Source organism: Carassius auratus, chromosome 43 (assembly GCF_003368295.1).
Source record: "Carassius auratus strain Wakin chromosome 43, ASM336829v1, whole genome shotgun sequence".
Classification (NCBI taxonomy): Eukaryota; Metazoa; Chordata; class Actinopteri; order Cypriniformes; family Cyprinidae; genus Carassius; species Carassius auratus.
The window spans coordinates 14,346,842-14,491,020 of record NC_039285.1 but is presented as its reverse complement, the minus strand read 5'-3'; the positions used below and the strand labels follow the sequence as shown (position 1 = coordinate 14,491,020).

Sequence of the window (144,179 nt, the reverse complement as noted above, 5' to 3'; positions counted from 1 at the left end):
AAACAGTCATGACATTCACATACCTCACAATATTCACGTACATGGAGGGCTGCTCTTCAAACCGCTAGTTCACCAAATAATTAAAATGTTTATAATTTACTCTCCTCATGTTTTTCCAGACTCATACAAACTGCTAATTTTTTGGAAAACGTATGAATATATTTAATTTTCTCTTTTTGTGTCCTCCATTGCTGGTCTGGGAGACCAGTATTTTATTTTGAACATACATGTTTGCTATCATATAATTTAAGATGTATTCATATATAAATATCAGAATTTACTTCTACAATAACTCTATATTTATGAAGCTTGAAAATACTGATTATCTAAACTATAAATGGATTAACAAATATTATGAGAAAACTAAAAATATATTAATTTATGTTGTAAAGACAGACAAAAGTCTTATAGGTTTGGAATGACTTGAGGGCAAGTAAATGATTTTTTGTGTGAACTTTACCTCTAAGAGCGAAGACCAAGAGTAATGACTCTCCAAATCAGACAACTCCAAAGTTGGTTTGAGTTCTGCAATAAAAAACACAGACATCAATGGTCTTAATGAAATGAGCACGTAATCACACTGTTGTTGCATCAAAATGTGAAGTAAACCGGCAGGAGACAACAGAAAAATTTATTTTCTAAAAATAACTTACATAAAATCTCAAAGGAATGATGCTCTCCCATGTCTCTTGCTTTTAACATCTACAAAAACAAAAAACAAACATTATTTTACTCTTAGTAAAAAAACAACAACTGATAACATGAAATTATGAAGTTTACTTGCCTTAAACGATCTTTCCCTCTCTTCAGAAGAAGCTGAGAAAACCACCTCCTCACACAAGCAGACTTGTGTGTCCTTAACTCCAGTTAGTTTGAGTTCTGCAAAGAGGGACATCAATGGTTTCAATAAAATATTAACATATACATACATACATATATAAAATCACACTGTTGTTGCATCAAAATGTGAAGTTAACAGGCAGGACACAACAGAAACATTAATTTTCTAAAAAAAAAAAAAGTAATAATAATTTAACTTACATCAGTCTAAAAGAATGAAGTTATCTTGTCTCTGGATTTCAACATCTAAAAAAAAACACACACATTATTTTAGTCTTAGTAAAAATAAAGATAACTTGATGTTATTCTGAAGTTTACTCTCCTTAAACCGTCTGTCCCTCTCTTCAGAAGAACACCTCCTCCTCATCCTCACACAGGTCTGTGACTCCTCACACAAACAGCTTCTGTGTCTTTTAACTCTCAGCGCGAGGACAATGAAGACACAAGCTTGACAAGTCTGAAATATTACATGTAAAACATACTTTTAACAGTTACCACTTCAACAGCCTCAAAATAATTATTCTAGTCTGTACTACACAATGCCGTTTCCTTTATGAGACAAACATACATTCAGTTTAACCGCGAAAAAAAAAGACAAATTCACATGAGCGTAACCGTGACCATAACCGTCTGTTAACGCCTCAAAAAGTACAGATAATGTAAAATCTTATGTAAATATGACAAAATACACTCACAGACGTTATATTAAAAGTACATCCTCCGTTCAGTGACGTTACATGAGGCAGTTAAGACCTCCGTGTCCGAGGCGAAAACCGCGTCCGTTTTTTTTATATATATATAACGTTAAGCTCCTTTGTTTCCGCCTTTCATAAAACCTTCCGCCTTTCATACAACCGGGTAAACAATAAAAGATAACTTTACATTTTGAATATTTAACGTTACTTACCATAGTCTTTCACTCGCTTCTCGCTTCTATCACGCTAAGAAAATGGCGGCTGCTCGCACTGGAGACGTACGATTTTGACGTGACGTGCGTGCTCTCCTTCACGTCCGCGTCCTCAACCCACCTCGCTGGGTTAAAAAAGAGAGTTATTTTCAACCCAAACTTGGGTTAAAACATCCCAAAGTCCTATCCAACGGCCTCAACCCAGCAGTTGGGTTGAAAAAACAACCCAGCGTTTTTTAGAGTGTTCTTCTTTTGCTCTTTTTCTCCTTTTTATATCCTTATCGGCAAAGTTAGTCACGCCATGCCATACCTACTCTGAAAAATGGCCTTCATGTGTGTTGCTGGTTGATTGTAAACGGTTAAGACGAGTCTTCACTAATCCATGCAATTATTGACCTTTGACCTGGGGCTTAAGACCTGACAATATGACAGTGTTCGTTACATTCATCAGGAACATATAGCCTTACAAGCAAACTGTGCATGTTTTTAACCATCGCAGTATGGGAAAAACTGTTAGATTGTAAATAAAAGGAGCTGATCAATAACATATAAAAGTATCCATTATAAAGAAAAAGAAAATGTGGTGCTTCAAAACTAACTTTTTGCATTTATATATATATATATATATATATATATGGAAAGACAATAGAGAGAAATATAATTTTAATTTAATGACTCTATCAACTTAAAAGGTATGACATATTTTCCTTGAATACTTGAGTATACAGATCTTAATCATCATGTTTTAAATTTTTTTTTAATATTATTCAAGGTTATTAATTATTAATTCATAAATATCATTATATTATTGGGAAGTCACACCACAAAACACCTGGACTAACCTTCTCTTGTCATAATAAAGGTCCAATTATCTGATATTTAAGGGACTTACAAATCCTGACATATTTATGCATGTTGGTCCTACCACATAATTTTGAAAAAAAAAAAAACTTTAATCCATTTTCAAAACTGCTTTTCCTATGTAAGGTAGGTATTGTGTGTGTGTGTGTGTGTGTGTGTGTGTGTGTGTGTGTGTGTGTGTGCGTGCGTGCGTGTGTGTGTGTATGTGTGTGTGTGTGTGTGTGTATGTGTGTGTGTGTACCCTAATGATTTTCTTAGTATGAACTAAAACAAAATAAACAACATGTACTTTGAATTTTCTCATAAATCTTGTGTAAAAATATGGGATATATAGTTTTTTTTTTTTTTACTATTTTATACAATTTTATCCCAAACTCCTTAAACTATTTCAATACTTGAATGATTTTTTTTTTCTTAATTAAGATATCAACAAATTTATATCAATCATAAATAATACTGAGTCTTTTTTTAACATATATATTTACGTCACTTTGTATTTATAGTTTTACTTTTTGTTTATATATATATAATTTATCAAATTAGCACAGAAAATTTGAGTGTCATGTGATTGACCTGATAGCAAGTAGTCAAACACATTATATATGCTGCATTTTCACTACACACACACACACATATACCAGTGGTGTCAAAAGTACTGGCATTCATTACTCAAGTAGAAGTATAGATACTAGGGTTTAAAAAGACTTTTGTAGAAGTTGAAGTATCAACTCAAGCTTTTTACTCAAGTAAAAGTGTAAAAGTACTGGTTTAAAAAACTACTTAAAGTATAAAAGTAAAAGTAATGTAAAGGGAAAAAAATGCCATTAAGAACAAAAGCTTAGGCCGCACCACAAGGGCCTATTGTGTACTACCCCACCGCCTCAAAAAACATTTTTCTAAAGGCAATAGGCCATAATGACTATAATGTTATCTTAAAATTTTCATGTTGAAAAATTTGGGATGCACTAGGCTTCCTGTTTCATCCGCATATATGAAAATACAAAAATGGTGTGCACATCCCAAACATCCAATTAGGACGCAGGTGCAAGACAACTAAATGATATAGACAAATAAAGAAGTGAAGTCTGAACACTGAAAACTACTGCTCCAGAGGAATTTAATCAAGCAACGTTTCGACCTTCAGGTCTTCCTCAGCCGCATATATGCCCATTTAAAATGAACGCACTTTAGTACAATGCAAATACATTAAAGGACTAGAGATATGATGACTAGTTGCCAATAAGTATTGTTATAGTGCAAAAAGTCAAACTTCAAAGGCTTGTCATCAATAACTTTTAATGGAATGTTTATGTACATCCAAGCTTAGCTGCAGGAATCAGTGAGGGCAATGGACAAGAACATTGGTGCAGGCTTAGTAACAATTACACTTGTATGGTTGTCTATATACAATAAACATTATAGTGCTGTCAAAATAAATGATTAATCCAAGTGAATAATCAAAAACTAAAACTGAAAAAGAAATCATAATCCTGATACTTTCTTGATTGATAGCTTCTTGTATTTGGTACATACGTCTGCTATGTCCATTGTTCGGGGGGTAACGAGTTTCAAAGTTGGTATAGCCTACTTATCACAACATTGTCAATCGCATCGTCAATCGAAAACGCTAATTTATTGAAATGTCTCGCTACCGAACTACCTACAGTAGCTTAATTTGTGGAGGACAAAGAAAAAGCACTCATTTGGTAAATGAGCCAGTGAGAAATAATAAGTTTTAAGTAGGGTCCAGTGCCTTTTCAATACTTTTAAAACGGTACCGGCTCCTAAACGGTGCCTGAACCGATACTTTAAAAAAAAGAACCACAAAAAAAACTATGGATAACTTTAAAGAACATTACAAATATTTAAAATAAATCCATAGCTTGTTGTGCAAATTGTGCTTCCCTTAATCTAAGGTTAATAAATGTATTTCACAATCTGGGTCATTATTTAATACAAAACCACACATAATGTTTCTACTGTATCTCTGTCACTCACTCTGATATTTAGTTAAGATGAGTGCTGTCTGTCACTGTCTTTAATCAGTCTGTGAATTACTGTATGGTCATTAATGAATTCTTTATAAAGTAGCAACAGTGTCGTTTTTAAAATACAGTACTGCTCAAAAGTCTTATGGAAAAATTAGTATTTTCTCCCCAAAAAGGGTTTTAAGCCAGTTATTTATATTTTTTGCTGTAGTGTGTCAATAGGAAATATCAGTTTGCCATTAATTTTAATAATAATCTAGTGCGATTTTGAATGCACAAGCAGTCTGACAACGGCCAAATTAATGTTTGGAAATGTAAACTGATATTTTATACTGACACACTACAGCAAAATATATAAATAACTGTCCGAACACCATTCTTTTAAGTGAAAATACTAAAGTGTCTAAGACTTTTGCACAGTAGTGTATGTATAAAGTACGTATGATTAAATTAAGTATATTTAAGTAAGTGCAATCAAAGTATGTGTTCGTTCATATGTGTTAAGGGCTAGATTTTCGCTGGAGGAAACGGCTGTGGTGTGATGAGCGAAAACTTTACAGATGAGAAACCGACTGCTACCTCGTGACCTTTTGTAAACTGTATTTATGACAAAGAACTGCACAGATATGGATATTCTAACAATCTATCGATAAACACATACCTTGTGTCCTCTGTTTGTTTAAGTGCGCATGCGCTGCTCCGTTCGTGGTCTTTGCTCTGCAGATTGAAGAGCGCGCTGAAAGACGGGAGGAGACGGTCTGACGCTGGTTTCATGTGAAATTTAAGCGGACTGACTCAGAGGTGATCGGATACCGGTTCCATACCCAACCCTACTTTTAAGAAATATATTTTTTGATAAACGAACCCAAAACTGTCTATGTCCTGGCTGGACTGTGATGTGATTTGTGTCACGTGCAGGTGTGATGGATCGCGTACAGACCAATAGGGTGTCGGAATATATTTGTTTATACTTCTCATCCAACCACAATCAAATTCACTCCATCCAGATGGCGCGATTTATCTGGATAGGTTTTTTTTTTTTTTTTTTTTGAATGATGACAAGCCGGAATGGAAACAAGCCGAAATGAAATAGCAGTAACGAAGCTATTTTTAAAATGTAAGGAGTAGAAAGTACAGATACTTGCCTCAAAATGTAAGGAGTAGAAGTAAAAAGTTGGCTGAAAAATAATCACTCAAGTAAAGTATAGATACCCCAAATTTCTACTTAAGTACAGTAATGAAGTATTTGTACTTCGTTACTTGACACCTCTGACATATACTGTATCTCATAAATCTAAGGTGCTTGGCTCTGGTTATTAAAAGACTTGAGTGAATAAGAAAGCAACACAAATGCTATGCAATGATCCATAATTTTTACAAAGGCCCTCATTTCTAAAGCCCGGTTGGCAGTGCAAGTGATTCTATTCAGTGTATTTTTTGAGTCATTGCATGCGGGCGCATGGTGGGTGTGTAGCTAACATTAAGTTGAGTGTGGTTGGGTGGGTGGGATAGTACAGTTGCCAGCAGTGTATGACTTCAGTGGCATGCGTGTGTGTATGTGTGATAATTCAAGTGGCTCCTTTTCCCCCTGACATTGCCAGAAGAAGAGTGTATTGTAGGAATCCTTTAAAATAGAGACCGGCAGTGATTTGCTGAGATAAGGTATCTGTGCTTACTCCACCAGAGAGCCTATGTTCCCCATTAGACCTGAGGCTTTAATCAGGCCTACCACAATTACCCAGATTTCCCTGGCTTCAGTGACTCTATATCTCTCTTCTGTGATTTTGTCCCTGCAAATTGCTCTGTGTCTGTCTGCGGACATCTGCTTAATGTCCCTGTCTCATGCGAGTGTGCTTTTTGGAACAGGGGAAAGTACACTTAATAATAGACAATGTGAACAGCCTGATTTACAAACAGCACAACACAGAGGCAGCAAATACATGTAGGGTAGTCAAATCTGTTTTGTTTTTCCACTTGAAGTCTTTGACGATTAATTGTGTTTGTCAGAATTGCATAAATTGCTGTCCTTCAAACTATTAGACATCCCTTGGACTTCATTAAGACTTGACATGTCTAATTTTTAACTGCACTGGTGACCACTGCAAACAGTTCACACTTCTTGTTTGTTACCATCAGCACCATTAGCAAATCATTTGATTTGACATTCCTATTAATTTATTCTGTACCGTGCAATTTCTAATTACTGATAAAACCTCTGGAGCTGACTGTAACTGATCTGAGGCGCAACAAATAGGTTCTCACAAACAAAAGTCCATATAGAGAACCATCTGTTTATTACGGAGAAACAGTCTTTAGGGGACCCCAGATAAAGTAGTCATTAGCAATTTTGTTTGTAATTTTATCATCATAAAGGCTTAACAAGTTAAATATCACCGTTCATAGAAATAATGTGGAGGACTTCAGGCCATCGGTGTACACGTTTATTAAGTGTAATGAAAACTGTTTTATTATTGAATTACTTTGGAACTGTACATGCATTTTCACTGCATGTTGATGCAGTTATGTTGATGCAATAGTAAAATCTATTGTTTTGTTGTTATTGCCATTGTTGTTAATGTTAGCAGAGCTAAAAAAAGATGATAATTACAAAGATACTTTAAATCATGAACAGATTTTAAAAGTAAATTATTGCATGGTTTCTGATTGGTCAATGCAGCATTCTTCAGTCAAATATTATAATAATTAAATAATAATACAAAAAGAATAAAAAAGAATAATATATATATATTTATATATGGTAAGTTATGTATTAATGTAAGCCCTGGATCATTTATAGTCATCTGTTCATTATTGTGAAATAAACTCACTATATTCTGAACTGTGGTGCTCACATGAGAATCCTGAATTTGAGTCTTGCTTGCAAAATTTCATTCCCTAACCCTCTCTCTTTTACACCTGTTAATAAAGATGGCAAAAGGCCACGAAACATCTTTATTTTATTTATTTATTTTTGAGGTTATTTGCATTTAAATTAGATTCTCAGTTAACCTAAACTAAGTTGTAAAAAGTAAATGATTAATGTTATGACTGCTTTAAGACTGTGTTCCTCTGCCCAGTAATTATCGTAATTATACAGTCAGGTTTTTTTTCTTTTTTTTTTTTTCTTGCTCGTCTTTTGAAAATGATAAATACTCAACTGCTAAGATTATACTTTTGGAATCTCATCAGAAGTTTTCCAGAATGGCTGCAGGAGTTATAACAGTCAAAATAGCCATGCCAGCTTGGATGAACGGGTAAATGAAGAGTGTGAGATGGTGTGTGTAAGCATGCATTAGTTCTTAAGCATGTGTGTAAGTGTCTGCCTGTGGGGTGAGAGTGTAGAGTTGGAATCTTCCAAACCCCCTGCTGCAGCCGGAACATCTGCACGCTCTGTGGAACCAATCAGAGCGCAGAACCCATGGCCGTGACGAATCAGGCTGCTTGGTGATCTTTTCATGGAATCCTGGGGTGGAGCTGGAACAAAGGCCGCCATCTCCCCCCACTCCCCTCTTCTTCCCCCAGCCTCCCCACACCCTTCAGGCTTTGATATCTTAGACCCCCACATGGGGAAATCTCCTCCCCCTCGCTCCATAATCCCACGGATCATGACAGAAAAATGACGGATTTAGAGTCCCTGGTCAGATAGCACATATGAAATGTTGTCTGTTTCAATCATCCAAGACTTTTTGCAATCTTTTGATATTGTGCTTTAGGAGGAATGCAGTACGAACATACAGAAAAGGATGTTTTGTGCTTCTAATATTCATATATGAGTCTGTGATATATGTGATAGTATGAGATACGTAGAGATCTAACGTTCATTATTCAATTACAGTGATGTTTCGGAGTAACTAACAGTAACTACATCTTTCAGTAGCATGACAGTAGTTTAGTACTTCAGTCCATTTTTTATAGTACAAACTATATTTTCAAACATCCTCCAGCGGTGTAGCTTTCCAATGATTTTGCCTGCCTCAATAATTTGATATCTTTGAATTATCCATGTCTTAACGCAACAAAATGGTATCTTTAGAGTTTGTTCTAACCCGCTGTGAGAGCGAGTTTGCGACTGGGAACAAGAACAAACTGTGGTCCATTTTGACTAAGTAGGGCAAATTATCGTGAGACCACAGTCCTATAAATACACCTATGGGAGAATAAAATTCTGCGGCTGATCTACTGACAATGCACAAATTAAAGAACACAGACGCAGCCAGTGCATTTCCATAACGACCAATGCAATCTACCAAGAGCAGTGCTAATTAGAGTAGGGTCACAAACAAGCAGAGCAACGATAATCAGTCTCGTAATCTACTAACTAAACAAGCATAAAATTGGTTAAGACATGCTTTTCTGGGGAGTTAAATAATGACACAAATACCAGTAAATTGACCTGTTGCGTAATTGATTTAAATACTCTCCTCCCATAAATTTTGCATCCTAAAGGGAAATGCCTACACATTCATATGCAAAAAGGTCTGAGTCCATGCTTTTCATTGCTAATTTTTCACTGCATGTTTTTAATAAACCCTGAAGTTTTCTAACACCAAAAGAAGATTTGCACTTATGCAAACTAATAGTAATGTGTCTAGTGAGAATGATAATCTTTGGTAATCATTATGTGATTTGAACTTAAAAAGAGTTTAGTTTGAATATCAATGTGTCTGACTTTAATGTCCATAATAAAAAAAGGTGGGGTAACACTCTACAATAAGGTTCATTAGTTAACATTAGTTAACTGTATTAGTTAACATGAACTAAGCATGAACAATATTTTTGCAGCATTTATTGATCTTTGTAAATGTTAATTTCAACATTTACTAATGCATTATTAAAATCAAAATTTGTGCTAGTTAATGCACTGTGAACTACCATTAACAAACAATGAAAAACTGTATTTTCATTAACTAACATTAACAAATATTAATAAATACTATAAAAATGTATTGTTCATTGTTAGTTCAAGTGAGTTTATACATTAATTAATGATAACTTATTGTAAAGTGTCACCAAAAGTGGCAATGGATATTATAGTCAGTTCGGTCATCAAGTATGTATTGTTAAAAATGTTAAAATTGTTTCATTTTATTGGCTGTGATTTGTGACCTATTGCATCACTTCTGGTGTGGACAGACAAATTGCTTGAGGCTGGAATCTTAGGATGCATTGTTAATTGCATGCATGTATGATGCCATTAATCTTATTAAATGTTTTAATTAAATGACAGCTCAAGCAAAAGTGCTTTATTGTTGAGTAAATAAACCGTTTTATCCATCTCATAAGTAGCTTTGAAAAGTCAGATTCCTTTTAATGAATTAGTTCACTTGGGTGATTCATGTAAAACTAACAATCCACTTTTTGTGAACCAAAGTAATTCATATAAGGCCCTGCAAAGATGTCACTGCGAAGCATTTTATATATTATTTGGATGCTATTTTGATGTTAAATGTTATTTTTCATAACTGGTTTTCATATTTTAGCCATCTTTGAGATGCCTATTTTATTTGTTACAGAGAAATACTAAATTAATTTTCTAAATAAATAATATTGTGTAAAAAATATGTCTTTAAAATTATACTTCCTCCTGTAGCTTCAGTGTAGTTAGCCAGGGTGTTTCGTATTTACAGTCCTTTTTTAACTGTTTTGGATATAAATGGATGTAAGTAATCTTTTCTAATGTTTTAGATTATAACATGCAAAGAATTACATAAGTATACTGAATTTACAGCCTATGTTTGTGTAATTATAGTGTATCTATAAAGAACTTACGTGTAGGTATAAGGGAACAATGTGTTACATTGAGTAATAAACTGACGAAGTTAAACCATTTAGGCCAAACCATTACGCAAATAGCACACAGTAATAATCACTGAAAGTCCAGAATTATGCATTTTAGCTTACTGACAGGATTTTACCATCTTTGAATTTAGCGTTCTGATCCACTCCCTCAAGCACCATTTTGATTAGTCCACAGTTCCCGCTCAGCAGTCTCTGCTCGATGTTGTGAGAACATACATGGACAAAACTCTCCAATTTTAAAAGAACACACTCCAAACAGTTTCAAAGTTGTCCCTCATCTACACTTTGATTAGTTTTCACCTATTTTTCACATGTTCCTGTCTAAAGCAATGAACCATTCAAATCTGAATGGTTGTCAAATCTGAGTGTATGTTTTTGCAAAATCTTTTGCAAATATAAGATCTTTGTTAGATCAAACATACCACGTAATATTAGAATAGGTACCCCCTAGTTTCAAAATTCTTAAAGTAGATACAGTATCATTTGTAATTTTACAGATAATTACCCCTTTATTCTTCAAACTTAGCATATTATTCCCCTATACCTACACAGAGGTACTGAACAGGTAAACTATAATTACAAAAAAGTTTCGCTGTAAGAAAGGCCACGTAGATAACTGAACAATCACTTATGCGCAACTCCAGCGCCGACAGATGCGCTTAAACACAACCAGCGTGCATGCAGTAATCTGTGAGCAGCGCTCAGTTATGGGTAGAACTGCGCGAGAAAGAAAGCGAAGGCAGTACGTGGGGCTGTGCAGATGCTAGTATTCATGCCATTCTTGGACGTAATATAGTTATATTGTGTGCGTTAATGACATAAAAACCACACATACACAGAGACTGATATGTTATAAAGTCAACTGCTAGATTGTTTGCCTACTCAACTGTTCATTAAATAACCTAAATTCAGCAATTGGTCTGGTTCCTGTGTCCTGACCGGCACCCGAGAGTGATCACCACACAAATAAGTCTCGGCGATATATCTCAATATACAGTCCTTCTAAGTCTCACTAATATTGGTCCTTCGAGCCGGAGGTGTGTCATTTCTCTCTAGAAGATGGATGATAGAGCCTCAACCAGACCTAAACGCCGGACCCACCCCCCACATCATTATGATGAGTACGAAATGGGTTTTGTGCTGCCACAAAGACAGTTATCTGAATCAAGAATCAGTAGGCATGGGCAAGAAGAGGAGTTGTGTTCACAAGAAAAGGGAGCTGCCAGTATGACCCCCCCCCCCCCTCCTTCAGCCGTCGTCAGTCACTAAGGGATGCTGACTGTACAGAGGAACAGCACATTGCAGCGGGACAGTACAGCCAAAGACCAGTTTCTGAATACCAGTTAGCCCATCAGTACACCAAGAAAGCACATGCTGATAGAAGTAGATTATCCACTCCAAGTAATTGGTCCTCAGAACAGTACAATTCACCTCCAGCCTCCCAGAAAGACTTTCTGCAAAGTAGAGATGAGCACCTGAACGCCGCATTAGCTGAAATCAGAGAGACCAGATCTGAGTTAAAATTACTAGCAGAAACAGTGCGCAGCCTGAAGCAGATTCCTCAACCAGCTACAGGGAGCTCTCAGTCGAATGCATTGGATCCAAGTAAGTCTGATCAATTACCCACACTCCTGTTAGACCATGGGTTTATGCCTCCGCCCAGTGAGGAGCAGATCGCTAAGGTACTGTTTATAGAGTGCGATGAGGCGGACTGGCCTGATCCCCCTCCATGGCCAGAGACAGGAGACCCACAACCTCAGTCTGCCAGTAGTGAGCCCATTGTCGACTTTCTGGAGAAGATGATGAGTGAGCTTCAAGTTCTAAAACAAGCAGCTGTTAGTAAGAGTAAGCCTCTTGTTGCACAGACACCAAGCCCTCATATCGTTAAACATGGTCCGCTGACAGCAAAGACAAGCAGGATGTTTCAAGGTCATTTGAGTCAACAACAAGGCTTCCATCCTCAGCCACCTATTCGAGCCAGTCCAGCCTATAACTCAGAAGAGTACAGGAGTTACCTTCAAGGTGAGCCTGCAGCGATCTCAGAGCCATACCTGCCAATGAGGGCCCACAAAAGAACTGTAATCGATCCTCAAAATCAGATTCCTCTACATTCTGAGCCGATATACCGAGGTCCGATGCCGTCGATTCCCTACTTCAGTCATGGAGACTCCAGTGAGTTTGCTAGGATGAAAATAGCTTTAGAAAACCTATTACCCCCCGATGGGACAGAGCTTTTTAAATACCAAATCCTGGTGGATCATTTGAAGTTGGAAGAGGCAAGGCTGATAGCAGATTCATATCTGAATTCACCCAGACCGTACACTGATACCATGGCAGCTCTTAATCTAAAGTTTGGCCAACCTCATCAGATGGCTCTGAATAAGATAGCCAGTGTTATGGACTCGCCTGATATTCGGCGCGGTGATCAAGCTGCCTTCGAGAAGTTCGCCCTACAGGTCCAAGCACTTGTGGGCATGCTTAAATCCCTTGGTTCCCCAGGAGAGATAGAGCTACAGTGTGGATCCCACGTAGCACGCTTGCTGAGCAAGTTGCCGACAGAGATGAGAGCTGAATTCAGGCACAGCAAGTTTCATTATCCAGGAACAACCTACACTCTCATTGATCTCTCTGATTGGTTGCAATATGAGTCGTGGTGCCAAGAATATGACGGTTCATCAACAGTGAAGATCACTAAGGAGAAACAATGGCCTAGACAGGAGCCTCGGCAGAAGAGGTGGACTACTACTGTGCTACATGGATCTAGAGAGGCAATGGAGAGAGAAGTTTCACCCGCACAGCTGAATCCATCTACTAGGAACAGAGCTGCACCCTACTGTCCATTCTGTAACAATACAGAGCACTTCTTAAGTCAATGTACCGAGGTTGTAAAACTGACCACAGACAATTATCAGAATGGATCCGTACCAATCGAAGGTGCTGGCGATGTGCTAGAACTCACCAGGAAGCCCAGTGCAATCTGCGGAAACCTTGTAGCATTTGTCAAGGTAAACACCTACCAGTGCTGCACGAAGTTAATTCCAGAACACCTAAGAGTGTAGTCAAGTCGACTAAAGAGGAGAGCTGTCTAGTGAATACATCTTCTGAAGTGCTGTACGTAGACAAACCAGTAGATGGAAGTCGTGTGCTATTAAAGGTTATTAGAGTACTACTCCACCATGGTAAGCGCATTCTGAACACCTATGCTATCCTGGACGATGGCTCGGAGAGGACTATGCTCTTACAAGCAGCAACACGCCACCTGGGCCTCCAAGGAGAGCCAGAACACCTGGCCTTGCGGACTATACGTCAAGATAATCAAGTTCTTCATGGGTCCAAGGTGTCATTCCGTGTTTCCCCAGCCGATAAGCCTCAGCACAGCTTTCTCATCTCTGATGCCTTCACTGCAGACCACCTTGGTCTGGCACTTCACTCTTACCCCATGAACAAATTACAGAAAAATTACAAGCACCTTGTGGGCCTCCCAATACAGGCATTCGAACAGGCACAGCCCTTGCTGCTAATTGGAGCTGATCACCCTCACTTGATTACTCCTGTTAAGCCAGTAAGGTTAGGTCCCCCAGGGGGACCGGCAGCCCTGAAGACACGATTAGGGTGGACATTACAGGGTCCCACCCGACTTGTTGAGCAGTCCATTCGACCACAGCAGTGTTTATTGACCTCAACAAATCCCCTAATGGCAGAGCTTTTCAGGAACATAGAGAAACTGTGGCAAGTGGACGTACTTCCTATTAAGCACGAGAAAGAGGTTACCAGGTCACGACAAGATCAAGAGGCCATTAACATGCTCGAATCAAAGACCACTCATGTTAAAGTGGATGGAGTCTTACGTTATGTCACCCCATTGCTTAGGCACAAAGATATGCCTCCTTTCCAAGCCACAAAGGAAATGGTAATGCCCAGCCTCAGGAACACCGAACGGTGCCTCGCTAAAGACCCAGAACGAGCTAAGGCATACAACGCTGAAATTCAGAAACTGACTCGGACCGGAGTAGTTAGGAAGCTGAACTACCATGAGTTAACACAATCAGTTGAATCATGGTATATTCCACACCACATGGTGACCCACAACAATAAGAATCGCATAGTGTTCAACTGCTCTTACCAGTACCGAGGTCAGAACCTAAATCAGTGGCTGTTACCTGGACCCACTTTAGGACCCTCACTCCTAGGAGTACTGTTACGGTTTCGAGAGCATAGTGTAGCCATAAGTGGTGATGTGAAAGCCATGTTTCACCAGGTCCGCCTGCTCCCTGAAGATCGCCCCCTTCTGAGATTTGTCTGGAGAGACATGGAAAGAGACCAAATTCCATCTGTGTTTGAGTGGCAGGTTTTACCTTTTGGTACGACGTGTAGTCCGTGCTGTGCCACTTACGCCATGCAGCACCATGTAATCAGTCACAGCCAGCCAGGGGATGATGTGAGGTTTTCCATTGAGAAATGCTTCTACGTGGATAATTGTCTGCAAAGCCTCTCCTCACCTGACCTGGCCAGAACCCTGATAGATAAGCTAAGGGAGACTCTAGCTTCAGGTGGATTTGAACTCAGGCAGTGGGCCAGCAAAAAGCTGGATGTCATCAGTCACCTACCTGAAGAAGCTCGGTCAGACAATCTGGAACTCTGGCTCACTCATGACGGAAGAGACAATCCGGAATCAGCTCTTGGCCTCAGCTGGCACTGCTCAACAGATGTGCTGCAGTACAAACTAGAGTTGGGGTACTCGAACTTGGACTCGGACTCGAGTCCGGACTCGAGTCCTATTTTGAATGAACTCGGACTTGTCACGCACTCGGGTGAATTTGTCCGAAAGAAACAGTTTTCGGTTCAGTTTACTGATGATCTGAAAACTGATACAACCGGTTCTTGACTCGAGAATGAGAATCGCTCAAAACCCGGGTAGGAAAATCTGACAGGGTAGGATAAAATGTCAGGACACCGGCACATGCTGCAGTTCAGTATCATCAGCTGCTCTACTCGTGTTCATGTTCTGTTTACTACAAACTCAGTTTGTGAATCTGTCATCATTAACTATAAATACAGTACAGATATTTCATAAATCATCCCTTATTCATATTAAACATGGAAACCCTGAACACTGAAAACCCCTTTGGCCCATACATAATCTACAATATACAGATTAGAAACATGCGCCCCTATCTTAAAAAAAAACGTATATATATATATATATTATATATATATATATATATATATATATATATATATATATATATATATATATATATATATATATATATACGTAGTTTTATCACACTTTCCGATGTTTAACAAAATACTTATAATAGTATCATCAGTTCATCGGTTCTCAAATCGGACGCCTCCAAAAGAAACGGTTGTCGGTTCAGTGTACTGGTGATCCGAAAACCAATGCAACCGACTACCAAAGACAGCAGCAGCAACCAACAGATGCTGCACAGCTCAGCATTGCAGGATTTGCAAGACCAGAACTGGTGTCATCATTAAGGATCTCCTCATTGGCTGCACTTTACCTCTGTCAAATGTGGGGGAGAGGCATTAAATAACTGAAATGTCATCTTTAACTGGAGGACAATATAGTGTGATACAATAATAAAATAGGTTCATTTGTATTTTCATGCACTTGTAATACAATAAAACCTTTGAAACCTTTTTTGATAGGAAATTAGTTCTGTTGACATAAAATAAAAATGTTCAATGGCAATGACTAGATGTAACAGTGGTATTTTTTTTTTATTACATTTTCATATTGCCATTGGTTTAATGGGTTGAAAGGTTAAAATATTAATATAATGTAAAAATGTACAATACCAATTTATAATATTTTTTAATTTAATTACTTTCTGGACTCGGGCGGACTCGACTCGGACTCGGCCTTTAAGAACTCGGACTTGAGTCCAACTCGACCCCTTTTGGACTCGGACTCGGACTTGGACTCGATGTTTGTGGACTTGGTCTTGACTCATACTCGACAAAGGTGGACTCGGACCCAACTCTAGTACAAACATCGCTCTGTGAATTATGATGCTCTTACCATGCGGAATATCTACAAGGTATTAGCCAGCCAGTACGACCCTCTTGGCTATATTCTGCCATACACCACCCGTGCCAAAATATTAGTGAGACAGCTATGGAACAAACACAGAGACTGGGACGACCCCCAGCTGCCGCAGGATTTGCTGCAGGCCTGGAGGGATTGGGAACGAGAGTTAAAATTTCTGCCGAGGATCACGTATCCCAGAGCATACGTACCTCCTGCCATGGATGAGAGAGGAATAACTCATGAGGTACATGTGTTCTCTGATGCCTCGGAACAATCCTATGGAGCTGTCGCTTACCTGAGGACAGTTAACTCTCAGGGTCAGCCTTATCTGTCCTTCATTGTAGCCCGTTCAAGAATTGCACCGAAACGACTGCACTCAATTCCCAGACTGGAGCTCTGTGCTGCCCTCACAGGGGCCCAACTCAGTCAATTGTTAGAACGAGAGCTTACCCTGCCAATCAGCCGAACTACCCTCTGGACCGACTCAACTACGGTCTTGTCCTGGTTACACTCTGAGTCATATCGATTTAAGGTTTTCGTTGGCACTCGAGTGGCAGAAATTCAGGAGCTCACTGATCGACTCTCATGACGATATGTGGACTCAGTGAAAAACCCTGCAGATGACCTCACCAGAGGTAAGAAGCTAGAAGAACTAGCTGAGCCTAACCGATGGAGCCATGGGCCACCCTTTCTGCTTCAAAGCCCTGACAAGTGGCCTACCTCACCAACAACAGCAATAGACGAGTGTCACACAGAACTTCGCAAGTCTATATTCTGTGGAGTCACTACGACCATACCTGACAAGGAGCCTTACCTACCAGATGTAAATCAGTACACAACATGGAGGGAACTTTTAGAGGCGACCGTACAGAAGCTTCAAGGGGCGGCAAGTAACAGTAGAGCTCTTAGCGCTGATGACTACAGTACAGCTGAGATTCTTATCCTAAGAAGTGCACAACAGGATAGTTTCAGAGAGGAGTTCAGCCTACTGCAAAAAGAGAAACCAGTTCAACAAAATAGCCGTCTACTTATGCTGTCTCCAGAGCTGGACAAGACAGATAAACTCATTAAAGTTGGTGGCAGATTGAGACGATCTGAAGACCCAGCTGCTGTGCATCCCATTATTTTGGATCAGCACCATCCCACCACTAAGCTTTTGATCCAAGACTACGATTCTCGACTCGGCCACCCCGGCCCTGAGAGAGGGTTTGCAGAGATTCGCCGCAAATTTTGGATCTTACGAGGTCGAGAAGCAATTCGACGATATCAGCATACCTGCACAGATTGTAGACGATGGAAATCAAGCCCTCAAATTCCAAAGATGGCAGACTTACCTATAGCACGCTTACGCCTTTATAAGCCAGCATTTTACTCGACGGGGATGGACTGTTTCGGGCCCTTTGTAGTCAAGTTGGGCAGACGCACAGAAAAGAGGTGGGGAATCTTATTTAAATGCCTTACGACCAGATGTGTACATTTAGAGATCCTCACCAGTATGAATGACGACTCCTTCTTAATGGCTTTGAGGAGGTTCATCGCCAGAAGAGGGACGCCAGCTGAGTTGTTCTCCGACCAGGGAAAAAATTTCCGAGGAGGAGAAAGAGAGATACGAGAGGCTCTAACAGAACTGTCCCCACAACTCCAACTCCAGCTTGCCAAACATAAAATACATTTTCACTTCAACCCACCTGGTGCACCCCACTTCGGTGGAACGTGGGAAAGGGAAATTCGCTCTGTGAAAACAGCACTTTACAGAGTAGTAGGAAGTCAAGCTGTCACGGAGGAAGTACTCCATACTGTTCTCCTGGAAGTAGAAGGAATGTTGAATGCTAAACCATTGGGATATGTATCCTCCAACCCTAAGGACCTTGATCCGGTGACTCCAAATTTTCTTTTGATGGGGCGGCGGGACGGATCTCTGCCCCAAGTAGTGTACCCCAAATCCGAACTCCTGAGCAGACGCCGATGGAGACATTCCCAAATTCCCACACTGGCCTATAGGACGTGTCACCAAACTTTACCCTAGTGCTGATGGACATGTAAGGACAGTGGACGTAAAGATCAATAACAGAACCTACACTAGACCGGTAGCCAGACTGATTGTTCTATCAGAGGTTCAAAATGAAGATGAGAACTGTTCACAGGTGCTGAACTAAGTACTTATTTAGGAACAAATGTGCTCCACACATTTGGGGGCGGCTGTAAGAAAGGCCACGTAGATAACTGAACAATCACTTATGCGCAACTCCAGCGCCGACAGATGCGCTTAAACACAACCAGCGTGCATGCAGTAATCTGTGAGCAGCGCTCAGTTATGGGTAGAACTGCGCGAGAAAGAAAGCGAAGGCAGTACGTGGGGCTGTGCAGATGCTAGTATTCATGCCATTCTTGGACGTAATATAGTTATATTGTGTGCGTTAATGACATAAAAACCACACATACACAGAGACGGATATGTTATAAAGCCAACTGCTAGATTGTTTGCCCATGCCTACTCAACTGTTCATTAAATAACTTAAATTCAGCAATTGGTCTGGTTCCTGTGTCCTGACCGGCACCCGAGAGTGATCACCACACAAATAAGTCTTGGCGATATATCTCAATATACAGTCCTTCTAAGTCTCACTAATATTCGCTGTAAATTCTGTTTACTTACGCAGTATGTTGCGAGTTGTAATCTAAAGCATTACTGTAATCTTTACTTGCAGTACACAAGCTGCACAATTCAATTCAATTCAAGTTTTTTTGTATAGCACTTTTTACGATACAAATCATTACAATGCAACTTTACAGAAAATGTAGTTTCTACAATAATTAGTAGTAGCTTATAAGTGGTGACTGTTAGTTTGTGCGCATATGACAGTTTTTCAAAAAAAATTAATACAAGACGTAGTCAGCCAGACGATGAACACTATTAACAGCAATTATTATATGATGCAGTCACACTTGTAGCAATAATTGTTAGTTCTGTTTGTTGATTCAGGGTTAGCATCATCTGGGGTCCTCTGAGGGTCAGCATCATCTCTTCTCAGGTGTTCTGGATCCAGACTGGAGCTTGTGTAAATCCTAGTTAAAAACATAGAAACAAATAGAGACGTCATTAGCATAGCTGCTGATCCAACAAAGTAAAATTAATTAGTTTAACCCAAGCTAAAGAATAAGAATGCGCATTTGATCAGAAGCAACTCCAGTCACAATTTAAGAGATACATTATTCGAATGCTTGGCGAAAGAGATGTGTTTTTAATCTAGATTTAAACAGAGAGAGTGTGTCTGAACCCCTAACATTATCAGGAAGGCTATTCCAGACTTTGGGAGCCAAATGTGAAAAAGCTCTAACTCCTTTAGTGGACTTTGCTATCCTAGGAACTACCAAAAGTCCAGCGTTTTGTGACCTTAGGGTGCGTGATGGGTTGTAACATGGTATAAGGCTAGTTAGGTACACAGGAGCTAAACCATTTAGGACCTTATAGGTTAGTAATGATAATTTGTAACTGATAAGGAACTTAATAGGTAGCCAGTGCAGAGACTGTAAAATTGGGGTAATATGATCATATTTTCTTGACCTGGTAAAGACTATAGCCGCTGTATTTTGGACTACCTGTAGCTTGTTCTTTTCTGCATCAGAAACAGGTAACATATTCTGTAGCTTTGCAATGTTTCTAAGATGGAAGAATGCAGTTTTTGTAACATGGGAAATACGGTTTTCAAAAGACACGTTGCTGTCTAATATAACACCCAGATTTTTGACTGTAGAGGAAGTAACAGTCAAAACAGTAAAGTCATTGTAATCTACAAGTTTCTGCGTACTGTTTTTTGGTCCAATAATTAATAACTCTGTCTTATCCAAATTTAATAGGAGAAAATTATTGGGCATCCAATCTTTTACATGTTTAACACACTCTGCTAGCTTAGATAATTTAGAAGTTTCATTTAGTCTCTTTGAGATATGTAGCTGAGTATCATCAGCATAACAGTGGAAACTAATCCCGTATTTTAATATTACCAAGGGGCAACATGTATATTGAAAATACAAGCTGCACACACAACTGATAGAAGACAAATGCAGATGAAGCAATCCATTGTGTTCTACAATGGATTGTTGAAAACGAAACCCATTTTGTTTTCTACAGCCTTTTGTTCTCTGTCTTTGTAAAATATCACTTTACTGTTTCAGCTGAGAAACCATTGCAACTGATTTAGTGCCTTAGTGAACTCTCCTAATGAATCCAACTGAACTGTGAACAATAGCTTAAGATGTGACTGACTACTTTTTGTGAAGAGCAATTAGACTGTTGAACTGCTTTATAGGTAAAGGTGGGTTATTATGGGTAACTTGGCGAGCTTCAGTTTCAAAGCAGTTTCCTCAACACTGGATTACAGATCCATACATCATCTCCCACAAAACCATCATCTCATCGTCCTACCTGAGCCCTATAGTGACGAAGACTGAGATTAACCACAACAGTCTTCCCTCTGGGAACGGCGAATTTGATAGCTCAATAGTTAATAGATAAAGACACAGAGGGGATACACACAGCACAGACATGAAAGAGAGTCACATTTCATCCCAAATGTGAGAGAAAGACCAAGACAAAGAAAGAGAGAGAGGGAATAGGGGACTCTGTGAAAAAGACTTTATAATCTGACCATGCAAAAAAAAGGTATTTGCCCTTATACAAGAAATCAGTTGCTCTACAGCCAAATAAAAACAGACCGAACAAAGACAGGCCGTAGACACTCTCTCCTCAGGCCCGTCCATTCTACTGAGCTAATGAGATGCTTCTCCACCGACAACTGAGGAGCTGGCAGCCCGGCAAAGAGGGAGAAGTTGGACTAAAGAAGAGAAATCCTCAAGGTAATTATGAGATGGTGTAATGGGGGGTGGAGATTTTAGGCAAAGGACTTAACTGAGAACATGGCACCATTCCCAGGTACTCCGTGGACGCCCGTGGTGGGCTGTGGACTTCTTCAGCACACACTACTGTAACATGTCACAGATATGCTGCTTCACGTGGGAGCCAGGTTTTGAACCTAACTTTATAACTTAAAAAGTTTATTACTTCTTTCTTGCTTGCTTGCTCAGGTAAGTAGGTAACGAAACTGCCTAGCTTTCCATTTAATAGTGAAACTGACGTGACATTACAGCCAAGTATGGTGACCCATACTCAGAATCCATTCAACCCATTCATTTTTCATAAATTTTGAAATCAATTATCAAACACACAAACAGATTTTTGTGGAAGTCAATGAATCTGATCTGGCATGTGCCCCTTGCTTTAATGGGCATGACTCCTCCATCTAAAGCCATGATTATAAGGACATTTGCTCACAAACTCACTTGAATTAGCTGTCGAACTTCATCATAACAGCATTTAAGGGGGCCGTCTTGAAATAGATGAGGTAATGTGTTGCTCTGACATAACATGCGTCTCGATTTTCAGCAGCCTCATTCATACAAGCAGTGGACAAAACTGCTCTTTGTCTGCAAATGTGGACATATGCACACACCCACTAACTTAATTTCTCTTACGTCGATACTAATCATGCTAATGCCTGATGCTAGTCTGGAGGTTAGCGTGCTTTGGCCCAATGCTAGATTTACCCAGTGAGGTAAAGCTATGCAAATGGCTGTAATAGTTGTTCCCTGAGGCTGCTCCCTTGAGCTGTATGTTCAGCATTGTGCTGATTTGATCTCTCTGATTAACCTGTCAGTATGTAATCGGGACTAATGCATCTTGAGGGCATTTGGTTGATGGCATTGGAAAAACGGCCATCAGCGAATAGCACGTTCACCCTGCTGTCAGACCCAGCTGCGGCCCAGTGCAACCTGGGTAAAACAGGTGCCTAATAGGGCCCCAATCTGAACCAGCATACTCATCATTAGCGTTCAGCTCCACTCATTAGCCAATCTTCTGCTCCTTTCATCTGCTGTTCCCTGTCAGTTCCAATTTAGCTAATTGGAGTTTCTGGTGAAGAGGCACTGACCCTCAAACCTTTAACCCCATGGCCCCTCTGCAGACACTCTGCACTGGCCACACCACCAGGCCTCATCCAAAAATGACAGACAGAGACAACTCTTTCTCTTTCCCTCTCTATGTCTTCCATATTCTTCTCTCTCTCACCCCTCATATACATTTCTGCTATTTTGTTTCCAAGATTGAATGAGCATCAGTCTTTTAAACAGAGAAATAGATTCAAGGGCCACAGGAAGTAGAGCACTGCTTGGAGACTGGACTCACTGGCCTGTTAATGTTCCAGTACTGTTGCAGGTTGTTTTATCCACAAGCTAAATTGTTCCTAAAATCATCCAGGAGATGTTGGTGGACCAAGATATTCTTGCTGCTCAAAGGGCCAGATATACCTAAGGACAAAGTTATTTTTCATTCCTCGCTTATGGGGTAAAAAGAAGTTCAAAATAACCGAGCAAACATCCCAGTGCTTCTAGGAATGGCACATGATGAATATGTCAATAACAAATTCTCAAACTCTCAATAACAAATTAAACACAACAAAAATGACAGTGGTGAGAAAACAGCAGTTAAGAAAGCATCTGATTGTAGATGTGGATGTTTGCACCAGCTCTGCAATTCGGCACTCCAGTCATGTCACATCATGTTTATTTATACAGCACTTTATACAATTTATTACTATAAAGCAAGAAGCTTTATAATATCAAGCATTAAGCATAAGTGTCGCTTGTATTTCAATTACAACTTCAATTTTGAGTGCAAAGCATCTCTCAAGTGTGAGCAGCTTATACTCACATCTGACCTCAATGGATTACACAGAAGAAATTAACTAGAGGAGATTTCCAGGTCAAATAAGGACCAATGGTAGTTCAAAGATGTTGGTATTAAACTCCCCGAGATTATAGAAGCAGTTGTCAGTAAACACGAAATAAGATTGAGGTTGTACTACTGTGGTACAGTGGGGAAATGGATTTTAATCATTGATTCTTTGCAGCCTCATCTTCTTGACATGACCTTAACCATGAAAACAAGCTACAGTGTTTGAGAGCGGGGTCAAGTTGTTTGTAGGAGACAGTGAGAGTGGGAGGGACTTTGTGTTTTAAAAGGGAGAGAGAGAGAGAGAGAGAAGGCATAGTGGCTGGTTGGTAATTTATAGCACAGAAAGGCTTGCAGGGTGAAAAACATTATTTTAGTGGCCCCCACATCCTTATAGAAGCCAGATGTGTGGGATTAACAAAGACCATTCCCTCTCTTTCTGTCTTTGTCCTTCTCCTTATTTTTCTCTCTCTTCATTTATCTCATTTAGTTCTTGTTTCTCATTAGCTCAAATATCTAAGGCCTGACAGAGTGAGTGTCATCGTGATTTTGAGTGCTGGACTCAGGGCGAGGTCAGTCCTCATCCATCCCAACTGAAAAGAATCTTTGTTCCCCATCCTCATCATAATGATGCTTGTGATGTCACCTTATTCCATCCTGTTACTGACGACAACAGTTACTAAGGTACATTCTCACATGGCAACAAAATAATCAGGCACAACACTGTACGGCGGCCAAAACAAAGTCATTTTATGGATAGATGTCGCTGTATCAGAATGTATAATAGAATATGAATGCACTGTTAATAAATGTGTTATGTTCTGTACACCAATAAACAATCATATTGTTCATTATCAACCCAGCTGTTTCTGAATTTGTGGAGACATGTTTACACACCCGCAGAACATGGCTCTTTTCAACACGTCAAAAAATAAAATAAAATAAAAATCTTTGTAGAACATCATCATTACTATAATCATATAACCTTCCTGTTGAACAGGACAATAGCTTAAACTGGCCTAAGTGGTTATTCACACTAGATACATCTTGGTGTCCAATCTTCTAGAATCATCTCGCTGTTTTTCTAGTTTCTTGTGCGATAAGCCAAGTTAGTTCATTTGGTTCTACTGGAATGTTTCTTAAGGTGGTTTGCTGGTCTTAGCTGATTTACCTGGTCTCACAACCGACTGGTTTTCCAGTCTTGCGGTTGTCCCAAAACCCTCTAAAACCCTAGCAAATCACTTAAAGCTGGTTTAAGTCTTTCAGTCAACAGGCTTTTAAAGTAATATTTACATTATGGAACACAAAGTCCTAAATTATGTCAGTTAACACCAAAAACCCCTATTCAATGTAACCACTATACTGAATTTTGTGTTACATTTTGATGCTGTGAGGGATAGTCTTCAATCTTAAAAAATTTGTAAGCCAGGAAATATGTTCTAGTACTATCTTAGTACACACTTTAGTACTATGTATTTTAACAGCAGTACAATCCATTGGACAAACTTCACCTCATTCCTGCCAAAAAATAAACATGGCTGTGAGCTCAATTGTTGATTTGAAAACTCATGAAGTAGTCATGTAGTGGTGTAATCTGCAACGAAATACTGAACAAAGTTTGTATGACATCCAAAAACAGTATTTTTTTATTTAATTTTTTTACCAGAGACGTCTACAGTAGCCTGTACTCCATTTGTGAGTGGAACTAGACCAACTTAACTGGTGGTGTCAAATTGGTTGCCAGAAAGACCAGCAAAATACTTTAGTGTCTTAATCCAGTAATAGGAGGGAGTCATGGCCCAATGGTTGTGGGTTCGAGTCTCGGTACCAGCAGGAATTATAGGTGGGGGGATTAAATGACCAGCACTCTCTTCCACCCTCTATACCATGACTGAGGTGAGATACTGAACCCCCAACAAAAAAATGGCATGCTTCGGGTGAGTGTTCACAGTGTGTGTGTGTGTGTGTGTTCACTGCTCATTGCTGTGTTAAATGCAGAGCACAGAATCCGATTAAGGGACACCATACTAAACCACGTCACGTCACTTTCTTTTTTTTCTTTCTTAATATTTGACTATTGCAACATGACCAATGGAAACCAACTTTGTGCCCAGAAAGACTAAAAAAACATTTTTTAAACCACTGGTTTAAGCCATTCCGTAAACAGACTTTTAAAGTAATATTTACCTTATGGGAAACAAATACATAGATTACATGACAATTTACAACAATAAACCGCAGTCAGTGTAGACACCATATGGAATTTTTATGTGAATGAAATTGAGGCTGTGAGGGATAGACATAAAATCTTTACAATCTTTACAAAACTCTCAGCTTTCAAAACAGTTATATGTAGATTCCATCTGCTGAACAATTGGCATGTTGTTAAACAACAGCAATATACATTGATCACTGTCCTTCTATCCGTCACAGCCTTGTTTTCATTCCTGTCAAACGTTAAGTACGGTAAATTTATACTGTGTATTGTATACTATTATGGACATTTTAGGACATTTTAGTACATTTATATTATATTTACCTTATGGGACACAAATTTATAAATTATGTCAATTTACACCAATTGATATTAGTCAGGGAGGTCGCCATATTTAATTTTATGTGGATAAAACTTCTTATTCTTTAGATTGGGTAAAACTAATTAATTTTACTTTGTTGGAACAGCAGCTATGCTAATGATGTCTCTATTTGTTTCACTGTTTTGCCATGGGATTTACATCCCTTGGTAACTAAGATTTATTCCAGATTCCAGTCTGGATCCAGAACGCCTGCAATACTATGCTACTTACTATGCAATCGCATTATAATTGCTGTTAATAGTGTTCATCGTCTGGTTGACTATGTCTTGTGTTCATGTTTCTGAAAATTAGACAAATGTAATACTTTGAATGTCATCTGTAAAGCCAAACTGATCAAAGCTCTAATGCAAATATAGTATATTTTTGGCCATAGATCCCTGGATTACAGTATCCTGTAGTATCCACTGATGAGTGAAACTGTTAGATAGCCTGAAGGGGGTTTAGAGCATGGCATTGTGTGATTTTGTGTGTTCATATACAATATGTACATAAGTGTGTGAAAGAGAAAGAAAGTGGTATTAAGTATTGCCAGTTCAGTGACTGTAAGATCTCTGATCTCTGTTTGGCTCTCTTGCTCCCCAGCTGTCTGTTTGCCACTGCCGCCCACCTCTGCTAAAGACCCCTCTAATATCCCCCAAAAACACCTTAAATCAAGTTCTACACCAAAACAGTCCACTTCTAAACCCATATCTACCCTAAAAACCATTCTACAGATCATTGCTTTTCCATCACCTTAGCTGCTCAGTCTCAGCACAGGTAAGAAACCTGAGGTCTTCACATGCGAAGAAAACAATAGATAAGGCGACTACGCAGTAAACCTGTAATACTGGCAAGTTTAAGATCTCTGCCCTTTTATCCTGACAGATCTCAAGTGTCCTGATCCTTCTGGCACCTTATTTTCTTTATATGAAAGGATTACAAAAGGAATAGATTCACTCTGTGTCCCTTTCCAATAGTTATCTTTCCAGGTTAGTCATAAGTGTGCCTCTAGAATATATATATTTTTAAATCCCCTGAAGTTCACTAATAATGTTTGTCAAGGTTTCTTGCACCAAATAATGTAACATGTAATGTAAAACCTCATTATTTAGTTTTACATAACCATTTTCCACCCTCTCACTGACCCTTAGATCTACAGTGATAGCTCGTCCAAATATGAATGTTCTGTCATCATTTATTCACCCATGTGACTTTCTTCCATGAAACTCAGTAAGAGGGCTTTAGCAGAAAATTTTCCATACAATGAAAGCAAATGGGGACTGGAACTGTCAAGTACCAAGAAGTACAGATAAGTAGCCCGTATAACTGATGCGGTGTTGGAAGTCTTGAAATCCACGGTTTTGCTACACTTTGCTACACTTACTACATTAACCATGGTTTTTGCTTCACACTCAATATGCCAAAAACAAATGGTTACAACATTTTTACTATAATAAAACCATGGTTAATTTTTGCAAGAGTCTGAAGTGCACAATCGATGGACGCTTAAAGGGGGGGTGAAATGCTATTTCATGCATACTGAGTTTTTTTACACTGTTAAAGAGTTGGATTCCCATGCTAAACATGGACAAAGTTTCAAAAATTAAGTTGTACGTTTGAAGGAGTATTTCTGTTCCAAAAATACTCCTTCCGGTTTGTCACAAGTTTCGGAAAGTTTTTTTCGAGTATGGCTCTGTGTGACGTTAGATGGAGCGGAATTTCCTTATATTGGTCCTGAGGACACTTCTGCCGGAAGAGCGCACGATCCCTTATAGCAGAGCACTGAGAGGCTGTGCACAGACAATCACTGATCAGAGCGAGAGCATCGCTAAATGTCACAAAAAAGGAGTGTGTTTTTGGTTGCCAGGGCAAGACAACCCTGCACAGATTACCAAAAGAGAAACAGCATTAAGGGACCAGTGGATGGAGTTTATTTTTAAAGAGCATCAACGGAGTTGTGCAATTGTTTGTGTTTGTTCCCTGCATTTCTAAAATGCTTGTTTTACAAACAAAGCCCAGTTTGACGACGGATTTGCGTATCGTTTATTTCTTAAGGATGATGCAATCCCAACGAAAAAGGGTCACGATTGTGTGTTGGAACCACAGGCGGTGAGTAAAACTGCTTAAAATATCTCTGCCTCCTTGTTAGTGCGTCCGCCTCCCATCGGAGACCCGGGTTCGAGCCCCGCTCGGAGCGAGTCCTTGCTGCTGCTGCTCTCGTTCAGTTTCAGCCTTCACAGCTGTCACAGCTTCCAAACGCTCTCAACGCAACTGGCGCTCGTGATTCTTTAGCTCCGCCCACACGTCACGCCTCCAGGCGCTCGTGTTTTTCCGGGAAAAATCGGTACAGACTATCTTTCTCTTATGAATATAATAAAACTAAATACTTTTTGGAGTTATGAAGGATGCAGTACTACTCTATAGGTACTGAAGATTAACATGATATTGAGTGAAAACGAACATTTCACCTCCCCTTTAACTATCCAGTGAGGCCACGGGAGAGGATTTGCGAATGGCAATGAAGCAATGTAACTATCACTGATAGGTCACGTGACAGTAACAGCATGGCGATGTAGTGTATTATATGGGTTTGGACCAACATGAGGGTGAATATACAATGACGGAATATTCAGACAGAGTTTGTTTATACTACTGACTTGTTCTGATTGATAACCTCTGCCAATCAGTATACTTCACGCTGTTGTTCATCATGGCGGGCCAAGCTGCTGAATACCAAATAGAAGTTGATTTATCAAAGTGGGCAGTCAAATGTTTATATACTCATGTTCCGACATCAGTACATCAGTGATTTCTGATTGATCTGCTTTTTCCACGTGCATATGTCTACACAGCACAGCAATCCTGTTTTCCATTTTATCTTCCATTTAATAGCACTGAATGAACAGTGTGCAGATGGTAGCAGGGCTGAGGTCTGTAGAGGGAAGGTTCGTGGTGAGGGCATACAGTCTGAACGCAGGGGGTTAGTAAAGGAGGGCAGTTAGGGGCATATGGAAAATGCCAAGGCTGCAGACAGACAGCCAGGTCTCTCTGCAGGCCCGCAGAGCTGTATGGTGTGACAGGCCTTGGATAAACTCAGCCAAGTTAACCAACAGCACTCCATGTTGGACAGGGCAGAGGGTGACAGAACTTTCAGACGTGACCAGATGAAATTTTAGGACCAATCTGAATCAAACACTTACCTTTCTTGGTGCTTTCATTCCAGTAATGGTTTCTTTTTCAGGTTTTTCTGATTTCGAAGTGTATGTAAGCTGGTCAAGTCATTTTGTGTATCTGACCACGTGCTTATGCCACATCGGCAATGCTGCTATGTGGCGCCACCGGTCCTGGTCTGAGCCAAAAAAAGAGGGAGAGAATGACTTTTTTTGTGTGTGTGCTTGTGTTTGTGCCAGGACAGAGTCTTGGCTTTGCCTTCGGGGAAAATAATGGCATTCCAAAGAACTGGCACAATTTCAATGCAAAGAGAGCAACAGGGGAAAATACGACTGGATTACTTTGACGCTCTGACAGTTGGTCTGTATGACTTTAACACACACACCCACACAAGAGAGCCAGCCTCAAAGTGCTATTAGGAAATTGTACAAACCTCATCATTTTTGGGCTTCTTATGATCGTAGACACACCAGACTATATCTGTGTTTGAACTACCCTTTCTTCACCTCCATAAACAGACGGATCACTTTTACTGGTAAAGGTAGCAGCTGGGTAACACACTCCCCTTAGGCTAAAAAAGACAGAAAGACTAAGAGAGATAGATTAAGGAGATGGATATCACTGCACATAAAGGGCCTTCAAAACTGAAGAGCTTTAGAAACTGAATACAGTAGAGTCAGACACTTATGTTCTAGTATTTGCGTCTGTACTCTATGCATGAGGTCATGGCTTTATTGCTACACCTGTGTCAATGCCAATATAATTTAAAAGAGGTCATATCATGAGATATTTTCCTTGATCTTTTGAAATGATTGATATACTATGAAATCTTAAAAGCTCTGCTACAGTCCAAAAAGACTATTTACTGAAAATGAGTTACAAAAATGGATCGTTATGAACTTGCAGATGTTGGACAGATGAATGCATTAACATATCAAAGAGGAGGAAGTTAGATAGATAGGCTATTAATAGTCTTAGAGCGCATAAGAAATAACCATAAGAGTTGCAAATGGGAAGGTTTGCTAAATCTTGTGCTGTTTCTGCCTGTGTAGCACCTGCTAGCACCTACTCCTGAAGGAATGTGAAAAAATGAACATATGAAGATTATTTTTAACAAGGTCATTGACGATCTCAATCTTAATAGTTAGTGCAGTGTATTTCAGCGCAGATTATTCTGTGAATTTGTCGCAATGTAATGGAGCATTGCAAGTGATTGTTTCTGAAGGAAGAAAAAAAGGCTGGACTTGCCAACAAACCTGCAGCCCAACAATTTTAATTTTAATTTAAGTTTTTAAGAAACTGTACCAGTGTAATTTTTGTATTATTTATACACTATTATGGTTTTTGTTAATATTATGAATAAAATTTTTTGATTTATACATATATATTTTTTTTGTTACATTTTTAGTAATTTTGTTGTGAGTTTGAATTTATTTTTGTTTAGTTTCTCTCTTTTTTTAATAGTAAGTTCAATGTATAAAGTATAGCATAAGTTTTAGAAATTAATTGAACAATTAAACATTTTTAAACATCAGGGTAAAATATAAAGATAATTAATTAAATATGAATATATTTCATTATTTTAAAAAAATGCATATTTATTTCTGCAGGCAACTTTCTCTCAGATTAATAGCACAGGTTTTTTGAATCTCCCAGTGCAGTGAGAGTCAAAGTTTGGCTCTTTATAAAAGCAAGGGCAGGGGTCAAAGCCTGTGCTCCATGGAATTTTGTGTGTTGCTATAGTGAGCACAATAGCATAGGTGGAATGACAGGTATCCCTCAAGGGCAGTAAACAGGAGATATAGTTTAGCGTTGTTGGGGTCCAGAGCAGGGGCCCATGTTAAGACTCCTCTGCATAACTCAAAACAGGAAGCACATTAGGGAGAAGACAAGGACAGAGAATAATAAAAACAGAGAAATGGGCTACAGGCTATTACACTCTGACAAAGAGAGATGGATTGAGTTTCAGACAGATAGATTTTTTAGAATACCCATGAACTCAAACTCTCCAAGCTTCAAGAGTAAAGTGATGGACACAAGATAATTCCAAAACAGCAGAAAGTTCTGGGCATTGTGATTTGATTCACTTTTGAGATCAAAGGGAAGGAAAAGAGAGATCTGTAAACAGGATTCCAAAGTCAAGTAGATGATTTCATAAGCTCTATTACAGGAACTACAGAATCATGCCTAATACTAAAGGATTTTCCAAATGTATTTTTTTTTTTTTTTGTCCATATTTTTACACAGCCTCATATTATCCATTATGGATAAGGCAATCTCACAATACTTAACATAATCTATATGAAAATGAGTCCAACTTGCCACAATAAATGTACTTTGCTATGCTAACTGCATTCAGTACTGAAAAGTTATAATCTAATTAAACTATTCAGTCTGATTTCTTATTTAATCAAATATAATTAAATATAACTTTATTTGTTTTTACCCAGTACTGGTAAAATGTATTGATTTAAAATGCATAACATGCTAACACCACACTTAATCAATGAGGAGCTACAGTATTTGAGTTGCAGTGTACTTAATTAAACAAGTCATTATGCTGTCTACATAGGCAGAAGATTTCAAAAGAAATTATTAGCAGAGTTTGGGAGCAGTGCTATAGAAAAGAGAACAATGAGATAGACCCTTGTGAAAAAGAACTTTGCTTGATTGTATTGATGTGCACTTGTAGTGTTCTTCGAGTATATTTTAAACTTACAAATTCTAAAATATGAATGAAAACAGAAAGCCAAAAAAAAAAAGAAACAGTAAGTTCAGCTAATTGCATTTAATTTGTGAAACTATATATATATATATATATATATATATATATATATATATATATATATATATATATATATATATATATATTTTTTTTTTTTTTTTTTTTTTTTTGTGTCCAAAAATATTGCATGCAGTTCACATTGAAATGTATATGTTTAGGTACAGTATATTATTTACTTAAGAAGTACTCTTTTCAAATGTCTGCTAAAGTGTACTTTCACAAGCAGGGTAAGATACTAAATGTTTTAAAGAAGAGGCGAGCAGAATTTTTTTTGTTTAGTTTTTTTGTTTTTTAGCTGCGTAAAGGTGCGGTCACACTAGACTTTAAACGTGCTAAATTATTTCGGACGCTGCTGCGAATATGGGCGGGAGCAAGATAAAACGGTCTCTCCTCAATTATCACAACATGGATTAATATGTGCTTGTACTGTGTCTTTTGCGATGGCGTCGAAAGCGTCTTATTATATTGTACTCTCTGTATCTCTCTCTATATCCCTAAGCAATAAACATTTATAAAACGTTCTCATTCAAATGTATCATCTGTTCCTCTTTCCTGTTGAAATGCGAAATTTTTCGCATAAGCTTGCGTTTCCGGTCTGACGCATTTGCATGCGTATGAATGGAAGTCAATGGAGAGAAAAGTGTAGTGTGACCGCCCCATAAGAAACAAGGCCCTGTAATGAGGAGAGGGAGATCGAGTTCAGTATACACCTGGATATTGTTGTGGAACACTGAAGCACACAGACTGTTTCAATAAAAACTAATGTCCGTCCTACTAATAACCCCTTCACTGTGGTGCAATGGAAAAATATCTTTAATATTTCTCACAAAAGTGGAATAATTTTGAAGTGTGAAATCTGGGACACTCTGGCCATAAACTATAAATTAACCAGCCAGATATGAAAGTTTTAAAACTCAGTGAGGTATTGCTAACATTGGCTAATTTAAAAACTTGTAAATTAGCAGCATGAGTCAAAATTTACTGTGGTGCTTATATTGAACATCTATGACATCACACAGCAAGTGGTGTTTGCTAGTGTGAAACTCTCCATCAGACTGTTGCTATGTAGTGGGTAATGTTTTATTTTTAGTCGCCATGGTGAGCATCTGACCTGTGTCAAATTAGTGCACCTCAAGGTCTTTCTGAAAATTTGGTCATATGACTTCAGTATAAGTAAATGGGATTTTTAAAGTTTAATACTTAAGGTTAAAAGTTTATACATGTAAGTATGAGCAATAATAAGAACAATGCTTGAATGTACAACTAATAATTTCACTCTCAGCAATAACAAGATCTGTTGTATAATTGATTTCATGGCCATTGTTTTCAAAAATGATACTGATTAGAGAGAGAGAGAGAGAGAGAGAGAGAGAGAAGGAGCTTGTGAAAAAGGAGCTGGTTGCTCTATCAGCGGGTTGTCAGGTGATCCACCCACAGGTAAGAGCTTCAGGTGTGTACAAAATAAAACCAAGGCAATGAGGGGCTCTTTTATGCAGCGTGGGGGATGGAAGGGTCATATCAACCTCAAGGCAGGTCACAACTCCTGACTCATGACCCCACTCTGAAAGAAGGGAATGTAGGAGACGAGGGAGGGACAAGTCCATGCACGGTCTTCAGGAAACCTAAAGGGCAACTTTAGAGAAGAGAACATTTGACGAGATTCTTTGTTATTTTATTTGAATTCAATACATTCTTTAAAAAAAAATCTCAAAAGTCAAACCAGTTCTACATTACACTAACACAATCCTACTAGTGAGTGAACTAAACTACTAAACTGATGTCTGCATTGTTATCCATACAAACGCACACACATACATACCGCTCCTTGCCTTTTATCTTAATTAAAGAGTCCAAATGACCTCTGACCTTCTCACATCTGTCTCATCAACATGTGTCTTCCAGATGTGCCAATGTCATCCATGGCCAGTGAGCATGTCATTTTCCAACTTACCAATAAGTGGCAGCACAAACACCACTTCCCAATAATGAGTCAGTGACTTGCACACACAACAGGGAGACTGTAAAGTAAAGTTACATACAGGGTAAACATGGTGCATCTGGTAGTATCTAGGATATTAAAAAAAGAGCTAATTAAAGGTACCTCATAAAATAGTTAATTTCATTTTATAGTTTAGTTTTGAATACTTAAAAATATTTGTCAGGTAGCTAAACAGTACCCTTGCAGACAAATCTTTTCTTGAAACTCAACTCAACACTAAAGTTTAGTAGTTATCTACAATTTAAAAAGCAATCAACTCTACCACAGGAAACATAAGAAATGACTTAAATGTGAAGGAGGTTGGTTTTCAGACCTGTGTTTCTTGGGAGTATCGAGCCCCCGAAGTTGTCAGCATAATCTGCTATGGTTTATGTCAGAAAGCAACTATATCTCCTAACAGAAGGATGAAACTTAAATTTGCCTTATAAAATAAAGTTATTTTCTGGCCTTTTTATTTAGTATTAACCATTCTATTAAAGCAATAAGACACTAACTTGTTGTATGCTGATTTTCACTATAGTCATGGCTGAAAGTCTTGTAGGTATCCACCCTTTAGCCATGATTCACGTTTATCACTTAAACACCCACCAAAATGTCATGAAGTAACAATGGCAAACATTCCTCTCATATCGTTTGCTTTTAGTTAAACCATTCCCCACCAAATGTTCCTTAACTATAAATCCAACTTCCAAAAAAGAAAATACATTTTATTTTGTTTTTGTTATTTTTTTTCGGTCCTCTCTGGTTTATGGCAGCAACCCATTCATCAGCCCCTCTAGAAAAATATTATATGAATATTGTTTGTGTTAAAAATGTGTTCAAATAAACGTTTTCCCCGTGGGAAATGTAAACAAGCCCTTAATGATAATAATCATTTTAGCGGCTGACTGGGGAGAAAGGAAGACGGGAGGAACCCCCTCCTTTTCTCACAGTTTATCCGTTTCCAATACTTTGAGCCCTCTGCTGGGTCTTTGTACTTCTCTCCGGAAAGAAAGGCCCAGTAAATGAACGCCATACACCTTGGTCACCCCCAAGAGAAGCTGCTACTGAACACCAAACAAACATGTAGTAGTGTGTTAAAACACCCAAGAACACCTTAGCAACTGCCTATTGTGCTCAAAACACTCAAATCACCCTAACAACCGCATACCAAAACATTTGAAAAAACGAAACAAACACATGTTATCGTGCTAAAATGTTTAGAACACCTTAACAACTGAATAATTTAGTCAAAACACTCAAATCCCCCTAACAACCACGTACCAGAGCAATAAAACCATTAAAAATTGCTTTTGCTGGTTGGCTGATCTTAGCTGGTTTAGTTACCTCCAGCTACCCTTAAGCTGGATGTAGCTGGTTTTAGCTAGTCTCCCAGTCTGGCTAAGCTGGTCAAGCTGGTCTCCCAGTTTGGCCAAGCTGATGTTCAGCTGATTTTAGCTGGTTGGTCAGCTGGTCTCCCAGCCTGACCAACTAAAGAAGTGGTCAAAACACCTCTAAAACCAGCAAACCAGCAATAACCAAGCTTGAAGACCCCCTAAAACCAGCCAACCAGCTTTAACTGTATCGAACACCTGCAACATGATGATGACTGGCACGGACAAACAAACATTCTCTTGAGAAACTGTTAAAATCTAGTTTTCATATTACGTTAGTACAGGACATGATCCAGTTTGTGGCAAGCCCAATTTCTGTTGCCAGACCCCAGTGGTATAAGCATTAACCCTAATATGAGGAGACACCTACATTCTAAACACGCATCTAACCAAAGACTTTCCCACTGATACTAGATCAATGTTACACACATAATGTATTTCCCATTGCCCAAAAGCATCGTAAGCTAACTACAGTTGTTAGTTCCACTGAACTCTATTGGTAACAACGGAACTTGCGACTATAGTTGTGTTTGGGAAATGCACCCCAGGCTGATCATGTCCACAAATACATATCCAACCAAACTCTTTGTATTCGGCTTCTCTTTCTCTCCATCTCTTGTACACACTCTAATTCTCTCATTGTCTGTATTCTCACTGAAAGATTACACACTCTCTCTGTCCAATTAAGCACGCTAACAAGCTTAGCTGTGCACTGAAAGCAGATTTACTGCTCCTTGGCTGTACTGGTAATTATTGGCAGGGTCTGCTGAAACAATTCAGCGCTTAACCCGCTTACTGCTCAGTCATGGTTCATCTCTCGCTTGTTTTTCTCTCCCTATTTAACTCTAGATCCCAAACCCCAGGCCCAGAGCAAAGGAGCAAAAACACAGAGCAGGCAAGAGAAAGAGAAAAAAAATTATCTTCATGAAGAAGGGAAAGACTGAGAACAAGTTGTAGGGGAAAAGGGGGCCATTGTAGGGGGCTGGCCTGTGGACAAGCTGCCCATTCAGAGTCGCCCAGCCGTATACAATGGCTAAACTAACATCAGTGACATTTGGAGTTGCCCGGGCTTTCAAGCATGAGTGCAGGGCAGGGATGGGGGTATGTACGGGGGGCTCTCCACCCCTCCGGCTGGCAAATAGGAACCGTTTTGGAATAAATCCTCTGGTAGTTCTAGCTATTGATAAAATATTCATGTCACAGGTTGGGAACTGAGATGGCTGACCAGTGAGATGAGATAAGACAGGAGAACATGAGAGGATAATACAGAGGATAATAATATCTCAATTGGTAGCAACATGATTTGATGGATAGCAAGTTGGGACTCGCTTAATTCTTCTACTTTTCATATGAAAGTGAAGTGACATTCAGCCAAGTATGGTGACCCATACTCAGAATTTGTGCTCTGCATTTAACCCATCCGAAATGCACACACACAGAGCAGTGAACACACACACACACACTGTGAGCACACACCCGGAGCAGTGGGCAGCCATTTATGCTGCGGCGCCCAGGGAGCAGTTGGGGGTTCGATGCCTTGCTCAAGGGCACCTAAGTCGTGGTATTGAAGGTGGAGAGAGAACTGTACGTGCACTCCCCCCACCCACAATTCCATCCGGCCCGAGACTAGAACCCACAACCCTTCAAATATTTTATTTGCTGCAACAAACAACCTCCTGTAGAGTCTCAGAAGTTTTCTTAACAGTGTGTACATCAGTAATCTGATTATTTACCTTATTCTGAATAAAACAGGATTATGATTAAGGTGTTTACATGAGTTGATTTTAGAATATTACTTTTCATGTTCTGTTTTACATAGTACATAAACTGATTAATGGCACACGTAATTAGTTCCCAAGCGATGCCATCCAACATTCCCTCCAAAATTTCACGTATCAACATACAGGTTGTGCATGTTGTTCATTACTTGTTCATTACCTGTCTAGTGATGTGTGTTTATGCTGAAATAGGGTAGCCATATTCACCATTCATATGGGACACATCCTGGCCAGGATTTGAATATTGCCTAAAATATCCAGGTTTTGGCTTTTTGCACTGTGCATGTTGATCATTGTGTGACATTCACGGGAGCTAAATTCTTGTGTTTATTGCCATCTTATGATAAAGCACTTCTTGTATTCCTCAACTGTAAGTCGCTTTGGATAAAAGCATCTGCCAAATACATAAATGTAAATGTATTAAGCCTGTCTTTTGAGCTGACATGTTTCCCCTCCTAATGATTGCTGGTGTCTCGAGTTGTCTGTGTTAGAACAATATCTAACTGAAAACAGCATTCAGGAACTGGTGTGAAGAGATCATCCCTGATTTGATCCATGCCTCTATTTATCACAGTGACAAGGCCAGCAGTGGGTAGCGTTCACTTGATGTCAATGCCACAGTGTTGCTCCAGAGAAAGAGGGTCATAATCACCTCACGTGTTGGGAATTCTTTATATTACAAATTTAAGCTTCCACAGGGAAATGATTGTTATAAAGTTGTTTTTCCATAGCTCAGAATATCAGCTTTGTCCCAGATGTTTCTTCTACAGTTCATTAAGAAAAAATAAATAGACAATTGTCAAAACAGTAAGAGTTTAGTGCTTTAAAATGAACATAGATACAGTAGCACAGCTCAGATCATTTGATCTTAGAACTAAAATAAACAGGTCTATTATCATTGGAGTTCCTCAACTAAATGCTGTCTACGAGAAACAGTTGCGATATTAAAAACATTTCTCATATTTCTTCTCTATGCTCTTCCCATTTATCTTATCAAAAACACAAACAACACCACAATATGTATCTCAGACAAATGTGTGCACTGCACAACCTTGTGGAAACACAATACCGCACAGGCCAACCACAGTTATGTCCAATTTGTTAACGACACAAAGTTATACAAGTGTAAAAACGTATAATTCACATGTCAACAGTATTTTTCTGATGATAAATCAGAGGTATACTGAGTTCTTTTTTAACAAATCTTCATGCTGAAAAGCCTCTGGACTGAGGGTGAGTTTGCACAAAGGGAGTTTCCCGCAGTAGTGCATAAGGTTTTTATTTGCTCTCTGTTGCAGGTGAAAGAGCACATAACTGACTTCATTTTCCAGCACAGCCATCCACTCATCCGGGCCAGGAGAAGTCTCCCGGAATAAAGAACTTTTGATCTGGGATTTGCTCCACACAAACCCACCGACATAAACATGCAAGCTTTTAGAAGCCATACTTACAGGAAATCTTGCTCGCATGCATGCGGATTTACACAACGATTAACTTGTGTTTACACATGCATACATTTCTTAGGTATTTTTTCCTGTTCTGGAGCACACACACAGCCTCATACTTGCAGACAGCAGTGGCATGTCTAGAGTAAACAGTTTGCGAAGCTCCAGGGAAGAGGGTCCAGGGCAGTAGCTCAAGAGCTGATGACGTAAAGAGAACGAGGGGAAGCTTACGCAGTCACCCAGGTTTGTTTAAACAAGCCTGGCTCTGCCCGGCATGGTAAACAAGGATGGACCACCAAACCTGCCACCAGTACTGCTGAGCCCATCGTCCCTGTGCCTGCTGTGCCAGCCTCCGTACTACACAAGGACATCAGTGTAAGGCAATGCAAGGGGGAGTGACACAAAACGCCATCAGTATGTGTTTGTATTTGTGTGTAGGAGGGGTTGAAGGGGGCACTTGAGCTTTTAACAGCAATAACAGTTGCTTAAACCAACAAACGGAGAACTTGATACGTACACAGAGAGAAAAAAAATGCCTCAACTGCCCTGCGAAGAGCTGCAACAAAGATTAGCGGCACAAAACACACACAGCTGGTTGGGGCCGTGGTGAGGTCACAGGCCTTAGATGTGCATAATCTGCAGGCTTTGCCGTTTGATCACATGCCAGGGAACCTTCGGAGATGACAGCTCTGTCCAATTCTACCTTGCAGAAGAGTAGAGACAAGATCATTTCAAAATCTTTCTCAAACTCCCAATAGAAATTAATCTGGAAATCAGATCACACAGTGGACAGATCACAGACCACCGACAAGACCAATTAAGGGTTTGCGTAAGATCACCCTAGTCCATCAATGGAAAAAAATATATATATATATTCATTTCCTGATAGAAATACCAGTGCTGCAAGATTAGTGTTTCGGTTAACATGAAATTTATACAGATGTATAAAGGACCAATTACTATTTAATATGCAAATAGATAAAGGTTAACCAGTCAAAAAAAAAGTATGCAAATATTCTGATGGCACTGTTGCTTATTTTGAAAAGTCTTGGTGGAATTGGGATAAAATCAGGACTTGGGGCTTGGACTCTGAATCAGACTGCAATTGTGAATTAAATTGGATTTGGATGAACTCAGGACATTTCGGATGCAGAAAGTTTGCAGAGTACAAGCAAATCCATGTAGTGTGTACCATGAAATACAAATAATTAACAACATAAAATAAAGATAAATAGGAATTAATTCAAACTCGACAAGGTGGACATTTTTTTGCGAAATGACAATTGACTGATAGTAAAAACATGCATGTGGCGACATTTCTGCAAATTTATATTGCATTGCTTCTTGAACACTTCCCGAGACTTTCAAAGTTAAATGTCTATTGAGGGGCACTAAAAGGCTGTTCAGTTTTATCCAAAACAGATAAACATGAATCTGGCATGTTTACTTCATTGGAACACATTGCAACAATTAAATGTCAGGTGGTGACGGTAAAAAGGTAAATGCTCTATTGTGTTTGAAAATAACAGAACACCTACAGTAAACCCTACCCTAAACCTAACCAATAGTGTTAACACTAAAGTCCAAAAAGTCCAAAAAAAGAACCAACCATCCTATTTTAGCTTGTTTTTTAGTCTTTTGTCGATTGTTGTGGCTCATGGGACTCAAGAGCTATGCATTGTTAGTGCACTGCTGTACCAGGTGAGATACTGAGCAAGTTGACTATGTCAGAAAGCCATACAGCTGGTTATGTGATGCAGTTATCAACAAAATATTATTTTGTTTACAAATATATTTTGTTTACCAATCTTGCACTACGGTAAAAGTGTTTTGAAGTTAGTATTGCATTTATAAAAGAGTAAACATATCAACAAAACAGCCAACTGAAATGATCTGCAAAACAATCTTTATGTTAAGTAACACAATGTGCTAATCAGTTTGATTGTTTAACACCATTCATAGATTCCCAGAATGCCTTGCAGCAGGACATCTGTGAATTGGGTGTTAACACTTGCAGTTTGTGAGTGATTACGACTCTCTTAAGATAGCCAGCCACACACAGCCTTACTGGACAAAGAGCGGCCTATCCACCCCTCAACCTCCAGAGCCTGTGCGCTCACTCGCTAAATTAATATCTCATATCTCATATAAATGGACAGAGATCCAGCCTCATCCACCTTCTCCAACCACAGATTCAGATAAATTCTAAGAATTAGATCCAGAACAGCAGAGAGAAAATGTTACATACAAAAACTTCTTAAAAGATACCAGAAAATTCATGGATTTGCACATCAACACCAAGTTTTACAAAACAAGCCATTAAATTTAAAATGCTACTTTTAAGCCATTAAATAATTGTACACGATACAGTTTAAAATTATGCAAAAAGATATATTGATATATATCTGCATATTATATACAGGTGCATCTCAGTAAATTAGAATGTTGTGGAAAAGGTCATTTACTTCAGTAATTCAACTCAAATTGTGAAACTTTTGACTTAAGTAGTTTAAGTCATCGTTTCTTTTAGTTGTGATGATTTTGGCTCAGATTCAACAAAAAACCCATCTCAACAAATTAGTATATTTCAAAAGACCAAAAAAAAATAAAACAAAACAAAATATTAGTGAATAGTTGGCCTTCTGGAAAGTTTATTCATTTTAGTGTACATGTGCTCAATACTTCGTAGGGGCTCCTTTTGATTTAATTACTGCCTGAATTCGGCAAGGCATGGAGGTGATCAGTTTTTGGCACTGTATGGAAGCCCAGGTTTCTTTGACAGTGCGTCACATCTGCATTTTTTGGTCTCTTGTTTCTAATTTTCCTCTAGACAGTAGCCCATAGATTATCTATGTGGTTCAGGTCTGGTGAGTTTGCTGGCCATTCAAGCACACCAACACCATGGTCATTTAACCAACTTTTGGTGCATTGTCCTGCTGTAAAAAATGAAATCAGCATCTTCAAAAAGCTGGTCAGGAGAAGGAAGCATGAATTGCTCCAAATTTTCTTGGTAAACGGGTGCAGTGACTTTGTGTGGTTTTCAAAAAACACAATGGACCAAAACCAGATGGCATTTGGGCTATGAGCTTCTCCACCCTTCCTCCAGTTCTTCTTCTTCTTAGCCCAGGTAAGACGCCTCTGATGTTCAGGTTCAGGATTGGCATAACAAGAGGAATACGACAACTGTAGACACATTCCTTGAAACGTCTGTATGCCTTGACCCCAACCTCAGTCCATTCCTTGTGAAGTTCATCAAATTATTAAATAAATTTTGCTTGACAATCCTCATAAGGCTGCGGTTCTCTCGGTTGGTTGTGCATCTATTTTTTTCCTCCACACTTTTTCCTTCCACTCAACTTTCTGTTAACATTCTTGGATAAAGCACTGTGTGAACACCCAGCTTCTTTGACAATGAATGTTTGTTGCTTACCCTCCTTGTGAAGGATGTCAGTGACTGTTTTCTGGACAACTGTCATATCTGTCTTGCCCATGATTGTGTAGCCTAGTGAATCAAACTGAGAGGCTCAGGAAACCTTTGCAGGTGTTTTGAGTTGATTAGCTGATTAGCATGTCACCATATTCTAATTTGTTGAGATAGTGAATTGGTGGGTTTTTGTTCAATTTGAGCCAAAATCATCACAATTAGAAGAACCAAAGACTTAAACTACTTCAGTCTGTGTGTATTGAATTTATTTAATACACAAGTTTCACAATTTGAGTTGAATTACTGAAATAAATGAACTTTTCCATAAAATGCTAATTTACCTCACCTGTATAAATCAACTTTCTATTAAGAATGTATTGGCCTATATACTGTACTATAATGATTAATAGTACAGTATAAATCATACAGTACATTTCATTTAATGCATTTTAAAGGTATTCATTACATAAATATTATTACATGATAACATCGAGTGGAACACATGACAGTGCTGGTGTAATGCATTTTAGTCTTTAAAGGTAAACCCATAAATAAGTAAGGTAAAAAGTATTTTATAAAATATATACTGTATTTTATCATTTTAACAGGGTAGGCAAAGTGTGAAAACTGTGTATGAAAATTACAGAAAAGACAGCACAAAGCTTCAGTACACAATACTTTATTTACTTAAAATACATTCATGTTATAATTAACATTTATTAATACAAATTCAAAGTTGTATCTGTTTACATTGGCACCTGAGCTAACACAAATAACAATGAACCGTTCTATTTTTATTAACTAACATTAACAGAGTTAATAAATATTATATTGCTTATTGTTAATGTTCATTAATGCATTAACTTTAACATAAAGGAAATACAATTATGAAATACAATTAAAATGTGTGCTTCAAAATGAGCATGCTATAGATTTTTAGGATTCAGATTATAGTGTTTTCCATGGTTTTCAAGTTTACGGCCCTGAAAAGTAACTTTCTGTTTAACAACACCGTGTCCAAAGTTATGAGTGTGTGTGTGTGTGTGTGTGTGTAAGATGAGTAAACCATCTCTGTCCTTCCAGCACAGATCTCCCCCTCTTTACCCCTCCATCCATCTGCCAGGGTCATTGGTGAATCACTTTTACAGAGTGCACAGCACAAGAACAGCTATGAAGCCTGTTAACGAGTGTCATCCATTAACCAGCCACACCATCACTGTTTGTTTGCACACGAGGAGTGAGAGGAACATGGGGACATGGCTGTACACCTCTGTTCAAGAGTGATAGATATCTCTGCACTGTGAGGACAAGAATAAGGGAATGAAGAATATGACAGTATATGAAAACATCAATATAATAATATTATCATTTTTAATAAATAATAAAATATTTTTAACATTTGATAAAAGAATTACAAGATAGATCGATATATTGTTTAGAATATATTATAATATTTTAAAATAACGTATCAAATTTAGAAAAAAAATACAATTTTATAAAAAAAATATTTATACTGTATATATGATCATATATCAGATTTTTTTTGTATATTATAGTACTCCACTTTACCTTACCTTAACACTTTAACTGTGGAATAATCATTATAATGCCTGGCCTCAAGTGATTTATTGCTTTTCTTAATGTCTGAATTAAGAAAAAATTATAATTCTCCAAAGATCTTTTATTCACTGTGATTTTAGCTTATATGACTGGAAAAGATAGTGTAGGCTTTGGAAAACCTCCAGTTAGTACACGTTTTTATTCTGACAATAGTTTTGTGAAATTTAAATCTCAGAGATTGAATTGGACAGCGGAGATTATGGAAGACTGAAAACACGGAAGGAGATTGATTTTGCAACTTCGCCGAATGCTAATGTTTTTCCTGGAACTCATCGATTCCAACCCTTTCAACAGCTTTAATGGATTCTTCCCTTATCTGCATTTGAGAGGTGCCAGGATTTTGTATTGTGCAAGTGTGCGCATGCAGAGAAAAGTCTGAATCGGGTTAAGTTTAAACATTATTCACCACAACTGGTGCAGATTTTTTTTCCCACACAAACCTGTCAGTGTGATTAAAGTGTGATGTGACTGGACGCAATGTGGTCAGGGCAAGAGTGTCTGAAGTGCACATCAGGCTGTTTTGCACACAGAAAAGAAAAAGCCTCAAGGAGCGAGAGACAGAGAAAGAGCGAGAGGCCTCTTCCTCTCTCAGGAAAATCACACACCTGACCACAATTATGTCTTTGAAGCCTCTCTGTGACCTTTACCCCCTCACCCCGAACCCGGAGCGCAGGGCTTTCAGTGTGTAACTCGACAGAGCAGCATGCAGCGATTACACACACATCCCTGTTTCCAATCACAGTTAAACACAGATATATACATTCATACACACACACATTTTAGAAACTAAAAGCAGGAACTAAAATCGGGCCAAACATGCCTCAACTCATCTCATCACTGACTAGCCCAGTTCGTCCCAGTAGACTCGCCATAGCTGCCTTTCCAACAGCATAATTCAGCTCTTCGTATTCATGGCCAACACATAACCTTAGAATGCTTAATCACATCCTGAGTCTGTGCTGCATGCTCCAGCCAAATTATTTTCAGAGCTGATCTCGCCTCATCTCCTCTCGTCTCTTCATGTGTCCTCTCATTTTGTCTGGTCTTGTGTGAGTGTAGCTGTGCATGACTTTTGTATGCGGTGGTGTGTGTGAGTTTGCAGCAGATGTTGCTCTTTTGTTAAAATAATTTGGTGGGAATTTTCATGAGCTGCACAAGGCCACAGCTGGGATACAGGTGGAGACACGAGGGGGTGATCAGAGCACTGTCCGCTAGAGACTTCGTTTTGAGACTTTGCATTAGATGATATTTTATTTATGCAAATGTGGAAATATAGTGAACATGCTTTTTTTTTTTTTTTTTTGTTATTTATAGGAAGTGTCTTGAAGAAGTTGCCAATTTCTTCTGGATTTAGTCTGTCTCAGTTTTTCTGATTCTTCATGCAATCCCACATGGACTTGATCATGGTGAGATCAGATATAAATAAGTTTTTTTGTTGTTCTTAGGCACTAGTGGCCTAACGTTTTGCATATGTAATATTTTAATATTCATTTCTTTTTTAATATTAATTTATTCCTGAGATGCAAAGCTTAATTACTCCATGTCGTGATCCTTCAGAAATCATTGTAATATTTTGATTTGCTGCTCAAGGAACATTTCTAATTATCAATGTCGAAAATGGTTGTGCTGATTAATATATATATATATCATTAACATTAATATTTAGTATAGTAAGCATAAAGAAATGCTGAATATAAAAATTATGGGTGGTAATACATTCATTTGAAAGTCCGAAATTGCATATACTGTATCACAAAAAAAAACAATTTACTTCCAGTTGGTGCAGGTACAGCATCTACCTGGCCTATCAGGGCCGTGCACAGACCTTTTGAGGGGCATGTGCTGAAACTGAAAAAGGGCACCCCCTCCCTTTTTTTATATCAATTATATATATTCTCTTTTATAGCTATTCTGTTTGGTTTCATAAGCTAATTTGTATTATTTGGTTAACATTTTTATGAATGACATTGAGAAGAGGGGAAGGTGAGCAATGAGTCAAGTATTTTTGACTAACTTTTTTGAAATATAATTTAAGTAATTATGTCCAACACTACAGTACAACTCAATTCCAGATTATAAGAAACTATAGCCATACCGTTACTATAACATATCCAACATGTTTCCGCATACCTGGCAAAAATTTGATACTGTGGTGGACCAGGGATGTTGGTTTCTTGAAGGTCTCCTATTCACTACACTTTCCCTAAAATAAGCCAGCAATGAAAAAATAAATAAAAATAGTGTGAAAAGTACAGTTGCAGTGAAAAGCATTTCTGAAAGATCACGTGACACTGAAGAGTACTAACTGCAGTAATGATGCTGAAAATTCAGCTTTGATCACAAAAATAAATTACATTTTAAAATATATTCAAATAGAAAACAGTTATTTAAAATTGTAAAAATATTACACTATATTACTGTTTTTGCTGTATTTTGGATCAAATAAACGAAGCCTTGGAATGAATCATGAATTACATTCTGCATGATAAAATATAAAGATTTCACAGTGATCTTCTGTAAATTTTTTTAGTTACTACTACATTACTGTAGTAAAACCATGTTTTACTACTTTTTATACAGAGAGTATACGGAGAGTATACCATAACATGATTATCCTAAATGTTAAAAAAATTAAGTGTATCAGCAATCAAAAAATCAAAGAAGAAATTTCTTAGAAATATAGTTATCTAGGTGACGAGGATCACTCGCTGCTTTGTGTAAATTCCAGTACGAAACTTGTTATGATTTTCCGATGGTAAAAACAAATTATATGTTGTTGTTATCAATATATCGTTTTTGACCAGCGAATGCGTGTAAATGTTATTTATTTTTTTTGTCCGTCATTAAAACGGCGACGGCGCCTGCCGCTGCCGGGATCACATTACATTTTCATCTACAGGTTACAAACTAGTTTTTTTTTAGCTATATAGACGGAGCGCTCAGTTTTTCCTGTGGTAAAATGCATTTGGCCAAAATCGCATTTTATAAAAGATGAAATGCTACTATATGCCCAGGCTATTTAAGTGTTGGCTATGTATTGGCTATGACTAGATGGCAAATGCTAGCCCTCTCTCTCAGGCGACGTCCCACCTTTTACTGTCTATGCGTCCCACATGTCTCAGCCAGTCAGACAGACATCCAATAAATAAAATATGAGCCTTTATAGACATAGTGTTTAGTAGTACTTATTCAAAAAACAAGATATTTATTTACCCTTCGCAAAACTGTTCAGCTCAGCTGTTGTCTACTGTGCGGCTGCTGTGGAACTTCAGTTGATTCAATGAATATAGAGGGGGCGGAGTTATCAGCTTACTGACAGCTTGAGAATCGAATTAGATTTACACAAGCTCGTTTTAAGAACTTTCATTTGCTAAATATTTGTAAAACAGATATACAGACGTAAATGGTGACCAATAGCATTGAGAAAAAAAAAAAAAAAAAAAAACACCACCAAAAAAAAGGGCACTTCGGAGTGTAAGGGCAAAAAGGGCATGTGCTCTGCACAGGTTGAGCCCTACCTGTGCACGTGCCTGTGGCCTATGTTAACCATCCAAACTCTGAGCTCTTGCTGTGACCTACCAGTGGTGACCTCTGACCTTTAACCTGTTCCTGAGTGAGACCTCAATTCACTAGTAGGAACTCCAGACTGTGCTTGTTGCTGTCAGCTGCAGCACAGATCTAAAGCTCTCCCACACATATGTTCGGGGTTTAGATCGTAACATTGGCTTTCATTCCTCCCTCCGCTGTTGGAGAACGAGTGCAGGGAGGAGAAAAAGAAAGTAAGAGAAAGAGGCACTGAGCTGCTGTTACCTCAGCTCTTGGCAGGAGTTCTAATTAAAACCAAACTTGTTTCCCTCCGTGAACAAACAGGACAGGCACTGAAGCTGAGGAGCTTTTTTCAGTCCTGCCAAGATGTAAAGTGAGTGCAGGTGCCTCAGGAATGCCAGAGACTAGTGAGGGGGCGAGACAAAAGTGACCTTTCTCTTTCCTCCACTGTGATTCTATCACTTGTTCTTTCACTTTAACCTACATTTCCACCCCGTGTATGACAAAGAATGTCTTTGTGTTTGTTTCATGATTTTCATTAGAAAAGTATAGTTATTTAATTTAAAGGGGTCATATGATATTGCTAAAAAGAACATAATTTTGTGCATTTGGTGTAATGCAGTGTGTTTATGTGGTTTAAGGTTCTAAAATACATTATTTTCCACAATTGTTTCTCCTCTATGCACCGCCTTTCTGAACGCATCTTTCTGAACTGAATTTTTACAAAGCTTATTGTTTTGAAAAGCAAGTTGTATGCTGATTGGCCAGCTGTCCAGTGCATTGTGATTGGCCGAATGCCTCAAGCGTGAGATGGAAATGTTATGCACCTTTACCATACTGTGATGTCAAGTCAAGAGTCAAGTCAAGAGACATTTATTTGTCATTTGCATAGTTAAAACTGGGGACAACTGGGCATTGAAATGCTTGTGACGAGGCTCAGACATACAGTGACAATAACAAGACATGAAAGACATAAACATACGTGGAGAGCACTGAGATTCTTGAGTGACTTCAGTGCCCATAGACAGAAAGGCATGGACAGAGCATTATAGTCTGATAGATGTGCTGTAAGCTGTGAGTTTGTCCAATGATGAGCTCTGCTGTTCTCACCAGTCCCTGAAGAGCTTTGCGGTCCAAAGAAGAGCAGTTGCCGTACCATACAGTGATGCATCCGGTCAGAATGCTCTCTATAGTGCAGTGGTAGAAGTCTGACATGATGTTAGTTTCTGCAGGAAGTAGAGATGCTGACGGGCTGTTTTCACTATGGTCTCTGAGTGTAGGCTCCAGGAAAGGTCCTCAGAGATGTGAATGTCATGGAACTTGTAGCTCTTAACTGTCTCTACTATCTCTCCATTGATGTGAATGGGAACGTGACCCTCTCTCTGTGACTTCCTGATGTTCACGATCATCTCCATGGTCTTGCTGACATTTAGAGAGAGATTGTTGTCAGCACACCGTGCTGTCACTGTAAGTGCATTAACCTCATCTCATTGCCATTAGTGATGAGTCCTAGGATAGTAGTATCATCAGCAAATTTGAGGATGATGTTGGGACTGTGCTTAGCAGAGCAGTCATAAGTGAACAGGGAGTACAAGAGAGGACTGAGTACACATCCCTGTGGGGCACCAGTGCTGAGTGTAAGTGAGGAGGATGTGTGATTGCCAATTCTAACCACCTGGGGTCTGCCGGTCAGGAAGTCCAGGACCCAGTTACATAAGTGACTGTTAAGACCCAGATCTTTCAGTTTGGCTATAAGTTTGGTAGGGTTGATGGTGTAAATGCAGAGCTGTAATCAACGAACAGCATCCACACATAGGTGTCTCTTCCCTCCAAGTGTTCCAGGGCAGAGTGTATGGCCATTGCAATGGCATCATCAGTGGATCTGTTAGACCGGTAAGCAAATAGTAATGGGTCCAAGGTGTCAGGCAAAGAGGAGCAGATGTGGGATTTGACTAGCTGTTCAAAGCACTTCATGATGACTGATGTCAGTGCTACAGGACGGTAGTCGTTCAGACAGGAGACGGTTGTTTTTTGGGGAACAGAGATGATGGTGGTTTGCTTAAAGCATGTTGGGATCACTGCAAGTCTCAAAGAGATGTTGAAGATGTTGGTGAATACATCTACATACTGGACAGCGCAAGCCCTCACAACACGTCCGTGTATGCCATCTGGACCTGGAGCTCTAGGGGCTATTGACTCTTTTGAAGGCCTTGCTCACTTCGAGTGTGGTTAGAACCAAAGGGCAGGTGTCAAGGTCAGCCGGTATTTTCACCACAGGGAATGTGTTGTCTGACTCATAGCGAGCATAGAATGTATTGAGCTCATCAGATAAGGAGGCAGACAAAGACACACCACTGCTTTTCCACTGCTTCGTGTGTCCCGACACACGACAAGACAAAACCAATAAAACCCATTACAAGCAAGGCATTTGTTGCATCCAGTGAGGAGATAATTACTGATTATAATGACTTACAGTTAACTGTCTTTTTACGCGTAAACATAAAACCATGTCTGAATTTGTGTTTAGAGAAACGACAAACAAAAAGCCTACTTTACACTGCTCAAAACTTGGCAAATCCTTTACATATTTATAGAAATATGTTATATTTAAGGACCATCTTAAACCAGTTCATGAAACTAAGGACCATCTTATACCAGAAATATATTATATATTTTACAGTACAGACCAAAGGTTTGGACACACCTTCTCATTCAAAGAGTTTTCTTTATTTTCATGACTATGAAAATTGTAGAGTCACACTGAAGGCATCAAGGGCTATTTGACCAAGAAGGAGAGTGATGGGTGCTGCACCAGATGACCTGGCCTCCACAGTCACCGGACCAGAACCCAATCCAGATGGTTTAGGGGTGAGCTGGACCGCAGACTGAAGGCAAAACAAAACAAGTGCTAACTGCTAAGCATCTCTCGGGGAACTCCTTCAAGACTGTTGGAAGACCATTTCAGGTGACTACCTCTTGAAGCTCATCAAGAGAATGCCAAGAGTGTGCAAAGCAGTATTTAAAGCAAAAGGTGGCTACTTTGAAGAACCTACAATATGACATATTTTCAGTTGTTTCACACTTTTTTGTTATGTATATAATTCCACGTGTTAATTCATAGTTTTGATTCCTTCAGTGTGAATCTACAATTTTCATAGTCATGAAAATAAAGAAAACTCTTTGAATGAGAACTTTCATTCCACAGGAAAGAGCAGCATGAACACTATGCTCATTGGCGTGGTAGTGGGGGGAAAAGTGGACCTGACTACCCAGGGCCCCGTCTAGGGAGAGGGCCCTTTGAAATTCCATCAATTATTATTATTATTTATTTTTTTGTAGCCTAATTCGAATTAATTGGGCCCTACAATTGATGTCATTATTCATTTCAAAATATACTGATAACACCAACTGAGAGAATGAACTCAGTACCAGACACTCAATGTGTGTGCAATGGCCTAGTGCTACTGGAGTGGTGGAAAGAGTGGCAGCACAGTGTAAAGTTACTAGCCCTACTATTGCTTATAATGTGTGATATATTCTCAAACTCCTTAAAAAATTATCAGCCTATATTTCTGCACATGTAGATGTGCCTACCAATATCAATGTGTTCTCAAGTGCACACAGGTAATATTGATTTGAGCAAATAAAGCAAATTATAATTTTTGTTTGGTGAAAAGCCCTAGCATTGCAGCACAGTGCTGTGCTTAAAAGCTATAGTCAATGCTCAATAAATTTATGGTGTTATCAAAGCCAATGAAGAGGGTTGCAAAATTCTGGTAATTTTCAAAGTTGGAAAAATTCTGTGGGAGTTAACAGGAATATAAGGGAATTAATGGGAATTTACAAGACTGAAAGGTTATTCCTTTAATAGAGAACTTAAATATAGTTGAGGAAAATATATTGTAGCATAATCTTGGCTAAAACAAGCAAATTTAATGCAGCACACTTAAATATCTCTGCTATTAAATCACATGCACACTGCAGGGCTACTGAGGCCACACCCCCTACATGCACTGTGCATTCCTCCATCACATGCACTGATGATTTCTTCAACCCTGGGGTAATGAGGACACACTTGAGCTTGCAAACTACATAAAGTGTAATGATGATTAATATTTTACTCAACATTCATGTTTTTGTTATTCCGTGGAAGAATTAATGGTTCAGTACAAGAGTTAAAGTTTTAAAGTTCTACTCTAAAATAAATCTGATAAAAGATCATGTTGTATACATTATTTTACTATTTTAAAAAAATAATTTTTGATATTTATGTTTGGATATGATAGTTTGTTGAAATTATCAGCAAATTCCAATTAATTTCTATTAATTTCCTTTAATTCCCATAATTTGTGTGAATAGTTTTCAAATTTGAATATTTCCTAAATTCCCCAGCTTAACTTCCCATGGAAAGTTTCTGGAAATTTACTGGAAGTTTACCGGAAATGTTCCTACCCTTTGCAACCCTACCAATTAATAGTAAATAAACACTATTTATACTTGTTTATATTCAAATAATTAAAAAAAAAAAATCTTTCGAAATTGAATTTTCATTTTGCTAACCCGCATCGTACAATGGCATGTGTAGGGGGCCCACTGACATTGAGAGTATACAGGGCCCAGAATTTGGTGCTACGCCCCTGACTATGCTTAACATATTTTTCATTAAAATTAATATGGAACAACGCTTGGGTGAGTAAATGATGACAGTATTTTCATTTTAGGTTGAACTATTATATATTAACACACGTCGACTCAAGCTTTTTTGTACTTCACAGATTGGCCTTATTGTGAAACACAACACCCTTAATAAATGTTACTGCCCAACCACAGACATATGATCATATTAGATTATTGCAGGAAAGAGCATAATGACAAAAAAAGAGTGAAAGAAAGAGTTAAAGACCTATGCAGAGTGACAGAGACAGAGTGAGTCTGGTTTTTAAATTGTGGTTTTAAAATGTGATTAACCTGCGAAAAATGGACAGTTTTTTAAAAAATGACAGTGAACTTAAATTCACTCCCAGTAAAAAAACAAGAATAGCAAAAACAGATTAAGGAAAATAAAGAGAACACAGAGAGCCAGTGCTGAAGAATTTGTTCCACTGGACATATAAGCCTTGGAGCCAAAATGAGACAGCAAAATAAAATTAAATGATAAGAGCATTTTCAGGCCGTTTTGGATTAACAAAAAGGATTTATAGTTTGAATTAATTTAATGTTTTTATTTTCTTTTTTAATTATATTTTTTGTTATCTTGTCTTTTCATTTTCAAGGTATTGTGTTTTTTATTTCAAATTTTTTCTGTAGTTTTTATTATTTTTATTTCAGTTTTAATTATCAAGTTAAAATAAATAAAAATGAGAAATGTTTCCTAGGCAATTAGCTGAAATAAAATAAGTTTAAGTCAATATATATATATATATATATATATATATATATATATATATATATATATATATATATATATATATATATATATATACAACATGATATATATATATATATATATACCATGTATACAACATGATCTTTTATCAGAGAGAGATGGTATAGTATCCAAGTAATACGTGCTGGTTTGTCTCTGTTTGTCTTACTGGTTTTTGGTGTGGTATGTCCACCATCTCCAGTGCTCTCCCTGTGATGGAGATGAGGTTTGTGTGGTTTAACTCATGCCATTCCTTCAACGATTTGGATGTAAGCAGGGCTTCTCACTACAGTTATCACCTTCATCATTTCATGGATACACACGACTCGTGTAAAACAGATGGGTCATTCCTGTTATGCAGCACAGCACTGTAACTTTTCAAATGAATCTGATTTATGTTGTAGTCTAATAAGACATCTCTGGGAATATGGTTTTACTTTGCTGTCTGTCAGGTTAGTTATGCTGTGTTTTGTCTTAGGGTAAGAGCAGGTTGATTCTCACTCTTGAGAGCTGAGAGCTGGCACTCTAGCAGGGAAATTTTCCACAGCTCTGCTCGGTCCAGGATATACACACTACACACACTGAACCACCTTTGTAAGAGGCAGCGACCTTCCCTCCCGTCATGGAGATTTGAATCCGTATGCTGGCAGGCCTAATCTACAGCATATTTCCTCTCGCTGGGTACCGAATCCCAGCTCTGCCTGCAGGCGCCATTTCAGATCCATGAAATGCAAAACAATGCATTAAATAAGCTGTAATAAGATTACATACATACAACGCCCAGAGAAAGGAAGGAAGAATAAAGACCTAAGATCTGGGCTGTTTAAGATTATTGTTTAAGATCTATTCTACTGTCTCCGTTATCCCCTCAGAAAAGATTTTCCCATGGTTCACAGATACGCACGCTAATGACAGGTGTTGGGGGATTCTCTATAAGCTGTTTAACAGAATCAACTTCCTCTCTATCACTCTGTAGATATACAATAATGGTGTATTGTTAGTGAACAAATCAGTGTTTTGAATTAATCTTTTAAGAGAACTAAATGTTCCTGTTCATATCCGTGTGCTGCCAGATATAATTAATTCACCGGTTTCTCCCTTTTAAAGAATGTGACTGCTTGTGAAAAATAAATGCACTTAATTGTATGGAATTATATGTTGAATTGTACTGAATGTGCACTTGTGATGTACATCAAATATTAGAAGTCTATTTTTCAAACAATCATAAAATAATATTAGTGAAATAAAATATAACGTGTGCTTAAAGAAAAAGTGAACTTTGTAATAATGCCCTGTTGAAAGATTTACTATAATATACAGTTTTAATAATATTCTGTCTTGCTTTAAAGAAGTACGCTTATTTTGATGTGCTGACTAACATGTGTGAAGTACTAATTTTACCTGCATTGTGTTATTTTATATCATATTTAAAGTTAATGGATTTTAAATGTAATAAATTATGTTTTAGTTTATCATAAATGCTTGTTAGACATTTGACAGCACACTTCTAATTCAAAGACAATATAAGTATGTAATTATATATTAAAGATTATGTAATTATATATAAATTTTACTTACGTCCTACTTAAGGGGGTCAAAAAACTAAACTCTCCAGTTCAACTATTTGCATTACAGATAAATATAAGCTATAATAAATGTCATTGTAAATAAAATGCAAACATTACATTCATTTCACACTTAAGTTTATTAGAGTATGTTGTTTCCATAATAAGAACTCTAAAGTGTAAATCTTTTTTCACAAGCAACTGCTTTCTTGATTTCAAGAATAAATAGACAAATGATAGATTTTTGTTTTGTTGTCATTTGTTGGGAAAACTCTTTCTGAAATACTTAATAGTCCATGATAAATTCTAACACTTGTCTTGGTTGTGACAAACATGTTTTCAAACAGACCAGTTGTTAGATTTGTTGAGATCAATTGCATTGGTATAATGACGAAAACTAGAAATGGTCACATAGTTAAATAGTGAAAACATTTTTTGTGAATACAATCAAAGTTTGCAACTCTCAATTGATTCCAATGTAGTTGCCATTAATATGTCTCTAGTATGTAGCTGATTAAATATTTGAATTTTAAAATATATTTTAAATAAATGAATTATGTGGCTTTTACCTTCTCTATTCCCATGTCGGCTTTCGCCAGTTAGAGCCCTGCTTGGCCTCCTCCAGTAAAAGTGGTGCCATGACCCGGATGGCATCTAATGGTAATTTCTGCTCAGCCTGCTCTAAGCACGCCTCAAATTGGTGGTAACCAGCATGGAGGGTGGGCATTCCTGTGAATTTCTATAGACAGATAGGTGTTTAAAACTTGGCTAGTTTGATGTGAGTTGCAAGTTAAGTCTGACCTGAAGAAAAAAGAGTGTGATTATTCTACTTTAAGGAAAGAGGGTTTTGCCCCCAGCATTAGGCTGCTGCCTCTCTCCCACCAGGCCTCCTACTGGTTGGGTAATTAAAGCACACCAGGAGTGGCATCCCCATAGTAATGCTGGACAGAGAAGCCGGAGCCACAGGATCCACTAATCCTGTTTGAGACCATGAGGAGCCATGGCCGCCTCAGCCGGAAGACTTACAATTACTCAGTGGAGAAAGAGAGGGAATGAAGGAATGGGGAAAAAAGGGAAAATAAGAAACAGGAGGGGATTTTTTTTTTTGAAGTATTCTATTCTCTCTCACATAGCTTTTGTTCCAAATAACTTCAGAACTTTCATAGTTCAGTCTCAAACACATTACATTTTTCAAGAAATAGATATGGTCCATTTCTCCGCTGAACCCAAAATGCATACGCTGTTCTGTGTCAGCCGCAACACAAGGATACGTTCTCTACATGTTTTACGCTTTGATTTAAAAAAAAAACAGTGTATCCGTATTGATACAAAGCATTATATTTTACCTCCGCTCACAGACATTTCATTTCCAAACTGTCACAATACATGCAACACTGAGCAGATAAACTAAATTTACAGTCATCTGTTTTTAGATAAAACTGAATATCTTTTGAGCGACACTCACGGAACATTTCACTTTTAATATGACACAATACAACATACATAATAAATGCTGCTTTCAGCATTTTTCGAGAATTGGATCTACAATACCCATTAAATGTTTAGCAAATCTGCATAAATACAAAAACTTGCGCTGTTGAAGGAAAAGTCCTGTGAGTATTTGGGTTGGGCTGTGATGCACTTTGGGTTTCTAAATGACTGTGACGGATAAATGTGTTTGAGTGAGTGAGACCCTGCAGCCAACACTACGTTACTGAAACTCAAGTGCTCTCTTAGTGCTTTATAAATGGTTCTGGTGTTCTCCCTGAAGTACTTAGTAGACATTTTTCTATTACACACTATATAACAAGGCTCTTGTAATCAGGCACGTGCACAGGTAGGGCTCAACCTGTGCAGAGCACATGCCCTTTTTGCCCTTACACTCCGAAGTGCCCTTTTTTTTGGTGGTGTTTTTTTTTTTTTTTTTTTTTCTCAATGCTATTGGTCACCATTTACGTCTGTATATCTGTTTTACAAATATTTAGCAAATGAAAGTTCTTAAAACGAGCTTGTGTAAATCTAATTCGATTCTCAAGCTGTCAGTAAGCTGATAACTCCGCCCCCTCTATATTCATTGAATCAACTGAAGTTCCACAGCAGCCGCACAGTAGACAACAGCTGAGCTGAACAGTTTTGCGAAGGGTAAATAAATATCTTGTTTTTTGAATAAGTACTACTAAACACTATGTCTATAAAGGCTCATATTTTATTTATTGGATGTCTGTCTGACTGGCTGAGACATGTGGGACGCATAGACAGTAAAAGGTGGGACGTCGCCTGAGAGAGAGGGCTAGCATTTGCCATCTAGTCATAGCCAATACATAGCCAACACTTAAATAGCCTGGGCATATAGTAGCATTTCATCTTTTATAAAATGCGATTTTGGCCAAATGCATTTTACCACAGGAAAAACTGAGCGCTCCGTCTATATAGCTAAAAAAAAACTAGTTTGTAACCTGTAGATGAAAATGTAATGTGATCCCGGCAGCGGCAGGCGCCGTCGCCGTTTTAATGACGGACAAAAAAAATAAATAACATTTACACGCATTCGCTGGTCAAAAACGATATATTGATAACAACAACATATAATTTGTTTTTACCATCGGAAAATCATAACAAGTTTCGTACTGGAATTTACACAAAGCAGCGAGTGATCCTCGTCACCTAGATAACTATATTTCTAAGAAATTTCTTCTTTGATTTTTTGATTGCTGATACACTTAATTTTTTTAACATTTAGGATAATCATGTTATGGTATACTCTCCGTATACTCTCTGTATAAAAAGTAGTAAAACATGGTTTTACTACAGTAATGTAGTAGTAACTAAAAAAATTTACAGAAGATCACTGTGAAATCTTTATATTTTATCATGCAGAATGTAATTCATGATTCATTCCAAGGCTTCGTTTATTTGATCCAAAATACAGCAAAAACAGTAATATAGTGTAATATTTTTACAATTTTAAATAACTGTTTTCTATTTGAATATATTTTAAAATGTAATTTATTTTTGTGATCAAAGCTGAATTTTCAGCATCATTACTGCAGTTAGTACTCTTCAGTGTCACGTGATCTTTCAGAAATGCTTTTCACTGCAACTGTACTTTTCACACTATTTTTATTTATTTTTTCATTGCTGGCTTATTTTAGGGAAAGTGTAGTGAATAGGAGACCTTCAAGAAACCAACATCCCTGGTCCACCACAGTATCAAATTTTTGCCAGGTATGCGGAAACATGTTGGATATGTTATAGTAACGGTATGGCTATAGTTTCTTATAATCTGGAATTGAGTTGTACTGTAGTGTTGGACATAATTACTTAAATTATATTTCAAAAAAGTTAGTCAAAAATACTTGACTCATTGCTCACCTTCCCCTCTTCTCAATGTCATTCATAAAAATGTTAACCAAATAATACAAATTAGCTTATGAAACCAAACAGAATAGCTATAAAAGAGAATATATATAATTGATATAAAAAAAGGGAGGGGGTGCCCTTTTTCAGTTTCAGCACATGCCCCTCAAAAGGTCTGTGCACGGCCCTGCTTGTAATGTCCCCTTTGCCCTTCACAGTGTGTGTTCTTCCCTCATTTGACCTCATTAAACCCCTACATTTCTCAGCCATTTTCTATTACACTTCAGTGGTTTGTTTTGGTGCCAAGGGTCCCAACAACTTCCTTGGCCCCTCATGTGTCCTGTCCTTTCTTTTTAACAAGGTTGAACTTATTGAACACAGTTCTGAATGCTACACATACTCTAATCCCTCATATCAGGTGCATAAACTCAGAGAATAGAGCTCAGTGGTAGTCTCACTCTCAGGTTCGTCCCCTTCATCAGGGGTTCTGCCCCGGCCCGGTTCGTTCCCAAGCTCCCCGATCCAGCTTGCCAATCCAATCAACCCGTCGTTAAGACACACAGCACGGAGGTCAGGAGCTGAGCTTACTGCTTATTCACACACATCTACTCATCCACAGGGGTTAAATACTACAACTCCACACACACACATACTTATGTGCAAGCAACATGTATATAAATAAAACCTCAACTGCATTCGCACTCGAACGACATATATACAAACAAGTGTTATCTGAGAATAAAACACCTGTAAACATTGCCTGAAAAGCAATAAACACTCGTAGATATCAGTAAAAAAACCACTAAAATGTATGTATAGTTTTATTCTAAATAAAATTATTTTAATTTATTTTGAATATATTTGGAATAAGTGTTTTTTTTTATGCATTTGTAAAATGCAGATATTTAAGATATATAAGACAGCAAATTCCAAATGTACAGTAAATGTATTTTGTCAGTTTTAAGAGAACACAAACTTATATTAATACAGTCAGGAGGACCTATTTTGAAATAAATTTGGAATACATTTTGTTATTTCATGACATATTGAAGTAAAAGCAGCCAACAAATCCAACAAACCTGGAAAGTCCCTCAACACTATTTAAAAAAGAATCCCAGAATGTAGTTTATGACTAAAGGAAAGGTCCTGAATCAAAATATAAGATGTTTTATTGTGTTTAACATTATTCACTGCACAATTCCCATACTTCCATTTGTGGATTTATCTGTATTTTCTTTTGCATTTTATGTGTAAAATGAGAGTATGAGAGTAATCCTGTGTATCCAAATTTTGGGCCAGTGCTGTATATATTTCATTTATATTCCCACACATGATATATGGGGGAAATGACCAATTCATTACAGCCACTCATTTTAGTTTAATTGTGGCCAAAATGAGACAATTTCTTAGTAAAACATGGGGCCGCAATTGCATATAAAACTAAAACAGAGAAAAAATATATATTTAATTTTTTAATTAAAAGGGGGAACAAATTCTTCAAATTTGTATATATTTTTCAGTGATCCACATTTAAACTCTATGTTCTAAACATTGTTTTACCCAGATTTTAAACTGGCCATAAGGATGCAAAGCAATAAACAGTACCAGTGAAAACCATGGTCTCTTCACACATCTGCATCCACACACACAGAGTTGTTTTTTGACACCATTTAATGGAATAGGGAATTGTCTCTTCCAAAAAACAAGCTCTTTGTGGTTAGCAGCTTGTGTTGGTAAATAAGTGGTTAGGAACTTATTTATGTCACTTGTACTCACTATGTGCTTTCAGATCTCTACTATCACTACGAACACTCGGAGAGCACGCACTGTACGTCGAAGGCAGACCTATCCCAAAAATCTATCCCTCTACTACTTTTCTCTCTATTCCAGTTGGTCTCTGGAACTGCCAGTCTGCTGTTAACAAAGCAGATTTAATTTCTTCTATTGACACTCATTCCGGTTTCAGTCTTATAACCCTAACTGAGACTTGGATCAAACCTGAAGATACTGCAACTCCCGCAGCCCTCTCCACGAATTTCACTTGTTCCCACACCCCTTGTATGACTGGGAGGTATTGGTCTCCTTATCTCAAAAGAATGGAAATTTGATTTTAAACCATTTCTTACAGGTAACGGTTCATTTTGATCACAAGCAATTACTGTAACCCACCCTGTTAGAATCCACTTTGTGGTCATTTATCGTCCCCTAGGTCAATTGGGAAACTTTTTGGAGGAGTTGGATGTGTTATTATCAGACTGCTTGGTGACTTCAACATCCACCTAGATAAACCCCAGGCTGCTGACTTCAACACTCTGCTCGCCTCATTCGATCTCAAGCGAGCATCTACTACAGCGATTCAAAAATCAGGCAACCAACTGGACCTCATCTACACGCGCTGTTGCTCCATGGACAACACTTTAGTTGCTCCACTGCACACCTCAGACCACTTCCTCATTACTGCTAACCTCCTGAAGCGGAACACACTCCACCGCAGGCCACCTATCGACAGAACCTACGCTCACCCTCTCCATCTCGCCTATCCTCTATGGTTTCATCCTCACTTCCTTCACTCTCTCACTTTTCAGCTCTGGACATGAACAGTGCTACTGACACTCTTTGCTCCACTCTGAACCTCTTGCTTGGACAACTTTTTTACCCACTGTCATCTAGACCAGCACGCACTACCCCATCTGCCCCCTGGCTGCCTGACGTGAACATCGCTCTAATCTCAGGGCTGCAGAGAGGAAATGGCATAAATCAAGAAACTCTACCAACCTCAGTGTGTATCAGTCTGTCCTCTCTTCCTTTGCTGCAAATGTCTTTCACTGCTAAAACATCATACTACCACAAAAAAATTAACAACTGTTCTCACTCTCACACACTTTTCAAAACTTCTATTCTCCTCTTAGTCTGACTCTAACAGCTTACGACTTTGCAGTTTTCTTCACAAATAAGACAAGAACCATCCGTGACCAATTCTCCACACCGCAGACTGAGGATAACTTCATAACAACTAATACACAATCTCTCTCCTTCTTCTCTCTACTCTCAGAGACAGACGTTTCCAAACTTATCCTGTCCAATCATCCTACTACTTGTCCACTTGATCATATCCCCACTCACCCCCTTCAAGCGATTTCTTCTTCAGTCATACCTTCACTTACTAACATAATCAACACTTAGCTCTGGTACATTTCCCTCAGCATTTAAGCAGGCTCGGGTAAGCCCACTGCTTAAGAAACCATCTCTAAATCCAGCACTTCTAAAAAACTACAGACCGCTATCCCTTCTTCCATTCATTGTAAAGACACTTGAGCGAGCTGTGTTCAACCAGCTTTCTATGTTTCTTGTACAGAACAACCTCCTGGACAGCAACCAATCTGGCTTCAAAAGTGGCCACTCAACTGAGACTGCCCTCCTCTCGGTTACTGAAGCCCTGCGACTGGCAAGAGCAGCTTCCAAATCCTCAGTACTCATCTTGCTGGATCTGTCTGCTACTTTTGACACCGTTAATCACCAGATTCTACTGTCCACCCTCAGAAAGTTGGGCATCTCTGGAACCACACTCCTGTGGTTTAAGTCCTACCTCTCAGATAGATCCTTCAGGGTGTCTTGGAGGGGTGACGTTTCAAAGTCACAACAACTTGCTACTGGGGCTCCTCAAGGCTCAGTACTTGGACCACTTCTCTTCTCCATCTACATGATGTCATTAGGATCTGTCATTCAGAAGCATGGCTTTTCCTATCACTGCTATGCTGATGACACACAACTCTACTTCTCTTTCCAGCCAGATCACCTGATGGTAGCTGATCACATTGCAGCCTGTCTGAGTGACATTTCTAGCTGGATGAATGACTGTCACCTTCAGCTTAACCTTACTAAGACAGAACTGCTGGTTGTTCCAGCTAACCCATCATTTCATCACAACTACTCTATACAGTGGAGTTCATCAACCATAACTCCTTCCAGGACAGCCAGAAACCTAGGAGTTGTGATGGATCATCAGTTAAGTTTCACAGACCATATTGCTACAACGACCCGGTCCTGCAGATTTGCCTTATACAACATTAGGAAGATTATCCCCTTCCTGTCAGAGCATGCCACCCAACTTCTTGTCCAAGCTCTTGTTCACTCCAGACTGGAATATTGTAATGCTCTCCTGGCGGGCCATCCTGCATATACTATCAAGCCTCTACAACTGATCCAGAATGCAGCAGCGAGGATTGTCTTCAATGAGGCAAAAAAGCTCACGTTACTCCTCTCCTCATCAGGTTACACTGGCTATCAGTAGCCGCTGGCATCAAATTCAAGGTACTGATGCTTGCCTACAGGACGACCACTGGCACGGCACCAATATACCTAAACTAATAAGTTCAAACTTATGCGCCCTCAAGAAGCTTGCTTTCTGCAAGTGAACTATGCCTTATTGTTCCATCCCAATGAGGTTCAAAATCACTCTCACCGACCTTTTCCTGGACTGTGCCCAGCTTGTGGAATGACCTCCCAATCTCAATTCGAACAGATAAGTCTTTACTCATTTAAAAAAAACATCTAAAGACACATCTTTTTCGCCAGCACTTGACCAACTCATACTAGCACTTACCTTTTCTTGTCTATCCTATTCTTGAAAAAACACACACACACACACACACACACTTGCCTACGGGTTCTGTGCTAGACTAACTGAGACTTGTCATGGCACTTGTATACTGTTGTTGTTCTCTTGTTGGTCTAATCGCCTCTATTGTTATCATTTGTAAGTCACTTTGGATAAAAAGCGTCTGCTAAATGATTAAATGTCCTTGACACAAATCCGATGAGCCTTTGGAGGGATAACGCAATAACATTCTGACATCATGCACCATTTTCCATGATATGATGTCCCCTTTGGGCAGACCAACAGATTGTCCCCCCACTCTGAGCACACACAGCAAAGTAAACACACAGAGGGGAGGACGTGGACAGAGAGAGAGAATTTAAGAGTGTGAAGCAGAGAAAGACACAGACTGTAGAAGATGAACAAAGGAATTATAGTGAAAGCAGTCAGCGTGGTATCGGACAGGAATGAACGGTTTGGTGTGAAGTGGCAGGGCGGAGGAGGAGGAGGGTGAAGCATTTCTGCTGGATGGAGGAGTCTAGTGCCCGGGCCATCAGTCTGCCAGTGTAAATATCCTTTACCCATTCCACAGTCCTGTTTCAACCCAAATACCATCCAGACATCTCACACCAACAGTTTGCCACAATTTACTCTCTCTCACACACACACACACACACACAGTGCTGGAATAAAGAAAATGAAAGAGTAAATTGGCAACATAAACACTCTTTGGAATGTTTTCACTTTTATATTTAATCATTTTCTTCAGTTTCTTCACAAAACAATATTTTTGCGAGTTGCCAAACACTAGTGATGTTCAGCTGTGAGATAAGTCATCATAATATCCAATGACCTTCAAAAACTATTTATTCTGAAAACATGGACAAAAATATTTCAAACTTGGGAGACTTTGTGCATAGAATGGCATTGTTGTTTTCATGTTTATTAATGTTTGTTCATATAATGCAGGGATTTCCACTTTTTTGTTGTTTGTTGTTGTTTGTGTTTGTTTTTTGACAGTCAAACTGCAAAAAAAAAGGTAGTCAGAATGCATTACCTAAAATATTAAGTTATGGACTACAATTTGTAAGTGATCTACCCACCTATCTCTCTCTCTCTCTCATCATATATATATATATATATATATATATATATATATATATATATATATATATATATATATATATATATATATATATATATATATATATATATATATATATATATATATATATATATATATGTGTGTGTGTGTGTGTGTGTGTGGGAATATGATTGTACAGTTTAGCAATATTTGATGAGAAATGTAGTTCATATTTAGAGTTTTTTTACTTTTTTATAGCTGCCTTTCTTTTCACTTCACATGACTTCACAAGCTATCAGCAAGGGCTTAAAGCCACAAAGCTCTGATTTAGATTTTGTGGGGTTATTTGTCATTTTTCTTTCCGACAGTTCTGCACTTTTCCCATAGACATTTTATGATGTATGTGTGGGATTCCACCTGGTGTCTAAAACTCCCTTTGTTTGGGATGAGATAAAACTAAAATAAAGTCAGACAAAAAAGCTCTACACATCTTCTGTCTACACAGCAAAAATCACGCCAGTGTTGACTTAGTTCAAGTGAGGATGGTATGTGAGGACTATCCATGTGAGAATAGCTGATTTACTTTACATGTGTGTGTTGTCAATGTCTTCATTCAATTTGCCACCAGGACACCAAGAATCCTTTGCTTTGGGATGTTATTTTCTTTTACTTTCCATACATTTAGCAGCCTCAAAAAGTATTTGGGCACTTAGATCATACTAGACAACAAAATATGAAACCAAGTGGTATTTATCTTCTCATTCATCTGACCTCGTGCTGTGAAGAGGGAGAGTGTTTTTCAGGGTGAAAGGGTTACAGCTCTCTACAGAATCAATGGCCATGAAATTCATTTCTCACATGGTTGGATGTGTGTCTACTAATCATAACCTGGACTGACAATTCAATCACGCCTCCAGTGCTTCTCTTTCACGGCCTTTATTCTTCCATCCACCTGTCCTGCCCACCAACCCACAGAACTCATTACACAAATGAGACACCCCCATACTTAGTCTTCATGAAAAAAAAAACAATTAACAATGCCAAATATGATTACTGTAATGGCCGTAAAGGGGCTGCTGACCTGGTTCTCCTCTGTATCCTTCACACAAACACACAGCGCTCCTGGGAGGGTCCCAGCCGGATAAGGTTTCATGAGTCCAAGAGCTGAGTAATGACCAGTCTGTGTGGGTGATTAGATGAGGAAATGGAGAAAGAGAGAGAGAGAGAGAAATATAGTCAAGAGAGGACAGTTTATTTTATTGCTCAAGGTTTGTTCCTCATAGCTCTCCATTATGTTTCACTGAAGTACTTTGACTCAGGCGTTTCTCATAAAATTCATAATGAGATATAGAGATATTCACAAAGAAGACCAGTGATAATCTCATCAATTAATTACTGAGAAAAGTATTTTTATTTTGTCAGTGTTAACAAATAAATAATCATGTACTGATATCTAAATGAAATATTACTTTAATATAAACTAATGACAATGTACGGAGCCCTGCACATGACATGCAAGAAAAAATAAAAAAAATTGTGCACACGATTTATTAATTTGTTCCCTCAATGTACTAAAATGTGAACACGATTACTATTGGATTCCCTCGATTTACTATTGCGTTCCCTCGATTTGCTAAATCGTGCACACAATTTATAAATCGAGTGCACACACGAGTGTAATCGTGTGCACGTTTTAGTACAGCGAGGGAACGAATTAGTAAATCGTGCACATGATTTAGCCTAATATTTTTTCCTGCATGTCATGTGCGGGGCTCCGTAACAATTAGTTCAGGTATGTACTAATTAATGAAATATAAATGTATATGAAACTGAAATGAAATATACCAGAAAAATTTTTGATATATATTTTACAGTGAATATCTGGCAACCTAAAATTTATGGGTTTTTTTGTTCGTTTTTTTGTCATAAATACTGGTAGCTTTTGCAGTGTGTAAGTCAGGTTGTGAATATGTTCTTTTTATAACAACATACTAAAACACAGACAAATGAATAACTAAGGCAAAAAGAATTTAAAGCATTGTATTAAGCTAATAGTGAACATAATAATGTTATCACAGGTCAATTTACAGCTGAATTTATACATGTTTAAATTGATATAATATTACTTTTGATTATTTATTTATTCACATATTTTGTCTTTTAATTTTTGTTTTAGTTTTAGTCAATAAAAAAAATAATATCACAATTAATTCGGACATTTTCATGATGAAATATATGGCTACATGTAAATGATAACTGGCTTTTAGAGAATTTCATGAGATATAATAAAAAAAAAAAAAAACCATATATATGTATATATATATATATATGATTTTTTTTGTGCACATAATAATTCAGTACACACATCTTCCAGCAGGAGGAAAAGAAATGTGTGTTAAGAATGTAAATAGGCTTCATTTTGCTTCAGTATTGGATTTAAGCATCCAATATCCACTGGATTTAATTTCATTGCTGTCAAGAAGAAACATTAAAGCGATCTTGAGATATTTATTTCCTATTCATATCAGGTGAGAGAGAGTCGGATCACGTTGTCCTCCTCTCAGGGGCCCTGTTTTGTCTTGAACCACGAGCTTGAGGCCCATGAAAACACTCCAGTCCATCATACAAGCGTCTGGCGAACAAAAGAAGAGTGCTTGTGAGAGGGAGAACAAGAGAATATAAGAGAGGAAGAGAGTGATGAATGTGTAGAGTTCAGTAAATGGCTGAATTAGACTAATGGCTGATAAAGGCAATTTACTGTAAGTCCTGCCAGGGTGCACATTCCAGGCTTCGGTGGTTAATATTACACAGGGTTTAGGGGGTGAGTGGATGGAGGAGTCCCTGAGAAAGGGCCCCGAGCACTGGGCTTTTGGTGTGGGTGAGCGCGGCCTATAGCCTGAGTCTACAGAAGAACACGCTTTCTGGCAGAGCTGCATTCAAGACCCCAAAACTTGCTGGATTAATGCCGATTGTTTAGGAATGACTATGAGCTCTGGACCACACAAGAAGAGTGCTGAAAGAGAGAGAGACAGAGGCAGCAATGGAAAAAGAGAGAGAAAAAAAATTACGAAAAAGACAGCACGTTGCAGTGGATCTCCTCTTTATTTCATCACTTTATTCTTTTTCTCCTGGTTTTCATCAACGCTCTTGTTCTTTCCCTCTGTTTCAGTGATCGTCACACTCCCCACAAAAACATTAAAAGACCAGTTTACCCCAAAATAAATATTCTGTCATCATTTACATTATGTGTCCTAAAGTTGTTCCAAACCCTCATACTGTTGTTATTCTTTTCAATGGAAACACAAAAGGCGAAACTTCATGCGGCCCTTTTTCATACAGTGACCACATTTGTGAAGCTCCAAAAAGCACCAATAATGACTCTTCTATTATAGTCCAGAAAAGTCATCGTTTCGTGTGAGGAACAGGCTGAATTATATGCCATTTGTCATGCCATCTTATGCCAGCTTTCAGATCAAATATGGCATCGTTGCAGCCTTCATTATGTTTGTTAACAAGACACACAAGAACCAAATGCCGTCAACTGTTTTGTTATCAAACATAATTTTTGTAGCCTATATTACATCTGTAGTCGATTTCAAAGCTTTGGCAGAGGCCATTTTCAGTATTTTTTATTCTGTTCTAAACTGTATTGTGTGGCTTCATTATACTGGAATATAGAAGTTGTGTGGACTATTTTTATGATACGTGTGTCCTCTTTGGACCATGATGGAGTGAACTATTCCTTTAATTCTATCTGCTGTGGGAGGTCTGAGAGAGATGGAGAAACAAAGGGAGAGAGAGAATGCTTTGGGAGGGGAAACTAAATGGCAAGTAATTCATCACAAATACACAAGCACGCTTATTGATTCGCTTCACTCCTTCACATACAAACAGTCTCATCCAAAGGGCAGGAAACTTCTGCATCCCCTGCAAAAAATATCCTTGGTTGACCAATGAGGTTAATTAGTGAGAGCAACACACACACACAAACATGTTTACACACCAGTGAAGGACTGCTGGGACTGACAGATTATGTGATGGAGTCTGAGCGGGCGGATGTAGAAGTAGAGTACACTACTGAAATGTCAGCACTAAGAATGAAACACAAGAGGAGGTAGTGAGTATGCCAGCTGCGAGAAACAGCCAAAAACATTTCTGCTTCAGTTTGAATCAGAAAACAGGGTCAGTTTCCATGTTGACTAATGCCCTGCACTCGTTTGGCTGGAGGGGAAGCAGGAAGGAGGATGGAGGGATTCACAGAGAGGTGAGAAAGAGGTCAAATCAGACTTCACCGTCTGTAAATATTCACTCAGAAGCACAGTCACACAGTAAATCATGATTTTAGATAAGTTTACCTTGTGCTGACACACTTAAAGTCAAAAATATAGGAGGAAAAAAAATGGAAGGGTCCCTGTTTGACAGGTAAGATTAGTGACAAGTTCCAGCCAAAGATGACCAAGAGACAGACAGTTCACAGACCATATGATGAAGATTGTAATCCGCCTGAAATCATCCATTTCAATCAGACTAGCTGGCAGGGTGCACAGGTTCATATACGCTCACTGGGAAACAAGGCTTACAAGCTACAGCTGCAACAATGAGCCTCTCAGGAAGAAACTAGTGGTTCTGGCCTTATTTACTTATTTATTGGTTAATGTTTTTAATTTTTATTTTTATTTAAATAGTGTAAATTAGGGCCGGGACTTTAACGCGTTAATTGAGATTAATTAATTACACAAAAAATAACGCGTTAACTAAGATTCATTAATTACAGAAAAAAAAATCCCGCATTTTTAATAACTTATTTTTGCACCGCGGAACGTTTCTAACTGGATGAGTTTCGGCGGACCGATTATACTGAAGCACCAACTAGCGTTCGCATATCACCGCAGCACATTGAGCCTCAAGTATCACCTCAACGCAAAACATATAGCAGCTAGCGTGGACTTTACATTTTATGTTGAACTGTGTATTATTTTGTTGGTGCAACAGTTTATGTTGAACTCTTTATTGTTTTGGCCAAGGTTGTTGAGAGTTGGACTTAGTATGTTATGGCCTCTGAAGCAACAGAGAGATGTTTTCTAATAGTCAGTGTTTCCAATGTTCTGAATGTAATTGACAGTATTGTGTTTTACTTAAAAAAAAAACACTTTACAGAAGGTTCCAGCACCTATAAGCTACCTGAATTTCTGAAATGTACTATTTCTAAATTGTTTCTAAATATGCTATTGATAAACTTCATGGCAAAAATTGCACTGGTCTGCTAGACTTGGTTGAACAAAAATAAACAATATTTTGTTGCTTAAGCTTATGTATTCAGTCATTATTCAATGGTATACTATAAATCCATTTGAAAAAAAATTACTTCTCACTGTTCTCAGGTCAAATATTTATATGCGATTAATTTCGATTAATTAATTACAAAGCCTCTAATTAATTAGATTAATTTAGATTAATCGAGTCCCGTCCCTAGTTTAAATATTTAATTTTTTTGTAATTATTTTGTTTAAAATAATACATTATTTATTTATTCATTCACATGCATGCATGCAGGCCTCCCACCATTTCAACGATAAATATAGTGACTGAAGATATAAGACACAGAAAATGACAAGTCAAGACTTCAAAAAAAATGTGAAAAAATAAATAAATACAAAGAGAGCAGTCATACAGAAAAATAAATATTTATCATGTCATGTGCACACGTCTTTGAATGTTCAACTTACTGTACAATTCCATTCCATCTCTCAGTTATGTCCATAAACTAATCATTATCAATAATTTGCCAGTTTGCACTGCAGTTTCCATGGCTTTGAATTTTTCTTTATTCATTACTGATAAATGTTTAAATATTTTGTTTATTAGTATTACATTTATTTATCTATCTGTCTGTCTGTCCATCCATCCATGCTTAGGAATAATAGTAAGTATAGTGATTTAAGATACAATCCAGACTTAAGCATGTGTTTCTTCAATTTCTTTAATAAAAAAAAAAAAAAAACTTAAATAGAAACATGAAAATGAAAACAATGTTCGTGCAGTAGTGCAGACTGCTGTGCAGTTATTTAAATGAGCTACGACTTTGCACACTGGACTGTTATTTCTTTCTGATTTACTTGCTTCTAAACATCTCATAAAAAGCCAACTGTGCTCAGATGCTTTAAATATGTCAATCAGAGAGTCTCTTCCTGTCTAAGTAAGTGGGTGGTTCTTGGCCAGAATAAACTACAGCGAGTCAGACGTCTGGCTGCTGTGATGCTGGGACGAGAGTGATGTGACTTTTTAGTGTTGTACTCTACCCTAACAGGATGGAGCGGTGTGACCTTTGACCCCACATCTCTATGCATCTGTATGGTCCGGTGATGAGAGGCGGGGCCCGGGGACGGCACTACAGGGGATTCATATAGACTCACACAAAGACAGCCTGACACCCTTACTGACCGCTCCGACTGACCGACTGACAGCAGCCGGCCCCCGGCCACTCACTGCTAACCACAAGAACAATTAGCAGTGTGGCTACGTTCAACAAGCCCAGCTTTTTCTGTCCACTGCTGTTCCTGATTTTCATTCCAGAGCAATAAACACAAGGATTTCTATTCCACCCTCCCTCTCAGCTGTCATCCCTCTCTCTTACTTTCACTTCTCCCTCATTCTTTTTTCCACAAGTTTCTCTCTCTCTCTCTCTCTCTCTCTGTCTGAAAGTTCGACATACCGCCCCCTTTGCCAAACCTCCCCCCAGGCGCTCAAGTGCAGCTGCCAAAAATAAGACAGGCTGCCGAGGGGCCCTGGGGCCGCGTGTGTGTGTGTGTGTGTGTGACTCCTCCTGTCTGCTTGAGTACTTACCCGACTGAATTCAGCCACTTGGATCTGTTTATTTAATATTCAGTCAGCTGTGGGGAGTGAGGTTAGCCACAGCATATAAAAGTCATGCAGTGTGACCGAGATATAGCCCTCGCACACACACGTTTTACACAAATACACACACATGCCACCTCTAACACACGGATGCTCCCTCAACACTATATACCTGAAGATACCAAGGGATGTGTAAGCAAAGCTTACAAACTCATGGCTTAGGTGCATGTGCGAGTATAAGTGCGTACGCTGACAAAAACACACAATAAAGTACTGTGATACTAGCAAGTTTCTGTGGAATTGTTCACTATTGGTAGGCTTTATATAAAACTCCTCACCTTTTACCTTCTGATACCATCATAGTACCACCACAGTATGTATTTGCAAGTAAAAGATTTGTTAACAGCATTTCAACAAACTCATGGATAAATAAATATGTGCATAAGAAGTGATTGTAATTGCACTGAATTGTATATTTTGACAAAAAAAGAAAATTATACTTGCAGACAGTATATAATAATAAAGATGAAATAAAAGGCCAATTAAATGTATGAAAGTACACTGTAATGAATATGTTTCTTAAGCACACTTAAGTACACTTTGAAAAAGTCCACTTTACATTAACGTCAAAAAAAAGTAAAAAAAGTAAATTTTAAATAATTATGTTTTAATAATTTTTGTCATAATTCATAGAAGTACACTTCTGATGTGTTGACTAACCTACTGAAACACACATAAAGTACTTGGTTATCATTTTAGATGTAGTGGGTTTTTTAACATTACATTTAAAGCTAATATATTTTATATGAACTAGATTGCACCCTCATCATTACCAATGTGTATGTAACGATATAGACTTCCTATTCATCGGGAAGAAGGAGGCGGAACTGGCGCACAATCAAAATGAAACTTTAATTATTCAAAATAAACACAAAACAGCGCGTCAGCCCCTCCCGGCGACTGACGCGCACAAATAAAAGCCAAAACATAAAATAATGTCCCAGGCCTGGTCCTCTCTCGTCCTTCACGGTCGTCACTCCAGTTTTATATCCTTCCATCTCCTACGTGGGACTCAAGACCGGCGGTGGGGTGCAGGTGTAGCTCATCTCCAATCACTACACCTGGCCTCACTCCTCGTTCCCACGCCTCTCGGCCCCGCCCCACTCGCCACAGTGTAATTATGAACATATTTGACAATATCAATTGAAAGAACATTAAAGTATATTTGAGTTGACCAAAAATATTTCTCAGTGTATTTGTCAGAACACCATATTAACATTACAAAGACAACAGAGCCATTGAAATTATGTAACTATACAACTGCATATAAGGGTGTACTTAAGTGGGTACATTCTTTATTCATTTGTAAATAACATGCACTTAAATGTCTGATTTTTTTATTATTATTCAGATCACACTTAAGTACATTATTATATTATATATATTTAAAGTACTAAGGAGTACTTTATATACGAATCTCTTCTTTGTCCTCCATGACAACATCAGCTCATGATATTTTCATTCATGCAGACCAGGTGCATCCAATCTTGATAGTATACATATTAAATCAAATGAAAATTCTTGCCTGTGCCATTTCAGGATAAATAATAATGTAATTTTATTTTGACCTAGCTCCAGAGAATATTTGGAATACATTAGATTTCCATAAAACTCTGACGAATGAGAGGTTGACCAGATGATTTTTTCGAGCCCCATCCAAAACAATAAAACACTTTGACATTTGGAACGGTTGACTAAACAGAAACACAGCACATCCATTACCCTGCTCACTCCTGCCATGGGGAGACAGCCTTATGAATACCAATTTTTGTGCATGCACACATGTTTTGTGGTACCAATCATTTTCATAGCGGCCCTAAGATCCCGCTGGGACCCATCCCTGCATGCTCCAGTCCAGCTCCATGACAACCCCTGAGGTCAAGGATCATGGGGAAAGGTTGCTTTTATCTGCTAATGAGGTCGGTACCTAAGGCTCCTAATGTCTCTCTCGCAGGCTGTCTCTCTTTCCCCGTTGATGACTTGACACCGATGCCATCCGTCCCCGGCATGGAGGGATTGGAGCCGAAGGGGGACTGGTCCCGAGAACAGAAAACAAAAGCTCCAGTTCTTCTCATGCTAATATCCCCCGATCGGCTGGCTAGGAGATCTGACGGATTGTCAAAGGTCTCAAATAGCTGATGGGTTACAGTGACTGTGCTACGGAGGACAACAGGTCTCCTGCGGAGGAGGCTGGGACCGCTCTCTGTATCTGCTGCACTAAACAGTTTTTTATGCAGCCTATACATGCTAACATATTTGTTTTTCACAGTTTGTTTCAACCTGTGACATGAGAAAGACAGCTAGAGTTCATCCCTCTGGTTCTTCAGTACATATTATTCAAATGTTAAATGTTCTGTTTGTGTGTTAAGCTTAGTTTTTGATTTGCAATGGACCCTTGGAGGATGCTTTTAATACAGCATCTAAAGGAGTGAGGGTAAATTTGACATCATTCTCTGACTGCCATTGTCAGTCTCTCTCTTATTTTTTAGCTTTTTTTGTAAGGTCATGAAAAACTATCATGGAAAAAGAAATCTCCTATTCACCACTGTAGAAGTTTACCCAACTACGATTACTTCTGCTGCTGAGAAACCCAGAAATGTGAAAAAGGTTGCACTCATACACATTGTTAACGAGTGTTTCTCAAAAGAACGTCCTGATCATATTTCATTTTCACAAATAAGAAAATATATTTGGCTTCAAGAAAATGAAACTTATTCTAAAGATTGTATGCATTGTTGAGCAATGACAATATTTCCATTAAGATAAAGCACATTTGCCTCTCAGATTCTCATTATTGTAATATGTATGAATATTTTGAGTAATTTTTTATTTTTAGATTACAGCAATTAAAAATGTTTCATTTATTTACAGTAACAAGAACACTATATATAGTTATTGTTACTGTAAATAGATGTGGAAAAAATATTTACTACCTCAAAAAACAATTTTAAATGCATTTAAAATAAAATAAAAAATTGGGATAGTAAATAAAATAAAGAGAACTACAATACATTTTACAAGAAAATACTCTTCAGTCTTTCTACAAAATATATTCTTAATTCATCTTGCAGTTTCTTTGTAATTATTTGTGTAATTTACTAGCAATATTAGACTGAAAAAAGTTTCTACACCATTTTCAGTACTCTTTATACAAGTATGAATGTATGAGTATTTATACTTCAAATGTTTGTAAATACACATATATTGAAGGGAACAGGAGCATTTGTATGAAAAAAGACCTGGACATGTTCTTGAATAATTTTCATTCCAAAATCTCATACACCCCATCATGTTGTAAAGGCCTGAGAAAAGAGTCCATTAACTCCTGATTTAGTCTGAGTGTCATGTAGATGCTTTGGTGAAGTGACAATCTCTCTGAAGAGACATCACCAGTGTGACGGTGGGTGAAAGGACAGTCTGGAAGCAATTGCAAGTTGACGGATTTAATGAGAAGATATAAAATGAGTACATAAACAAACAATGACGATAAGACAGTGATACTCCGAGGAGATGGTGAAGAGGAGAGGAATCCAGCTGATGGTGGAGAGAAGGTGAGTAATCCGGATGATGACGGCGTGAGGCAGCAGGAGAGGATGGCACAGGAACTGCGGGGAATAGAGCCGAAGGTAAGTGTCCTTGGCTGAGTGAACGTGCGGAGAGTGGATGAGGTTCTAGGGAAAACACAGACATCCAAACGCAACAACACTGAGATCCAGACGAACAGGGTAACCACATCAAACATTAGACAACGATCTCACAAACACAAGACCTGAGACAAGCCAGTATATAGTGGATGAGTAATGAGTGGCAGCTGTTGCTGATACAATTAACGGAGACGCCCACAACTGATCAGTGCAGACGCGGAACACACAGAATTCATCACAGTGAGTGTAAACACCCTGAGATCACGGTTTACCAACCGTGACAACCAGCCTCCTCCATATCTCTCTCACTCTCTCTTTTCTGAGGGATAGTTTGGAGAGGTTTTCCGTCACATGTGTACGAGGTGCAAGCCCTTTGTCTCGAGGCTGTTTAGCATTTAAGTGAGTGGTCTGCCTTAAGCATTGGATGAAGTGAGTGGAGCGATAAACAGAGAGAGAGAGAGAGAGAGAGAGAAAGAGAGACAGTAGAACAAAACTTGTAGATGATGGAGCCTTCCGTGGGATTAGCTGGTACGAGAGGCCTAAAAAACAAACGTGTTTTTTACCACTTCACAAAAGACTCAAAACAAATCGATGCACTCCACTGTGTTGAGCGAGAGCGCATCTCTGCTGCCTTAACGTGTTAACAGAAACTTTGGGTTTCCCACTTATGAAGTCGTGAGCGCTTCATGTGAGCTGCTGCAGTCTTAGGCCCACCACAAATACTCTCATTGGTTGAGACACGTGATGACACCCATCCCAAGTCAGTACTGATCAACATCCCACTCCTCCTGTGACCCATGCTTTGACTGTATGTGTATTCAGAGCCAGTGAGCAATGGACTTTCATATTAACAAACAACTGTTAATGCGCAATAATTGTTGCTGTTAATCAATTAAAGCATTAACGTGACAATAACACTTTAACTTAATATATATTCTAGTTTAAAACAGCTTTTCTGGGATGTTTTGGACTGCAGGGGACAGACGTTGTAGACTGGGCCTCTGATACTGCTGCAACTATTGCAGGAACCATTGGAGAGCTGAAGATACAACAACTTCTGAGGTGGTCTTATGTGGTGGCCTGAAACAAAACAGAAACAAATACAGTATTATTACATTTGTGAATACACTACGAATGACATTTTATAAGGTAAAACATACAACTTATTAAATCTAACAATAAAAGCAAAGCGAGAAAACTTGATTTGAAAATTGAAAAGAAAAATTTTAAACATGTCAAATTATTTTAAGTTGATCTTATGTTTAGTACCGTAAACCACTTGTGGGAAAGGATTTCCTCCAGCTGAATTCGGTTCTTTGGCTTTATTTGCAGGAGAGCGCGGAGCAATCTGCAGCATTCTGTGCAGAAAGATGAGAGGGACATCTGAATATTACCTTAAACTTAACACCTGCTTTAATTTAATGATCATATTAGCTGTACGATCTGAGTTCAGGCATCAGAAATCAAGAAAACTTCATGCATTTTCTAACGCCATCTTTCAGAAAGCCACTTGTCCATGTTTTGTATGTTTAAAATGATAACTGAACTCTTACCATTTGACAGACCAGTTTTGGACCAGAGATGCAGTTTGAGCATGTGCAGATCTAAGAAACTTGGATAATATCCGGCCACTATTTTAAATAACAGAACCCCCAGTGACCAAACCGTTGCAGGCTTGCCGTGGTACTTTCCCTTTATGTGAAACTCAGGAGGGATGTATGTTGCTGTGCCTGGAAGAAAAAGATTTTGTTAGATGCGCAAGTTCGGTTCACAACAGTGACGAGATCCATGACTGTAACAGTGTCGTAATTCTACTGTATATATATCGGGTGCTTCTTGTTGTTTTGGTGACTCACGCCTGGTCCACTCATAATATAATCGTCACTAGAGTTGTAGCTTTTAGATACAGTACATACCAGAGTATGACATGTAGACAGTTGTCCTCAGAATGTCCCCACACCCAAAGTCAATTAGTTTGACTTCAAGTGTCTGGTTGTTGATGAGAAGGTTGTTCGGTTTGATGTCACGGTGGAACACTTGGCGCTGGCAGCACACGTTCGCAGCTTTAGTCACCTGCATCATGACTCGCCGTGCTAAGCTCTCGTTGAGACGTCCACCCTGACGCCCCACAAAGTCTTCCAAAGTCTCACAAGGAGAGGGACATTCAAGGATCATGACGAAATGGTCATTGTAGTCCTTCCAGTCCAGCAGCTGGATGATCTCTGGCACTCTGGGGCATTTATTAGCCAGGATTGTGAGGGCGATCTCCAGTGGAACATGTTGCTGATATCCAGGCTAAAAGAAAGACGTTGGTAAGATAGAAGTTGTTTTCCAAATAAGCACTTAGTCCAGTTTTCCTACTAGTTAGTGAGAGGAGAACAGAGAAAGTGCATATTACTTACAATGTATAAACTTGGCCTGTAGGTTTCGGTCTTATTAACATATTTGACCGCCACCTGATCAAGAAAACAAACAACAATTAACTTGTGAAGAGGCCACCATTAAATATATACAGACAAGTTTTGTAAAGTTGAATTGAATTTAAGTTCAACCAGGACAAAAAGATACACTGAGAGGCCTTGCAAACAATAGCATGACATCACAGGAGTATAAAGATGAGACGGGGCAAAATCACTTCGCTAGATAAGTTTTCATCAAGTTTTCACTTACTTTAAGGTCATCCTCCAAACGTCTCGCCTCATACACAGAACCAAATCCACCTTCACCCAGCAGATCACCCAGCTGGTAGTGGCTGGAAATGAAGTCTGTTACAAGATAAAACAACTGCAGTTTTACACATTTGTTATAGTTATTATTCCATTTGATTTTATATAAAAATCTTAACAGATTTAGTGATATTTTTTCATCAGTAGACACTACATTGAATGTGTTCATGTTATTATTTGTCACCCCTAAACTATGTACATATAAAATTACAAAAACTATTTTTTTTTTTACATTTCCTGGATGAAAGATCTGATCATGGCCTTAATCCATTTTCAAGTTGATTTATATGTGTTGATGTGGATTTTATCTATTAAAAATTCAGATTTAACACATTTTATCAATTCTTCATTGAAGAAACCTTAAAAATTTGACCAATCAGAGACCAAACAAGATGCTTAAAAGCTATTATAATCTATAATTTAAAACTAGAATGATTCAATTGATGAATTAATGACTGTCCTAGTAATGGATGTGTAGGTATGAATGATGACTGGTCATGCTCATGTCATTTACCATCACTGCATCTGGCTTTCTGTTCTTTCTGGTTCTTGACTTTTGGCATGACTTTTGCTTTAATAACTTGTGGCTAGTTTACATTTTCATTTGTCTGCAGGCTTCTTCCAAATCATACCTGTCAAATTTTGGTTTTGAAAATAAGGGAAATTTTCTAATCATGCCAACAAAGCTCCAGTATCCCTTACATTTTAAGACAGGTGTTATAGCCCAAATGAAAACACAAAAGGGTATATATGAAGAGCATTTATTTAAAGGCTTCTTTGCATATTGTCTGTTAATTTAACATTGCTTGTCTTTACATTTACATTTTATTTTCATTCCACACATTCTTTTCACTTCATATTGCTTTTCTTTTACAGTTTTTCTTTTTATTTCACATAACTTTTGTGTTGTTGAACAAATTTGTTGCAGACTTTGCATTCTTTAAAAAAGTAAATTCGCTGTCCCATTTATCCTGGTATTTACAAATGGGGTTTGGTTCTTTGGCAGGTGTGCCTTCACTCTCTATCGTAGCATCCATCATCCGTCTCGGTTTTTCTTTTGTTGTTGTTTTTCCCGCGTTATAACTCATGTCATCTGACCTCACACACTCCTCGCGACAGGCTACTACAGGTGGCAGTTATCGCTAGACTAGTGACAGAGCTCAGATTGGGAATGTTTTTTTTATTAATATTTTATTAATAACGCAGGTTAAAATAAAAAAATTAAAAATTAAAATATGGGAGATTTACGGGAAAATACTAATACGGGAGGATGACGGGAAAGAAGGGTAAAATATGTGACTTTCCTGGCCAAAACGGGATACTTGACAGGTATTCAAATCAAGATTTCTTTTTCTCTCTCTGTGTGTGTGCTGTCTTTATGTATCTGTTATAGCCTATAGTGTATTATATCAATCAAGTTATTAATTTCTCCTGATGTCTATAGCTTTTAACATATTCAGATGGTACTTTACAGTGTTGCAGTCTGTGGTTTTACTTTATTGTTTTTTTTTTTTACTTTATTTAAAAATATTTTATAGTTTGTTATAGAAAATAAAGTTATGCTCAGAGTTCAGAGCCTCCATCATACGATTATAACAGATGCCTTCCGAGTGGAGACCTGCACTATCGAGTGCGGTGTGGGACACTTGATGGCCGAGTAGAGACTCGTGTGTGCGGGATGCAGGAGAATAAGGGTGTATCTAGTGTGATCACTCCGTGCCGCGGTTCGTTTAGCTGGCCCCGGCTCGGTTGGAAGAGGTGGGCCAGAGCACGGTTCAGTTCGGTTCGGGTGTGGTGCACATGTAGTGTGAGTGGACCGCAGAATTTCTAACACATGCAGCGTGATTGTGTGAACATTTCTGAGCAGCAAATGTGATAGATCTGTAAAACAATATATTCAAGATTCAAGATTTTATTTTTCACATAAAAGTTATATAACATACAAAAAGCAGTGAATTGTAGGTCTGGCATACTCTTTATAGACTGTGCTAAAAATAAGAAAATTAAATATACACAATATATTAAACTACTACACAGATGATATGCAGAGATGCTACACAGAAAACTGCTTCACGGATGATTTCAGCAGATTTCTGTGTATTGTGAGAGGGCCGTGTTTTACCGCTTCACAAAAGACTCAAAACAAATCGATGCACTCCACTGTGCTGAGCGAGAGCGCTTCTCTGCTCCCTTTACGTGTTAACAGAAACTTTGGGTTTCCCACTTATGAAGTCCTGAGTGCTTCATGTGAGCTGCTGCAGTCTTAGGCCCACCACAAATGCTCTCATTGGTTGAGACACGTGATGACACCCATCCCAAGCCAGTACTGATCAACATCCCACTACTCCTAAAGCGTTAACATGACAATAACACTTTAACTTAATATATATTCTAGTTTAAAACAGCTTTTCTGGGATGTTTTGGACTGCAGGGGACAGACGTTGTAGACTGGGCCTCTGATACTGCTGCAACTATTGCAGGAACCATTGGAGAGCTGAAGATACAACAACTTCTGAGGTGGTCTTATGTGGTGACCTGAAACAAAACAGTATTATTACATGAGTAAATACACTACGAATTACATTTTATAAGGTAAAACATACAACTTATTAAATCTAACAATAAAAGCAAAGCGAGAAAACTTGATTTGAAAATTGAAAATTGAAAAGAAAAATGTTAAACGTCAAATTATTTTAAGGTGATCTTAGGTTAAGTACCGTAAACCACTTGTGGGAAAGGATTTCCTCCAGCTGAATTCGGTTCTTTGGCTTTATTTGCAGGAGAGCGCGGAGCAATCTGCAGCATTCTGTGCAGAAAGATGAAAGGGACACATGAATATTACTTTAAACTTAACACCTGCTTTAATTTAATGATCATATTAGCTGTACGATCTGAGTTCAGGCATCAGAAATCAAGAAAACTTCATGCATTTTCTAACGCCATCTTTCAGAAAGCCACTTGTCCCTGTTTTGTATGTTTAAAATGATAACTGAACTCTTTCCGTTTGACAGACCAGTTCTGGACCAGAGATGCAGTTTGAGCATGTGCAGATCTAAGAAACTTGGATAATATCCGGCCACTATTTTAAATAACAGAACCCCCAGTGACCAAACCGTCGCAGGCTTGCCGTGGTACTTTCCCTTTATGTGAAACTCAGGAGGGACGTATGTTGCTGTGCCTGGAAGAAAAAGATTTTGTTAGATGCTCAAGTTCGGTTCACAACAGTGACGAGATCCATGACTGTAACAGTGACGTAATTCTACTGTATATATATCGGGTGCTTCTTGTTGTTTTGGTGACTCACGCCTGGTCCACTCATAATATAATCGTCACTAGAGTTGTAGCTTTTAGATACAGTACATACCAGAGTATGACATGTAGACAGTTGTCCTCAGAATGTCCCCACACCCAAAGTCAATTAGTTTGACTTCAAGTGTCTGGTTGTTGATGAGAAGGTTGCTCAGTTTGATGTCACGGTGGAACACTTGGCGCTGGCAGCACACGTTCGCAGCTTTAGTCACCTGCATCATGACTCGCCGTGCTAAGCTCTCGTTGAGACGTCCACCCTGACGCCCCACAAAGTCTTCCAAAGTCTCGCAAGGAGAGGAACATTCAAGGATCATGACGAAATGGTCATTGTAGTCCTTCCAGTCCAGCAGCTGGATGATCTCTGGCACTCTGGGGCCTTTATTAGCCAGGATTGTGAGGGCGATCTCCAGTGGAACGAGTTGCTGATATCCAGGCTAAAAGAAAGACGTTGGTAAGATAGAAGTTGTTTTCCAAATAACGACTTAGTCCAGTTTTCCTACTAGTTAGTGAGAGGAGAACAGAGAGAGTCCATCTTACTTACAATGTATAAACTTGGCCTGTAGGTTTCAGTCTTATTAACATATTTGACCGCCACCTGATCAAGAAAACAAACAACAATTAACTTGTGAAGAGGCCACCATTAAATATATACAGACAAGTTTTGTAAAGTTGAATTGAATTTAAGTTCAACCAGGACAAAAAGATACACTGAGAGGCCTTGCAAACAATAGCATGACATCACAGGAGTATAAAGATGAGACGGGGCAAAATCACTTCGCTAGATAAGTTTTCATCAAGTTTTCACTTACTTTAAGGTCATCCTCCAAACGTCTCGCCTCATACACAGAACCAAATCCACCTTCACCCAGCAGATCACCCAGCTGGTAGTGGCTGGAAATGAAGTCTGTTACAAGATAAAACAACTGCAGTTTTAAACATTTGTTATAGTTATTATTCCATTTGATTTTATATAAAAATCTTAAATTACAGATGATAACATTTACATCAGTAGAGACTACAATGAATATGTTCATGTTATTATTTGTCATGCCTAAACTATGTGCATATAAAATTACAAAAACTATTTTTTTTTTATATTTCCTGGATGAAAGATCTGAATGTCCTAGTAATGGATGTGTAGGTGTGAATGATGACTGGTCATGCTCATGTCATTTACCATCACTGCATCTGGCTTTCTGTTCTTTCTGATTCTTCACTTTCTCTCTCTGCTGCTCTTGTTCTTGCTTCAGCTCTTCTTCACCCTGAACTGGGTTCGAGCTGCGCTTCAGATGTTTCTTCACAGCTCCATAGAAAGAGGCCACCCTCCACCACTTCTTTTTCTTCTTCTCTTTCTCCATCACCTTCCTCTCCTGGTCGTTTCCCTCAGCAGCATCAGCAGTGCTCTCATGAGGATGTTGTTCCTCTGTGCTGCTGCTGGGGTTTGGGGGGGTGTTGAGATCACATCCGTGGCTATCTGGGCCTCTATTTGCCAGGATGTTGAGGTCCTTCTCCTCTGGAAGACGGTGTGGAGATCCAAGCTAAAAGAGAGACAGTTTTTACAACGGTAAGGTGAAAGTTCTTTTCCAAATGTAGTTTGTAGTTTGACTTAATTTAAATCCAACCAGGACAAAAAGATACACTGAGAGGCCTTCCTAACAGTATAATTATATAACCAAATGATGAAGATAAGACAGGACTAAATGTATTTGCTAGCTAGGCAAGTTTTCATTCATCTTTTACTTACTTCAGGGTCATCCTTCAAATGTGTCGCCTCAGCGTCAAATCCACCTTCACACAGCTGATCACTCACGAGGTTGTGTCTGACAGTGTAGTCTGTTAAAAGATGAAACAACTGCAGTTAACCTAAAAGTTCAAATATTTGTATTATTCAATTTTAATTCATATATAATCTCATAGAATTATTTTTAAACATATCCTGGATCTTGCCATTGATCAGTCTTCAAATTTCTTTATTTATTATTGTGCTTATGTGATTTTTTTTAATTTAAGATTCCCCTGATTTGACTTATCTATATTGAGGAAACATTAAAAAGATAGGAAAAGGGTATTGAAGACTAAATAAGAAAGCTATTATAATCTATCCTCTAGATTAATTTACTACAAATGGATATCCAGGGATAACTGATGGCATTTGATGTAAAGTACAGAGCTTCAGTAAACTGTGTAACATATTCTTATGAGTTGATCATTGATTTACCATCACTGCATCTGTCTTTACACTGGTTCTGGTTCTTCACTCCCTCACTCTGCTCTTGCTCTTGCTGCAGCTCTACTTCACCCTGAACTGGGTTCGAGCTGCGCTTCAGATGTTTCTTCACAGCTCCAAACAAAGAAGACAACCTCCACCACTTCTTTTTCTTCTTCCCTTTCTCCATCACCTTCCTCTCCTGGTCGTTTCCCTCAGCAGCATCAGCAGTGCTCTCATGAGGATGTTGTTCCTCTGTGCTGCTGCTGGGGTTTGGGGGGGTGTTGAGATCACACACCTGACTCTCCGTCAACGGATGAACTCGACAAGGTCGCTGAAACATTGTTGTCAAAATCGATAACAATCGCTGAAAATAACTGCTCAGTTTCACTCACCACTGCTACTAAACCCACAAAATGATTTATTGGACTTATAAGTTCTACGAAATCGAATTCTTTCTGTGACGTCACGATAACCCGCGCGCCCTTTTTTTTTTTTTTTTTTTTTTTTCACGCAGCTCGCGCCGGATTCACGAAGTATTCTTAAGAAAAAAATATTCTTAACTGCCATGTTCTCCTTCTAACGTAAGGGGGAAAAAAGTATGCAATTTCTTGCATTTCCGAGAATTTTAATTTTTTTTACAGAACAAGTCAGAAAGGGAGTTCATTTTTAATTTAAGCCAACAAATAAATGAACAATCTTTGGCGGTATTAAGCACACGTGCAGCGCGCGCACACTTCATCTCGTGACAGGCTCTTTATTCAAAAACATGCGCGTTTATTGTGATTATTACGAAGTGTTTTTCATTGAGTTTATCAGCGAGTCTTCAGCAAGAACCAGCACTATTTCAATAATGCATGTCATTTTCTTCTTCGGATTTTTTTTTTACAAGAATCGCATTTTTTAAGAACTTTTTGGAATTTTTCTTAGGATATTTCTTAACTTATTTTTTTACAGATTTCTTAAGATGATTTTCGTGAATCAGACCCCTGATTTTAATATTTTAAACTGGGATCATAATGAATCCCAGGGGTCTATCATTCAATGACAATAGTAAACTATACCTAAAAGACCGATTAAACAATTGTTAAACAATTCACAATTAAACTAGTAAAGAAAAACATGTTGCCCACCATATGAAACAAAATATATGCATTAAATGTATTTTATGAATTTAAATATTTAAATTTCATATAAATGCAACTCTTATAATTATCTAGGCCTATCTTTCTAGGTAGATAGAGTAAGGTGACCAGATTTCTGAAATTAAAACCGGGGGCACTTCAGTGGTCAAAATATCACTGAAATCTCACTTGTTATTATCTACGAATTAAAAAACTGGGACAGTATGTTTTTGTGTTTTTATTTGATTGTTGTGGGTTCCATACATTAATTTCCTAATTAATACAGTGGTGTTTGAGGATCAAACCTACCCCAGGGTTTTATTTTTATTTTTATACAATTCACCAAAAATCACACCGAAAAATAATAACCATTGCAAATATCCTGGGGTGTAAAAAGTCCACTCTGGTAAGAACAACACTAAACATTTAAAAAAGCTGTCATGTCTATATATCAAAACATGAATTATATTTAAATTCTTGTCACTGACAGTATTTGCACTCAGCCATTTTGTGCATTCAACCAATATACTACAGCTTAAACATATATCAAAATGAACTATATATATATATATATATATATATATATATATATATATATATATATATATATATATATATATATTAGGGCTGTAACGGTACTCAAAAATCACGGTTCGGTACGTACCTCGGTTTTAAAGTCATGGTTCGGTTCATTTTCGGTACAGTAAGGGATAGAAATGCAAACATTAAACTGCAGGTTGTTTATTACTATAAACTTTTTTTTTTAACAATTTGTTTTTTAAAATACTTTTTAATGAAATATATATATAATAAAAAAAGAATAAGAAATAAAATACTGCTGCAAAGTTCTCCACTAAATAAAATACTCTCAGTCTTAAACCACGCCACGCTCACGCCACGCAGCCAGTGTGTCACAGACCTTAGAATCAGGGCGGGATTTGCGCTGAACGCGGAGACTTCCGCCACTTAATATGTTCATTTGGAAACACAAAAATGTACCCATATTCTGCATACAAAATATTGCATTCGTTACACACATGCTCCATACCGAAAGCCCTGTACTGAAACGGTCCGGTACCAATACACGTACCGTTACACCCCCAATATATATATTTATATATATAAAGAGAGAGAGATATCTTTTAATTATTTATTTATCTATAAATAAAGCACAGAACTTCTAACACATGCAGCGTGATTGTATGAACATTTCTGAGCAGCAAATGTGATAGATCTGTAAAACAATATATTCAAGATTCAAGATTTTATTTTTCACATAAAAGTTATATAACATACAACAAGCAGTGAATTGTAGGTCTGGAATACTCTTTATAGACTGTGCCAAAAATAAGAAAATTAAATATACACAATATATTAAACTTCTACACAGATGATGTGCAGAGATGCTACACAGAAAACTGCTTCACGGATGATTTCAGCAGATTTCTGTGTATTGTGAGAGGGCCGTGTTTTACCGCTTCACAAAAGACTCAAAACAAATCGATGCACTCCACTGTGCTGAGCGAGAGCGCTTCTCTGCTGCCTTTACGTGTTAACAGAAACTTTGGGTTTCCCACTTATGAAGTCCTGAGCACTTCATGTGAGCTGCTGCAGTCTTAGGCCCACCACAAATGCTCTCATTGGTTGAGACACGTGATGACACCCATCCCAAGTCAGTACTGATCAACATCCCACTCCTCCTGTGACCCATGCTTTGACTGTATGTGTATTCAGAGCCAGTGAGCAATGGACTTTCATATTAACAAACAACTGTTAACGCGCGATAAAATAATTGTTGCCGTTAATCAATTAAAACGTTAACGTGACAATAACACTTTAACTTAATATATATTCTAGTTTAAAACAGCTTTTCTGGGATGTTTTGGACTGCAGGGGACAGACGTTGTAGACTGGGCCTCTGATACTGCTGCAACTATTGCAGGAACCATTGGAGAGCTGAAGATACAACAACTTCTGAGGTGGTCTTATGTGGTGGCCTGAAACAAAACAGAAACAAATACAGAATTATTACGTGTAAATACACTACGAATTACATTTTATAAGGTAAAACATACAACTTCTTAAATCTAACAATAAAAGCAAAGCGAGAAAACTTGATTTGAAAATTGAAATGTAAAAAAGAAAAATGTTAAATATGTCAAATTATTTTAAGGTGATCTTAGGTTTAGTACCGTAAACCACTTGTGGGAAAGGATTTCCTCCAGCTGAATTCGGTTCTTTGGCTTTATTTGCAGGAGAGCGCGGAGCAATCTGCAGCATTCTGTGCAGAAAGATGAGAGGGACATCTGAATATTACTTTAAACTTAACACATGCTTTAATTTAATGATCATATTAGCTGTACGATCTGAGTTCAGGCATCAGAAATCAAGAAAACTTCATGCATTTTCTAACGCCATCTTTCAGAAAGCCACTTGTCCTTGTTTTGTATGTTTAAAATGATAACTGAACTCTTACCATTTGACAGACCAGTTTTGGACCAGAGATGCAGTTTGAGCATGTGCAGATCTAAGAAACTTGGATAATATCCGGCCACTATTTTAAATAACAGAACCCCCAGTGACCAAACCGTCGCAGGCTTGCCGTGGTACTTTCCCTTTATGTGAAACTCAGGAGGGACGTATGTTGCTGTGCCTGGAAGAAAAAGATTTTGTTAGATGCGCAAGTTCGATTCACAACAGTGACGAGATCCATGACTGTAACAGTGTCGTAATTCTACTGTATATATATCGGGTGCTTCTTGTTGTTTTGGTGACCCACGCCTGGTCAACTCATAATATAATCGTCACTAGAGTTGTAGCTTTTAGATACAGTACATACCAGAGTATGACATGTAGACAGTTGTCCTCAGAATGTCCCCACACCCAAAGTCAATTAGTTTGACTTCAAGTGTCTGGTTGTTGATGAGAAGGTTGCTCAGTTTGATGTCACGGTGGAACACTTGGTGCTGGCAGCACACGTTCGCAGCTTTAGTCACCTGCATCATGACTCGCCGTGCTAAGCTCTCGTTGAGACGTCCACCCTGACGCCCCACAAAGTCTTTCAAAGTCTCGCAAGGAGAGGGACATTCAAGGATCATGACGAAATGGTCATTGTAGTCCTTCCAGTCCAGCAGTTGGATGATCTCTGGCACTCTGGGGCCTTTATTAGCCAGGATTGTGAGGGCGATCTCCAGTGGAACGAGTTGCTGATATCCAGGCTAAAAGAAAGACGTTGGTAAGATAGAAGTTGTTTTCCAAATAAGCACTTAGTCCAGTTTTCCTACTAGTTAGTGAGAGGAGAACAGAGAGAGTGCATCTTACTTACAATGTATAAACTTGGCCTGTAGGTTTCGGTCTTATTAACATATTTGACCGCCACCTGATCAAGAAAACAAACAACAATTAACTTGTGAAGAGGCCACCATTAAATCTAAACAGACAAGTTTTGTAAAGTTGAATTGAATTTAAGTTCAACCAGGACAAAAAGATACACTGAGAGGCCTTGCAAACAATAGCATGACATCACAGAAGTATAAAGATGAGACGGGGCAAAATCACTTCGCTAGATGCATTTTCATCAAGTTTTCACTTACTTTAAGGTCATCCTCCAAACGTCTCGCCTCATACACAGAACCAAATCCACCTTCACCCAGCAGATCACCCAGCTGGTAGTGGCTGGAAATGAAGTCTGTTACAAGATAAAACAACTGCAGTTTTAAACATTTGTTATAGTTATTATTCCATTTGATTTTATATAAAAATCTTAAATTACAGATGATAACATTTACATCAGTAGAGACTACAATGAATATGTTCATGTTATTATTTGTCATCCCTAAACTATGTGCATATAAAATTACAAAAACTGTTTATTTTACATTTCCTGGATGAAAGATCTGATCATGACCTTAATCCATTTTCAAGTTGATTTATATGTGTTGAAGTGGATTTTATTTATTTATAATTTCAGATTTAACACATTTTATCAATTCTTCATTGAGGAAACCTTAAAAATTAGACCAAATTAGAGACCAAACAAGACGCTTAAAAGCTATTATAATCTATAATTTAAAACTAGAATGATTCAATTGATTGATTAATGAATGTCCCAGTAATGGATGTGTAGGTGTGAATGATGACTGGTCATGCTCATGTCATTTACCATCACTGCATCTGGCTTTCTGTTCTTTCTGGTTCTTCACTTTCTCTCTCTGCTGCTCTTGCTCTTGCTTCAGCTCTTCTTCACCCTGAACTGGGTTCGAGCTGCGCTTCAGATGTTTCTTCACAGCTCCGTAGAAAGAGGCCACCCTCCACCACTTCTTTTTCTTCTTCTCTTTCTCCATCACCTTCCTCTCCTGGTCGTTTCCCTCAGCAGCATCAGCAGTGCTCTCATGAGGATGTTGTTCCTCTGTGCTGCTGCTGGGGTTTGGGGGGGTGCTGAGATCACACCCGTGGCTGTCTGGGCCTCTATTTGCCAGGATGTTGAGGTCCTTCTCCTCTGGAGGACGTTGTAGAGATCCAAGCTAAAAGAGAGACAGTTTTTACAACGGTAAGGTGAAAGTTCTTTTCCAAATGAGGATTTAGTTACTCTACTGAAATAAATAACTGTTTGTTTTAAAACAGAGGAGAAGTGCATCCTACTAACAGTGTATAAACCTCCCACATCTTCATCAGTCTTGTTAAGATGTTTCACAGACACCTGATCAAGAAAATGAACAACTTACCTCATGTGAAGACGCCTCATCATTCCTGTCTTGAAATCTATGCTACATTTTGTAAAGTTTGATTTAATTTAAACCCAACCAGGACAAAAAGATACACTGAGAGGCCTTCCTAACAATATAATTATATAACCAAATGATGAAGATAAGACAGGACTAAATGTATTTTCTAGCTAGGCAAGTTTTCATTCATCTTTTACTTACTTCAGGGTCATCCTTTAAACGTGTCGCCTCAGCGTCAAATCCACCTTCACACAGCTGATCACTCACGAGGTCGTGTCTGACAGTGTAGTCTGTTAAAAGATGAAACAACTGCAGTTAACCTAAAAGTTCAAATATTTGTATTATTCAATTTTAATTCATATATAATCTCATAGAATTATTTTTAAACATATCCTGGATCTTGCCCTTGATCAGTCTTCAAATTTCTTTATTTATTATTGTGCTTATATGAATGTTTTTATTTAAGATTCCCCTGATTTGACTTATCTATATTGAGGAAACATTAAAAAGATAGGAAAAGGGTATTGAAGACTAAATAAGAAAGCTATTATAATCTATCCTCTAGATTAATTTACTACAAATGGATATCCAGGGATAACTGATGGCATTTGATGTAAAGTACAGAGCTTCAGTAAACTGTGTAACATATTCTTATGAGTTGATCATTGATTTACCATCACTGCATCTGTCTTTACACTGGTTCTGGTTCTTCACTCCCTCACTCTGCTCTTGCTCTTGCTGCAGCTCTACTTCACCCTGAACTGGGTTCGAGCTGCCCTTCAGATGTTTCTTCACAGCTCCAAACAAAGAAGACAACCTCCACCACTTCTTTTTCTTCTTCCCTTTCTCCATCACCTTCCTCTCCCGGTCGTTTCCCTCAGCAGCATCAGCAGTGCTCTCATGAGGATGTTGTTCCTCTGTGCTGCTGCTGGGGTTTGGGGGGTGTTGAGATCACACACCTGACTCTCCGTCAACGGATGAACTCGACAAGGTCGCTGAAACATTGTTGTCAAAATCGATAACAATCGCTGAAAATAACTGCTCAGTTTCACTCACCACTGCTACTAAACCCACAAAATGATTTCTTGGACTTATAAGTTCTACGAAATCGAATTCTTTCTGTGACGTCACGATAACCCGCGCGCCCTTTTTTTTTTTCACGCCGCTCGCGCCGGATTCACGAAGCATTCTTAAGGAAAACTGCCATGTTCTCCTTCTAACGTAAGGGGCTAAAAAGTATGCAATTTTCTTGCATTTCCACGAATTTAATTTTTTTTTTTACAAAACAAGTCAGACAGGGAGTTCATTTTTAATTTTAGCCAACAAATAAATCAATAATCTTTGGCGGTATTAAGCACACCTGCAGCGCGCGCACACTTCATCTCGTGACAGGCTGTTTATTAAAAAACATGCGCGTTTATTGTGATTATTACGAAGTGTTTTTCATTGAGTTTATCAGCGAGTCTTCAGCAAGAACCAGCACTGATTCAATAATGCATTTCATTTTCTTCTTCTGATTTTTTTTTTTTACAAGAATTACATTTCTTAAGAACTTATTGGAATTTATCTTAGGAAATTTCTTAACATATTTTTCTTACATATTTCTTAAGATGATTTTCGTGAATCAGACCCCTGATTTTAATATTTTAAACTGGGATCATAATGAATCCCAGGAGCCTATCATTCAATGACAAGAGTAAACTATACCTAAAACACCCAGATTAAACAATTGTTAAACAATTCACAATTTAAGAAGAAAAGAAATACATGTTGCCCACCATATGAAACAAAATTTATCTATTAAATGTATTTTATGAATTTAAATATTTAAATTTCATATAAATGCAACTCTAATTATCTAGGCCTATCTGTCTACATAGATAGAGTAAGGTGACCAGATTTCTGAAATTAAAACTGGGGGCAGATCCTACTTCAGTGGTCAAAATATCACTGAAATCTCACTTGTCATTATCTACGAATTTACATATGACAGTATGTTTTTGTGTTTTTTATTTGATTGTTGTTGGTTGCATACATTAATATCATAATTGATACAGTGGTGTTTGAGGATCAAACCTACCACAGGGTTTTTTATTTTATTTTTTATACAATTCACCAAAACTCACACTGAAAAATAATAACCATCGCAAATATCCTGGGGTGTAAAAAGTCCACTCTGGTAAGAACATACATCACTAAACATCATTTATAATAAATATAACATACGAGGCTCATTTAAACACGTTTTGGAAATTTGTAACATTTCATTTAAAAAAGCTGTCATCTCTATACCAAAACATGAATTGTATTTGAATTTGTGTCACTGATAGTATTTCAGCCAATATGTACAGCTTAAAAATATATCAAAATGAACAATATATATATATAGAGAGAGAGAGATTTTATATATTTATTTTATTTATTTATTGAGGGAAAAAACAGCAACTTTGTTACCTCAAAATGCTTTGAGCTAAAGTTATGCTGAAATGTGTGTGCTTGATGTGTGAAAATAAACCTCATTGGATTTTGCACATCAAAGGCACATTTGAATTTCTGTTAACCATATTTAATGTACATGAGATAAAATAAAAAAATAAAAATGAATGAGTACTTCTTAAGAGAACGTGTAAAAATACAACTGACATTTTCAAGATTTACAAATGTGTCGATTCATATTCATATCAAAACACACAAATGTGCTAATACAGTTCACAGCTGTGGCCTAATGGTTAAGAGTTGGACCTGTAACCCAAAAGTTGCAGGTTTGAGTCTTGGTGCTGGCAGGAGTTGTAGGTGGAGGGAGTGAATGAACAGTGCTCTCTCCCACCCTCAATACTCATGGCTGAAGTGCCCTTGAGCAAGGCACTGAACCCCCAGTTGCTCCCCAGGTGCTGGATCTATAGCTGCCCACTGCTCTAGGTGTGTGTTCACTTTTCACTGCTGTGTGTGTGCACTTGGACGGGTTAAATGCAGAGCACCAATTCCGAATATGGGTTACCACACTTGGCAAATATTAAGACTTTCAAATAAAATGAACATAACATATAATAAAACAAAAAATAATCATAAAATCAAGTAATAATAATAAAAAATATACTGCTGGACCTACTGATGATCAATAAAATAAAATAAAAATTACTGATTACTAAATACAAAGTTTTTCAGGAGGAGACACTGTGCAGAAGAAACTATTAAAGACTGTGTGTTACAAAAACTCTCAAATATGAGCAGAGGGCTTTGGGTAGTAGATGTCATATACGAAGAAAAGTTTGAAACACAGATCGACTGCTTGTAGTATCGTCTCCTGTTCCATCGCCCCCCATCCCCCCCCCCCCCCCCCCGTTTAAATTAATAAAATCTTGGGAGGAGTTTTCCTTGTCACCAAGCACCAGGACATGTGGAAAAATGGTATATGTGAGGATTTCCAGTCAGGATTTAGACCGTATCATAGTACTGAGACTGCTCTCCTTAGAGTTACAAATTATCTGCTCTTATCATCTGATTGTGGGTGTATCTCTCTATTAGTTTTATTGGATCTTAGTGCCGCGTTTGACACAACTGACCACAGCATTCTTTTGCATAGACTTGAACAATTTGTTGGTATCAGTGGAAGTGCATTAGCATGGTTTAAATCGTACTTATATGACCACCATCAGTTCGTAGCAGTGAATGAAGATGTATCATATCGATCACAAGTGCAGTATGGAGTACCTCAAGGCTCAATACTAGGGCCGCTACTCGTCACGCTTTATATGTTACCCTTGGGAGATATCATCAGGAAACATGGTGTTAGCTTTCACTGTTATGCTGATGATACTCAGCTCTATATTTCTTCGCGGCCCGGTGAAACACACCAATTTGAAAAACTAATGGAATGCATAGTCGATATAAAAAATTGGATGACGAGTAATTTCTTACTGCTAAATTCAGAAAAAACAGAGATGTTAATTATAGGACCTAAGAACTCTGCTTGTAATAACCTAGAACACTGTCTAAGACTTGATGGTTGCTCTGTCAATTCTTCGTCATCAGTTAGGAACCTAGGTGTGCTATTTGATCGCAATCTTTCCTTAGAAAGCCACGTTTCTAGCATTTGTAAAACTGCTTTTTTCCATCTCAAAAATATATCTAAATTACAGCCTATGCTCTCAATGTCAAATGCAGAAATGTTAATCCATGCATTTATGACCTCAAGGTTAGATTATTGTAATGCTTTATTGGGTGGTTGTTCTGCACGCTTAGTAAACAAACTACAGCTAGTCCAAAATACAGCAGCAAGAGTTCTTACTAGAACCAGGAAGTATGACCATATTAGCCCGGTCCTGTCATTGCTGCACTGGCTCCCTATCAAACATCGTATAGATTTTAAAATATTGCTTATTACTTATAAAGCCCTGAATGGTTTAGCACCTCAGTATTTGAATGAGCTCCTTTTACATAATACTCCTCTACGTCCGCTACGTTCACAAAACTCAGACAATTTGATAATACCTAGAATATCAAAATCAACTGTGGGCGGCAGGTCCTTTTCCTATTTGGCGCCTAAACTCTGGAATAACCCACCTAACATTGTTCGGGAGGCAGACACACTCTTGCAGTTTAAATCTAGATTAAAGACCATCTCTTTAACCTGGCATACACATAACATACTAATATGCTTTTAATATCCAAATCCGTTAAAGTATTTTTAGGCTGCATTAATAAGGTAAACCGGAACCGGAAACACTTCACATTACATGTACCTTCTACATCATTAGAAGAATGGCATCTACGCTAATATTTGTCTGTTTCTCTCTTGTTCTGAGGTCACCATGGCAACCAGATCCAGTCTATATCCAGACCAGAGGGTCACTGCAGTCACTCGGATCCAGTACGTATCCAGACATGATGGTGGATCAGCACCTAGAAAGGACCTCTACTGCCCTGAAAGACAACGGAGACCAGGACAACTAGAGCCCCAGATACAGATCCCCTGTAAAGACCTTGTCTCAGAGGACCACCAGGACAAGACCACAGGAAACAGATGATTCTTCTGCACAATCTGACTTTGGTGCAGCCTAGAATTGAACTACTGGTTTCGTCTGGTCAGAGGAGAACTGGCCCCCCAACTGAGCCTGGTTTCTCCCAAGGTTTTTTTTCTCCATTCTGTCACCGATGGAGTTTCGGTTCCTTGCCGTTGTCGCCTCTGGCTTGCTTAGTTGGGGTCACTTCATCTACAGCGATATCATTGACTTGATTGCAAATAAATGCACAGACACTACTTAAACTGAACAGAGATGACATAACTGAATTCAATGATGAACTTGTGACGGCTGGTGAAAGGACAGTCTGGAAACAATAGCGATGAGAGGATAGATGATGGTACAAAGACACACAATGACGATGATACAGCAACACTCCAGAGGGATGGTTTTGGCGGTGAGAAGTCCAGACGGTGGTGGAGAGAAGCTGAGGAATCCGGGTGTTGATGGCGTGAGGCAGCAGGAGAGAGTGGCACAGGAACTGCGGGGAACAGAGCCGAAGGTAAGTGTCTGTGGCTGAGTGATCGTGCGGAGAGTGGATGAGGTTCTGGGGAAACACAGACATCCAACGCAAACTACACAGAAGCCAGACTGGGGTAAACACAACGACATGAAACAACGATTTCACAAACACAGGACGTGAGACAAGCCATTATATAGTGGATGGGTAATGAGTGGCAGCTGTTGCTGATACAATTAACGGAGACGCCCACAACTAATCAGTGCAGACGCAAAACACACAGAATTCACCACAAAGTGTATCCTCTTGTACGCAGGAGGTAGTTTGAGGCGGACTGTCACCGGACTAATGATCTTGGTGGTAGTGAACGGGCCGATAAATTTGGGAGCTAGTTTATTAGAAACGGATTGCAATGGAATGTTACTGGTAGAAAGCCACACTTTTTGACCCACGACGTAGACGGGAGGCTTTGACCGGTGGGGATCGGCCTTGGCCTTAGTGCGCTCCCTCACCCCGAGCAGAGTCTCACGGGCTCTGGTCCAGGTGCGGTGGCACCTCTGGACAAAAGCGTGAGCGGCTTCAGATTCCAGACTGGGAAACACTGGTGGCTGGTACCCTACACTACACTGAAATGGAGAGAGGCCCGTAGCTGACACTGGCAATGAATTGTGGGCGTACTCCACCATAGAGAGCTGTTGACTCCAGGAAGAAGGATTCTTGGAGACCAAACATCTCAACGTCCTCTCCAAATCTTGGTTGGCTCGCTCAGATTGTCCGTTGCTTTGGGGATGATAACCCGACGACAAGCTAACTGACAAAATTTAGATATAAACTGAAATCCCCTGTCTGAAACCACGTCTACCGGGAGGCCATGAAGCCGAAAGACATGATCTAAAACAGTAACCGCTGTCTCCTTGGCTTTATGTAATTTTGGCAAGGCAATGAAATGTGCCGCCTTCGAGAACGGGTCCACTACAGTCAAAACAACTGTCATGCCATTAGAGGGCGGGAGGGCGGTGACAAAATCTAGAGCGATATGTGACCAGGGTCTCGAAGGGACAGACAGCGGTTGAAGAAGCCCATCAGGAGGTCAGTTAGATGACTTACCACTGGCGCAAACTGAACAAGCCAAAACAAAATCGCGGACATCGCGAGCCATACGTGGCCACCAGAATCTATTCTATTGTTCTATTTTTTCCTCCACAACAAAGTCCATTGTCTAAAACATAAGTATAAAGACATTTAGTACAACACATTTAAAAAACATGTCAATCAATCTAGCTTCATAAGAGAAACTGCTGTAATTGTAGGGTATTCCAATAGATGGATAACAATATTCAATAATAAATCATAAAAACACTTTTACAGTACAATTAACTAGTGCTGGTGCGCTAAGAAGAATATGGCTTCTGTTTTACGCTCCCCTCTTAAAGGTTTGTTGTAGGAGTAACGTTAACGTTATGTAAATTTGGGGCACTGGTATAAACTTTCGCTGAAAGAGCAGATTACCTCACGACTGCGCGCTTTTCTTTCTTCTGTGTTTTTACCTTTTATAACAGAAAATTGCAGGTTCATTCAAACAATTCTCGCGGAGTCTGTCTGTCGCATGACTGATGTGTGAGCTCAGCTCGAGCAGCTTCTTTCACAGGTCCGATCCGATAAATGGTCCGTGCAGCTTTTCTAAAATTTTTATTAACTCTAAGTAATACTTGTCTAAACATTTTTTGCAGCTTATCTTTTAGTGTATTAATACTGGCGAACAAACATGAATAGCATTCATTTACAAACGATCTGATTATCTGGGGGAAACAAACGGACTAAAGGGAATTAAAACTTTTTAACGTATAAAAAACCAAGAAATTAACGTATCAGACACATTACTTAATGTTATGAAAGTTATGTACATCACACGATTATATTAACAAGTTACTTACCCTTCATAATCAGGCAGGCTGCCACACTGATGTCCGAGCTGAGTCTCTGACTGGACCGTTAAAATTTGAACAGGAGTGAAGCGGGAAACATATTTAACCCAACAGATGGGTTATAAATAAAAATAACCCAATGACGAAAAAAAAATTACCCAACAAATTTTAAGATAACCCAACACATTGACCCAATATGTGAAACCCAACCGTTGTGTTAAAAAAAACAACCCAATGTTTTTTGCTGGGCTTAAGTACAATAATCAAGTAAAATTACTCAAGTACCATATTTTACACCCCTGCAAACAGGAAACATCTAAAAACAGGCTGGTATTAAAACAAAATTATGGCTTTACAAAAACACATTAAAATAAAACAGTAAATATGATAACATATGATAAATAAAACAACAAATATGTTATTTTCTAACTGTATTTAACATTTTCACAACTGTCGAAAACCTTTCGAATTTTGTTTATAAAAACATGCTTCTGGAAATGGATCTTTTCTATCCCTAATCAGGGTTAATATTTAGCATTTCAGGCTCATATTGACTACAAAGTATGTGCTTTCTGCAAATGTAATTGTGCAAGTGTAACTGATTAGTTTATTATTTTTTATATCATTCATATCAGAGACTTCAGAGTTGTTTCGCTGACTTTCAGGAATGTTTAATAGGCCTATTGTGCAAAACAATCCCGCAACCTACATGTCTTGTGCAATACACTGCACAACGGTATTACTTTGTTTTAATATGTATATAATGCAGTCTCTTTTGATAACTGATGATAATAGCGCTATGCTCTTGTCCAAGCTTTTCATGGCTACAATAACGGCTTGCGAGATGTGACCAAGTAATCGCAATAGTTGCAATCATATGATATCCAGAAGGCTAAATTGTTCTAGCATTTCCAGTGTGTGCGCTGGTTATTTTGAACGGGGACATCTGGTCACCCTAATATAGAATGCATATATAAACACTTTGTCTCAGTGTTTCAATCGATTTTATATACAAAAATGTATTTCACAACAAATCCAATGCATAACTTTTACTGGAATATGTATGTATTGTCCAGTTTAATGACAATTCAATACATATATTTTATATAAAATACTAATAAAGGCATGACTTTTGCTTTAATAACTTGTGCAGGCTTCTTCCAAATCAAGATTTATTTCTCTCTCTCTCTGTGTGTGTGCTGTCTTTGTGTATCTGCTATAGCCTATAGTGTATTATATCAATCAAGTTGTTAATTTCTCCTGATGTCTATAGCTTTTAACATGTTCAGATGGTACTTTACAGTGTTGCAGTCTGTGGTTTTACTTTATTGTTGTTTTTTTTTTACTTTATTTAAAAATATTTTATAGTTTGTTATAGAAAATAAAGTTATGCTCAGAGTTCAGAGCCTCCATCATACGATTATAACAGATGCCTTCCGAGTGGAGACCTGCACTATCGAGTGCGGTGTGGGACACTTGATGGGTGAGTAGAGACTCGTGTGTGCGGGATGCAGGAGAATAAGGGTGTATCTAGTGTGATCACTCCGTGCCGTGGTTCGTTTAGCTGGCCCCGGCTCGGTTGGAAGAGGTGGGCCAGAGAACGGTTCAGTTCGGTTCGGTACATGTAGTGTGAGCGGACCGCAGAATTTCTAACACATGCAGCGTGATTGTGTGAACATTTCTGAGCAGCAAATGTGATAAATCTGTAAAACAATATATTCAAGATTCAAGATTTTATTTTTCACATAAAAGTTATATAACATACAAAAAGCAGTGAATTGTAGGTCTGGCATACTTTTTATAGACTGTGCCAAAAAGAAGAAAATTTAATATACACAATATATTAAACTTCTACTCAGGTGATGTGCAGAGATGCTACACAGAAAACTGCTTCACGGATGATTTCAGCAGATTTCTGTGTATTGTGAGAGGGCCGTGTTTTACCGCTTCCCAAAAGACTCAAAACAAATCGATGCACTCCACTGTGCTGAGCGAGACCGCATCTCTGCTGCCTTTACGTGTTAACAGAAACTTTGGGTTTCCCACTTATGAAGTCCCGAGCACTTCATGTGAGCTGCTGCCGTCTTAGGCCCACCACAAATGCTCTCATTGGTTGAGACACGTGATGACACCCATCCCAAGCCAGTACTGATGAACATCCCACTACTCCTAAAGCGTTAACATGACAATAACACTTTAACTTAATATATATTCTAGTTTAAAACAGCTTTTCTGGGATGCTTTGGACTGCAGGGGACAGACGTTGTAGACTGGGCCTCTGATACTGCTGCAACTATTGCAGGAACCATTGGAGAGCTGAAGATACAACAACTTCTGAGGTGGTCTTATGTGGTGACCTGAAACCAAAAAGAAACAAATACAGTATTATTACATGTGTAAATACACTAAAAAATGACATTTTATAAGGTAAAACATACAACTTATTAAATATAACAATAAAAGCAAAGCGAGAAAACTTGATTTGAAAAATTGAAAATTGAAAAGAAAAATGTTAAACGTCAAATTATTTTAAGGTGATCTTAGGTTTAGTACCGTAAACCACTTGTGGGAAAGGATTTCCTCCAGCTGAATTCGGTTCTTTGGCTTTATTTGCAGGAGAGCGCGGAGCAATCTGCAGCATTCTGTGCAGAAAGATGAGAGGGACATCTGAATGTTACTTTAAACATAACACCAGCTTTAATTTAATGATCATATTAGCTGTACGATCTGAGTTCAGGCATCAGAAATCAAGAAAACTTCATGCATTTTCTAACGCCATCTTTCAGAAAGCCACTTGTCCATGTTTTGTATGTTTAAAATGATAACTGAACTCTTACCGTTTGACAGACCAGTTTTGGACCAGAGATGCAGTTTGAGCATGTGCAGATCTAAGAAACTTGGATAATATCCGGCCACTATTTTAAATAACAGAACCCCCAGTGACCAAACCGTCGCAGGCTTGCCGTGGTACTTTCCCTTTATGTGAAACTCAGGAGGGGAGTATGTTGCTGTGCCTGGAAGAAAAAGATTTTGTTAGATGCTCAAGTTCGGTTCACAACAGTGACGAGATCCATGACTGTAACAGTGTCGTAATTCTACTGTATATATATCGGGTGCTTCTTGTTGTTTTGGTGACTCACGCCTGGTCCACTCATAATATAATCGTCACTAGAGTTGTAGCTTTTAGATACAGTACATACCAGAGTATGACATGTAGACAGTTGTCCTCAGAATGTCCCCACACCCAAAGTCAATTAGTTTGACTTCAAGTGTCTGGTTGTTGATGAGAAGGTTGCTCGGTTTGATGTCACGGTGGAACACTTGGCGCTGGCAGCACACGTTCGCAGCTTTAGTCACCTGCATCATGACTCGCCGTGCTAAGCTCTCGTTGAGACGTCCACCCTGACGCCCCACAAAGTCTTCCAAAGTCTCGCAAGGAGAGGGACATTCAAGGATCATGACGAAATGGTCATTGTAGTCCTTCCAGTCCAGCAGCTGGATGATCTCTGGCACTCTGGGGCCTTTATTAGCCAGGATTGTGAGAGCGATCTCCAGTGGAACGAGTTGCTGATATCCAGGCTAAAAGAAAGACGTTGGTAAGATAGAAGTTGTTTTCCAAATAAGCACTTAGTCCAGTTTTCCTACTAGTTAGTGAGAGGAAAAACAGAGAGAGTGCATCTTACTTACAATGTATAAACTTTGCCTGTAGGTTTCGGTCTTATTAACATATTTGACCGCCACCTGATTAAGAAAACAAACAACAATTAACTTGTGAAGAGGCCACCATTAAATATATACAGACAAGTTTTGTAAAGTTGAATTGAATTTAAGTTCAACCAGGACAAAAAGATACACTGAGAGGCCTTGCAAACAATAGCATGACATCACAGGAGTATAAAGATGAGACGGGGCAAAATCACTTCGCTAGATGCATTTTCATCAAGTTTTCACTTACTTTAAGGTCATCCTCCAAACGTCTCGCCTCATACACAGAACCAAATCCACCTTCACCCAGCAGATCACCCAGCTGGTAGTGGCTGGAAATGAAGTCTGTTACAAGATAAAACAACTGCAGTTTTAAACATTTGTTATAGTTATTATTCCATTTGATTTTATATAAAAAATCTTAAATTACACATGATAGCATTTACATCAGTAGAGACTATATTAAATATGTTCATGTTATTATTTGTCATCCCTAAACTATGTGCATATAAAATTACAAAAACTGTTTATTTTACATTTCCTGGATGAAAGATCTGATCATGACCTTAATCCATTTTCAAGTTGATTTTATATGTGTTGATGTGGATTTTATTTATTTAAAATTTGAGATTTATCACATTTTATAAATTCTTCATTGAGGAAACCTTAAAAATTAGACCAAATTAGAGACCAAACAAGATACTTAAAAGCTATTATAATCTATCATTTAAAACCAGAATGATTCAATTGATTAATTAATGAATGTCCTAGTAATGGATGTGTAGGTGTGAATGATGACTGGTCATGCTCATGTCATTTACCATCACTGCATCTGGCTTTCTGTTCTTTCTGGTTCTTCACTTTCTCTCTCTGCTGCTCTTGCTCTTGCTTCAGCTCTTCTTCACCCTGAACTGGGTTCGAGCTGCGCTTCAGATGTTTCTTCACAGCTCCGTAGAAAGAGGCCACCCTCCACCACTTCTTTTTCTTCTTCTCTTTCTCCATCACCTTCCTCTCCTGGTCGTTTCCCTCAGCAGCATCAGCAGTGCTCTCATGAGGATGTTGTTCCTCTGTGCTGCTGCTGGGGTTTGGGGGGGTGCTGAGATCACATCCGTGGCTGTCTGGGCCTCTGTTTGCCAGGATGTTGAGATCATTCTCCTCTGGAAGACGGTGTGGAGATCCAAGCTAAAAGAGAGACAGTTTTTACAACGGTAAGGTGAAAGTTCTTTTCCAAATGTAGTTTGTAGTTTGACTTAATTTAAATCCAACCAGGACAAAAAGATACACTGAGAGGCCTTCCTAACAATATAATTATATAACCAAATGATGAAGTTAAGACAGGACTAAATGTATTTGCTAGCTAGGCAAGTTTTCATTCATCTTTTACTTACTTCAGGGTCATCCTTCAAACGTGTCGCCTCAGCGTCAAATCCACCTTCACACAGCTGATCGCTCACGAGGTTGTGTCTGACAGTGTAGTCTGTTAAAAGATGAAACAACTGCAGTTAACCTAAAAGTTCAAATATTTGTATTATTCAATTTTAATTCATATATAATCTCATAGAATTATTTTTAAACATATCCTGGACCTTGCCCTTGATCAGTCTTCAAATTTCTTTATTTATTATTGTGCTTATGTGAATGTTTTTATTTAAGATTCGCCTGATTTGACTTATCTATATTGAGGAAACATTAAAAAGATAGGAAAAGGGTATTGAAGACTAAATAAGAAAGCTATTATAATCTATCCTCTAGATTAATTTACTAAAAATGGATATCCAGGGATAAATGATGGCATTTGATGTAAAGTAGAGAGCTTCAGTAAACTGTGCAACATATTCTTATGAGTTGATCATTGATTTACCATCACTGCATCTGTCTTTACACTGGTTCTGGTTCTTCACTCCCTCACTCTGCTCTTGCTCTTGCTGCAGCTCTACTTCACCCTGAACTGGGTTCGAGCTGCGCTTCAGATGTTTCTTCACAGCTCCAAACAAAGAAGACAACCTCCACCACTTATTTTTCTTCTTCCCTTTCTCCACCACCTTCCTCTCCTGGTCGTTTCCCTCAGCAGCATCAGCAGTGCTCTCATGAGGATGTTGTTCCTCTGTGCTGCTGCTGGGGTTTGGGGGGGTGTTGAGATCACACACCTGACTCTCCGTCAACGGATGAACTCGACAAGGTCGCTGAAACATTGTTGTCAAAATCGATAACAATCGCTGAAAATAACTGCTCAGTTTCACTCGCCACTGCTACTAAACCCACAAAATGATTTCTTGGACTTATAAGTTCTACGAAATCGAATTCTTTCTGTGACGTCACGATAACCTGCGCGCCCTTTTTTTCACGCCGCTCGCGCCGGATTCACGAAGCATTCTTAAGAAAAAAATATTCTTAACTGCCATGTTCTCTTTCTAACGTAAGGGGGGGAAAGTATGCAATTTTCTTCCATTTCCTCGAATTTTTATTTTTTTACAAAAAAAGTCAGACAGGGAGTTCATTTTTTATTTAAGCCAACAAATAAATGAATAATCTTTGGCGGTATTAAGCACACATGCAGCGCGCGCACACTTCATCTCGTGACAGGCTCTTTATTCAAAAACATGCGCGTTTATTGTGATTATTAAGAGTTTATCAGCGAGTCTTCGGCAAGAACCAGCACTGATTCGATAATGCATGTCATTTTCTTCATCAGATTTTTTTTTTACAAGAATCGCATTTCTTTAGAACTTATTGGAATTTATCTTAGGAAATTTCTTAACTTATTTTTCTTACATATATCTTAAGCTGATTTTCGTGAATCAGACCCCTGATTTTAATATTTTAAACTGGGATCATAATGAATACCAGGAGCCTATCATTCAATGACAAGAGTAAACTATACCTAAAAGACCCAGATTAAACAATTGTTAAACAATTCACAATTTAAGTAGAAAATAAATACATGTTGCCCACCATATGAAACAAAATGTATCTATTAAATGTATTTTATGAATTTAAATATTTAAATTTCATATAAATGCAACTCTTATAATTATCTAGGCCTATCTTTCTAGGTAGATAGAGTAAGGTGACCAGATTTCTGAAATTAAAACCGGGGGCAGTTCCTACTTCAGTGGTCAAAATATCACTGAAATCTGACTTGTCATTATCTACGAATTTACATAGGACAGTATGTTTTTGTGTTTTATATTTGATTGTTGTTGGTTGCATACATTAATATCATAATTGATACAGTGGTGTTTGAGGATCAAACCTACCACAGGGTTTTTTATTTTATTTTATTTTTTATACAATTCACCAAAAATCACACTGAAAAATAATAACCATCGCAAATATCCTGGGGTGTAAAAAGTCCACTCTGATAAGAACATACATCACTAAACATCATTTATAATAAATATAACATACAGGGCTCATTTAAACACTTTTTGGAAATTTGTAACATTTCATTTATAAAAGCTGTCATCTCTATACCAAAACATGAATTGTATTTGAATTTTTGTCACTGATGGTATTTCAGCCAATATGTACAGCTTAAAAATATATCAAAATGAACAATATATATATAGAGAGAGATTTTTTTATTTATTTAATTTATTTATTTATTGAGGGAAAAAACAGCAACTTTGCTACCTCAAAATGCTTCTTCAGATTCGAGATATAATAAAAAAAATAAAAATGAATGAGTACTTCTTAAGTTAATATAAAATTTAATGGAGTAAAAAGTAAAGTATTTTACTTCAGAAAGGTAATCAAGTAAAAGTACAAGTAATCAGTTTACATTTTGCATGAATAAAGTACAAATACCCCCATAATAATCCTCACACTAAAAAATGTTGGGTTAAAAATAACCCAACCTGTAATCCAGCTACGGGTTGATATAGCACATTCCCATCTGTGGGTTATTTCAACCCAATCCATTGGGTTAAAAGTTACCCAACAGTTGAGTTAATTATTTATATTAATTAACATCAGTATTTTTAGAAAAAATTATTTAATACAACCATATTTTGAAACTACTTTGTTGTAACTTACAGATTTTATATTGATATGCAAGCAACACATTTACAAATATATTTTAAAATATTTTATTTAAATGTACAAGAACGTGTACAAATACAACTGACATTTTCAAGATGTACAAATGTGTCGATTCATATTCATATTGTTACATCCTAAGATGTATGTTATTGTTGCTGTTAATACTGTGTGTTAACTATGTAACTGTGCTTCATTGATGCTTGACATCCTGTTGGGAGTTGTAGTTTTTGTTGGTTTTCCTCTGTTCCTCCCTGTCCTCTCACAGAAGACCTAATTGATGTCACCTGTTCCTCGTCAGAGCTGTGGAGAGGAGCTTGTATTTAAACAGAGGGAACGGACACAACACCAGAGAGAGTTTGGATTGTCTGTTTTCCTAGTTGGTGGTTTAAGCAGTGGTGCTGCTTTAAGAAAGCCTGTTGTATTTGATTACTATTGTGTGATCAGGGCCTGTAGTGTATCTTCAAGACAGCCTGTTGTACTGGCTGTAGTGATTAGAAATTGTTTTCTTTTTATTCTTTTGCCTGCAGACGCAGTAAGGAGGTGGGTGCCACTTTTATTTTATCAACTTATGCTTTTCTCCTGGTTTTGTGGAACAGTGAGGAAGTCAGGGAAGAGACATGTTGTTGATTTTGATGTTTTCTTTGCTAGGTAAGTTAGATTACTTTGTTTTCAGTTAGCATCCCCTTTTTGTTTGTTATTTTGGCCTTAACCCCCTCCTGAAGCTACAAGCGTCTTATTCTTTCTTTTTGAATTATCCATATTGTTAAACCTCTAATTTTCCCTTCCCCTTTAATGCTGTACAAAGACTTTACATTGTAAATAAAATCTTGAAGAGTTTCCATGAGTTTGAGTGCTGGGATTACGGATCGTCAACTCTCTCTCACTATTTTTGTTTGCAAGTTCACCGACACAATTGTTCATTTTTCATAAATAGCATATGTTACTCCCCTTGTCACCCCTAGACACAGAGGGGGACGTAACATAATTGGGGGCTCGTCTTAAACTTTTTTTCAAAGAGATTATTTCTTACTCTATTTTGCTTGACTGTTTCCGTTTTTGGGCGCTAGAGAGGAGACCTCTTGGAGCGTGAGTATGGAGTTCAATTTAACAGTGTTTACTTTAGCTCCTACTATTGAAGTTTATAACAAATGCAGAAAGCATGACTTGCTGGTGATCGCAGATTTTTTTTTTAGTATCACTGTTCCAAGGGAAGCTGCTAAACGGGTAATTAAAGATAAGCTTTACATGGAGCTAGTTACTGCTGGTATTCTGCCAAGCGATTCTGAAGACATGGAGGAAAATACTGAGACTGCAGATGTAGGTTCTTTTGCTGGTCTGCCTCCCAGTATTGATCCTACTAGTCCACGCTTTGACCCTGTGCTTGCACTTAAGTTTAAAGAATTAGATCTTGCCTTGAAGAAGCAGGAACAAGAGCTTCAAGTAGTTAATCTCCGTACATTAGAGGTACAGGCTAACAGAGATATTAAATTGCGTTCCCTGGATATAGAGGCAGAGACTTTACGGCAAAAACCTGTCCCGGCACCGCGTGCTAGACTTCCCTCTTCCCCTGCTAGTGTGCGAACCACTTTTTCTTCCAGCCCTCAAGAGTCTCACTCCACTTTTGATGTGACGAAGCACATAAAGCTTGTACCACCATTTAAAGAAACTGAGGTGGATTCTTATTTTATAGCGTTCGAGCGTATAGCTGGTAAGCTGGGGTGGCCAAAAGATATGTGGGGGCTATTGCTCCAGTGTAACTTAGCTGGCAGGGCACATCAAGTGTGCTCTGCTCTGTCAGTTGAGCAGTGTTTGGACTATGAAGTGGTTAAGACGGCCGTTCTCCGAGCTTATGAGCTAGTGCCAGAAGCTTATCGTCAGCGTTATAGAAGATTAACGAAAACAGTCAATCAAACATACACCGAATTTGCTAGAGAAAAGAAAAACCTCTTTGAAAAGTGGTGTGGTGCTGGTAAAATTTCGAGTCTTGAACAGCTTCAAGAACTTATCTTACTAGAAGACTTTAAAAATTGTGTGCCAGAGAGTGTAGTTGTTCATTTGAATGACCAGAAGGTCATGACACTCTCTGAAGCAGCGGTTATCGCTGACGAATTTGTGCTTACCCACAAAAATGTTTTTCCGGTGAACCGTGTTTCATAATCAGCCTCCCGTTACCGAGAGTGGTGTGAGGGACAGATTTTTAGGGAGTAAATTGGAAAGAGGCCTTAAGACCGTCTCGAACCGTGTTGTAGATAAGCGTGTATGCTTTTATTGTCTTGACCCTGGCCATAAAATAGTGGACTGTAAAGCGTGGAAGCAGAAAATGGGAACAAAGACTAAAAGTGTTGCTTTCATTCACTCTGCTGCAGCTGTTGAGAATTCTCTGCCATCACACATCTTTGGTTACGAACCGTTTATGTTAAGAGGAACCGTTTCGCTCTCCCCTGATTCCCCTGCATACCCGGTCTTGATTCTATGTGACACTGGGGCTTGTCAGTCCCTTATACTGGATAGTGTACTGCCTTTTTCATCTGTGTCTTATTCGGGCACAAGCATCCTGGTTAGAGGTGTTGAACTGGGTTGTGTAAAAGTACCGCTACATGGTGTCTGTTTGTCATCTGAGTTGGCTTCAGGACCTGTTAAGATTGGTGTGCGTTCTGAATTGCCAGTGAACGGTGTAGACCTAATTCTAGGGAATGATCTGGCAGGTAGTAAATTGTTTTCATCCCCAATTATGATAGAAAAACCTGACTTGTTTAGTCGCGTGAATTTTATCTACCAGTTTTTCCACTGTATTTCCAGATTGTGCTGTTACTCGTGCACAAGCCAGAAAATTTTCTGACGTCATTGATCTCTCTGATTCCTTTATTGCACCATCGTTTGAACCTCCAGAGTGTAAGCTTGAGATTGAAACTAAGCTAGATGTTCCTAGTGGTGAAGAGACTCCTCTTGCAGAGTTGCCATTCCTGAAGACTGGTAGGGAGCAGCTCATTTCTATGCAACGCTCTGATCCAACCCTTAAACATTGCATAGAAGCTGCTGATGCGAATATTAAATTGCCAGCCGGGGTGGAGTATTATTGGGACAATGAGGTTTTGATGCGGAGATGGAACCCTAGACTAGCTGATGATGCTCTCGCTAGCTGTCAAATAGTGTTGCCCTTTGCTTACCACTCGCAAGTCCTAAAGCTGTCACATGAGCATGTTCTTGCAGGTCATTTAGGGATTGCAAAAACATATTACCGTCTCACGAAGTATTTTTATTGGCCTGGAGTTAAGTCTAGTGTGTCCCGATTTTGTAAAGCGTGTCACATGTCAATTATCTGGTAAACCCAATCAGAAAGTGCCCCCAGCCCCCTTACATCCAATACCAGCAATGGGGGAGCCATTTGAAAGGTTAGTAATTGTGTTGGTCCTTTGCCCAGGTCCAAATCTGGACCCCAGTATATCTTGACTATAATGTGCGCTGCAACTCGTTTTCCTGAAGCTATCCCTCTGCATACTTTAAAAGCTAAAACTGTAGTCAAAGAACTAGTTAAGTTTCTTTCTACTTTTGGGTTACCTAGAGTCATCCAGACGGACCAAGGGACTAACTTCACTTCAAAGTTGTTTGCGCAGGTTGCAAAAGAGTTAGGTGTTAGTCATGTGCTGTCAAGCCCATATCACCCACAGAGTCAAGGTGCTGTGGAACGCTTTCACCAGACTCTTAAGTCAATGTTGCGTGCATATTGTTTAGAGTCTGGGAAAGAATGGGTTGAAGGCTTACCCTTGCTGATGTTTGCCGTCAGAGAAGCAAAACAGGAGTCAACTGGGTTCAGTCCAGCAGAACTGGTGTTCGGCCATAATGTGAGGGGTCCTCTTAAACTACTGCAGGAACAATTACTGTCTGCAAATCAAAGCCCAGTGTCGGTGTTGGATTATGTCAGCCGTTTTCGTGAGAAACTTCAAGCCCGCGATTTTGCTAAAAGTCACTTGTTAACTGCCCAGGCTAAAATGAAGACCCATTTTGACCGCAAAAGTCTAAGCCGCACTTTCCAGCCAGGGGACTCCGTATTAGTGTTGCTCCCTATTCAGAACTCTCCTTTGCAGGCTAGATTTGCTGGTCCATACTCCATTAAAGAGAAACTGAGTGAAACCGACTATGTTGTTAATACGCCTGATCGTAAGAGAAAGACTAGGGTATGTCATATAAACATGCTGAAAGCATATGTTACATTAGCGAAGTCCAATACTTTCCATGATTCCAGTGTTACCCCTGTTATTGCTGCTGCTTGTTCACCTGTATATTCCCCTGCACAGGATGGCTTAGGCATGGGCATTGAGAACGTGTCCTGTGAACACCTAGAGAACTCAACCATTATAAATGGTCTAGAGACTTATCTTGCTCACCTCTCTACATGTCAACGTGAAGATATTGTGTGTCTAATTAGTAGGTTCCCTATGCTGTTCTCAGATGTCCCCAGTCAAACTACGGTCATTTGTCATGACATTGATGTTGGAAACTCCCCTCCTGTCAAACAGCACCCTTATCGGGTTAACCACCGAAAACGTGAGATAATGAGAGGGGAAGTGCATTACTTGTTGCAGCATGGTTTCGTTAAACCTAGTCAAAGCCCCTGGAGCTCACCCTGTTTGCTGGTACCGAAGTCTGACACTGCGTATAGATTCTGTACAGACTATCGCAAAGTTAATAGTCTTACTAAACCAGACTCTTTCCCTTTACCTCGGATGGAGGATTGTGTGGACCGAATTGGTGCAGCCCGCTACATCACTAAACTTGACTTACTAAAGGGCTATTGGCAAGTGCCACTAACAGAACGGGCCTCTGAAATATCTGCTTTCGTGACTCCAGATAACTTCCTGCAATATTCTGTAATGGCCTTCGGGATGCGAAATGCACCAGCCACCTTCCAGCGTCTTATGCACAGAGTGTTATATGGAGTAGCCAACTGTGAAGCTTATCTGGATGATGTCGTGATCTTTTCAGATACATGGGAAAACCATCTAGAGACACTTACTGAGGTTTTTAGTCGTTTGGCTGAAGCTTCGTTGACGTTGAATCTGGCAAAATGTGACTTTGCAAAAGCCATCGTTACATACTTGGGCAAGTTTGCCCGGTGGAGGCTAAAGTGTTAGCCATCCTGGACTTTCCAGTTCCCATAAATAAACGTGAGTTGCGTAGATTTTTGGGTATGGTAGGGTACTACAGAGGATTTTGTGAGAATTTTGCCACCGTAGTCTCTCCATTAACTAACCTTCTGAGTCCCTTTAAGAAATTCCTATGGAGTGCAGAGTGTGCCAACGCTTTTGCTGCTGCAAAGGACATTATGTGTAATGCCCCTGTGCTTGCTGCCCCAAAATTCACCCTGCCTTTCCAGTTGCAAATAGATGCCAGTGCAACTGGAGTAGGAGCAGTTCTCCTGCAAGAAGATCCTTTTGGAGTGGACCACCCAGTATGTAATTTTTCTAGAAAACTTTCCAAATGTCAGCAGAATTACAGCACCATAGAGAAAGAGACTTTAGCTCTCCTCGTGGCTTTGCAACATTTTGAAGTTTATGTTGGAGGTAGTTGTACCCCAGTGTTAGTTTATACTGACCACAATCCCCTGACCTCATCTCGAATGTGTAATTCTGGTCAATGCCTGATGCGCTGGTCCCTCATTGTACAAGAGTACAATTTGGATATTCGTCATAAAAAGGGTTCCGAAAATGTCATTGCAGATGCACTGTCCAGAACCAATAGTGCAGACAGTTGACCTGTGGATACTTTGCCCTTTGTACGTGAGTACATGTTTTGATGAATCGTTACAAATTACGGTGGTAATCTGTAAATTTATGGGTGGGGGTGTTACATCCTAAGATGTATGTTATTGTTGCTGTTAATACTGTGTGTTAACTATGTAACTGTGCTTCATTGATGCTTGACATCCTGTTGGGAGTTGTAGTTTTTGTTGGTTTTCCTCTGTTCCTCCCTGTCCTCTCACAGAAGACCTAATTGATGTCACCTGTTCCTCGTCAGAGCTGTGGAGAGGAGCTTGTATTTAAACAGAGGGAACGGACACAACACCAGAGAGAGTTTGGCTTGTCTGTTTTCCCAGTTGGTGGTTTAAGTAGTGGTGCTGCTTTAAGAAAGCCTGTTGTATTTGATTACTATTGTGTGATCAGGGCCTGTAGTGTATCTTCAAGACAGCCTGTTGTACTGGCTGTAGTGATTAGAAATTGTTTTCTTTTTATTCTTTTGCCTGCAGACGCAGTAAGGAGGTGGGTGCCACTTTTATTTTATCAACTTATGCTTTTCTCCTGGTTTTGTGGAACAGTGAGGAAGTCAGGGAAGGGACATGTTGTTGATTTTGATGTTTTGTTTGCTAGGTAAATTAGATTACTTTGTGTTCAGTTAGCATCCCCTTTTTGTTTGTTATTTTGGCCTTAACCCCCTCCTGAAGCTACAAGCGTCTTTCTTTCTTTCTTTTTGAATTCTCCATATTGTTAAACCTCTAATTTTCCCTTCCCCTTTAATGCTGTACAAAGACTTTACATTGTAAATAAAATCTTGAAGAGTTTCCATGAGTTTGAGTGCTGGGATTACGGATAGTCAACTCTCTCTCACTATTTTTGTTTGCAAGTTCACCGACACAATTGTTCATTTTTCATAAATAGCATATGTTACTCCCCTTGTCACCCCTAGACAGCGAGGGGGACGTAACAATATCAAAACACAGAAATGTGCTAATACAGTTCACAGCTGTGGCCTAATGGTTAGAGTTGGACCTGTAACCCAAAAGTCGCAGGTTTGAGTCTCGGTGCTGGCAGGAGTTGTAGGTGGAGGGAGTGAATGAACAGTGCTCTCTCCCACCCTCAATACTCATGACTGAAGTGCCCTTGAGCAAGGCACTGAACCCCCAGTTGCTCTCCGGACGCTCGTGATTCAAGTACAGCACTAATTAGTGCCAGCCTTAAAAGAATAAAAAAAAAAAGTTAAGTTAACATGCATTGTGATATTTCATTGATACTCACTTTACAAATGAGTGAATTTAAATGAGTTAAAAGCTATAGCGAATTTAAATTGGTTAAAGTGATAATTCACCCATACATTAAAATTCTGTCTTTTTTTTTTATTAATATCTTCTTGGAACTATTTGTATTCTACAACGTGTGTCTTATACAATATAAAAAAAGGTGACTTGACTAAACAGGGCACTGTAATTTTAAGTGTTGCTTTTACTTACAGGTTGAATGTCAATGAAGGACCGCTTCATTTCCCTGTATGATGTGCACACCATTTTTCCATTTGTGTGGTATGGTGCAGATGGCAGGAAGGGTTTTAAAGACAATTTCTGCATGGAGGCCTTTAAATGACAAAAGTATAAAGATTTTACAGACAAGTAAAAAAAAAAATCTATGCTTACACTTTTACATTTTTGCAGTCTTTGTGGGGATCCACTATCATTTGCATTAAGAGACAGACTAAACCAGTTTTCACTCCCTCCAGAAAATTTGTGGCAATATTTGCGGCTAATGTGAGTACATTTTCCCACCCTTTACCCTTTGACTGATTTGGACTTGTAGGGAGGAACAAAAGTACACTGTAAATTAAAGGAAGCTTTGTTGGACGGAATGCAATAATACACTTATTTCACCTCATTTGTCCTTTTTTCATAATTTTTGGAAGTCATAGGTCTAAGTAAAATTGAAAACTTATGTATCATTAATTTTAATAGGTTACTTACCTTAAAATGCTTCAGTTAACAGGCAGAAATTCTATTGCTGCATTTTTTCCTCCACAAAAAAGTCCATTGTCTCAAACACAAGTATAAACACATTTAGTACAACACATTTAAAAAACCTGTCAATCAATCTAGCTTCATAAGAGAAACTGCTGTAATTATAGGGTATTCCAATAGATGCGTAACAATATTCAATAATAAATCATAAAAAAACTTTTACAGTACAATTAACTAGTGCTGGTGCGCTAAGAAGAATGGCTTCTGTTTTACGCTCCCCTCTTAAAGGTTTGTTGTAGGAGTAACGTTATGTAAATTTGGGGCACTGGTATAAACTTTCGCTGAAAGAGCAGATTACCTCACGACTGCGCGCTTTTCTTTCGCCTGGGTTTTTACCTTTTATAACAGAAAATTGCAGGTTCATTCAAACGATTCTCGCGGAGTCTGTCTGTCGCATGACTGATGTGTGCTCAGCTCGAGCAGCTTTCACAGGTCCGATCCGATAAATGGTCTGTGCGGCTTTTCTAACATTTTTATTAACTTAAGTAATATTTGTCTAAACATTTTTTGCAGCTTATCTTTTAGTGTATTAATACTGGCGAACAAACATGAATAGCATTCATTTACAATCGATCTGATTATCTGGGGGAAACAAACGGACTAAAGGGAATTAAAACTTTTTAACGTATAAAGAAATTAACGTATCAGACACATTACTTAATGTTATGAAAGTTATATACATCACACGATTATATTAACAAGTTACTTACCCTTCATAATCAGGCAGGCTGCCACACTGATGTCCGAGCTGAGTCTCTGACTGGACCGTTAAAATTTGAACAGGAGTGAAGCGGGAAACATATTTAACCCAACAGTTGGGTTATAACTAAAAATAACCCAACGACGAAAAAAAAATTACCCAACAAATTTTAAGATAACCCAACACATTGACCCAATATGTGAAACCCAAATGTTGGGTTAAAAAAAACAACCCAACGTTTTTTGCTGTGCTTAAGTACAATAATCAAGTAAAATTACTCAAGTACCATATTTTACACCTCTGCAAACAGGAAACATCTAAAAACAGGCTGGTATTATAACAAAATTATGGCTTTACAAAAACACATTAAAATAAAACCGTTAATATGATAACATATGATAAATAAAACAACAAATATATTATTTTCTAACTGTATTTAACATTTTCACAACTGTTGAAAACCTTTAGAAGTTTGTTTATAAAAACATGCTTCTGGAAATGGATCTTTTCTATCCCTAATCAGGGTTGATATTTAGCATTTCAGGCTCATATTGACTACAAAGTATGTGCTTTCTGCAAATGTAATTGTGCAAGTGTAACTGATTAGTTTATTATTTTTTATATCATTCATATCAGAGACTTCAGAGTTGTGTCGCAGAGTTTCAGGAATGTTTAATAGGCCTATTGTGCAAAACAATCCCGCAACCTACATGTCTTGTGCAATACACTGCACAACGGTATTACTTTGTTTTAATATGTATATAATGCAGTCTCTTTTGATAACTGATGATAATAGCGCTATGCTCTTGTCCAAGCTTTTCATGGCTACAATAACGGCTTGCGAGATGTGACCAAGTAATCGCAATAGTTGCAATCATATGATATCCAGAAGGCTAAATTGGTCTAGCATTTCCAGTGTGTTCGCTGGTTATATTGAACGGGGACATCTGGTCACCCTAATATAGAATGCAGATATAAACACTTTGTCTCAGTGTTTTTATATAAAAAAATGTATTGCACAACAAATCCAATGCATAACTTTCACTGGAATATGTATGTATTGTCCAGTTTAATGACAATTCAATGAATATATTTTATATAAAATACTAATAAAGGCATGACTTTTGCTTTAATAACTTGTGGCTAGTTTACATTTTCATTTGTCTGCAGGCTTCTTCCAAATCATACCTGTCAAATTTTGGTTTTGAAAATAAGGGAAATTTTCAAATCAACCCAACAAAGCTCCAGTATCCCTTACATTTTAAGACAGGTGTTATAGCCCAAATGAAAACACAAAAGGGTATATATGAAGAGCATTTATTTAAAGGCTTATTTGCATATTTTCTGTTAATTTAACATTGCTTGTCTTTACATTTACATTTTATTTTCATTCCACACATTCTTTTCATTTCATATTGCTTTTCTTTTACAGTTTTTCTTTTTATTTCACATAACTTTTCTTTTACTCTTTTAGTGAGTTGTTGTACAAATTTGTTGCAGACTTTGCATTCTTTAAAAAAGTAAATTCGCTGTCCCATTTATCCTGGTATTTACAAATGGGGTTTGGTTCTTTGGCAGGTGTGCCTTCACTCTCTATCGTAGCATCCATCATCCGTCTCGGTTTTTCTTTTGTCGTTGTTGTTTTTCCCGCGTTATAACTCATGTCATCTGACCTCACACACTCCTCGCGACAGGCTACTACAGGTGGCAGTTATCGCTAGACTAGTAACAGAGCTCAGATTGGGAATGTTTTTTTTATTAATATTTTATTAATAACGCAGGTTAAAATAAAAAAATTAAAAATTAAAATACAGGAGATTTACGGGAAAATACTAATACGGGAGGACGACGGGAAAGAAGGGTAAAATATGTGACTTTCCTGGCCAAAACGGGATACTTGACAGGTATGTAAATCAAGATTTATTTTTCTCTCTCTGTGTGTGTGCTGTCTTTATGTATCTGCTATAGCCTATAGTGTATTATATCAATCAAGTTATTAATTTCTCCTGATGTCTATAGCTTTTAACATATTCAGATGGTACTTTACAGTGTTGCAGTCTGTGGTTTTACTTTATTGTTTTTTTTTTACTTTATTTAAAAATATTTTATAGTTTGTTATAGAAAATAAAGTTATGCTCAGAGTTCAGAGCTCATACGATTATAACAGACGCCTTCCGAGTGGAGACCTGCACTATCAAGTGCGGTGTGGGACACTTGATGGGCGAGTAGAGACTCGTGTGTGCGAGATGCAGGAGAATAAGGGTGTATCTAGTGTGATCACTCCGTGCCGCGGTTCGTTTAGCTGGCCCCGGCTCGGTTGGAAGAGGTGGGCCAGAGCACGGTTCAGTTCGGTTCGGGTGTGGTGCACATGTAGTGTGAGCGGACCGCAGAATTTCTAACACATGCAGCGTGATTGTGTGAACATTTCTGAGCAACAAATGTGATAGATCTGTAAAACAGTATATTCAAGATTCAAGATTTTATTTTTCACATAAAAGTTATATAACATACAAAAAGCAGTGAATTGTAGGTCTGGCATACTCTTTATAGACTGTGCTAAAAATAAGAAAATTAAATATACACAATATATTAAACTACTACACAGATGATATGCAGAGATGCTACACAGAAAACTGCTTCACGGATGATTTCAGCAGATTTCTGTGTATTGTGAGAGGGCCGTGTTTTACCGCTTCCCAAAAGACTCAAAACAAATCGATGCACTCCACTGTGCTGAGCGAGAGCGCTTCTCTGCTCCCTTTACGTGTTAACAGAAACTTTGGGTTTCCCACTTATGAAGTCCTGAGTGCTTCATGTGAGCTGCTGCAGTCTTAGGCCCACCACAAATGCTCTCATTGGTTGAGACACGTGATGACACCCATCCCAAGCCAGTACTGATCAACATCCCACTACTCCTAAAGCGTTAACGCGACAATAACACTTTAAGTTAATATATATTCTAGTTTAAAACAGCTTTTCTGGGATGTTTTGGACTGCAGGGGGCAGACGTGGTAGACTGGGCCTCTGATACTGCTGCAACTATTGCAGGAACCATTGGAGAGCTGAAGATACAACAACTTCTGAGGTGGTCTTATGTGGTGGCCTGAAACAAAACAGAAACAAATACAGTATTATTACATGTGTAAATACACTACGAATGACATTTTATAAGGTAAAACATACAACTTCTTAAATCTAACAATAAAAGCAAAGCGAGAAAACTTGATTTGAAAATTGAAAAGAAAAATGTTAAACACGTCAAATTATTTTAAGGTGATCTTAGGTTTAGTACCGTAAACCACTTTTGGGAAAGGATTTCCTCCAGCTGAATTCGGTTCTTTGGCTTTATTTGCAGGAGAGCGCGGAGCAATCTGCAGCATTCTGTGCAGAAAGATGAGAGGGACATCTGAATATTACTTTAAACTTAACACCTGCTTTAATTTAATGATCATATTAGCTGTACGATCTGAGTTCAGGCATCAGAAATCAAGAAAACTTCATGCATTTTCTAACGCCATCTTTCAGAAAGCCACTTGTCCCTGTTTTGTATGTTTAAAATGATAACTGAACTCTTACCGTTTGACAGACCAGTTTTGGACCAGAGATGCAGTTTGAGCATGTGCAGATCTAAGTAACCTGGATAATATCCGGCCACTATTTTAAATAACAGGACCCCCAGTGACCAAACCGTCGCAGGCTTGCCGTGGTACTTTCCCTTTATGTGAAACTCAGGAGGGACGTATGTTGCTGTGCCTGGAAGAAAAAGATTTTGTTGATGCGCAAGTTCGGTTCACAACAGTGACGAGATCCATGACTGTAACAGTGTCGTAATTCTACTGTATATATATCGGGTGCTTCTTGTTGTTTTGGTGACCCACGCCTGGTCAACTCATAATATAATCGTCACTAGAGTTGTAGCTTTTAGATACAGTACATACCAGAGTATGACATGTAGACAGTTGTCCTCAGAATGTCCCCACACCCAAAGTCAATTAGTTTGACTTCAAGTGTCTGGTTGTTGATGAGAAGGTTGCTCGGTTTGATGTCACGGTGGAACACTTGGCGCTGGCAGCACACGTTCGCAGCTTTAGTCACCTGCATCATGACTCGCCGTGCTAAGCTCTCGTTGAGACGTCCACCCTGACGCCCCACAAAGTCTTCCAAAGTCTCGCAAGGAGAGGGACATTCAAGGATCATGACGAAATGGTCATTGTAGTCCTTCCAGTCCAGCAGCTGGATGATCTCTGGCACTCTGGGGCCTTTATTAGCCAGGATTGTGAGAGCGATCTCCAGTGGAACGAGTTGCTGATATCCAGGCTAAAAGAAAGACGTTGGTAAGATAGAAGTTGTTTTCCAAATAAGCACTTAGTCCAGTTTTCCTACTAGTTAGTGAGAGGAGAACAGAGAGAGTGCATCTTACTTACAATGTATAAACTTGGCCTGTAGGTTTCGGTCTTATTAACATATTTGACCGCCACCTGATCAAGAAAACAAACAACAATTAACTTGTGAAGAGGCCACCATTAAATATATACAGACAAGGTTTGTAAAGTTGAATTGAATTTAAGTTCAACCAGGACAAAAAGATACACTGAGAGGCCTTGCAAACAATAGCATGACATCACAGGAGTATAAAGATGAGACGGGGCAAAATCACTTCGCTAGATGCATTTTCATCAAGTTTTCACTTACTTTAAGGTCATCCTCCAAACGTCTCGCCTCATACACAGAACCAAATCCACCTTCACCCAGCAGATCACCCAGCTGGTAGTGGCTGGAAATGAAGTCTGTTACAAGATAAAACAACTGCAGTTTTACACATTTGTTATAGTTATTATTCCATTTGATTTTATATAAAAATCTTAACAGATTTAGTGATATTTTTTCATCAGTAGACACTACAATGAATGTGTTCATGTTATTATTTGTCACCCCTAAACTATGTGCATATAAAATTACAAAAACTATTTTTTTTTTCATTTCCTGGATGAAAGATCTGATCATGGCCTTAATCCATTTTCAAGTTGATTTTATATGTGTTGATGTGGATTTTATTTATTTAAAATTTGAGATTTATCACATTTTATAAATTCTTCATTGAAGAAACCTTAAAAATTTGACCAATCAGAGACCAAACAAGATGCTTAAAAGCTATTATAATCTATAATTTAAAACTAGAATGATCCAATTGATTAATTAATGAATGTCCCAGTAATGGATGTGTAGGTGTGAATGATGACTGGTCATGCTCATGTCATTTACCATCACTGCATCTGGCTTTCTGTTCTTTCTGGTTCTTCACTTTCTCTCTCTGCTGCTCTTGGTCTTGCTTCAGCTCTTCTTCACCCTGAACTGGGTTCGAGCTGCGCTTCAGATGTTTCTTCACAGCTCCGTAGAAAGAGGCCACCCTCCACCACTTCTTTTTCTTCTTCTCTTTCTCCATCACCTTCCTCTCCTGGTCGTTTCCCTCAGCAGCATCAGCAGTGCTCTCATGAGGATGTTGTTCCTCTGTGCTGCTGCTGGGGTTTGGGGGGGTGCTGAGATCACATCCGTGGCTGTCTGGGCCTCTATTTGCCAGGATGTTGAGATCCTTCTCCTCTGGAAGACGGTGTGGAGATCCAAGCTAAAAGAGAGACAGTTTTTACAATGGTAAGGTGAAAGTTATTTTCCAAATGTAGTTTGTAGTTTGACTTAATTTAAATCCAACCAGGACAAAAAGATACACTGAGAGGCCTTGCTAACAATATAATTATATAACCAAATGATGAAGATAAGACAGGACTAAATGTATTTTCTAGCTAGGCAAGTTTTCATTCATCTTTTACTTACTTCAGGGTCATCCTTCAAACGTGTCGCCTCAGCGTCAAATCCACCTTCACACAGCTGATCACTCACGAGGTTGTGTCTGACAGTGTAGTCTGTTAAAAGATGAAACAACTGCAGTTAACCTAAAAGTTCATATATTTGTATTATTCAATTTTAATTCATATATAATCTCATATAATTATTTTTAAACATATCCTGGATCTTGCCATTGATCAGTCTTCAAATTTCTTTATTTATTATTGTGCTTATGTGATTTTTTTTAATTTAAGATTCCCCTGATTTGACTTATCTATATTGAGGAAACATTAAAAAGATAGGAAAAGGGTATTGAAGACTAAATAAGACAACCATTATAATCTATCCTCTAGATTAATTTACTACAAATGGATATCCAGGGATAAATGATGGTTTCTGATGTAAAGTACAGAGCTTCAGTAAACTGTGCAACATATTCTTATGAGTTGATCATTGATTTACCATCACTGCATCTGTCTTTACACTGGTTCTGGTTCTTCACTCCCTCACTCTGCTCTTGCTCTTGCTGCAGCTCTACTTCACCCTGAACTGGGTTCGAGCTGCGCTTCAGATGTTTCTTCACAGCTCCAAACAAAGAAGACAACCTCCACCACTTCTTTTTCTTCTTCCCTTTCTCCATCACCTTCCTCTCCCGGTCGTTTCCCTCAGCAGCATCAGCAGTGCTCTCATGAGGATGTTGTTCCTCTGTGCTGCTGCTGGGGTTTGGGGGGGTGCTGAGATCACACACCTGACTCTCCGTCAACGGATGAACTCGACAAGGTCGCTGAAACATTGTTGTCAAAATCGATAACAATCGCTGTAAATAACTGCTCAGTTTCACTCACCACTGCTACTAAACCCACAAAAAGATTTCTTGGACTTATAAGTTCTACGAAATCGAATTCTTTCTGTGACGTCACGATAACCTGCGCGCCCTTTTTTTTTTCTTTTTTTTTTTCACGCCGCTCGCGCCGGATTCACGAAGCATTCTTAAGAAAAAAATATTCTTAACTGCCATGTTCTCCTTCTAACCTAAGGGGGAAAAAAAGTATGCAATTTCTTGCATTTCCGAGAATTTTAATTTTTTTTACAGAACAAGTCAGAAAGGGAGTTCATTTTTAATTTAAGCCAACAAATAAATGAACAATCTTTGGCGGTATTAAGCACACGTGCAGCGCGCGCACACTTCATCTCGTGACAGGCTCTTTATTCAAAAACATGCGCGTTTATTGTGATTACGAAGTGTTTTTCATTGAGTTTATCAGCGAGTCTTCAGCAAGAACCAGCACTGATTCAATAATGCATGTCATTTTCTTCTTCGGAATTTTTTTTTACAAGAATCGCATTTTTTAAGAACTTTTTGGAATTTTTCTTAGGACATTTCTTAACTTATTTTTCTTACAGATTTCTTAAGATGATTTTCGTGAATCAGACGCCTGATTTTAATATTTTAAACTGGGATCATAATGAATCCCAGGAGTCTATCATTCAATGACAAGAGTAAACTATACCTAAAAGACCGATTAAACAATTGTTAAACAATTCACAATTAAACTAGTAAAGAAAAACATGTTGCCCACCATATGAAACTAAATATATGTATTAAATGTATTTTATGAATTTAAATATTTAAATTTCATATAAATGCAACTCTTATAATTATCTGGGCCTATCTGTCTATAGATATAGAGTAAGGTGACCAGATTTCTGAAATTAAAACCGGGGGCACTTCAGTGGTCAAAATATCACTGAAATCTCACTTGCCATTATCTACGAATTAAAAAACTGGGACAGTATGTTTTTGTGTTTTTATTTGATTGTTGTGGGTTCCATACATTAATTTAATAATTGATACAGTGGTGTTTGAGGATCAAACCTACCCCAGGGTTTTTTTTTTAAATACAATTCACCAAAAATCACACTGAAAAATAATAACCATTGCAAATATCCTGGGGTGTAAAAAGTCCACTCTGGTAAGAACAACACTAAACATTTAAAAAAGCTGTCATGTCTATATATCAAAACATGAATTATATTTAAATTCTTATATATATATATTAGGGCTGTAACGGTACTCAAAAATCACGGTTCGGTACGTACCTCGGTTTTAAAGTCATGGTTCGGTTCATTTTCGGTACAGTAAGGGATAGAAATGCATAAACATTAAACTGCAGGTTGTTTATTACTACAAACTTTTTTTTAACAATTTGTTTTTTTTAATACTTTTTAATGAAATATATATAAAATAAAATAAAAGAATAAGAAATAAAATACTGCTGCAAAGTTCTCCACTAAATAGGTAAAATACTCTCAGTCTTAAACCACGCCACGCTCACGCCACGCAGCCAGTGTGTCACAGACCTTAGAATCAGGGCGGGATTTGCGCTGAACGCGGAGACTTCCGCCACTTAATATGTTCATTTGGAAACACAAAAATGTACCCATATTCTGCATACAAAATATTGCATTCGGTACACACGTGCACCATACCGAAAGCCCTGTACTGAAACGGTCCGGTACCAATACACGTACCGTTACACCCCCAATATATATATTTATATATATAAAGAGAGAGAGAGAGAGATATCTTTTAATTATTTATTTATCTATAAATAAAGCACAGAACTTCTAACACATGCAGCGTGATTGTGTGAACATTTCTGAGCAGCAAATGTGATAGATCTGTAAAACAATATATTCAAGATTCAAGATTTTATTTTTCACATAAAGGTTATATAACATACAAAAAGCAGTGAATTGTAGGTATGGAATACTCTTTATAGACTGTGCCAAAAATAAGAAAATTAAATATACACAATATATTAAACTTCTACACAGATGATGTGCAGAGATGCTACACAGAAAACTGCTTCACGGATGATTTCAGCAGATTTCTGTGTATTGTGAGAGGGCCGTGTTTTACCGCTTCACAAAAGACTCAAAACAAATTGATGCACTCCACTGTGTTGAGCGAGACCGCATCTCTGCTGCCTTTACGTGTTAACAGAAACTTTGGGTTTCCCACTTATGAAGTCCTGAGCACTTCATGTGAGCTGCTGCAGTCTTAGGCCCACCACAAATGCTCTCATTGGTTGAGACACGTGATGACACCCATCCCAAGTCAGTACTGATCAACATCCCACTCCTCCTGTGACCCATGCTTTGACTGTATGTGTATTCAGAGCCAGTGAGCAATGGACTTTCATATTAACAAACAACTGTTAATGCGCAATAATTGTTGCTGTTAATCAATTAAAGCATTAACGTGACAATAACACTTTAACTTAATATATATTCTAGTTTAAAACAGCTTTTCTGGGATGTTTTGGACTGCAGGGGATAGACGTGGTGGTAGACTGGGCCTCTGATACTGCTGCAACTATTGCAGGAACCATTGGAGAGCTGAAGATACAACAACTTCTGAGGTGGTCTTATGTGGTGGCCTGAAACAAAACAGAAACAAATACAGAATTATTACGTGTAAATACACTACGAATGACATTTTATAAGGTAAAACATACAACTTCTTAAATCTAACAATAAAAGCAAAGCGAGAAAACTTGATTTGAAAATTGAAAAGAAAAATGTTAAACACGTCAAATTATTTTAAGGTGATCTTAGGTTTAGTACCGTAAACCACTTGTGGGAAAGGATTTCCTCCAGCTGAATTCGGTTCTTTGGCTTTATTTGCAGGAGAGCGCGGAGCAATCTGCAGCATTCTGTGCAGAAATATGAGAGGGACACATGAATATTACTTTAAACTTAAAACCTGCTTTAATTTAATGATCATATTAGCTGTACGATCTGAGTTCAGGCATCAGAAATCAAGAAAACTTCATGCATTTTCTAACGCCATCTTTCAGAAAGCCACTTGTCCCTGATTTGTATGTTTAAAATGATAACTGAACTCTTACCGTTTGACAGACCAGTTTTGGACCAGAGATGCAGTTTGAGCATGTGCAGATCTAAGAAACTTGGATAATATCCGGCCACTATTTTAAATAACAGAACCCCCAGTGACCAAACCGTCGCAGGCTTGCCGTGGTACTTTCCCTTTATGTGAAACTCAGGAGGGACGTATGTTGCTGTGCCTGGAAGAAAAAGATTTTGTTAGATGTGCAAGTTCGGTTCACAACAGTGACGAGATCCATGACTGTAACAGTGTCGTAATTCTACTGTATATATATCGGGTGCTTCTTGTTGTTTTGGTGACCCACGCCTGGTCAACTCATAATATAATCGTCACTAGAGTTGTAGCTTTTAGATACAGTACATACCAGAGTATGACATGTAGACAGTTGTCCTCAGAATGTCCCCACACCCAAAGTCAATTAGTTTGACTTCAAGTGTCTGGTTGTTGATGAGAAGGTTGCTCAGTTTGATGTCACGGTGGAACACTTGGCGCTGGCAGCACACGTTCGCAGCTTTAGTCACCTGCATCATGACTCGCCGTGCTAAGCTCTCGTTGAGACGTCCACCCTGACGCCCCACAAAGTCTTCCAAAGTCTCGCAAGGAGAGGGACATTCAAGGATCATGACGAAATGGTCATTGTAGTCCTTCCAGTCCAGCAGCTGGATGATCTCTGGCACTCTGGGGCCTTTATTAGCCAGGATTGTGAGAGCGATCTCCAGTGGAACGAGTTGCTGATATCCAGGCTAAAAGAAAGACGTTGGTAAGATAGAAGTTGTTTTCCAAATAAGCACTTAGTCCAGTTTTCCTACTAGTTAGTGGGAGGAGAACAGAGAGAGTGCATCTTACTTACAATGTATAAACTTGGCCTGTAGGTTTCGGTCTTATTAACATATTTGACCGCCACCTGATCAAGAAAACAAACAACAATTAACTTGTGAAGAGGCCACCATTAAATATATACAGACAAGTTTTGTAAAGTTGAATTGAATTTAAGTTCAACCAGGACAAAAAAATACACTGAGAGGCCTTGCAAACAATAGCATGACGGGGCATAAAGATGAGACGGGGCAAAATCACTTCGCTAGATACGTTTTCATCAAGTTTTCACTTACTTTAAGGTCATCCTCCAAACGTCTCGCCTCATACACAGAACCAAATCCACCTTCACCCAGCAGATCACCCAGCTGGTAGTGGCTGGAAATGAAGTCTGTTACAAGATAAAACAACTGCACTTTTAAACATTTGTTATAGTTATTATTCCATTTGATTTTATATAAAAAATCTTAAATTACACATGATAGCATTTACATCAGTAGAGACTACAATGAATATGTTCATGTTATTATTTGTCATCCCTAAACTATGTGCATATAAAATTACAAAAACTATTATTATTTTTTTTATTTCCTGGATGAAAGATCTGATCATGACCTTAATCCATTTTCAAGTTGATTTTATATGTGTTGATGTGGATTTTATTTATTTAAAATTTGAGATTTATCACATTTTATAAATTCTTCATTGAGGAAACCTTAAAAATTAGACCAATTAGAGATCGAACAAGATACTTAAAAGCTATTATAATCTATCATTTAAAACTAGAATGATTCAATTGATTAATTAATGAATGTCCCAGTAATGGATGTGTAGGAATGAATGATGACTGGTCATGCTCATGTCATTTACCATCACTGCATCTGGCTTTCTGTTCTTTCTGGTTCTTCACTTTCTCTCTCTGCTGCTCTTGCTCTTGCTTCAGCTCTTCTTCACCCTGAACTGGGTTCGAGCTGCGCTTCAGATGTTTCTTCACAGCTCCGTAGAAAGAGGCCACCCTCCACCACTTCTTTTTCTTCTTCCCTTTCTCCATCACCTTCCTCTCCTGGTCGTTTCCCTCAGCAGCATCAGCAGTGCTCTCATGAGGATGTTGTTCCTCTGTGCTGCTGCTGGGGTTTGGGGGGGTGCTGAGATCACATCCGTGGCTATCTGGGCCTCTATTTGCCAGGATGTTGAGATCCTTCTCCTCTGGAAGACGGTGTGGAGATCCAAGCTAAAAGAGAGACAGTTTTTACAATGGTAAGGTGAAAGTTCTTTTCCAAATGTAGTTTGTAGTTTGATTTAATTTAAACCCAACCAGGACAAAAAGACACACTGAGAGGCCTTGCTAACAGTATAATTATATAACCAAATGATGAAGATAAGACAGGACTAAATGTATTTTCTAGCTAGGCAAGTTTTCATTCATCTTTTACTTACTTCAGGGTCATCCTTCAAATGTGTCGCCTCAGCGTCAAATCCACCTTCACACAGCTGATCACTCACGAGGTTGTGTCTGACAGTGTAGTCTGTTAAAAGATGAAACAACTGCAGTTAACCTAAAAGTTTAAATATTTGTATTATTCAATTTTAATTCATATATAATCTCATAGAATTATTTTTAAACATATCCTGGATCTTAACCTTGATCAGTCTTCAAATTTCTTTATTTATTATTGTGCTTATGTGATTTTTTTATTTAAGATTCCCCTGATTTGACTTATCTATATTGAGGAAACATTAAAAAGATAGGAAAAGGGTATTGAAGACTAAATAAGAAAGCTATTATAATCTATCCTCTAGATTAATTTACTAAAAATGGATATCCAGGGATAACTGATGGCATTTGATGTAAAATACAGAGCTTCAGTAAACTGTGTAACATATTCTTATGAGTTGATCATTGATTTACCATCACTGCATCTGTCTTTACACTGGTTCTGGTTCTTCACTCCCTCACTCTGCTCTTGCTCTTGCTGCAGCTCTACTTCACCCTGAACTGGGTTCGAGCTGCGCTTCAGATGTTTCTTCACAGCTCCAAACAAAGAAGACAACCTCCACCACTTCTTTTTCTTCTTCCCTTTCTCCACCACCTTCCTCTCCTGGTCGTTTCCCTCAGCAGCATCAGCAGTGCTCTCATGAGGATGTTGTTCCTCTGTGCTGCTGCTGGGGTTTGGGGGGGTGTTGAGATCACACACCTGACTCTCCGTCAACGGATGAACTCGACAAGGTCGCTGAAACATTGTTGTCAAAATCGATAACAATCGCTGAAAATAACTGCTCAGATTCACTCACCACTGCTACTAAACCCACAAAATGATTTCTTGGACTTATAAGTTCTACGAAATCGAATTCTTTCTGTGACGTCACGATAACCCGCGCGCCCTTTTTTTTTTTTTTTTTTTACGCCGCTCGCGCCGGATTCACGAAGCATTCTTAAGAAAAAAATATTCTTAACTGCCATGTTCTCCTTCTAACGTAAGGGGAAAAAAGTATGCAATTTTCTTGCATTTCCACGAATTTTTATTTTTTTACAAAACAAGTCAGACAGGGAGTTCATTTTTAATTTAAGCCAACAAATAAATGAATAATCTTTGGCGGTATTAAGCACACGTGCAGCGCGCGCACACTTCATCTCGTGACAGGCTCTTTATTCAAAAACATGCGCGTTTATTGTGATTATTAAGAGTTTATCAGCGAGTCTTCAGCAAGAACCAGCACTGATTCGATAATGCATGTCATTTTCTTCATCAGATTTTTTTTTTACAAGAATTACATTTCTTTAGAACTTATTGGAATTTATCTTAGGAAATTTCTTAACTTATTTTTCTTACATATTTCTTAAGATGATCTTCGTGAATCAGACCCCTGATTTTAATATTTTAAACTGGGATCATAATGAATCCCAGGAGCCTATCATTCAATGACAAGAGTAAACTATACCTAAAAGACCCAGATTAAACAATTGTTAAACAATTCACAATTTAAGTAGAAAAGAAATACATGTTGCCCACCATATGAAACAAAATGTATCTGTTAAATGTATTTTATGAATTTAAATATTTAAATTTCATATAAATGCAACTCTTATAATTATCTAGGCCTATCTTTCTAGGTAGATAGAGTAAGGTGACCAGATTTCTGAAATTAAAACCGGGGGCACCTTCAGTGGTCAAAATATCACTGAAATCTCACTTGTCATTATCTACGAATTTACATAGGACAGTATGTTTTTGTGTTTTTTATTTGATTGTTGTTGGTTGCATACATTAATATCATAATTGATACAGTGGTGTTTGAGGATCAAACCTACCACAGGGTTTTTTATTTTATTTTATTTTTTATACAATTCACCAAAAATCACACTGAAAAATAATAACCATCGCAAATATCCTGGGGTGTAAAAAGTCCACTCTGATAAGAACATACATCACTAAACATCATTTATAATAAATATAACATACAGGGCTCATTTAAACACTTTTTGGAAATTTGTAACATTTCATTTAAAAAAGCTGTCATCTCTATACCAAAACATGAATTGTATTAGAATTTTTGTCACTGATGGTATTTCAGCCAATATGTACAGCTTAAAAATATATCAAAATGAACAATATATATATATAGAGAGAGAGAGAGATTTTTTTTATTTATTTAATTTATTTATTTATTGAGGGAAAAAACAGCAACTTTGTTACCTCAAAATGCTTCTTCAGATTCGAGATATAATAAAAAAATAAAAATGAATGAGTACTTCTTAAGTTAATATAAAATTTAATGGAGTAAAAAGTACAGTATTTTTCTTCAGAAAGGTAATCATCTAATAGTACAAGTAATCAGTTTACATTTTGCATGAATAAAGTACAAATACCCCCAAAATAATCCTCACACTAAAAAATGTTGGGTTAAAAATAACCCAACCTGTAATCCAGCTACGGGTTGGTATAGCACCTTCCCATCTGTGGGTTATTTCAACCCAACCCATTGGGTTAAAAGTTACCCAACAGTTGAGTTAATTATTTATATTAATTAACATCAGTATTTTTATAAAAAATTATTTAATACAACCATATTTTGAAACTACTTTGTTGTAACTTACAGATTTTATATTGATATGCAAGCAACACATTTACAAATATATTTTAAAATATTTTGTTTAAATGTACACGACCGTGTAAAAATACAACTGACATTTTCAAGATGTACAAATGTGTCGATTCATATTCATATCAAAACACAGAAATGTGCTAATACAGTTCACAGCTGTGACCTAATGGTTAGAGTTGGACCTGTAACCCAAAAGTTGCAGGTTTGAGTCTCGGTGCTGGCAGGAGTTGTAGGTGGAGGGAGTGAATGAACAGTGCTCTCTCCCACCCTCAATACTCATGGCTGAAGTGCCCTTGAGCAAGGCACTGAACCCCCAGTTGCTCTCCGGACGCTCGTGATTCAAGTACAGCACTAATTAGTGCCAGCCTTAAAAGAATAAAAAAAAAAGTTAAGTTAACATGCATTGTGATGATATTTCATTGATACTCACTTTACAAATGAGTGAATTTAAATGAGTTAAAAGCTATAGCGAATTTAAATTGGTTAAAGTGATACTTCACCCAAAAATGAAAATTCTGTCATCATTTTTTTATTAAAAATATCTTCTTGGAACTATTTGTATTCTACAACGTGTGTCTTATACAAAATAAATAAAGGTGACTTGACTAAACAGGGCACTGTAATTTTAAGTGTTACTTTTACTTACAGGTTGAATGTCAATGAAGGACCGCTTAATTTCAGTGTATGATGTGCACACCATTTTTCCATTTGTGTGGTATGGTGCAGATGGCAGGAAGGGTTTTAAAGACAATTTCTGCATGAAGGCCTTTAAATGACAAAAGTATAGAGATTTTACAGACAAGTAAAAAGAAAAATCTAAGCTTACAGTTTACATTTTTACAGTCTTTGTGGGGATCCACTATCATCTGCATTAAGAGACAGACTAAACCAGTTTTCACTCCCTCCAGAAAATTTGTGACAATATTTGCGGCTAATGTGAGTACATTTTCCCACCCTTTACCCTTTGACTGATTTGGACTTGTAGGGAGGAACAAAAGTACACTGTAAATTAAAGGAAGCTTTGTTGGACGGAATGCAATAATACACTTATTTCACCTCATTTGTCCTTTTTTCATAATTTTTGGAAGTCATAGGTCTAAGTAAAATTAAAAACTTATGTATCATTAATTTTAATAGGTTACTTACCTTGAAATGCTTCAGTTAACAGGCAGAAATTCTATTGTTGCATTTTTTTCTTTCACAAAAAAGTCCATTGTCTAAAACACAAGTATAAAAACACATTTAGTACAACACATTTAAAAAACATGTCAATCAATCTAGCTTCATAAGAGAAACTGCTGTAATTGTAGGGTATTCCAATAGATGCATAACAATATTCAATAATAAATCATAAAAAAACTTTTACAGTACAATTAACTAGTGCTGGTGCGCTAAGAAGAATATGGCTTCTGTTTTACGCTCCCCTCTTAAAGGTTTGTTTTAGGAGTAACGTTAACTTTATGTAAATTTGGGGCACTGGTATAAACTTTCGCTGAAAGAGCAGATTACCTGACGACTGCGCGCTTTTCTTTCGTCTGGGTTTTTACTTTTTATAACAGAAAATTGCAGGTTCATTCAAACGATTCTCGCGGAGTCTGTCTGTCGCATGACTGATGTGTGAGCTCAGCTCGAGCAGCTTTTTTCACTGGTCCGATCCGATAAATGGTCCGTGCAGCTTTTCTAACATTTTTATTAACTTTAAGTAATATTTGTCTAAACATTTTTTGCAGCTTATCTTTTAGTGTATTAATACTGGCGAACAAACATGAATAGCATTCATTTACAATCGATCTGATTATCTGGGGGAAACAAACGGACTAAAGGGAATTACAACTTTTTAACGTATAAAGAAATTAACGTATCAGACACATTACTTAATGTTATGAAAGTTATATACATCACACGATTATATTAACAGTTACTTACCCTTCATAATCAGGCAGGCTGCCACTGATGTCATTGAGTCTCTGACTGGACCGTTAAAATTTGAACAGGAGTGAAGCGGGAAACATATTTAACCCAACAGTTGGGTTATAACTAAAAATAACCCAACGACGAAAGAAAAATTACCCAACAAATTTTAAGATAACCCAACACATTGACCCAATATGTGAAACCCAAACGTTGGGTTAAAAAAACAACCCAACGTTTTTTGCTGTGCTTAAGTACCATATTTTACACCTCTGCAAACAGGAAACATCTAAAAACCAGCTGGTATTATAACAAAATTATGGCTTTACAAAAACACATTAAAATAAAACAGTAAATATGATAACATATGATAAATAAAACAACAAATATATTATTTTCTAACTGTATTTAACATTTTCACAACTGTTGAAAACCTTTCGAATTTTGTTTATAAAAACATGCTTCTGGAAATGGATCTTTTCTATCCCTAATCAGGGTTAATATTTAGCATTTCAGGCTCATATTGACTACAAAGTATGTGCTTTCTGCAAATGTAATTGTGCAAGTGTAACTGATTAGTTTATTATTTTTTATATCATTCATATCAGAGACTTCAGAGTTGTGTCGCAGAGTTTCAGGAATGTTTAATAGGCCTATTGTGCAAAACAATCCCGCAACCTACATGTCTTGTTATACACTGCACAACGGTATTACTTTGTTTTAATATGTATATAATGCAGTCTCTTTTGATAACTGATGACATTAGCGCTATGCTCTTGTCCAAGCTTTTCATGGCTAGAATAATGGCTTGCGAGATGTGACCAAGTAATCGCAATAGTTGCAATCATATGATATCCAGAAGGCTAAATTGTTCTAGCATTTCCAGTGTGTTCGCTGGTTATTTTGAACAGGGACATCTGGTCACCCTAATATAGAATGCATTTATAAACACTTTGTCTCAGTGTTTCAATCGATTTTATATACAAAAATGTATTGCACAACAAATCCAATGCATAACTTTCACTGGAATATGTATGTATTGTCCAGTTTAATGACAATTCAATAAATATATTTTATATAAAATACTAATAAAGGCATGACTTTTGCTTTAATAACTTGTGGCTAGTTTACATTTTCATTTGTCTGCAGGCTTCTTCCAAATCATACCTTTCAAATTTTGGTTTTGAAAATTAAGGGAAATTTTCAAATCATGCCAACAAAGCTCCAATATCCCTTACATTTTAAGACAGGTGTTATAGCCCAAATGAAAACACAAAAGGGTATACATGAAGAGCATTTATTTAAAGGCTTATTTGCATATTTTCTGTTAATTTAACATTGCTTGTCTTTACATTTACATTTTATTTTCATTCCACACATTCTTTTCATTTCATATTGCTTTTCTTTTACAGTTTTTCTTTTTATTTCACGTAATTTTTCTTTTACTCTTTTAGTGAGTTGTTGTACAAATTTGTTGCAGACTTTGCATTATTTAAAAAAGTAAATTTGCTGTCCCATTTATCCTGGTATTTACAAATGGGGTTTGGTTCTTTGGCAGGTGTGCCTTCACTCTCTATCGTAGCATCCATCATCCGTCTCGGTTTTTACTTTTGTTGTTGTTTTTCCCGCGTTATAACTCATGTCATCTGACCTCACACACTCCTCGCGACAGGCTACTACAGGTGGCAGTTATCGCTAGACTAGTGACAGAGCTCAGATTGGGAATGTTTTTTTTATTAATATTTTATTAATAACGCAGGTTAAAATAAAAAAAATAAAAAATAAAATCCGGGAGATTTACGGGAAAATACTAATACGGGAGGACGACGGGAAAGAAGGGTAAAATATGTGACTTTCCCGGCCAAAACGGGACACTTGACAGGTATGTAAATCAAGATTTCTTTTTCTCTCTGTGTGTGTGCTGTCTTTATGTATCTGTTATAGCCTATAGTGTATTATATCAATCAAGTTATTAATTTCTCCTGATGTCTATAGCTTTTAACATGTTCAGATGGTACTTTACAGTGTTGCAGTCTGTGGTTTTACTTTATTGTTTTTTTTTTTTACTTTATTTAAAAATATTTTATAGTTTGTTATAGAAAATAAAGTTATGCTCAGAGTTCAGAGCCTCCATCATACGATTATAACAGATGCCTTCCGAGTGGAGACCTGCACTATCGAGTGCGGTGTGGGACACTTGATGGGTGAGTAGAGACTCGTGTGTGTGGGATGCAGGAGAATAAGGGTGTATCTAGTGTGATCACTCCGTGCCACGGTTCGTTTAGCTGGCCCCGGCTCGGTTGGAAGAGGTGGGCCAGAGCACGGTTCAGTTCGGTTCGGGTGTGGTGCACATGTAGTGTGAGCGGACCGCAGAATTTCTAACACATGCAGCGTGATTGTGTGAACATTTCTGAGCAACAAATGTGATAGATCTGTAAAACAATATATTCAAGATTCAAGATTTTATTTTTCACATAAAAGTTATATAACATACAAAAAGCAGTGAATTGTAGGTCTGGCATACTCTTTATAGACTGTGCTAAAAATAAGAAAATTAAATATACACAATATATTAAACTACTACACAGATGATGTGCAGAGATGTTACACAGAAAACTGCTTCACGGATGATTTCAGCAGATTTCTGTGTATTGTGAGAGGGCCGTGTTACCCGTGTTACCCGTGCTACCCAAAAGACTCAAAACAAATCGATGCACTCCACTGTGCTGAGCGAGAGCGCTTCTCTGCTGCCTTTACGTGTTAACAGAAACTTTGGGTTTCCCACTTATGAAGTCCTGAGCACTTCATGTGAGCTGCTGCAGTCTTAGGCCCACCACAAATGCTCTCATTGGTTGAGACACGTGAAGACACCCATCCCAAGCCAGTACTGATCAACATCCCAATACTCCTAAAGCGTTAACGCGACAATAACACTTTAACTTAATATATATTCTAGTTTAAAACAGCTTTTCTGGGATGTTTTGGACTGCAGGGGACAGACGTGGTAGACTGGGCCTCTGATACTGCTGCAACTATTGCAGGAACCATTGGAGAGCTGAAGATACAACAACTTCTGAGGTGGTCTTATGTGGTGGCCTGAAACAAAACAGAAACAAATACAGTATTATTACGTGTAAATACACTACGAATGACATTTTATAAGGTAAAACATACAACTTCTTAAATCTAACAATAAAAGCAAAGCGAGAAAACTTGATTTGAAAATTGAAAAGAAAAATGTTAAACACGTCAAATTATTTTAAGGTGATCTTAGGTTTAGTACCGTAAACCACTTGTGGGAAAGGATTTCCTCCAGCTGAATTCGGTTCTTTGGCTTTATTTGCAGGAGAGCGCGGAGCAATCTGCAGCATTCTGTGCAAAAAGATGAGAGGGACATCTGAATATTACTTTAAACTTAACACATGCTTTAATTTAATGATCATATTAATTGTACGATCTGAGTTCAGGCATCAGAAATCAAGAAAACTTCATGCATTTTCTAACGCCATCTTTCAGAAAGCCACTTGTCCTTGTTTTGTATGTTTAAAATGATAACTGAACTCTTACCGTTTGACAGACCAGTTTTGGACCAGAGATGCAGTTTGAGCATGTGCAGATCTAAGAAACTTGGATAATATCCGGCCACTATTTTAAATAACAGAACCCCCAGTGACCAAACCGTCGCAGGCTTGCCGTGGTACTTTCCCTTTATGTGAAACTCAGGAGGGACGTATGTTGCTGTGCCTGGAAGAAAAAGATTTTGTTAGATGCGCAAGTTGGGTTCACAACAGTGACGAGATCCATGACTGTAACAGTGTCGTAATTCTACTGTATATATATCGGGTGCTTCTTGTTGTTTTGGTGACCCACGCCTGGTCAACTCATAATATAATCGTCACTAGAGTTGTAGCTTTTAGATACAGTACATACCAGAGTATGACATGTAGACAGTTGTCCACAGAATGTCCCCACACCCAAAGTCAATTAGTTTGACTTCAAGTGTCTGGTTGTTGATGAGAAGGTTGCTCAGTTTGATGTCACGGTGGAACACTTGGCGCTGGCAGCACACGTTCGCAGCTTTAGTCACCTGCATCATGACTCGCCGTGCTAAGCTCTCGTTGAGACGTCCACCCTGACGCCCCACAAAGTCTTCCAAAGTCTCGCAAGGAGAGGGACATTCAAGGATCATGACGAAATGGTCATTGTAGTCCTTCCAGTCCAGCAGCTGGATGATCTCTGGCACTCTGGGGCCTTTATTAGCCAGGATTGTGAGGGCGATCTCCAGTGGAACATGTTGCTGATATCCAGGCTAAAAGAAAGACGTTGGTAAGATAGAAGTTGTTTTCCAAATAAGCACTTAGTCCAGTTTTCCTACTAGTTAGTGAGAGGAGAACAGAGAGAGTGCATCTTACTTACAATGTATAAACTTGGCCTGTAGGTTTCGGTCTTATTAACATATTTGACCGCCACCTGATCAAGAAAACAAACAACAATTAACTTGTGAAGAGGCCACCATTAAATATATACAGACAAGTTTTGTAAAGTTGAATTTAAGTTCAACCAGGACAAAAAGATACACTGAGAGGCCTTGCAAACAATAGCATGACATCACAGGAGTATAAAGATGAGACGGGGCAAAATCACTTCGCTAGATGCATTTTCATCAAGTTTTCACTTACTTTAAGGTCATCCTCCAAACGTCTCGCCTCATACACAGAACCAAATCCACCTTCACCCCAGCAGATCACCCAGCTGGTAGTGGCTGGAAATGAAGTCTGTTACAAGATAAAACAACTGCACTTTTAAACATTTGTTATAGTTATTATTCCATTTGATTTTATATAAAATTCTTAAATTACAGATGATAGCATTTACATCAGTAGAGACTATATTAAATATGTTCATGTTATTATTTGTCATCCCTAAACTATGTGCATATAAAATTACAAAAACTGTTTATTTTACATTTCCCAGATGAAAGATCTGATCATGACCTTAATCCATTTTCAAGTTGATTTATATGTGTTGAAGTGGATTTTATTTATTTATAATTTCAGATTTAACACATTTTATCAATTCTTCATTGAGGAAACCTTAAAAATTAGACCAAATTAGAGACCAAACAAGATGCTTAAAAGCTATTATAATCTATAATTTAAAACTAGAATGATCAATTGATTAATTAATGAATGTCCCAGTAATGGATGTGTAGGTGTGAATGATGACTGGTCATGCTCATGTCATTTACCATCACTGCATCTGCTTTCTGTTCTTTCTGGTTCTTCACTTTCTCTCTCTGCTGCTCTTGCTCTTGCTTCAGCTCTTCTTCACCCTGAACTGGGTTCGAGCTGCGCTTCAGATGTTTCTTCACAGCTCCGTAGAAAGAGGGCCACCCTCCACCACTTCTTTTTCTTCTTCTCTTTCTCCATCACCTTCCTCTCCTGGTCGTTTCCCTCAGCAGCATCAGCAGTGCTCTCATGAGGATGTTGTTCCTCTGTGCTGCTGCTGGGGTTTGGGGGGGTGCTGAGATCACATCCGTGGCTATCTGGGCCTCTATTTGCCAGGATGTTGAGGTCCTTCTCCTTCTGGAAGACGTTGTGGAGATCCAAGCTAAAAGAGAGACAGTTTTTACAACGGTAAGGTGAAAGTTCTTTTCCAAACGAGGATTTAGTTACTCTACTGAAATAAAATAACTGTTTGTTTTAAAAGAGAGAAGAAGTGCATCCTACTAACAGTGTATAAACCTTCCACATCTTCATCAGTCTTGTTAAGATGTTTCACAGACACCTGATCAAGAAAATGAACAACTTACCTCATGTGTAGACGCCTCATCATTCCTGTCATGAAATCTATGCTACATTTTGTAAAGTTTGATTTAATTTAAACCCAACCAGGACAAAAAGACACACTGAGAGGCCTTCCTAACAATATAATTATATAACCAAATGATGAAGATAAGACAGGACTAAATGTATTTGCTAGCTAGGCAAGTTTTCATTCATCTTTTACTTACTTCAGGGTCATCCTTCAAACGTGTCGCCTCAGCGTCAAATCCACCTTCACACAGCTGATCGCTCACGAGGTTGTGTCTGACAGTGTAGTCTGTTAAAAGATGAAACAACTGCAGTTAACCTAAAAGTCAAATATTTGTATTATTCAATTTTAATTCATATATAATCTCATAGAATTATTTTTAAACATATCCTAGATCTTGCCTTGATCAGTCTTCAAATTTCTTTATTTATTATTGTGCTTATATGAATGTTTTTATTTAAGATTCCCCTGATTTGACTTATCTATATTGAGGAAACATTAAAAAGATAGGAAAAGGGTATTGAAGACTAAATAAGACAACTATTATAATCTATCCTCTAGATTAATTTACTACAAATGGATATCCAGGGATAAATGATGGCATTTGATGTAAAGTACAGAGCTTCAGTAAACTGTGTAACATATTCTTATGAGTTGATCATTGATTTACCATCCACTGCATCTGTCTTTACACTGGTTCTGGTTCTTCACTCCCTCACTCTGCTCTTGCTCTTGCTGCAGCTCTACTTCACCCTGAACTGGGTTCGAGCTGCGCTTCAGATGTTTCTTCACAGCTCCAAACAAAGAAGACAACCTCCACCACTTCTTTTTCTTCTTCCCTTTCTCCATCACCTTCCTCTCCTCGTCGTTTCCCTCAGCAGCATCAGCAGTGCTCTCATAAGGATGTTGTTCCTCTGTGCTGCTGCTGGGGTTTGGGGGGGTGTTGAGATCACACACCTGACTCTCCGTCAACGGATGAACTCGACAAGGTCGCTGAAACATTGTTGTCAAAATCGATAACAATCGCTGAAAATAACTACTCAGTTTCACTCACCACTGCTACTAAACCCACAAAATGATTTCTTGGACTTATAAGTTCTACGAAATCGAATTCTTTCTGTGACGTCACGATAACCTGCGCGCCCCTTTTTTTTTTTTTTTTTTTTTTTCACGCCGCTCGCGCCGGATTCACGAAGCATTCTTAAGAAAAAAATATTCTTAACTGCCATGTTCTCCTTCTAACGTAAGGGGGAAAAAAGTATGCAATTTTCTTGCATTTTCGAGAATTTTAAATTTTTTTACAGAACAAGTCAGAAAGGGAGTTCATTTTTAATTTAAGCCAACAAATAAATGAACAATCTTTGGCGGTATTAAGCACACGTGCAGCGCGCGCACACTTCTCGTGACAGGCTCTTTATTCAAAAACATGCGCGTTTATTGTGATTATTACGAAGTGTTTTTCATTGAGTTTATCAGCGAGTCTTCAGCAAGAACCAGCACTGATTCAATAATGCATGTCATTTTCTTCTTCGGAAGTTTTTTTTACAAGAATCGCATTTTTTAAGAACTTTTTGGAATTTTTCTTAGGACATTTCTTAACTTATTTTTCTTACAGATTTCTTAAGATGATTTTCGTGAATCAGACCCCTGATCTTAATATTTTAAACTGGGATCATAATGAATCCCAGGGGTCTATCATTCAATGACAATAGTAAACTATACCTAAAAGACCGATTAAACAATTGTTAAACAATTCACAATTAAACTAGTAAAGAAAAACATGTTGCCCACCATATGAAACAAAATATATGTATTAAATGTATTTTATGAATTTAAATATTTAAATTTAATATAAATGCAACTCTTATAATTATCTAGGCCTATCTGTCTATAGATATAGACTAAGGTGACCAGATTTCTGAAATTAAAACCGGGGGCACTTCAGTGGTCAAAATATCACTGAAATCTCACTTGTTATTATCTACGAATTAAAAAACTGGGACAGTATGTTTTTGTGTTTTTATTTGATTGTTGTGGGTTCCATACATTAATTTCATAATTGATACAGTGGTGTTTGAGGATCAAACCTACCCCAGGGTTTTATTTTTATTTTTATACAATTCACCAAAAATCACACCGAAAAATAATAACCATTGCAAATATCCTGGAGTGTAAAAAGTCCACTCTGGTAAGAACAACACTAAACATTTAAAAAAGCTGTCATGTCTATATATCAAAACATGAATTATATTTAAATTCTTGTCACTGACAGTATTTGCCCTCAGCCATTTTGTGCATTCAACCAATATACTACAGCTTAAACATATATCAAAATGAAATATATATATATATATATATATATATATATATATATATATATATATATATATATATATATATATATATATATATTAGGGCTGTAACGGTACTCAAAAATCACGGTTCGGTACGTACCTCGGTTTTAAAGTCATGGTTCGGTTCATTTTCGGTACAGTAAGCGATAGAAATGCAAACATTAAACTGCAGGTTGTTTATTACTATAAACTTTTTTTTTTAACAATTTGTTTTTTTAAAATACTTTTTAATGAAATATATATAAAATAAAAAAAGAATAAGAAATAAAATACTGCTGCAAAGTTCTCCACTAAATAAAATACTCTCAGTCTTAAACCACGCCACGCTCACGCCACGCAGCCAGTGTGTCACAGACCTTAGAATCAGGGCGGGATTTGCGCTGAACGCTGAGACTTCCGCCACTTAATATGTTCATTTGGAAACACAAAAATGTACCCATATTCTGCATACAAAATATTGCATTCGGTACACACGTGCACCATACCGAAAGCCCTGTACTGAAACGGTCCGGTACCAATACACGTACCGTTACACCCCCAATATATATATTTATATATATAAAGAGAGAGAGATATCTTTTAATTATTTATTTATCTATAAATAAAGCACAGAATTTCTAACACATGCAGCGTGATTGTATGAACATTTCTGAGCAGCAAATGTGATAGACCTGTAAAACAATATATTCAAGATTCAAGATTTTATTTTTCACATAAAAGTTATATAACATACAAAAAGCAGTGAATTGTAGGTCTGGCATACTCTTTATAGACTGTGCCAAAAATAAGAAAATTAAATATACACAATATATTAAACTTCTATACAGATGATGTGCAGAGATGCTACACAGAAAACTGCTTCACGGATGATTTCAGCAGATTTCTGTGTATTGTGAGAGGGCCGTGTTTTACCGCTTCCCAAAAGACTCAAAACAAATCGATGCACTCCACTGTGTTGAGCGAGACCGCATCTCTGCTGCCTTTACGTGTTAACAGAAACTTTGGGTTTCCCACTTATGAAGTCCCGAGCACTTCATGTGAGCTGCTGCAGTCTTAGGCCCACCACAAATGCTCTCATTGGTTGAGACACGTGATGACACCCATCCCAAGTCAGTACTGATCAACATCCCACTCCTCCTGTGACCCATGCTTTGACTGTATGTGTATTCAGAGCCAGTGAGCGATGGACTTTCATATTAACAAACAACTGTTAACGCGCGATAAAATAATTGTTGCCGTTAATCAATTAAAACGTTAAGGTGACAATAACATTTTAACTTAATATATATTCTAGTTTAAAACAGCTTTTCTGGGATGTTTTGGACTGCGGGGGACAGACGTGGTAGACTGGGCCTCTGATACTGCTGCAACTATTGCAGGAACCATTGGAGAGCTGAAGATACAACAACTTCTGAGGTGGTCTTATGTGGTGGCCTGAAACAAAACAGAAACAAATACAGTATTATTACAAGTGTTAATACACTACGAATGACATTTTATAAGGTAAAACATACAACTTCTTAAATCTAACAATAAAAGCAAAGCGAGAAAACTTGATTTGAAAATTGAAAATTGAAAAGAAAAATGTTAAACATGTCAAATTATTTTAAAGTGATCTTAGGTTTAGTACCGTAAACCACTTGTGGGAAAGGATTTCCTCCAGCTGAATTCGGTTCTTTGGCTTTATTTGCAGGAGAGCGCGGAGCAATCTGCAGCATTCTGTGCAGAAAGATGAGAGGGACATCTGAATATTACTTTAAACTTAACACATGCTTTAATTTAATGATCATATTAGCTGTACGATCTGAGTTCAGGCATCAGAAATCAAGAAAACTTCATGCAATTTCTAACGCCATCTTTCAGAAAGCTACTTGTCCTTGTTTTGTATGTTTAAAATGATAACTGAACTCTTACCGTTTGACAGACCAGTTCTGGACCAGAGATGCAGTTTGAGCATGTGCAGATCTAAGAAACCTGGATAATATCCGGCCACTATTTTAAATAACAGAACCCCCAGTGACCAAACCGTCGCAGGCTTGCCGTGGTACTTTCCCTTTATGTGAAACTCAGGAGGGACGTATGTTGCTGTGCCTGGAAGAAAAAGATTTTGTTAGATGCCCAAGTTCGGTTCACAACAGTGACGAGATCCATGACTGTAACAGTGTCGTAATTCTACTGTATATATATCGGGTGCTTCTTGTTGTTTTGGTGACTCACGCCTGGTCCACTCATAATATAATCGTCACTAGAGTTGTAGCTTTTAGATACAGTACATACCAGAGTATGACATGTAGACAGTTGTCCTCAGAATGTCCCCACACCCAAAAAGTCAATTAGTTTGACTTCAAGTGTCTGGTTGTTGATGAGAAGGTTGCTCAGTTTGATGTCACGGTGGAACACTTGGCGCTGGCAGCACACGTTCGCAGCTTTAGTCACCTGCATCATGACTCGCCGTGCTAAGCTCTCGTTGAGACGTCCACCCTGACGCCCCACAAAGTCTTCCAAAGTCTCGCAAGGAGAGGGACATTCAAGGATCATGACGAAATGGTCACTGTAGTCCTTCCAGTCCAGCAGCTGGATGATCTCTGGCACTCTGGGGCCTTTATTAGCCAGGATTGTGAGGGCGATCTCCAGTGGAACATGTTGCTGATATCCAGGCTAAAAGAAAGACGTTGGTAAGATAGAAGTTGTTTTCCAAATAAGCACTTAGTCCAGTTTTCCTACTAGTTAGTGAGAGGAGAACAGAGAGAGTGCATCTTACTTACAATGTATAAACTTGGCCTGTAGGTTTCGGTCTTATTAACATATTTGACCGCCACCTGATCAAGAAAACAAACAACAATTAACTTGTGAAGAGGCCACCATTAAATGTATACAGACAAGTTTTGTAAAGTTGAATTGAATTTAAGTTCAACCAGGACAAAAAGATACACTGAGAGGCCTTGCAAACAATAGCATGACATCACAGGAGTATAAAGATGAGACGGGGCAAAATCACTTCGCTAGATAAGTTTTCATCAAGTTTTCACTTACTTTAAGGTCATCCTCCAAACGTCTCGCCTCATACACAGAACCAAATCCACCTTCACCCAGCAGATCACCCAGCTGGTAGTGGCTGGAAATGAAGTCTGTTACAAGATAAAACAACTGCAGTTTTACACATTTGTTATAGTTATTATTCCATTTGATTTTATATAAAAATCTTAAATTACAGATGATAACATTTACATCAGTAGAGACTATATTAAATATGTTCATGTTATTATTTGTCACCCCTAAACTATGTGCATATAAAATTACAAAAACTGTTTATTTTACATTTCCCAGATGAAAGATCTGATCATGACCTTAATCCATTTTCAAGTTGATTTATATGTGTTGAAGTGGATTTTATTTATTTATAATTTCAGATTTAACACATTTTATCAATTCTTCATTGAGGAAACCTTAAAAATTAGACCAAATTAGAGACCAAACAAGATGCTTAAAAGCTATTATAATCTATAATTTAAAACTAGAATGATCCAATTGATTAATTAATGAATGTCCCAGTAATGGATGTGTAGGTATGAATGATGACTGGTCATGCTCATGTCATTTACCATCACTGCATCTGGCTTTCTGTTCTTTCTGGTTCTTCACTTTCTCTCTCTGCTGCTCTTGCTCTTGCTTCAGCTCTTCTTCACCCTGAACTGGGTTCGAGCTGCGCTTCAGATGTTTCTTCACAGCTCCGTAGAAAGAGGCCACCCTCCACCACTTCTTTTTCTTCTTCTCTTTCTCCATCACCTTCCTCTCCTGGTCGTTTCCCTCAGCAGCATCAGCAGTGCTCTCATGAGGATGTTGTTCCTCTGTGCTGCTGCTGGGGTTTGGGGGGGTGCTGAGATCACATCCGTGGCTATCTGGGCCTCTATTTGCCAGGATGTTGAGATCCTTCTCTTCTGGAAGACGTTGTGGAGATCCAGGCTAAAAGAGAGACAGTTTTTACAATGGTAAGGTGAAAGTTCTTTTCCAAACGAGGATTTAGTTACTCTACTGAAATAAATAACTGTTTGTTTTAAAAGAGAGAAGAAGTGCATCCTACTAACAGTGTATAAACCTCCCACATCTTCATCAGTCTTGTTAAGATGTTTCACAGACACCTGATCAAGAAAATGAACAACTTACCTCATGTGTAGACGCCTCATCATTCCTGTCATGAAATCTATGCTACATTTTGTAAAGTTTGATTTAATTTAAACCCAACCAGGACAAAAAGATACACTGAGAGGCCTTGCTAACAATATAATTATATAACCAAATGATGAAGATAAGACAGGACTAAATGTATTTGCTAGCTAGGCAAGTTTTCATTCATCTTTTACTTACTTCAGGGTCATCCTTCAAACGTGTCGCCTCAGCGTCAAATCCACCTTCACATAGCTGATCACTCACGAGGTTGTGTCTGACAGTGTAGTCTGTTAAAAGATGAAACAACTGCAGTTAACCTAAAAGTTCAAATATTTGTATTATTCAATTTTAATTCATATATAATCTCATAGAATTATTTTTAAACATATCCTGGATCTTATCCTTGATCAGTCTTCAAGTTTCTTTATTTATTATTGTGCTTATATGAACGTTTTTATTTAAGATTCCCCTGATTTGACTTATCTATATTGAGGAAACATTAAAAAGATAGGAAAAGGGTATTGAAGACTAAATAAGACAACTATTATAATCTATCCTCTAGATTAATTTACTACAAATGGATATCCAGGGATAAATGATGGCTTCTGATGTAAAGTACAGAGCTTCAGTAAACTGTGTAACATATTCTTATGAGTTGATCATTGATTTACCATCACTGCATCTGTCTTTACACTGGTTCTGGTTCTTCACTCCCTCACTCTGCTCTTGCTCTTGCTGCAGCTCTACTTCACCCTGAACTGGGTTCGAGCTGCGCTTCAGATGTTTCTTCACAGCTCCAAACTAAGAAGACAACCTCCACCACTTCTTTTTCTTCTTCCCTTTCTCCACCACCTTCCTCTCCTGGTCGTTTCCCTCAGCAGCATCAGCAGTGCTCTCATGAGGATGTTGTTCCTCTGTGCTGCTGCTGGGGTTTGGGGGGGTGTTGAGATCACACACCTGACTCTCCGTCAACGGCTGAACTCGACAAGGTCGCTGAAACATTGTTGTCAAAATCGATAACAATCGCTGAAAATAACTGCTCAGTTTCACTCACCACTGCTACTAAACCCACAAAATGATTTCTTGGACTTATAAGTTCTACGAAATCGAATTCTTTCTGTGACGTCACGATAACCTGCGCGACTTTTTTTTTTTTTTTTTTTTTTTTTACGAATAATTCTTAAGAAAAAAATATTCTTAACTGCCATTTTCTCCTTCTAACTTAAGGGGGGGAAAGTAGACAATTTTCTTGCATTTCCACGAATTTTTATTTTTTAGAAAACAGGCAGAAATGTAAATTTTAGCCAACAAATAACCTTAAATGAATAATCTTTGGCGGTATTAAGCACACATGCAGCGCGAGCACAGTTCATCTCGTGACAGGCTCTTTATTCAAAAACATGCGCGTTTATTGTGATTATTACAAAGTGTTTTTCATTGAGTTTATCAGCGAGTCTTCAGCAAGAACCAGCACTGATTCAACAATAGATGTAATTTTCTTCATCAGAATTTTTTTTTTTTACAAGAATCGCATTTCTTAAGAACTTCTTGGAATTTATCTTAGGACATTTATTAACGAATTTTTCTTACAGATTTCTTAAGATGATTTTCGTGAATCAGACCCCTGATTTTAATATTTTAAACTGGGATCATAATGAATCCTATAGGAGCCTATAATTCAATGACCAGATTAAACTAGTTTACCTAAAAGCCCGATTAAACAATTGTTAAACAATTCACAATTTAAGTAGTTAAGAAAAACATGTTGCCCACCATATGAAATAAAATCTATGTATTAAATATTTTTATGAAATTAAATATAAATGCAACTTTTATAATTATCTAGGCCTACAGTATCTGATATAGAGTGCATATATAAACGCTTTGTCTCAGTGTTTCAATCGATTTTATATACAAAAATGTATTACACAACAAATCCGCTGTATAACTTTCACAGGTGTATCTATGTATTGTCCAGTTTAATGACAATTCAATACATATATTTTATTTATTTATTTCTCTCTCTCTGCATGTGTGTGTGTGTGCTGTCTTTATGTATATGCTATAGCCTATAGAGTATTATATGAATCAAGTTGTTTGTTTCTCCTGGTGTCTATATCCTTTAACATGTTCAGATGGGATTTTACAGTGTGTTGCAGTCTGTGGTTTTACTGTATTGCTGTGAATCTCCTTGCTATAAATGCTCTATTGCTCTTTTTCTTTTTTAGATGATGATGATGAGTCATTTGCTTATACAACTGTGTTGCATATCTATCTGCAGCAGCATATATTGTGCTGTCTCTGTCCTTCCCCTATATCCCAGAATCCTTTGCAACAAGTAGTATGACTTTTAGCCTGTCCAACGCATGTATTAAAATAAGTCATCTGCTCTCAATAGTTCAACATGATTCTTTTACAAACAGCCAAATTATTCTGCTCAAAATCTAATGGCATCTAACACAAAACTAAGCTGTGAGCGCATGGGCATATGGTGCACCAAACATTTGGAAAACTATTCATGGACACCTCGTCCTTGAGTAGATCTCACAGATTACTAAAAATTCATAAAAATGAATGATTTTACTTTTCCTCCGAGTTTCTTGTTTATCTAAGCACCAGATGCTCCACCAGATTGGTCCCTATCTCAAAGTGCCATCCAAGAAAAAGGGCTTATATTGGCACAAACTTGAGTTACAAATCTGAATTAAAACAGCCCTTTTAGTGTTTTTTTCTTAGGCAAAAATACAACCCCAAAAACACTACTGAACAGACAAATTGGGGACTGGGGACCACACAAAACACCCTAGCAACCGTCCAGAACACCATGGCAACTCAAGTGCTCTAAAACAACAACTTCTTTCTTTTTTTTTATGTATCTTTTTCTATTCATGTCAGACTCATGTGATTAAAAAGTTCATCAAGTTAATCAAAAATATCATGTATTATTAATTCATAAATATCATTTTTTTTTTAATGAAATGACATTTTTATGACCTTAACTAACCTTGCCTTGTCATGAAAAAAATATTCTAAGGATATTTATTTATTTATAATATAAGACTCTTATATTAAATATGTACCGTAATTACTTTGCAAAAAAAGCATGTTAAATATAGGATGTTTGTAGTATGAATGTAATTCTGATGTAGATTCTCCCACTCTTTTCACCTATTGTACAAGTAAACGGGCGTCGGACTGGGGGTAAAACCAGTACTGATACTGGAATATATATTTTCAAGGGGAGGGGGGCCCATGGGATCTTGTGCAGCGCCCCTGCAAGTAAAGGTAGAAAAAAGGGGTTTTCGCAAAGAGGTATTATCTTTGGTTCCCCAAAGAATCTTAAAATATCCATTTTTTTTCTTAATGTGAAGAAAATACATCTCATAAATGCTAATTAAGGACCTAATTGTTTTTAAGAGTGTAGAAGGGAAGTTTGGGATTTCAGATGACAAAATGATTGCTGCTTTTCTCGCTAGAATTGAGGTTTTCTAATCAATAATTATTTTAATGAGAATTCATTATAATATCAAGATTTATCACCTTGCAATTTTTTTTTTATATTCCTCCAAAAGCATATATATATATATATATATATATATATATATATATATATATATATATATATATATATATATATATATATATATATATATATATATATATACATGTATATATGTATGAATGTATGTATGTATGTATGTATGTATATATATATATATATATATATATATATATATATATATATATATATATATATATATATATATATATATATATATATATATATATATGTATGTATACATTTAATATATTTTGGAATAAATTGATAGACAAGACGATGTATGCACACAAGCTGCGTCTGCTCAGTTATGGGAAGTGTCCGCCAGCAGTTGTCTTTCCGAGGGTCTGATCTCACCCGTCAGCTATGGCAGGCCTGACATTATCAGCCTGGTACATGACAGAGATTCCTGTGCTATCTGCCTCATTGGCTTTCTAACAG

At 38.0% G+C, this 144,179-nt stretch overlaps 7 protein-coding genes and 1 pseudogene across 7 annotated transcripts; all 8 read right to left on the bottom strand.

The window, feature by feature from the left end:
- Positions 1-74,156: 74,156 nt before the first annotated feature.
- LOC113061242 (serine/threonine-protein kinase pim-3-like) lies at positions 74,157-76,830 on the bottom strand. The gene is made up of 7 exons (XM_026230280.1): positions 76,782-76,830; positions 76,212-76,306; positions 75,944-75,997; positions 75,458-75,836; positions 75,095-75,271; positions 74,811-74,899; positions 74,157-74,621 (listed from the first exon to the last, which is right to left on the bottom strand). Exons 1-7 carry the CDS (start codon positions 76,828-76,830, stop codon positions 74,610-74,612), a joined length of 855 nt encoding a protein of 284 aa, XP_026086065.1. The 3' UTR covers positions 74,157-74,609.
- A 1,407-nt stretch (positions 76,831-78,237) lies between these two features.
- On the bottom strand, positions 78,238-82,199 carry LOC113061767 (serine/threonine-protein kinase pim-2-like). Its single transcript, XM_026231197.1, has 9 exons — positions 81,795-82,199; positions 81,321-81,409; positions 80,754-81,114; positions 80,386-80,480; positions 80,118-80,171; positions 79,632-80,010; positions 79,263-79,445; positions 78,985-79,073; positions 78,238-78,802 (listed from the first exon to the last, which is right to left on the bottom strand). The coding sequence occupies exons 1-9, from the start codon at positions 82,123-82,125 to the stop codon at positions 78,791-78,793; spliced, it is 1,593 nt and encodes a 530-aa protein (XP_026086982.1). The 5' UTR covers positions 82,126-82,199; the 3' UTR covers positions 78,238-78,790.
- A 1,960-nt stretch (positions 82,200-84,159) lies between these two features.
- Positions 84,160-87,816, bottom strand: LOC113061241 (serine/threonine-protein kinase pim-1-like). The gene is made up of 9 exons (XM_026230279.1): positions 87,802-87,816; positions 87,552-87,605; positions 87,069-87,429; positions 86,500-86,594; positions 86,232-86,285; positions 85,746-86,124; positions 85,383-85,559; positions 85,099-85,187; positions 84,160-84,903 (listed from the first exon to the last, which is right to left on the bottom strand). Exons 1-9 carry the CDS (start codon positions 87,814-87,816, stop codon positions 84,892-84,894), a joined length of 1,236 nt encoding a protein of 411 aa, XP_026086064.1. The 3' UTR covers positions 84,160-84,891.
- Positions 87,817-97,270: 9,454 nt separating this feature from the next.
- LOC113061769 (serine/threonine-protein kinase pim-2-like) lies at positions 97,271-101,050 on the bottom strand. Its single transcript, XM_026231199.1, has 9 exons — positions 100,603-101,050; positions 100,130-100,218; positions 99,563-99,923; positions 98,992-99,086; positions 98,724-98,777; positions 98,237-98,615; positions 97,874-98,050; positions 97,590-97,678; positions 97,271-97,393 (listed from the first exon to the last, which is right to left on the bottom strand). Exons 1-9 carry the CDS (start codon positions 100,931-100,933, stop codon positions 97,382-97,384), a joined length of 1,587 nt encoding a protein of 528 aa, XP_026086984.1. The 5' UTR covers positions 100,934-101,050; the 3' UTR covers positions 97,271-97,381.
- A 13,527-nt stretch (positions 101,051-114,577) lies between these two features.
- LOC113061770 (aurora kinase B-like) lies at positions 114,578-117,903 on the bottom strand. The gene is made up of 7 exons (XM_026231201.1): positions 117,563-117,903; positions 117,089-117,177; positions 116,522-116,882; positions 115,952-116,046; positions 115,684-115,737; positions 115,198-115,576; positions 114,578-115,012 (listed from the first exon to the last, which is right to left on the bottom strand). The coding sequence occupies exons 1-7, from the start codon at positions 117,891-117,893 to the stop codon at positions 114,768-114,770; spliced, it is 1,554 nt and encodes a 517-aa protein (XP_026086986.1). The 5' UTR covers positions 117,894-117,903; the 3' UTR covers positions 114,578-114,767.
- A 2,553-nt stretch (positions 117,904-120,456) lies between these two features.
- Positions 120,457-124,519, bottom strand: LOC113061768 (serine/threonine-protein kinase pim-2-like). Its single transcript, XM_026231198.1, has 9 exons — positions 123,739-124,519; positions 123,267-123,355; positions 122,700-123,060; positions 122,126-122,220; positions 121,864-121,917; positions 121,378-121,756; positions 121,015-121,191; positions 120,731-120,819; positions 120,457-120,543 (listed from the first exon to the last, which is right to left on the bottom strand). The coding sequence occupies exons 1-9, from the start codon at positions 124,067-124,069 to the stop codon at positions 120,532-120,534; spliced, it is 1,587 nt and encodes a 528-aa protein (XP_026086983.1). The 5' UTR covers positions 124,070-124,519; the 3' UTR covers positions 120,457-120,531.
- Positions 124,520-130,760: 6,241 nt separating this feature from the next.
- On the bottom strand, positions 130,761-134,507 carry LOC113061240 (serine/threonine-protein kinase pim-2-like). The gene is made up of 8 exons (XM_026230278.1): positions 134,329-134,507; positions 133,406-133,454; positions 132,524-132,619; positions 132,261-132,314; positions 131,775-132,153; positions 131,412-131,588; positions 131,128-131,216; positions 130,761-130,940 (listed from the first exon to the last, which is right to left on the bottom strand). The coding sequence occupies exons 1-8, from the start codon at positions 134,505-134,507 to the stop codon at positions 130,929-130,931; spliced, it is 1,035 nt and encodes a 344-aa protein (XP_026086063.1). The 3' UTR covers positions 130,761-130,928.
- A 2,820-nt stretch (positions 134,508-137,327) lies between these two features.
- LOC113061779 (serine/threonine-protein kinase pim-1-like) lies at positions 137,328-139,965 on the bottom strand (annotated as a pseudogene).
- Between the last annotated feature and the right edge of the window lie 4,214 nt (positions 139,966-144,179).

Excerpts from the sequence above, each read along its gene's own strand:
- LOC113061242 (XM_026230280.1), bottom strand. The coding sequence starts at position 76,830 with ATGCCAAAAGTCAAGAACCAGAAAGAACAGAAAGCCAGATGCAGTGAT. Across the intron at positions 75,998-76,211 it reads GTTTGGAGGATGACCTTAAA|GTGGCGGTCAAATATGTTAA; the intron begins GTAAGTGAAAAC and ends TTTCTTGATCAG. Across the intron at positions 75,837-75,943 it reads ACAGGCCAAGTTTATACATT|CCTGGATATCAGCAACATGT; the intron begins GTAAGTAATATG and ends TCTTTCTTTTAG.
- LOC113061767 (XM_026231197.1), bottom strand. The coding sequence starts at position 82,125 with ATGTTTCAGCGACCTTGTCGAGTTCATCCGTTGACGGAGAGTCAGGTG. Across the intron at positions 81,115-81,320 it reads ATTTGAAGGATGACCCTGAA|CTTGGATCTCCACACCGTCT; the intron begins GTAAGTAAAAGA and ends TCTCTCTTTTAG. Across the intron at positions 80,011-80,117 it reads ACAGGCCAAGTTTATACATT|CCTGGATATCAGCAACTCGT; the intron begins GTAAGTAAGATG and ends TCTTTCTTTTAG.
- LOC113061241 (XM_026230279.1), bottom strand. Across the intron at positions 86,125-86,231 it reads ACAGGCCAAGTTTATACATT|CCTGGATATCAGCAACTCGT; the intron begins GTAAGTAAGATG and ends TCTTTCTTTTAG. Across the intron at positions 85,560-85,745 it reads TGTCTACATGTCATACTCTG|GCACAGCAACATACGTCCCT; the intron begins GTATGTACTGTA and ends TTTTTCTTCCAG.
- LOC113061769 (XM_026231199.1), bottom strand. The coding sequence starts at position 100,933 with ATGTTTCAGCGACCTTGTCGAGTTCATCCGTTGACGGAGAGTCAGGTG. Across the intron at positions 99,924-100,129 it reads GTTTGAAGGATGACCCTGAA|CTTGGATCTCCACACCGTCT; the intron begins GTAAGTAAAAGA and ends TCTCTCTTTTAG. Across the intron at positions 99,087-99,562 it reads GAAAGCCAGATGCAGTGATG|ACTTCATTTCCAGCCACTAC; the intron begins GTAAATGACATG and ends ATCTTGTAACAG.
- LOC113061770 (XM_026231201.1), bottom strand. The coding sequence starts at position 117,893 with ATGTTTCAGCGACCTTGTCGAGTTCATCCGTTGACGGAGAGTCAGGTG. Across the intron at positions 117,178-117,562 it reads TAAAGACAGATGCAGTGATG|ACTACACTGTCAGACACAAC; the intron begins GTAAATCAATGA and ends ATCTTTTAACAG. Across the intron at positions 115,013-115,197 it reads TGTCTACATGTCATACTCTG|GCACAGCAACATACGTCCCT; the intron begins GTATGTACTGTA and ends TTTTTCTTCCAG.
- LOC113061768 (XM_026231198.1), bottom strand. The coding sequence starts at position 124,069 with ATGTTTCAGCGACCTTGTCGAGTTCATCCGTTGACGGAGAGTCAGGTG. Across the intron at positions 121,757-121,863 it reads ACAGGCCAAGTTTATACATT|CCTGGATATCAGCAACTCGT; the intron begins GTAAGTAAGATG and ends TCTTTCTTTTAG. Across the intron at positions 121,192-121,377 it reads TGTCTACATGTCATACTCTG|GCACAGCAACATACGTCCCT; the intron begins GTATGTACTGTA and ends TTTTTCTTCCAG.
- LOC113061240 (XM_026230278.1), bottom strand. The coding sequence starts at position 134,507 with ATGGAGAAAGGGAAGAAGAAAAAGAAGTGGTGGAGGTTGTCTTCTTTG. Across the intron at positions 132,620-133,405 it reads AGAAGGACCTCAACATCCTG|ACTTCATTTCCAGCCACTAC; the intron begins GCAAATAGAGGC and ends ATCTTGTAACAG. Across the intron at positions 131,217-131,411 it reads CAAAACTGGTCTGTCAAACG|AATGCTGCAGATTGCTCCGC; the intron begins GTAAGAGTTCAG and ends CTTTTTGCACAG.